Source organism: Neltuma alba, unplaced genomic scaffold (assembly GCF_004799145.2).
Source record: "Neltuma alba isolate B1F8T4 unplaced genomic scaffold, ASM479914v2 tig00012932_pilon, whole genome shotgun sequence".
Classification (NCBI taxonomy): domain Eukaryota; kingdom Viridiplantae; phylum Streptophyta; class Magnoliopsida; order Fabales; family Fabaceae; genus Neltuma; species Neltuma alba.
Window position 1 is genome coordinate 289,322 of NW_021637298.1, and position 144,179 is coordinate 433,500.

At 33.8% G+C, this 144,179-nt stretch overlaps 2 protein-coding genes across 2 annotated transcripts; one reads left to right on the top strand and one right to left on the bottom strand.

Moving 5' to 3' along the window:
* Positions 1–21,734: 21,734 nt before the first annotated feature.
* On the bottom strand, positions 21,735–65,897 carry LOC114732734 (uncharacterized). The gene is made up of 21 exons (XM_028920069.1): positions 65,738–65,897; positions 64,587–64,813; positions 47,773–47,841; positions 47,548–47,633; positions 47,018–47,084; positions 34,645–37,452; positions 34,134–34,394; positions 33,203–33,934; positions 31,380–32,213; positions 31,261–31,293; positions 31,072–31,162; positions 30,734–30,996; positions 29,145–29,858; positions 27,055–27,789; positions 26,066–26,887; positions 25,437–25,629; positions 25,163–25,252; positions 24,080–24,139; positions 22,597–22,689; positions 22,328–22,411; positions 21,735–22,210 (listed from the first exon to the last, which is right to left on the bottom strand). Exons 1-21 carry the CDS (start codon positions 65,895–65,897, stop codon positions 21,735–21,737), a joined length of 8,898 nt encoding a protein of 2,965 aa, XP_028775902.1.
* Positions 65,898–98,670: 32,773 nt separating this feature from the next.
* On the top strand, positions 98,671–116,132 carry LOC114732735 (receptor-like protein EIX1). Its single transcript, XM_028920070.1, has 3 exons — positions 98,671–98,723; positions 106,649–109,543; positions 116,003–116,132. Exons 1-3 carry the CDS (start codon positions 98,671–98,673, stop codon positions 116,130–116,132), a joined length of 3,078 nt encoding a protein of 1,025 aa, XP_028775903.1.
* The last annotated feature ends 28,047 nt before the right edge of the window (positions 116,133–144,179 follow it).

Below are 144,179 nucleotides of genomic sequence, written 5' to 3' on the forward strand. Positions count from 1 at the left end.
GGATCACTTCTAACAAAAATTAAGTTATAAGAAAGGACTAAATTTTTAAGTATAAACTCTAATCCATTGACCCTAGGACCTTACCAATGGTCAAAAGGACCAAATGATTCAAACATTTGAGTAACATGACATAACTAGCAGGGTTTAGAAGAAAAGTTGCAGAATCATGAAAAGAATATTGCAGATTCTGAATTTAGTCATTTTCCCCCGATATTTTAGCCATTTGTTCTTTTTAACCTTTTTTTCAATGGGTCTTCATTGTCAAACATCACTTTAGGTCCAATATCGATATGCATCAACATGTGTCCAGTCCAATTATTGTTTTTTGGTCTGAGTGTCCAGCACAATTGATATGGATTAATTATTGGTAGCACTGTCTACGAGTCATTTTTTGTGGACGCTTTTTTTTGGGACCTTGCCCGTAGCCAACCGTCAGAGCTCTAGTGACATGTCACCGGAGTTTCGGTGACTGCTGTTTCTTATTTATTGACTTTGTTTTTTTAGCTATTGACTACAAGAGTTTTTAAGACTCTGATAGACTACTTTTGTTTAACTGTTGATTACTCTAATATTGTGATTGACTACTTTTATTTTTAAAATTTTAGTAACTACTTTTCTTTAACTATTTATTATTCTAGTTTTGGTATTGATGACTTCTATTCCAAAAATTCAAAAAATGCATTAAGTATTATCGGAGATCTAGTGACTACTTTTTGTTTAGTTATTTAGTACTATTATGTGGTCAATAGCTATATAAAAGTAGCCACTGAAACTTTGAAAACAAAAGTAGTTAATAATTAAACTAGAGTAGTTAATAGATATATGAAAATAATCACCGAGAGTAAGGACAGTGTTATCATTTCACAATATTTTAAAATTCCAAAATAGTACCTAAGATCTAATGATTTGGGATTTTGAAACTCACCTACTCTTATTTGTTCTTTAGTAGGGCTAAACATGGACCAGACCGGGCCGGGTAGGGGTCTGGTCCATTTTGGTCTTCGGGCTAGTCTCCCCAGCCCGAAGACCAGTCTTGCCTGGTGAGGAACCCGTTGTTCTTCGGGTTAGGCAGACTGGACCGAGTTACTAGTCTAGTAGGTCCAGTCTGGTCCAGTCCAAGTCCATATTCTTTGCCATGTTTTTTTTAAAATTCCTAATCAATAATTGCCAATGCATTACATAAAAAATTCCTATCTACTTGTTCTAAACAAAATAACATCATGAGAATACTAAATTCCAAATAAGAATAACTTTAAACCAATCTACAAACTAAAATCGAGGAGCTGAAATCAAGTATAAACTATTAAACTATAAACAATACAATGAGAAAAGAAAACTGCAAAGCAACAACTAAAATCCATAATATAATATCAAACAATAAACTAATAAAGTCCATTACACTAAGCCTTGAAAGCCTGTGGCTTGCTGGTTCATGCATGCTGCTGCACTTTTCAGCAAAATGCAAGTGCGAATAGGCAGAACCGTAGAAGGAAAGTCCATTAAATAACCCAATTGCGCCCCTTTGACTTGAAATGGAACCTTGCTCCTCCATTTCATAGTGATAAATTGATAATATATCTGTAATAAAATGAACCAAAAATGAGAATAGAATGACAATAATGAAGTCTTTTGCTTTCTATTTATTTTTTTTCAACTTTGGGAGCAATAATTAACTATAGCAGAGCTTACTTTAGCAATTAAGTAAACAAATTATTTCAGTAATTAAGTAAAAAAAAGACATATAAATCGGACCAAGTTAGTTCAGCAATTAAGTAAACAAATTATTTCAATCAATAAAAACATTCTATTCAGCTCAAAATAAATACTCCATCACAGAGCAGTTAGAGCTTAAAGTGGCGCTAGACAGGCTCTCATTTATGTTAGCCTTCTCCCTCATCCAAACCCCACCCAAACAAAAACAATTTAAATTTGGACATTTAACATAGAAAGTTTGAAACTTCATATCTTTAAAGCAACCAGGTCCTTAAAACGAATCCAGGCCCCTTTCAGAAGGGGGGGGACTTTTATTTGCCTCTTATATACAGCGAAGATAGTGAGAATAGCCAAGTATTCAAATCTAACAAGAGAATATCATATAGATGTTTTTTGGGAATGAAATACTAACAATAACACTCAAAAGAGGCATCAAACTTACTTGGATCTGTAGTGACGATGACAGAGAAGGAGAGACGCAGCGAGCAAAGAGTGAGCAGCAATAGCAACTAGCAAGCATAGCAAGCTGCTACGACTTGGGGTTAGCAGCGCTGCGTTGCACAAATCGCAAACGGGGACGGCGATGGGGGAGAAGCAAGTGGCCACTCCACTAGATGCTACGTTTCGAGTCTGGAGGCAATTTGGGAAATGCCAAAACGAGAATGAAAATTGAGAGGATCTGGGATAGTGGATAGTGGACACCTAATGGTTGATGTGGGACGGTGGGTCATGGGTGATGCACTAGTGCCAAATCGCAAATGGGCCAAGGGAAATCAAACTTGGGCTATTGGTCCCTATAAAGCGTTTTTTTTTATAGATATATATATCTTGCAATTCTACGAGTAGGACCGGGTTATCAGTCCAACAGGCCTACCCGAAACCCGGTCCTACCTGGTATTCGGGTCAGACCTAGTCTGGCCCGAATTTCACAAGGCTTTTTGGACTTTTTAAAAAATTGGACCGGGTAGGATCGGGTTTACCGAGTTACCGGGTTTCATGTACAGCCCTATTCTTTAGTATTTTTGAGGGTATTTTAGTGTTTTTTTTTTCTATTTATTAGGGTGTGTTTGCAACATGAGATGTTGTTATGACAAGATGTGCCTGCGTTGTGTTGGTGTGAATGTTTTAGAATTGGCGTGGTATAGTTTTGATCTTGCCAAATGAATTTTCTTAGGATACAAAATTGTTTTGATGTTTTTTAAACTATATTTAAGTTCAATCTCATATTTTATAACAAAATTAGTATTCATGAAATCATAAATTAAAAATCATTTGAAAAATATTTTGCTTATTAAAATTTCTATTTTTGTTTATCGAAACATATAATTTAATATTTTAATTAACTAATTTCAAAAATTTTGACTTGAATATGCTTCTAAAACCATATTGAACTTTCAGTATATAGGATGGATATTTTCTACCAAATTTGCCTTTCAATGATCAAATTTTCCCGCGAGAATGTGAATTTGTATTATATGTTTACATTTCTATTGCTTTGTATTACATCCGGTGCTTAATATAAGAGCTTTTCTTATTTTTATTTTGGTCTTAAATATAAGATTCTAATCCACTTTGTCTCTCATATTTATCTATTTTTTTTTAAAATAGTTCTTGTGATAATAGTAGTTCTAGCTAATACATTTGATTAGTAAGGATATTTTAGGAACGACAGTAACTATTTATTATAAATAACTAACTTAACAAACTTCTTTAATCTAATCAAATTAGTCAACTAGTTTTTATATTAAGGACCGAAGGTAGTATTTGATATTATTGTAATAATAGTTTCTCATTAACACTACCTCCGGTCCTTAATATACAAACTTGTTTGATTTTTAATTTGGTCCTTAGTATAGGATCGTGATCTATTTTGTCTATCATATTTATTTATTTTTTAAAAGTAGTCCTTGTAATTTTGTAATAATAGTTATATATGTTAAATGTTTCTATAAGATGATTATATTATGGGTATTGTTTTAATGTACTTATCATGAATCGAGAATGATAAAGTTACACTCTCACTAGGGGAAAAGATCATCTTTTGTATGATATGCTCTGTTTTTAAGACAATGTCATCCTAGCGTATTAGAATTAAGATATTCTAGAAATATTAGCTGTTGCTTAGCTGTAACTTATACCTTTTGTTGTAACTAATTTAGTCAAGTTTAGCGATAGACACGTAGGCTACATAGGTGTCTATATATGCTGTACTTCACATCATTAATGGATTAATCAATTCTTCTCCATTTTCATCTCTGTCTTTATATGGTATCTAGAGCTTCTGATCCTTTGATGGCATCTTCCTCTTCGACTCTTCTGCTTGTCTCTTCCTCAACCACCAAGAATGAGGTTATCACCTTCAATCATTCCATTTTCATTAAGCTCGATGACTCTAATTTCCTTCTGTGGCGGCAACAAGTCATGAGTGCTGTTCATGGTTATGCTCTTGAATCCTTCTTGGATTCCTCCATTCCTCCTCTCGAGCAATACGAGCCTCCAAGATGGACAACAAGTCGCTCTTACTCCTACTCTCCTTAAATGGATGCGTCAGGACCAATTACTCATGTCATGGCTCCTCTCTTCTATGTTAGATTCGGTTCTAACTCGGACTGTTGGCTGTGAAACTATAGCTCAAATTTGGGACCACAACAATACCTTCTTTGCCTCTCAAACCAGAGCCAAGGTCAAACAACTCAAAACCACCTTGAAGAATACCAAGAAAGACAACTCACTGATGAATGAGTATCTCCTTAAGATTAAGGCCAATATTGATGCCTTAGCAGCTATTGGTGTTAAAATAGTTAGTATATTTTCTGTTGTATTGTATTAGGCTTGGGCCTGATTCTTAAGCCCATTATGGTTACAACCCAGCGCACTGCTCTATTTAGGTTGTGTTTGTAACACTGGAGATGTATGGACTCATATTATCTTTTTCAATAGATAGTTTACGTTTTCCCGTTGTGTGAATTCTCTGGTTTCTATCATGGCATCAGAGCCACGAGTGGTCCACTGTCCATGTTTTGAGCCCATCAACTGAAGCCCAAATTCGCCTAGCCAGAAATCCAAGAACCGAAAGTCATCCCCATCTTGTGACAACCTAGTGCTTCCTCTCTCTTTTCGGTGCCGCTAAACTGAAAAGAACCCTCGCGACTCCGGAACGTCGACAACAGCGACCGATTTCATGGGGGAAGAAAAGGGATCGGCGAATACTGGGATTGACTTCACAAGCCCTCTTTTTATTCACTCGTCCGATACACAGGGGATGTCCATTATTGGATTGGTCCTCACGGGCAGCGACAACTACACGGTATGGAGCAAGGCGATGATGATCGCCCTCCGGGGGAAGAACAAGACGGGCTTCATCGACGGAACCTGCAAGAAGAGTGACCAAGATCCGAAGCTTCAAGTTCTCTGGGAAAGGTGCAACGCGGTAGTTTTATCTTGGATATTAGGCTCGGTCTCTAAGGATCTTGTAGCCAGTTTGGTGTATTTTTTCTGGATCCCGTATATTTTTTCTTCGCCGTGAAATTCACTCTCTCCGGCAAGGTGATCTTACGATTTCGGCGTATTATTCTCGGCTGAAAGAATTGTGGGAAGAACAGGCAAATTTGATGGCAATACCGACCTGTAAATGCCCCACTTCTCAAGCGTATAATGAAGCAACTCAGCGATAGCAGCTTCTACAGTTTCTAATGGGGCTCAATGAGGCCTATACGAATGCTAGGAGTTAGATACTCCTGATGCAGCCTCTCCCAACGGTCAATCAGGCTTATGCGATGGTGCTGGAGGATGAAGCACAGAGAAACATTGCAAGCCTAGAGAAAGGAATTCTAAATGAAGGAATGGCAATGGCTGTGAAGGGAAGAGGAAGAGGAAGAGGTAGAAGGAGAGGTTCTCCCCTACCTGAATGTGACCATTGCCACAAGAAAGGTCACACGAAAGACCAATGTTGGTAGATTATTGGGTTTCCCTCAGATTGCAAAGGAACCAAAGGTAGACAGAATCAGGAAAGCAAAGGGAATCAAAGTAGTGGGCACAAAGAAGCAGAGGCCCTCACCAACACTTCGACAGTTGTATCCCCTAGCTTCACCTTGGAGCAATATGAAAGATTGCTGGAAATTCTAAAGAAAGATTCAAAAAGCAACGCTCATGCACTCACCGGTACAAGTTTGCATAATCTATCCGTCACTAAATTGAATCATAGTAAATGGGTTATTGATTTTGGAGCCACCACACACATGGTTAGTGATTTAGGTTTGTTAGACAGTTATAAGACGTATAATGGACCCATTAAACATATAAGAATTCCAAATGGTGATAGATTCTCGATAACTCACATAGGAAAAGTTAAATTCCCTAATGGAATAGAGTTAAACGGAATCCTGTATGCTGCTGAACTACAATTTAATCTGATTTCTGTTTCACAAATCACAAAAGACACTCTTTATGTTGTTTCTTTCTATCCTGATAAATGCACCTTGCAGGGCCTTCTGGATGGGAAGATGAGGGGGACTAGTAGAGTAGATCATGGTTTATATCTGTTGAGACTGGAAAAGGATTATGATTGTATGAGTTCTGTTCATGATTGTGATAGTGATAAGTCTGTGGATTTGTGGCTTCTGCATAAAAGAATGGGGCATGCGCCCCTCAATGTAATCAAACATTTGGATATAGTGAAAAATAAGTCTATAGTAATAAATAAGAGCTGTGATAGTTGTTTTCAATCAAAACAGACAAAGCTCTCCTTTCCCTCTAGCTGCATTAAAACTTTTGGCTGCTTTGACCTGATTCATATGGACGTTTGGGGACCATATATGGTCCCAACAACATGCTAGCTTTAAGTATTTTCTTACTATTATGGATGACTATTCAAGAGCTACATGGACTTATTTGATGAAAAACAAATCTAAAACTGGTTATCACATAAAGACTTTCTTTTCTTATGTTTTAACTCAATTCGGTTCACATGTTAAAAGGATAAGGAGTGATAATGGTAGTGAATTTGTTAATCATGATTTGAATGGTTTCTTTAAGGAAGAAGGTATTGTTCATGAAACTACTTGTCCTTATACCCCAGAACAAAACGGTATTGTTGAAAGAAAACATCAAACTTTGATGCAAATTTCAAGAGGCCTAATCATTCAGTTTGGTTTGCCCATTAGGTTTTGGGGGGAATGTATTAAAACTGCTACTTATCTTGTTAACAGAATACCGAGTAGAATTCTAAAATTTCAGACTCCTTATCAAATCCTTCATGGACATGGTGCCAACTATAGTGACCTGAAAGTTTTTGGTTGCCTATGTTATGCTACAGATTTGGTTATTACTGACAAATTTAAACCCAGATCCATACCATATGTCTTCTTAGGTTATCCTCCTAATCAAAAGGGATTTGTCTTATTAAATCTGAAAGATAACAATATTTTTACAAGCAGGCATGTCAAGTTCCTTGAAAATGTTTTTCCTTTTAAAAATAGGCATAGCACTGATCAAGGGGGAGTGTTTAAAGAGATGAAACAAATGTTTTCCTTTGATGATCTTGATGATATTTCTATACACCATAATGATCCATCTACTGTCACTACACAATCTGACCAAGAAAGTGCTAGAGACCACATCCGAACTGATGATTTAAGTCAAACAGAAAGACCTAATAGGGAGAGAAGGCCTCCCATATGGGCCAAGGATTATATCTGCAATATGACACAGTCTATCTTAGGACAGTCCAGTGTAAAACCGAAACTTAAGCCTAAATGTAGGTATCCTATAGAGGATTATATTTCATATGATAATGTCTCTTCTTCTCATATGTGTTTTCTTTGTTCTATTGATGATGTTTTTGAACCTACTTATTATTGTGAGGCTGTTAAAGATCAGAATTGGGTGGCTGCCATGAAAAGTGAAATACAAGCTTTGAAAGAAAATAACACTTGGGATATAGTTCCGATGCCTAAAAATAAGAAACCAATAAGTTATAAATGGGTATATAAAATTAAATACAAACTAGATGGGACTGTTGACAAATATAAAGCTAGATTGGTAGCAAAAGGATATGATCAAGTAGAAGGGATAGATTACAATGAAACTTTTTCTCCAGTAGTTAAGATGGTAACGGTGAGGACTGTTCTTAAGTTGGCTGCTGTAAATAATTGGTTATTGTATCAAATGGATGTAAACAATGCTTTCTTGTAGAGAGACCTTAATGAAGAGGTGTACATGACGATACCTCAAGGGCTTGAAAATTAGGAAGGTAATATGGTTTGTAAGCTCAAAAAATCTTTGTATGGGCTTAAACAAGCTTCTAAGCAATGGAACCAGAAATTATCTTTGGCATTGTTGAGTGGGGGGTTCTCACAAAGTAAATATGATTACTCATTATATTTTAAACATTATGATAATGGTTCTGTAATTGTTTTAGTTTATGTAGATGATCTTCTAATAATTGGTAGTAATGAACAGAGAATCGAACAAGTCAAGGGTTTTCTGCATAGTCATTTTAAAATCAAAGACTTAGGAATCATGAGGTATTTTTTAGGTATAGAGGTTGTTAGGTCCAAGAAAGGTATTGTGCTTTCCCAAAGAAAATACACTTTGGATCTTCTTGCAGAAACTGATATGAGTGGCTGTAAGCCACTAACACTGCTTATGGCGCAGCATATGAAACTGACAACCTATGAAGAGAAGAAACACCAGAAGGAGGACTTGTTTCAGGAGCCAGGGAAGTATAGGAGACTAGTTGGCAAACTTGTTTACTTGACAATGACAAGACCTGATATTTCTTTTCCTGTATAGGTGCTTAGTCAATTCATGCAACTTCCTATGAAGTCTCATTGGGTAGCAGCTCTAGGAGTACTAAGATATCTGAAGCAGCCGCCTGGCCTTGGGATTCGGTTGAGCTCGGATGGAGATATGAATCTAAAGTGCTTCTGTGATTCAGATTGGGGGTCGTGCGAGACCACGAGGAGGTCGGTCACGGGGTATCTCCTCAAATTAGGAGATTCCCTCATCATCTGGAAAACAAAGAAGCAGCCAACAGTATCAAGATCTTCAGCAGAAGCTGAATACCGGGCATTAGGATCAGCTGTTTTAGAATTTGTTTGGGTAAGAGGGTTTCTGACAAATCTAGGAATTCCTGTGCAAGAACCGGTAAAGGTGTTCTGTGATAGTAAATCAGCAATGTACATAGCCACAAATCCGGTTTTTCATGAGCGCACGAAGCATATTGAAATAGATTGTCACTTTGTAAGGGAAAAGGTGACTGAAGGACTTGTAAAGTTGCAGCATGTGAGATCTACCAATCAAGAGGCAGACATCCTAACCAAGGCTGTAGGAAAGGAAATGCAACTGAGGTTGCTTAGCAAGTTAGGTGCTTGTAATATGTTCCACCCCCAACTTGAGGGGGAGTGTTAAAATAGTTAGTATATTTTCTGTTGTATTGTATTAGGCTTGGGCCTGATTCTTAAGCCCATTATGGTTACAACCCAGCGCACTGCTCTATTTAGGTTGTGTTTGTAACATTGGAGATGTATGGACTCATATTATCTTTTTCAATAGATAGTTTATGTTTTCCCGCCGTGTGAATTCTCTGGTTTCTATCATTTGGCTTGCCGATCTCTGTTCCAAATCAACTTAAATTCATTTTTAATGGTCTTTCTGAAGACTATGATCTATTTATTACGTCGATCGCTGCCAAGCTAGAGCCATATATGATAGCTAAAATTGAAGCACTTTTTATGGCGCAAGAAGCTCAAATTAAAAAGAATCATCATTTAGTCTCAACGATCTCTGGAGCTTCTCCGATCTCAGCCAATGTTGCTCAGACTCACGTGCCTCAACCATATCGCAACGGTCATAATTGTGGTCGTCATGGAAGAAATCCTGGTTGTACAATCAACACCAGTTCTTCTTCTCGTCCTAAGGTTCAATGTTAGCTTTGTGGTAAAGCAGGTCATGCTGTTGGAACCTGCTAGTACAGGTTTGACAAATCCTTCCAAGTACTTTCCATTGATGATATTGCTTCATCCTCTTTTAATCCGTTTGCTAAGTCTGCTAATCAATCTGCTCTTCTTGCCACCTTTGATGTGGTTGCTAATCCTGCTTGGTACTTTGACTCTGGAGCAACGAGTCATATGACTAATGACGCTACTAATCTTGCTGAATCCTCTTACTACAAAGGATTTGAACAAGTTTATGTCAGCGATGGACAAGGTCTAAAAATTAGAGATGTTGGTACAGCTATTATTTCTGCCAATTCATCTCATCTTAAACTCACAAATGTTCTATGTGTTCCTCGAATTGTCAAGAATCTTATTTCTGTTTATCAATTCTGCTATGATAATAATGTTGAAGTTTCCTTTTATGTAAGGCAGTGCCGAGTAAAGGATCTCTAAACTAATCAGGTCCTATGTCAATGCAATGTTAAGAAAGGCATGTATCTAGCTTTGGACCTTAAGTTCAAGACTAGGACGGAGTCTTGTTTTTCTGTTATAGTTGATAACAAAAGTTGTAATCATTCAGTTTCCAATAGTTTTCATTTGTGACATAATAGATTGGGGCATCCTTCCTTGTAATTGTTTTAGCCATATTGAAATCCTGTAATCTTTCTTGCAATACAAAGGATTTGTTTGACTTTTGCAAAGCTTGTGCAATGGGTAAAGCTCATAAGATGCCATTTCCTTTGTCTGAAACCATATATACTCCTTTTGATATGGTTTATTCTGATATTTGGGGACTAGCTCCCCTTAAGACCAAAGAAGGCTATCTTTATTATATACACTTCATTGATGTTTGTACTCGTTATATATGGATCTATCCTCTAAAATTGAAGTCTGAAGCCTTTTCTGTCTTTCAAAAGTTTGTTGCTATGATTACTACTCAATTTAATTAGTCTCTTAAGATTTTTCAGTCTGACTGTTTCAGAGAATATACTAAATTCACTTCTTTTTTCTCTGACCGTGGTATTATACATAGACATAGTTGCCCTTATGTTCATGAATAGAATGGGGTAACTGAATGAAAACACAAGCATATCACAGAAGTCGCTCTTACTCTTCTGGCACAAGCAACTTTGCCCTTATTTTATTGGTCAGATGCTTTTCTTGTAGCTATCTCCTTGATTAATATTCTTCCATCTACTATGTTGCATGGCAAAACACCATTTGGAGTCCTTATGAATAAGAAGCCTAATTATAACAGATTAAGAACCTTTGGTTGTTCCTGTTTTCCACTTATGCAACTTTATAACACCCATAAGTTTGATTACAAATCTACTAAGTGTGTCTTTTTGGGTCCAAGTCCTATACATATAGGCTACAAGTGCCTCACTTCTACTAGTCAGATCATTGTTGCTAGATATCTTATATTTAATGAGTCTTCCTTTCCTTATCCCTCCTTATGTCCTTCCCCTCTAAATCTTTTCCTACTTCTCCTTTATTTGTTTCTGCCACCCCTTCTATTTTACCTGCATCTTCAGATCACCTACCTTTTTCTTCACCAACTATGCCCTCTAACATACCTCTACCCACTTCTCCTTCTCAACCCGTTGATCAATCACCAACTTCTCATTCTCCTGTTGATGTTTCCCCTTCTTTCACTATTGATCAATCACCAACCTCTCATTCACCTATTGCTACTTCCCCTTCTTCTCCTACTCCCTCTGTTTCACCTTCTCTTGTTGTTACCCAACCCTCTCTACCATCACCTTCTCATCCCATCATAACTAGATCCAAAACTAGAAGTCTCAAACCAAAGGCCTTTGTTGCTTCTATTGATGTTGAACCTAGCTCACATCATAAAGCTTTTCAGTCTCCATCTTAGCGAGATGTTATAGAAGAAGAACTTGGTACTCTACAGTGGAATAGTACATGGTCCTTTGTTCAGTTGCCTCCTGGAAGACAAGCTATTGGCCGCAAGTGAGTCTTTAGAGAGAAGACCAATCCCATTTCTTCCACTCACAAGTATAAAGCCCGGTTGGTTGCAAAAGGGTTTCATCACAAAGAAGCTTATGATTTTCATGAGACCTTTAGTCCTTTTATTCTACCAGTTACCATCAGAATTGTGCTTAGCATTGTTCTCTCTCAGAAATGGCATATTCATCAAATTGATGTCAATAATGCCTTCCTCAATGGATTTTTAAAAGAGGAAGTTTATATGGTTCAGCCTCTTTGTTTTGAAAGTAGAGATAAATCTTTGGTGTGTAAGCTACACAAAGCTCTTTATGGGCTCAAACAAGCCCCTCGAGCTTGGTTTGAACGTTTGGGTGGTGCTTTGTTCAAACATGGATTTTCTACTAGCAAATGTGACCCTTCTCTGTGCATTAAAAGGTCTTCCAATGAACTTTTGTTTGTCGTAGTTTATGTTGATGATATAATCCCCACATGTTCATCTCATACTAGCATTTCTTAATCTTGATCATGAATTTTTCCTTAAAGATCTTGGTTCCTTGAATTATTTCTTAGGAATTGAGATTAAACATTTGACTGATGGTTCTTTACAACTGGTGCAAACCAAGTATCTCAAAGATATTTTGTCTCATGCAAATATGAGCAATGCTAAAGGTGTAGTTACACCAATGACAGTGGGACTTAAACTTCTTAAGACTGGATATGTTCCAATGACTAATCCTCAACTTTATCAGTCTATTGTTGGAGCCTTACAATATGCTACTATAACAAGGCCAAAGATTAGTTTTGCCATCAATTAAGTTTGTCAATTTATGCAAATGCCCCTTGATGTTCACTGGATGGTTGTTAAGAGAATTTTAAGATATCTTGCTAGTTCATTACATGATAGGATGTTTGCTGCTTGAATTTGTGAGAGAAAAGAACCCCAATGAGGAGAGTGAGAGAATCAAACACTTCTACCCTTTGAGCGATTCTTTATTGTTCATCCATTAAGAGTCAATTGCACTTTGTATCTAATTACTTGGCATTATTCATGTTATCATTCTTTCCTCCCTGAAAGATGTTGATTGATTAGCTCTTGAGATAACTTTTAAACATGCTAGTTTCCTCAATTGTAGCTGTACTTTCTTTGGAATGATTCAAGTCTTTGTCCAGGAGTACAAAGGTTCAAGTATGGGAGAGTGATAGAAGCCTATCTTTATATGGTTTTCTCAAGTATTTTCTAATGTTTTACAACACTTTTACCCTTATTATGCATGCATTTATAGCTTTATGATTACATTGGTTCATGTATTGCATTTTGCTGTTTAAGGGGTAAAAAGGGTCAATTCTTCTTCCTTAATTGTAATTGCCCTGATCTAAAATTTGTTAGTCTTTACAAAGGTCCCTTGGTATGATTTTTAGGCAATTGGAAAAGGACCTAAGGCCCAAGATAAAGCATTGATGGAGCCATAATGTTACAAGGACCAAAATACAAGAGTTTGGAGTGTTCTGCCTCCCCAGGTTCACGACATGGATTGCTGAGGTCGTGACTTGGATGCCTTTTTAATGAAACTATACGTTTTGGAGCTAAGTCAAGACTGAATGCTCTTTGTCTTCCTAGGTCGTGACATGAAACTTCTGAGGTTGTGACCTCGGCCCCCAGGTTGCGACCTAAGTTTATTAAGTAAAGCTGTGCGTTTTGGAATAGGTTTCTGAGCTTCTACACCTAAGGAGGGCAGCCACAACGAAAGGACACTCTCCCATTCTGCATATTTGCACAGGGTTGAGCCACCATCAATTCCTCTTAAGTCTCCATTGATTTCACATCTAAAACCTTCATTTTTCTTCATCTTTTCACCATTCTCTGTATTTCTGAACCGATTAAACCACTCTAACCACCTTCTTCTCCATTTTTCGACCCCATTTTTAGCATCACCTATGGTTGTTCATACCTAGAGAGATTACAATCGGTTTGAAGACATGAGAGTCTAAACCCTTAGCCTCTTGGTGATGGAAGACAAAGCTTGAGCTCAAAGACTTAATAAGGGAGTTGTCAGTCTAAATCTGTCTTTGATTCTATGTTAGAGATTTCTAGATACAGGGATTTTTATATCTATTTCAGACTTGATTTGTGATTGTAAATCTTGTGTTTAGACTATTGAATGTATTTGGATTGGATGCTGTTAATGTTGAATTATTTATATTAATATATCAATTTCTAATCCTTGTGTTCAATTAATTATCAGTGATAATTGGTGATTAATTTGTATGCTTGGTATTATGTGGTTGTTGATTGACTTTCTGATGGCGCTTGCATCATCTGTTCATCTACACTCTAAGTGGTTTCCAACAATGTTTTAAGAGATGTTGATTAACTTTGATGAAAGTGAGTTTTCATTAATTAAGACATTGGACCCAAGTGATTACTTGGGGTTTTTTTTTTATAGACTTAGAGACTTTCTAAAACTCCCAATCATTTTAACAAGCAGTAATAGCTGAGTTTTTATTATCAAGAGACTGTTTCACCATAATTCTCTTTTAATCCAAAACATTTCTTCATTCAATTAAAACACCAAAAACATTCAAGTCTCTGTATTTTACATTTATTGCACCACACTTAACAATTGAAAACCCCCCTTTTCTTTACCCAAATCATCATGTTTTTTATTGCCAATTTAGGCTAGGTTGCTTTCCAATAAAGGGCTCCTCGAGAAGAACGATTGGTTACACCCTATACTATATTATTTGGTGCAATCACAATTTTTGATGACCTGGGAGGTGACATCCCGATCCGATAAGTGGTTATCTTAATAATCGCTATGGAAAATTTTAAAATTAATCCTATCAACCATTTTCATTTTCATAGTTTCACAACTACAGAGCACTGTGGTCCCCTTCTTTCCCACCACCTAAATTACATTTCCAGCAAATCCTTACCATTTTCTACCGTCTTTGGTCCTCCATTCACCTTATCGTTGCTTTCCACCATCTTCCGCCGTTCGTACTTGCTTCTTCTCACGTTCTACTCATCTTGGATGTTTTATGATAGAAATCTGTTATATATCAAATGGGTTTATTGGTTTGACATTTTGAATGTTTTGCATTATTTATTTTAAGTATCTTATGTCTTGAGGGGTTTGTTGCTGGCATTTAGAGTTGGAAAACTGCAATTACTTCCTATATATGGCATTAGAAACATGTTTAAATATTCAAAGTTGATTAGTTCTAAAGTTTGTGATTGTTTTATAATTTTTTGATATTTTGTTTCAAATTTTTGTCAAATTTTTATAAAAAACTTTGAGAATTAAGTGTTTTAGCCAAATTTTTTTTCAGTTATGAACTTTGATTGATGATAAAATGTTGTTTAAAATTTCATGATAAATAGATATCATTTGTGTTCCCGTTTTGGATTCGGAGGTTTTAACTTTAAGAGTGTATCTTTTATGTTGAGAGAGTTGGTTGGTGATATCTGGAATTAGAAAACCACAATTACTTCCTATACACAACATTAGAGACATGTTTAAATCTTTAAAGTTGATTAGTTCTTAAGTTTGTAATTTTTTATAATTTTTTGATATTTCATTTTGAATTTTTGTCAAATTTTTGTAATTAACTTTGAGTATTTACTAATAAATAGTCTGTTAAGTGTTTTGGCCAATTTTTTTTCTATTATGAACTTTGATTGATGATAAAGTGTTATTTAAAATTTTATGGCAAATGGATATCATTTATATTTCCGTTTTGGATTCAGAAGTTTTAGCTTTAAAAATCTTTATTGATTGAATTAGTTTGAGATTGTTGCTTTTGTTTTGTTAGTTATAGTCCTTAAAATTCATCTTGTATTTGTTTCTCATATTATTGGTTAGTTGATTGATTGATTTGTCTATTGTTTAAATAATTTGGGATTTATTATATTTAAAGAAAAATTTTGTCAAAATTTTTATAAAATAAAAAAGACATCCCCTTTAATTTACAATTAAGTATTGGTCAATTTTAATTTATTGACTAACACTTAATTATTTTATTTATCTAAACATTTGAATTAAGCAGTTAGAATTGAGTTTGACTCTACAAAATAATGGATCGTAGTTGGATGAAAGCTAAGAGAACTAGCAAAGAATATGTGGATAGGATTGAAAGGTTTCTTGAGTTTGCTCAGAAAAATGCCCCAAGTAAAAGAGATGGCATGTATTGTTGTCCTTGTGTCAAATGCTTAAACAGTAGTTAGTGGAGTATTCCTGAGATAAGAGAGCATCTTATCTGTGATGGGATAAATTTGAGATATATAAATTGGATGTGGTATGGCGAAATTAGAAAGATTACACTGTTTGGAAAGGAGAAGGTTATGAATGATGACTTTAATGATAGAATTTCGGATATGTTTCGTGACATAAGGTTCAAGTCCTTTGCATAGTTCTCTCCCACATATAGAATCTTGTGTAGTGATTAGAGATGCCTTTGTACCTAATGTGTAAAGATGATTACAAAAGGTTGACAACTGTGTTAAGGTTGATGAATTTAAAGGCAATAAATTGTTAGACTGATGCTAGTTTCACAGAATTACTTGAACTGTTAAGTGATATTCTCTCAAAAGAGAATTCACTTCTAAAAGCAATGTATGAGGCAATGAAAATTTTGTGTCTGATGGGTTTGGAATATGAGAAGATAGTGTCCTAATGACTACATATTGTTCATAAATGAGTATGAAGGGTTGAATAAATGCCCTAAATGTGACACTTCAAGATACAAAGTGAAGAAAGATGGTAGTGATTATGATGAGATGACCAAAAGTCAACCTTTGAAGGTATTGTGATATCTTTCAATAATACCACAATTTAAGCATTTATTTGCTAATGTCACAGAAGCAAAGAACTTGAGATGGCATTCTGATGAGAAAATATATGATGAAAAACTTCATCTTCATCACCCCACAGATTCTCCTCAATGGAAAGCAATAGATCAGAAAATTTCTCAATCAGATAGTGAGCCAAGAAACCTTTAACTAGGGCTCTGTATGGATGGAATTAATCCATGTGGTAATCTTAGTAGCATACATAGTGCTTGGCCATTTTCCTAGTAATTTACAACCTGCCTCCTTGGTTATGTATGAAAAGAAAGTATATCATGTTATCTTTGATGATCTTGGGGGCAAAACAGCCAGGAAACGATATCAAAGTATACTTAGCATCTTTGATTGAGGACTTGAAGAAATTATGGAAGAAAGGTGTTGACATGTTTAATGCATATAAACAAGAGACCTTCAATTTATATGTCATGATCTTCGTCATGATAAATGACTTTTTGGCATATGAAAATTTGTCAGGGTACAGTGTTAAAGGGGTATAAAAGATGTCAGATATGTAAAAAAGCACTCACTACATACAAGTCAAACATGGAAGGAAAATAGTCTACCTTGATCACAGAAGGTTTCCCAGTTAGCACCACCCTTACTGAAGATTGAAGAAGGCATTTAACGGCTCATAATAATATCAAACAGCTCCAATACTATTAATTAGAGAAGAAGGTTATCAACAAGTAGAGGGAGTTAATGTGATCTTCTATAAAAAGAAGAAGATTACAGGTGAGAGGAATACATGGAAGAAAAGATATGTTTTTTTGGGAGAATTACAATGAGGTCCCAAGCAAGGAAAACAATTGAAAAACAAGTCTCAGAAGCTGTCATTCTCACTATAGGACTTGTCATTATAAGCTGCTAAGGTTGTTATTTGGACCTTTTAGTAATTATTTCTCTTCCGTGGGACTTGATTGTAATTCCCCCTATTTATTTTCCTTCCATCTTAGTGGAGTCTTGATATGAGGCATAATCTAGATGTGATGCATGTGGAGAAAAACATGTGTGAGAGCCTTGTTGGTACACTTTTACATATAAGTGGAAAGACTAAGGATGGAATCAATGCAAGACGGGACTTAGTCAAAATTGGAATAGGAAAACTACTCTACCCACAAGAAAGAGAGGATAAGAGGGTTTATTTGCACATATTATTAAAAGAAGAGAAAATAAGTTTTTGTGATTTTTTGAATGGTGTTAAGGTGGCACAAGGTTATTTTTCTAATTTGAGGAAGCTGGTTTCAATGCAAGATTTGAAGATAACAGGGATGAAGTTGCACAATTGTCACATGTTGATGCAACAATTACTTTCAGTTGCTATCTAAGGTATTATGAAACATGATGCGAGAAGCACTATTACGAAACTTTGTATGTTTTTCAATGTTATTTATAGCAAAGTTATTGATCCTGCTGAGTTAGATGAATTAGAAAATAAAGGTTATATGATCCTCTCTTAATTAGAAATGCACTTTCCTCCATCATTGTTTAACATTATGGTCCAGTTGATAGCTCACCTTATGCAAGAGATAAGACTTTGTGGCCTTATGTGTTTAAGGTAGATGTACCCATTTGAGAGATATGTAGCTGAGGAAGCATTTGAGTTTTCTAATGCATATCTTCATAGGATAAAGGCGTGTTGGACTTCCTTAATCTTGATATAATCATGAGAGAAGCAAGGGAACATGGGGTGTCATAGTGAGGTCCATGTCTCATGAAGTTGTAATGCAAGCACATTCATATATTTTAAACAACATGGATGAAGTCTTACCTTACTTGGATGCTCACAAGAATATGCTGAAGAACATGAATCCAAGAAAGAATGATATGCAACTAGCTAATGAGTATAACAAGTCAATTGCAGAGCAGTTCAAGCAAGAAGTGTTGAAGTATGGCAATCTTTTTGAGACAATACAAAGGCTAGCTGCAGGGCCTCATTTTGAGATTGTGTGTGGGGGTGGATAAGACATAAATGGCTATTCATTTTACATAAAAGCCCAAAATGATAAGAGTACTATCCAGAATAGTGATGGTAGTAGTCAAACCTATGCATTTTGCTAATTCAAAGGATACAAACTCAACGTTGGCATCTATGTCCTATTATGGAGTAATAGAAGAGATATGGGAGGTTAATTATACCATGTTTAAAGTTCTCGTCTTCAAATGTAAGTGGGTTGATAGTAATACTGTGTAAGTAAATGAAGAATTTGGATTTGTTTCAGTTGATCTTGAGAGGATTGGATATAGAGATGAGCTATTTATTGTAGCAAGTCAAGCGAAATAAGTGTATTATGTCATTGATTTAGCAAAGAAAAAATTGTTTATCATGCTCTAAGGTAAGAGGCAAGCAATTGGTAGAGATGATAGTGACTTAGAGTTCAATCTCGACAAAACCTCGCCTTTCACAACTACTTGACCTAAAACAACTGAATTAGATTTGGTAGATGATGACTATGCTATTAGGGATGATCATTGTGAAGAATTTTAGAAGAATAATCATTGTAAGGCCTAAATAAATTATTTGATATTTCTTATTAAATTTATTTGATATTTATCATTTATTATCTTTCCATTATTTATTCATAATGTGATGTTTCTTATTAAATTTATTTGATGTTTCTCATTATTACATTTGTTGTTGTTTTTTGAATAGGAAATGGAAGGATCTGGTCAACAAGGTTATGACCAATTGGATTCTAGTAATGACAACTCCATTACTAGTAAGAAAAGGGGCAGAGGGCCTACTCGTATGAAGAAGTTAACTTTACATGATGATACCACACAGTCCACGAGGATAACAATATAGTTTGATGATGATTTGAAGGGAATAGGTCCTAAAGGGACTCAGTTTAATAGTTATGTGATCTCAGATTTAATCATATGACTTCACCATTGACGAGAAGGACGTCGTTCAGTTGCTAATTTTGGGGAGTTACATATAGTCTTCATGCAGCTAGTTATTTTGTAAGTTACAAAATCATTTTCTTATTTCATGTTATACTTATGCACGTCGTAATGTTTCTTATTTGAACAACAGGCACTTCACCCCTGTCTACTGGGATGGAGGACTTGAGGGCACATATGGGTTCTCAAAAGATGCAGAAACTAATAAATACTGTGAAAGCGAGGTCGATTTACATGGTGACTATAATGACTCAAACAAAAAAAAAATTATATTTTGCACCTTACGTGGAAAGGTAAGTATATTATTGTATTTGGACACAAAAATTATATATATAGAATTATAATTAACATGGTTCATATTGTGTAGTTATCATTGGGCCCTCGTTGTTTTTGTCCCCTTGATAACAATGGCTACTAGTTCAATTCCCTCTGTGGAGGTCCAGAAGACGAAACTAGAGATGTCATTGATACGTGAGTTTATGTTTATATATTCATTATGTGTAAAGTTTAAAAAACATGCTCTAATATCATTTTTTTCCTGGTTGCTAATAAGGCTTTTCGTAATTTTAATATTGTGGCCAAGCAGAAAAATAAGCAACAGCAAATATGGATTCTCCCACAAGTATGTTGTTCTAAGCTAAGTATATGTTTATAAATTTTTTAGCCGATCAAACTTAGATATTCAATTTTATATTTCATATTGTTAGTATCGTTGTCAACCCAAGAGTGTTGAATATAGATATTATGTCATCCACTATATGAATGACATCATTAAGACAGAGGTTACTGAGAAGTTAGACGAGGTAAATATAAGTTACATTGTAATTCTTCAATTCTTTTCACATTTTTGACCAAGTTGACTAATGACTATATTATTTTTAATTTATAGGCATTCCAAGATAATGTGCCCTATGATGCCTAGGAAATCAACATAATGAGGGATACTTTGTCAACAGCATTGCTTGAGAGTTTTGAAAATGTGAAATAGTTAAATCCTTAACATTTAAGTTCATTGTTTGATTATTAACTAGTTAAGTTGTTAATTATTAGGTGTAGTTGATTGAATAAGAATTGGATGTTAGTGTTAGGATTGAGTTTATGTCTTGATATGGTTTTGCATTTTCCTGCTACACTGGTTGGAAATGGTCTGTAAATTGCAAGGAGGCTGTATAGAAAATTTATCACAGTATGTAAAAAAAATTCACAAACATTTTACGATGGTTATTTGGATAACCACTATGAAAATTTTTTTAACAACAGTTAAATACAATAACCGCCATTAAAAACATACTTTCCAGGGTGGTTTGTTTCATAAAACCACCATGGAAAGTCTGTTTTCTCATTACAACGTCAGCGAAATTCATTGCGACTCATTTTAACCGTCATGGAAAGCTCATTTTAACCGTCGTTAAATGGTTTTTTTCTAGTAGTATAGATTGCAAATTACTTAATGAAGCTTGTGTCAGAGTCACAGTTTCAATTCTTAGATTATGTTATTGATTAATGTTAACAAGACTAATTTCTAGCATTCCCCCTCACACTCAGGATGGCAGTAGCCCCTTGTCGTTTGAGAGGGATGTTAGAGTTTAGTCTTAGATTATATTATTGATTAATGTTAATCCATAGTAACAACATTTGTATACATGGCTTATAGCTATAGGTTCTGTTATGATTCCTTACAGCTGTACATATTCTAGAATGTTGTATTGTATTATTGCATAAATATACAAGAGCCACTAAGCACGTAATTTAGTGCTTCAGAGTATTTTCACAAGCTTTTCGCTGATTTTTGTGTGAAGAAACAACTGATTTCATTAGAGCCTTCCTATTTGTGTTTCTAGACTAGAAAGAGCATATTTTAGTGGTGGCGAAGCAAAATTAGAAATAAACTAATCATTATACTTCTTCTAAAAAGATAATCAAATTCAAAATCAATGGTTGATCCTTATGCCATGCTATTGCTTTGCAACGATATATATATTCAGTATACAAAATCCAAACTCATTCAATGAAGCATATTCTATCTTGCTCAATTGGAATAGAGTGCTTGATATTTTCAGCTAATGGACAGTAAAAGTAAGAAATACTAAACATGTTATCTTATTTTTAGACTAAAAACTAATCTCGAACATCGCAATCTAAAACCAAATAATTAAAATAGCGTCCAGAAAAAGATATGAAAATGCCATTTCCTTCAATATCCTTACAGAACAAGTGCATCAGATTCAATTGACAGATTACTATTAATGTGCCTTAGACAAATCACAAAACAGCATTCAAAAGTAAATCTATAGTGCTGAAAATGAAAATGCCAAGCAACAACACTAAGGGGGAGGAAGCAATGTCTTGTATTGAGCCAGTCAAGAAATGAGTTTTATGAGTGAATTTTATGACTCAATAAAATTATCGAGCCTGCTTGCCTCGTCCCGTAATGAGACTAAGGATGCCTCTGCAGAAGCTAACTCGTTTCTAAGAGTGGAAACTTTTGCTTCAATCTCCTCAAGCTTTCTCCTGAGTTCATCTCCATCACCACAACTCTCAATACAGCCATACACATAGTTGAGCCAAGAAGCATCAAAACCAACTGCTTCTAAGGCAGCACAACATTCTTCGATGTAGTTTTGATGATCTTTTTTCAAGTCACGTCTTCGAGTGGTTCTCAAAATACTAGTGACTTCGGTGAACAAGGCAGTGAATGCTCTTCGTGGCTTTGTATTGAACCAATTAAGCACTTGGGGATGTCGCATCACCCCAGCCTCCAAATATGGCAACAACCCGTCCACCTCCTTAAAGCTGGTGCAAATATCTGCTACGAGTGTTGTTGACGAAGACGCAGCTTTTGAAGCTTGTGAAAGAGCTAGATCTATAATTGATGATTAAATAAGTAAAAGGAAAAGACAGGAAATAGGATGACTCGAGGTTTGTAACAAAAACAAAAGAAAATTTATTTTCTTTCTTATAGAAGACTAAAATGCATTACCTGCTGGGTTTTCAGCCATTACAGAATTTGTAGTTTTATAGGACAAGTTATTTCCAAGAATTATGTCTGTGTCATCTGATCTTCCTAATATATTTCAAATTCACACAACAAAATGTTAGGAAAATGAATTAATTAATAAAATGGAGTTTCCCATACAAATTAATGAGTTATTAAACATTATTATTAGATCAATAATGCCTGAAGTATATTAGACACTACAAAAAAAAATTAACGGAATGAGAATATAAAATAATATGATATCAATATACCTGTATCGTAAACCATGGTAGGACTCCATACATTTTGTACATCGTGAACTGAGAATCGCCTCTTGGATTCATGTATCTCTTGAATCCCAGTAGCTGGACAAATAATTTGTTAAAAAAATTGAAATTAAAATAGAGTGACACAAGATTTTGGCAAAATTAAAACAAATTTCCTCTTCAACAAGTTAAAAAAATGCATTACTTTCTTTGTAGCCTGTAGCCATTGAATTTGTGGTATGATCGAACAAATTCTTACTGAGGTGAATATCTGAGTCATGTGATTCTTCTACTTGATTTCAATTAATACAATAAAAGGTTAATTAGAATCATTAATTAATCCAAAGACTTCTATAACTCTTCTAATATAACAAAGAAGTTAGAGAATAGATATTGCAAATTTGGAGACAACAAAACCAGGTTTATTAAATTAAACCTTTATTCTGTAATATGGTAATGTCCCATGCGTTTTGTGTAGCTTGATCGAAGGGTTTATGAAAGCTCCCATGCGTCACTTGAGTCCCTGTAGCTACACAAGTAAAACAAACCAAAAGGGGTAAAAAAAAAAATTAGAATGAGAAGATTTTGGCAAAATAAACATAATTTTTTCCTTCCTATGTATAAATTGCAGTGACCAATACCAATGTCTTGAACTGAGGCAGGAATCAACACGTCTTCAGCATTTTGAACCAACGGTTTTTGAATGGTTTCATGCATCTCTTTAGTCCCAGTATCTAAACAATCATGTTTATTTTTTAGAAGAAAAAAGCAAAGGAAAAAAAAAAGAATAACACGTATTTTGCAAAAAAGATAAATAAAATTAATTTCTTCAAAAAGTAATATTACTTTCTTCGTAATCATTCATAATGGACGTTGTGGTCTGGACCAGCAAATTTTCACTTGAATGAAGTTGTATATCCTGTGATTTATCTAGTGCATTCCAATTCAGCAAAAAAGATATAAAAAAATTAATAAATCAGAAAGTACTATGATGGAGTCATTAAACGTCCCAGAGCAATTTTAGATCATTTGGTGCATATTTTATAGTCTGCTAAACAATACAAGTACCTGCATCATAAAATTTGGTCGTGCTTAGAGCAATTTTAGTTGTTTGAGCTAGTGACATCACAACGCTGATCTCATGCATCTCTTGATTTTGAAGAGCTAAACAATTAATTTTAAAAAAAAACTCAGTAAACAAATGAAACTAATTTGCAAAAATAAAAGTAAATTAGCTTTATCTAACCAAAAAAAAGGAAAATGCCTTACTTTTTTTATTGTCAATAATTTTAAAAGTTATGGCTTGATTAAATATATTACCACTTGGATGTTTCTGTCTCCTTTTTCTATTAGATTTTGTCTCACTTGTGCTCGAAAAACTTACAGTCAATAAATTTAGCTCGAGATTATTGAACCCTAATGTCATGAAATGTAGACAAAGAAATTGAATTAATTATAGAAACTAGAAACCAAAAAACAAGATCAGTACCTTCATCTTGGTTTGATGAGGTCACGGCTTCTTCACCTTGTGATGGTGATGGATCAGTAACTATATAAACAAGTAAAATGGAATTCAGAAACCAGGATGATTCATATTTTAATGGAAAAATTCATTCTAAAAACTCTAAAAAAAGTTACCTGTTCTTCTTTTAGCTACTACAAAGTTTAATATTTTGACTAGTTAAATTCCTATTGAGAAGTATTTTTGTATCGAGCAAGCGATTTCTTTAATATATTTTGATTTACGTGGTTTAGAGGTCGAAATATTAATTGATAAAAAATAGAGCACCATGACAATTAATGAGCCTATAACATTAGAATATAGCACACAAAATGAAACAAAAAAAAATCATAACTTTATGAAACATTATTTTGAGGCTTTATAAAAATTATGAAGAGGTTTAATTCCCCCAAAATTTCTTAACTAATTTTAAACCTAATTTATGGCAGATAAGGCCCTAATTTACCAAATATTTAATTAAAAATAGTTATATTTTTATTTTTGGCTTGGAAATTTTAGAGAAATTATTTTATAGTCTAAAGAAGCTAATTAAGAAATAAAATCCTTATAAACTATCAAGGATTATTTTTTGGGTTTTATTTGATAATTAAGTCCTAATAAAGAAGGGGTAAAATAATAAATTTATTATCCCAAGCCCAAAAATGATTTTGGGTTAAGATTAAGCCGAACGTATGAAGCTTAAAATGTGCCCCACATAAGCATGAAGATGAGTTTCAGGATTGTGTGGATATTTGATTTAATAAGCTAAGATTAAAGTTGTCAGCCACACGGACACACACTCCTTACTTCTTTTAGAGGAACAGACTAGAATGAAATAAGTGGGATTGTTTTTGAACCCAAAGCCCCGTGTCTTGATGAGTGTACGTAATATCGGGTTCCCAGTAGAGAAGCTAAGGAAAGTTTAAATATAATGCATATCTCTCGAATCTCAATAACTCAACAAACAATTTGTTTTGCAAAAATGAAATAAGACAATTTTTTCCCCAAAATGCTAATAAATTACTTCCTTCCAAATAAATAAAAAATAGTATTGCATAATAAGATCAGCACCTGCATCAACTTTTGTAGGACTTGATTTGTTTTGACTAGCTTGATCCAGGGGCGTCTCAGTGATTTCAGATATCTTTTGCGTGTTAATATCTAAACAAATATAGAATATGACATGAGGTTGCAGCAATAATAAAATAAGGTTATAACTTTAGAACAGTAATATGGAAAGCCACTATAGAATCTGTGAAAAAAGAAGAAAATTAAGGCCAATATTTGAGCAATATAACAATCATTTATGAATGAACGAAAAATACAAAACAATATTGATTATTACCTGTATGTGGAGTAGGAAGTTTGTGGATTTCTTGCTTCCCTGAATCAACAATCTCATTAGCCTTTGATTTTACCCCATGCACCTTAGAAGTCAATGCTCTACTTGTACTCTCGCTCTTTTGATATGTTTGACTACTTTGTATATTTATACTTGAAGATTCATTGCAGTCACCTTCAACTCCTTCGTTAGTTGCCTAATTGAGGAAAAAGGAAGCAAACATCATATTATGACGCTAAATACACGTTTTACATTTAGTATAAATTTCCAGAATCAATAGGTATCTAACTAGAGCTCAATACACCTCCTTTGAAAGTGATTTATAATGATATGAGTGTTTTTTCCTTTTGGCTAACACTAATATAATGATATGAGAATTAATGTGCATCCTAACAAGTAGCTTGGAAAGAAATACTTATTTTTTATTGAAATATTTTCAGATGCATCAATAAATATATCATGAACATTTTTTTGTTACTAAAATATTTTGTTTGAATATTTCTCTTTAGTTTCTTCAAATAGAGTTCAAAAGCGCGCAAGCAAAGCTTATCACTCATGAGGGAAGATAGAAATGAAGAAGAAGATAAGAAGGGTATAAAAATTTTTGGGATTTACAATTTTCACTTTCATACCTTATCTACGACCAACTGCATTATGGTGGTGTTAAGATCTTCTTTCCAACGCTTCTCTCCATTTTCCGCTACCACTAATTTCAAAAATGGGGCAATGATGACTCCAGATGAGAAATTCTGCATTTTGTTGCATCCTATCACTGTTAATGTCATTAGAGATGGGAATATCAAGGTGTGTTCTCCAAAGCAAAAGCTTTTCAAGCTTGATAAACAAGTTAGTTTCAAACACTTCAAGCTTTCAAATGTGATCTCTTCTTCTAATTCTCCTTCATCTGTTATCACAACTTCCTCTAGCATCCCACAGTTGATAACACTTAAGCTTGTGAGGTGGACAAGAGTTTTAGCAGTGCAAGATGTCATGAAATACATTAGTCCATTGCAACCCTTCACTTCCAAGGAAATTAAATTTTTGAAAGATGCAGAAGGCGGTGCCAATCTTATTATCCCTGAACATTCCCATATATATAGATGTTCAAGGTTTTGAACTAGGGGATGAGATGCTGAGTCGTCAGCATTCCATATACGCTCAAGTTGCTCCAATTGAAATAGCCACAATGTTTTAATGTGTGTGAGACTATCAATACTGCAATGACCAATTTCTTTTGAAGGAAAGAGTGTTTCAAAAGAACTACAACGTGCTTGAAGTGTGGTTGTGGCTGGAAATTTTCGAATCAAATCATCTAGAAACTTTATTGGAGTTTCCCGAAAATATTGCAACCGAAGCATTGTTATGCTCTTAAAGAGATTTTTCTCATAGTTTCCTTTCAATATCCTCATAGTGTCCTCTTCATTTAATGGCAACTCTTGCAAACTTTGGGACACCTGAAAAGACAAAATATAATTTGTTTCTTTCATTATATAATAACTAGTTAACATAAGCCATTGTTTTACATTTTTACAATGCATATATATGATTATGGATATCCTTGACCATGCATTAAAAGAATGAAATTAAAGACAAGTAGATTGAACAAATAAAGAATGCATACCTTTCTAATATGAAACAAAGCTTGTTTAATTTGCAAATTGATGTCATCCTTCCAAAGCGGTTGGGAATTCAAATGATCAAATGCAAATATTCTCATTTCTTTGCATCCACGAACATTTAAGCTCTTCAATGAAGGACATTCTAGAATATATTTTTTTGGATAGAAATTAGTGAGCTGAGTCAAATTAAATAGCTTCAAGACTTTTAACTGAGGAAAATCAAACTTGGGTTCCTCCAGTTGTTCTTCAGTTGAAACAATTTCCTCAACACCACAGGAGTCAATGTGAAGTACTTCAAGCTGCCTCAAGTCTTGGCATAGCGAGACTGAAAACAAGCTTTTTAGGTGTTGGCATTTTTCAACTTTCACAATCTGTAAATTCTCAAAGTTGATTATGTCTCCTGCTTCTCTATTCCATATGTGCTTTAAACTTGGAAGCCCCAAGAGTGTTAAATTTTTCAATCGACTAACTTCCTTTGATTCCATTGCTTTCTTATCCAATGCTTTTACATCGAATATTGCTTCCAATGAACCACACTCACTCACTTCAAGCTTTTCCAAGTTAGACAACACTTGCAGCAAATTTACAGGAAAAAGGACTTTTGATAAAAAGTCACATTTGTGAACTACTAAAATTTTCAAATTACCAAACATTTCAAGCTTAACATTGCTGTACCAAACATCTCCTGACTCAAGATATTGAGGTAGCTCCAAATGCTCCAAACTATGGAATGCCACCTGCAAAAATTGACATGCTAGATTAGTTAAGAATAAAGGCAATTGAAGCATGTTCTTCAAAAAGAAAGGCCATTAAAGCAAACTAAACACAAAACAATTAGCTTAATTTTCTAGCTCTTTATAAGTGAGAAAAAGATTCAAATGTGTTTATTATAAAATGTACAATTTTTTCCTCAAATATTGAAGATAAATTTTATTATGTGAAGTAAGAAACCAATATGAGAAAATTGCATGGTCATCTTTAAATCTTGTCAAACAATTAAATTTGAGTTTAATGAATCTTTGCAATATTATATCTGCGTGCTCACTGTTTAGGGCTAACTCCTCCAATTTACAAATCGCATATGCAATATAATTAGCAAAAACAAAGCTTTACTACAGGAATATTGAAAGGTTGATAAATGCATATTGAGGTACTTGTGAGGAACTTCCTTACATGGTCTCTGTCTCAAGCCTCTAAAAGTCATTCATTAATAGCCGACTATGGTACAAGTTGGGCATCCGATTGTGATAATAGAAGAAGTAATTCAGGGCTTTATGCCTACTTTGGACTAAATCTGGTTTCTTGGTCTTCTAATTAACAATTGAATTAGGCTCATTCTACTACAGAGGCAGAATATAGGAGCATGGCTACTAATGTTGCTGAATTTTTGTGTATTTAGTCCTTACTTAGTGAGTTTTATGTTAAACTCTTTAATACTCCATGTGTTCTTCGCGAAAATTAGGGAGCTATTCTTATAATTGCAAATCCTATGCTATATGCCAGATGGAGTTGGATCTTCACTATGTGCATGAAAGAGCAATTAACAAAGAAATTATAGTTCTTCAAATACCTTCCTCGAGTTAGATTGCAGATGGTTTTAGTAAACCTATTTCTAGTTCATTGTTTGATAATTTCAAGTATAATCTTGTTGCAAGGGGTAAATTGAATTGGGGGGGGGATATTAGAGATAGTTAAGTAATAGATTATGTAACTAATTAAGTTATGCTTAGTCAGTGAGTTGTATACAGCTGTCATTCTCTAATGGCTCTATATATTGTACCCTCTTATCATATCAATACACGTATCATCCAGCTTAGCACTCTCTCTCTCTCTCTAAATTCCTTCAATGAAAGCATATATCTTTAGTCAAAAGCACTCAACACATTGTTAAATTAGTGAATTGAATGATTGGTGATCAATTCTATATGCATTGTTAAGTGAGAAGCAAGTGATGGATAACATGCATGAGCAAACTTAATTAAAACTTTATTCACATGGAAAATTATTATAAAAGAATGCATTTCCATATATGGTACAAGTTATCATAACAAGGATATTCTTTCTATAATTATATACATACATGCATACATACCTCTTCAGATATGGAAAGCGACTGCTGCATTGAGACTCTTCCTTGGCTGCTCCAATGCTGTGTCTTGAAGAGCTTTACTTTTCCAGAATTCCGAATATCTAATTCCCTCAATAATGGACAAAGTAAACTATGATATCTAGCAAAAAATCCCTCCATTTCATTTAAGTTCCAAAGTACCAATGAGGTCAAGCGATCAAACTTAAACCTGACTGGATTGCTCAAGATTCCTTCTTCCTCTGAAACTATTTGTTTCATCCTCCCTGCATTCTTTATGGTAATATCTTCAATGTGAACCGCGTGCATTGCAATGGATAATGGAAAAAGGTATTCCAAGTTATTGCAGTTTTCAACACACACATGCAACAATTTGTGAAAAGGAAGGTTTTCTTTAGGATCTGTGCTCCAAATTTGTTTCAACTTTGACAATCGAAGTAGAGTTAATTTCTGTAGTCCTGCTGTATCTTCTGCACTGCCGGTCTCACAGCTGATTTCGAATAAGACTTCTACTGAGTTACAGTCAATAACTATCAATGTCTCTAGACTTCTAAATGCTCTTTCCATATATGATGGAAATATCTTATCAAGTTTCTCACATTTTGAGACATGCATGGTCTTAAGGCTGCTAATGGAATTTGAAGTAAAGAAGGGGTGCCAAATTGTCTTCAATTTCGGCATGTCCTTTATTATTATTGTTTCCAAATTGGAAAAAAGAACCTGCCATATACATGTATGCCCAAAGGAAAAAATTAGATAACATATTTACAAGTACTCCCACGTATATGAACACTGTGTCATGAAGACAAGTCAAATAAAGAGGATACATCTCATTAGCAATGGGTTTTTCAAAATAGAGCATACTTTTCCAACATGCGACTATTTTCCAAGACCCAATGCTACATTTGTAATATAAGAATAAAAATATTTTTTCATCAAATTTGGTTAAGATTATTACAAGAAAGAAAATCAAGTGCATAATTTTTTGGCTTGCAAGATTAAATTATTAAATTGTAAATAAATTTATTTCTTTTTAATTTGGCATCAAAATTAAGTCATTGCAAACTCGTGTTAAATTCTTATAACAAATAGTTTGAGTTGAATTATAAGGGACCCACATCAGTGGAATGTATGTGGATATGTGTGAGTACCTAGGTTAAGATGTATGGGTTTTGGATTGCCACCTATAGGTGGTTTTGTTAGAGTCTCACAAATTCATTTAGCCGGAAAAAAAATGGCATTATAAAGGACTTCGTATGGCACATAAAACAAAAAAACATAAGGCTATGAAAAGAGTTCATAAATCATGTTGTGAAGGACAAGGAATGAGGTTAATTAAGAAGAGTAAGGCTATGAAATGAAGACAGCACACCAACATAAAACTATTAGTTATAAATTATAAATCTATATCACTTATTAAAAATCTTCACTAGTCACATTATTAACGATTGAGTATAAATATAGATAGCTTATTTTTATTTCCCAAAATTTGCATGTATATATATTTTTCATTATTTGTGCAAATTACTTGGTACAGATAATACTATTCTCATGTATTTATTAGGTAATATGAACAAAAAAGCAAGGTTTCATACCTGTCCAGCGGAATACATTGGTCGTTGATGATGGATATCACCCTCATTTGTTGTTCCCCTAAAGCCTTGACTGTTATCAGAAGAAATCTCCCCCAATTTTTCAAAACTCCAAATATGTTTGAGCTCAGGTAGACCAGAGAGATTTATTACTTTCAAATGAATGCTCATGTTTTCCATTTCTCCTTCATTCATATTGGGTAATTCAATCAGAGCTTCCAGTGAATCACACTCACTTACTTCAAGCTTATCCAAGTTGGACAATACTTTCAACAAATTTAAAGGCAAAAGGACTTTCGATAGAAAGTCACATTTGTGTACTTTTAAAATTTTCAAATTACCAAACATTTCATGCTTAACATGGCTATACCAGACGTCTGCTAACTCAGGATATTGAGATAGCTCCAGATGTTCGAAACTACGGAATGCTACCTGCAATGGTACATAGGGTTAATAGAATGTAAAAAATGATTATCTTTTTCTCCATGTTTATAAAGGTTGTTTTTGTTAGATTAAAACATACCACATACCCAAACATTCAAGAACACATTAAGCAATAGAAGCTGACAATTAATTAAGATTATATAGAAATAGTATTCCTTTCCTTCATATGTGATGAGATCCATAACTGCTTAAAATAAAATCATACCTTGTCATGGAACATCTTGTTCAATGTACTATTTATGTCACCTTCACAAAACCATTTTACATCTTGTTGGTATGTCAGTATCTCTCGAAGCAATGGTGCACTTGTGTCCGTCACAGAGAAGCTCTCCATTCTTGCACATTGCCTTATTACAAGTTTCTCCAGTACTGGAAGCTTCAAGCCACAGTTACTACTAGAGCAAAATATTTTGAGTTTTGGCAAAGATTCAAGTCTCAAAACTTTTAGACAGTTGAATGTAATTTCATTTGTGCTTTCCCTTCCTTCTTCTACCACAATTTGCTCAATTGAATCACACTCTCTTACTATCAGTTCTGTTAACTTTACCAGACTTCTTGCTGTCGAGGAGGTAATCAAATAAATCAATCCATTACAATTATGCACAGCTAAAATTGACAGTTGATTAAAGGTTACTGAAGAAGGCACCAAGCTCTTCAAATTAGAACATAGATCCACATATAGGCGTTCTAGAACATCAAGAACCGGGTCTAGTTGGAATCCTTCTCTACAAATATGCTGGAGTTCATTCAATTTATATAATGTCAACTTCTTCAGCCTTGTTTTGATCTCACTGTCTCCACTCTCATCTTGAAGCTTTTCGTTCGGGAATATCACCTTGAAAGAATTCTCTTGAATGGCTAGCCACTCAAGGCTGGATATATTTTGGAGAAACCAATACGGAGAAGTACCTTGAGCATCTTCTAATTTGTACAACACTAGAACTTTGAGTTTGCAGAATTGGTCCCTTGGAACTTCCGATCGTAATATCATGCTAGCATCCTCATTGTTTAGAACTAACATCTCTAAGTTGTCAATCACCTATGCCATAAACAAGGACAAAAAATGTTGATCATTAAGCCTCTGGTCCCCAACAATGTCATAGAAGAGAAAGTGTCATATAATAATAACAACATACTCAAGAATATAATTAAGTAACTTGTAGGTGACCAATTATCAGCATGCTAATATTTAGATTTGAAGAGACCTTTAGACATGAAGTTAAATATTTGGAGAGAAAATAAATATTATAAAGCATGTTGGAGTTATTAATAAAAAAAACAAGAAACAAGACTGTAGGGAGTGTAAGGTTAAATAGGCAGCTGACTAGGGTTCTACTCTGTCCAAGGCCTCTACTATATACGTGTATGATAAGAATGGAAAACCCACAATAAGTAAAGGTATTATTGATATTTTTGCTGGTAGGCCCCAATAAAAATTGTGTTAGATCGGGGTCAATGTAAATGGTAACAAGTATAAAGTGAAAAATAAATGAATAATAGTCTATCAAAAAAATTAAGATAGTGGATGGTTTCCATATGTTTTCTAAATTGAGGGTAATGAGAGAAGCTTTAACAATAGAAACTAATAAGCCCGTATAAGTGTTAAGCTATGTGAACATTATTTGGTCAGAAAAACTATATGAAAATTATATTCTTTTTTAAATACATGCATTATAAGAGATTGTATTCACAATACCTGCAATAATTGCTACTGCTGAAACAAGTTCTTCAAAATTAAAAGTATTTATATCATATTTAAGATGAATTACATTATATGGATTAACAATATTGTCAATATGAAATTAAAATGTGATAACTACTTAATTACAAGACCTTGATAAGTGATTTTGAAATAAAGGAACTAGAAAAGTAATATAAATATTAGTAAGTTATATAGACCTAAGTGTTTTTAAGTGACTTTGCCTAGAGTACAGGAATTCCTAGACACATTTTTAAAAACCAACACATAGAAAAAATATGATTAACTATATCTTTTTTTTTTTTTAAAAAAAAAGGGATGAGTTATACCTCTTCAAGTGTGAGGAGAGGCTGTTTCATTGAGACCAGGAGATTGTCATGACAAAGTCTTTCTTGGCTACTTGTGACTTGTGTCTTGAACAACTTCAATTTTCCACAATCGTAGACACTCAATTTTTTCAATGATGCACAAGATAAACTATGATTTCCAGCACAAAATCCCTGCAAATTTGGTAAACACCAAAGTACCACTGAGGTAAGTTGATTGAACACAAATTTTACAGGATCGTCTAAGGGTTCTTCTTTATTGGAAACGATCTCCTTTATCATTTTAGCTCGCTTTATTATAATTTGTTCAAGTAGAGGTAGGTTTGTCATGGCTATGGAGAATGGGAAAAGGTACTCCAAATCACCACAGTCTTCAACACGCACAACTTGCAAGTTCTTAAAGCAAAGAGTACTTGATTGAGAACCTCTGCTCCAAATTTGCTTCAACTCTGGCAATCGAAGTAGTGTGATATACTTGAGCTGTGTTGTATCATCTGCATTGACACCCAATTGGAATATCTCTTTCACTGACATACAGCCTTCAACCTTCAATGTCTCCAGAATTGCAAATGCTCTATTCATATATTCTGGAAATATTTTCTCAATTTTTTCACAATTTTTGACTTCTAACTTTTTAAAGCAGGTCAAGGAATTTGAAGCCAAGACAGGATGCCATATCATCTTTAAGTTCTGCATGTCTTTTATTATTATTGCTTCAAGTTTGGGAAAAAGCACCTGTGATATCCAATTGCAAGGTTAAGAGTGAATAAAACAATAAAATGTAAATTAGTTAAGTGTATGATACTCTGATATACAGAGAGAAGGAGAGAGGTTGTTGATATTGAATTTCAACCTCATATACAAAATCAAACTACTACTGAAAAAAATGACTGCAACTAATCAATAAAATATTTGTGATTTAAATTGAATTTACCTCTTCTAGTGGAACGCCATTTATCTCCTCTGTGGCGATTATCTCCTCCATCATATCACATTTACTTATTTCAAGTTGCTTGAGATTTGAAAGTCTTCCAACCATGGAAGATGAGAATAAACACTTTAAGCCACTACAATCCTCTACAGTCAAGTTGGCCAAATTTTGGAACAAATAGGGCGCAGAAGACTGATTGTCATCCCAAATCTTTTTCAAATGCAAAGTACTCAACTTCAAAGTCTCCAATTTAGAAAGTTTAACCTGTGAAAATGGTTTGAGTTTTACCGTGATAATAAGAAATACACAATAAAATAGTATGAATCAACCATGTTCTAAAATCTAATGTTAATGTAGTGAATTTTGATTGACCATGAATGGATATCCAAAAAAGTTGACATCATTTATTTATAAGAGGATGCTAATAAAATTCTTATTTGATAAAAAATTAAAGTAAAATCTCATTTTGTAAATAAATCATTGGATATTATATACAAAATATTAAAGAATATACCTTGGCGCTAAAAAATGGTGTTGGAGTATCAGCACTCAACGAGTTTTGCTCAGTTCTCAAGGAGAAAAAATCATCAATGGCTGGCAAATGTTGTAAAGTCAATGAGCGCAACGGAAGAAAGTCAATCTTGTCATCAATAGTTTTGCCGCCATCTTCACTTTCTACTAACACAATGTTCTTCATAGTACTGCACTCAGAAACTTCAATCTCAACAAGTTGAGAAAAAGCTTTAACCATTGAAATAGAGAAGAGATATATCAATTGGTGGCAACTTTTAACTTTGACAACCTTGAGTTCTGCAAAAAAATTATCCCTGATTGGACCATTACATATCTTTACCAAATTACTAAGATTGTGAAGTACCAATGTCTCCAACTTTGGGAACAAAATATGAGTACGGTTCCTTCCCACTGAGTCGATAATATGCTGAATTTCATCATTATTTTGGATGTGAAAATGCTTTAGCAATGGAAATCCTTCACCATTCAATTCGAAAAGCACATTTGAAATGCCGCTTACTCTATCCAAGTATAAATCGTCCACTTTTTTAATCAATGTTTTGATCCCACGCTCCCAATGAATACTAGTATCCAACTTCACCTTTAGCAACCTCGAGATGTTTCTATTGCTTGACCATTCCCATATGTCCCCAATAATAACCTTATATCTTTCTAGGTTGTCGAATGGTATGTCCTTGGGCAAAAGCCAAGCCTCACGGACTTGAATTTCCAGAGCAGTCAAGCCAGTTAAATTGCTGAGCTTAGTGAGACTGGCATTTCTCTTTTGCTTACTTGAACTTTCCACCTCCCAATTAACTGTGGCATTGCCAATATATAGTTCCTCTATTTTGGCCAATTTGCACAAAATGTTGGGTAGGGTAGCCCCAATTCCAGATTTGCTCAAATCTAACATTCTAAGCTTAGTCAACCGCTTTATTTCACTTGGGAACTCTTCTATAGATGAATGGACTAAGCTAAGAATTTCTAATTTTTTCAATGCACCTATTCCAGTCATATCCTTTAGTGAACAACTATCCAAACACAATGTTTTGAGTTTGGTCAAGGATAAGAGAGATATAGGTAACGAAGACATGATGATTCCTGTCAAATCTAATGCTTCAAGTTTTCGCATCCCCTCAAAAAAGGAATCTGGAATTTCTAAAGTACGATTATCCCTGCTGTTTATCAGGAGAAATGTGAGGCGAGGACAATCTAATCTTTCAGGTAGCTTTTGGATGCAACAACGTTGCAAGATAATCTGGGTACAACTTTCAAGAATACCTTTTTTTGGCCAATCCTGTAACTTAGCATTACTTTTACTGAAAACATACGTTGAGGCGATTGAGTTGGCTACTCCACGAAAACTGTTATGCATTTCGATCATTCCCGCTCTTGCATCATCATCAACCAACAAGCAAGATGCCTTCAGCTCACCAATTATTCTATAAAGCCTAATCCTTGCATCCTCAATGGTATTTATACATTTGAATATACCCAAACCAATAGCATATTTCAACAAGTCATTAAAGAGTATGGATGTTCCATGCACACCACAAAGCAAGAATACTTTTTTTGCTTCATCTTCTAACCGATTCAAATTGAATTCCAGAGATGAAAGCATGGAATTATCCCTTTTTAGATTGTTCAAGGTATCTTTCCAAAAATGAATGTCCTTATTGTATTTTAGTGCCTTTGCATTTGTGACGATCAAAACGGGCAAGCCTCCACACCTTTCAACCACTTGGGTTGCTACAATTTGAAAATTCGTATCTTTAACAACATCACCAACCATGGTTTCAAACAAGCTCCAAGATTCTTCACCATTCAAAAGTTGAAGGCAAAAGTTTTTTTGAGTTTCATTCTGTTGTAAAATATCTTGGCTTGTTGAAGTCAATAATAATTTGCAACCCTTGTAATCATCTTTTTGAGGAACTCCCACCTTTTCTGAATTAATTTTTCCCCATACATCAAAAGAAGGGATTCCTAAATTCTCCACATCAATTTTCTCCCGTAAATCTTCTAGTATGATGAGAATAGTTTTCTCTTTTTTAATCCTCTCACATAAGAGGTTGGCTCTTCCAATTGATGAGGTCATCTTTTTCAAAGTCTGGAGCCCTAACTGTTCTGCTATCTCTTCTTGAATTGTTTCAAGATTTGTTTGGGATATAGTTACCACAACCACTACATCAAACAACTTGTCATCCTCAACTTGTTTGGCAACTTCTTTAACTAGAGTGGTCTTTCCCACTCCATCTATCCCATAAACCCCAATTTTGCTTACCTTGGGGTCCTTTAGAGACAACACAACCTCTTTCTTGACTGAATTTCTTGACTCAAGCATACCACTTCCTATAGGAGAAGAAAAGTTGTTTATTATATTCAAATGCGGAACATATCCAACTCCTTTATCAAAATTCCCCTTTCCCTTCATTTCAACAATGGTGCTTAGCATTTCCTTTGCTCTTCTCCCAATTTGATGTTGCGACTTAAAGTTAGGAAAAGACCATTTCCAACACCGTATAGTAGCATGAGGTTCATCTTCACAAAGTTTCTCTACTTCTTCCAAGGTCTCAATAACACCTTCTTGCCATTTTAGGACGTCAGCTTGAATCTCTTTTCCATTTCTTTTTTCATCTTCAACTTCACGATCGATACGTTTTTTTGTTGCCTCCATCTCGTCGACTTGATCCTTTAGCTCCTTCAAATTGTTTCTATAGCATAATAAATATCCGACTTGCCTTCCAATGGGTTCCACAGTAAGCTCTACTATTTTTCCAACAACAGAAATGAGAATGTCCATTCTTACTTCCTGAACATGACAAGAAAATTTAATGCTTGAATAAACAAAGCACGGATGAGAAGGATTGAGCGAATGTTGAAAGAAATATTTGTAATACCAAGGCTATGTAGCTAATAAGTAGATGAACCCCAAGACAAAGAAATCCATTCAATAGGCATTTTAACTACCCAAAGGAAAATATCTTGTATTCTAGTTCACTGGCCGAAAAGGAATTGAAGAGCATACTATTCTAAAAGAGGAAAGAAAAATTAAATGGTAATGGAACTTTGAAGAAAGAATGCATAGGGGAAAAGTGAAAAGTCTAGCGGAATGTTTTGACTTTTGTAACTAAGCAAGATTTTTTCGTCAAAAGACTAATCGTTAAAAACATCTCCTCATGATATTTCTCTTTACATCTCTTATTGTTATTTATTTGTTTTTAGTTTTTAGTATTACCCCAGATATTTCTTAAAACTACTTGTCACTTAATAGCCTGTTTGGATCTGCCTATATAAGCACTTATAAGCACGTTTCATGTTAGTTGAAATAAAACTCTCCTCACATACTTACTTCATATTTATTACGATTGTAAAACTACTTAAAAATGATTCCCAATGGAAGAGAAATGGTTTTACTTCAAGATTGGTATCCCAAGGATGCCCCACAATAGGAATTGCTTCACCTTTCAACTACTGAGCTTCGGATCGGAGGCATTATATTTTGGGGAGAACCACCTAGGATTTACAGTTCTTAATATGCGTATAAGTGAGATCAATACCATTTATTTACCCTGACACCTTAAGGTGTAACGTTGATTGGTATTCCTTTTAACTTGCACAATTTTTTCGTCCTAACTTTATTTGATGCAAAACTTTGTCCCACTCTCAATGACAATTGAATCTTGAGGTTAGCTTTATGTGAAGATGAAATGCTAAATTATTTAGCATCTTGTTTCTTTGGGTCGCTGCACATATTCCATGGCCTTGAAATTTTACATAATAAATTGAGTCCTGATTCCTCTTCGGATACCACCTCGGGCTAATTATGGCGTCCAATTAAGTAGGTTCAAGTTTAGGATCCTTCTTTCTTTGTTCTTTTTTTCTAGGCCAGGGTTTAGGATCTTTCTTTCACACAATGCTACTTCCCTAGAGATACTAATATTTTTAGCACTTTGTTACGGTACTCTTTATTTTCAACTCCCACAAGGGCCAATCTTCATTGTCAATTTACAATGATTGCTCGTATGCACTGATATATCCAACCATATTCTACTGAATATTAAAATCAAGGATATAGTTAAGAAAGAAAACTTAATCATTTCTTAGATTTTATAAAATAACTTATAAATAAAAAAATGAAAAACTTATCACCTCATATCTATGTCATCCCAAAAACATCATTTTTCGTTTTTCTCCAATTCCCATTCTTATCTATTTCATTTTTTGTCTCTCTTTTCCTGGAATTGTTGTAACATGACACTTTGATATCATTTGTAGCAAAAACAATAATAATAATTTTTAAAAAAATCAGGAAAAAGAATAAGTCACTATTATTTTTATGTTGCTAAAATAATGATTAAGAAACCAAAATTAAGAAATATCACTTAATTTTTATATATTGAGAATTTAGCGCTTCTATGTCACGCATGATGTAAGAAAAATTCAGTACTTGCTTCAGTTCATTTATTTTTAGTTTTGTGCACTTAAATTGTTTTTATATTTTATTTTATTTATAAGCTATTTCATAAAATTTATATTTTTATTTATTCTTTAATAATACCTTTGAGTTAATATTGTTGAGTGATTATGACAAAGATAGTAGGAAGTAATAAGTGCATATTTTATAGTTAAATAGGAGCAAATTTTATAATCAAATTTAAACATTTAACAAATTTCTAAGCAGGCCATAAGGACTTATTAGGAATTTATAAATATTGTTAAATGACTAGAATGTCCCTCTTTAATTAAAAAGAAAAATTATTAGTGAAATTATACTTTTAGTCTTTTAATAACTTTGTACAACGTTTTAATTTGGTCATTTAACTTTGAAAAGTATATTTTTAGCTTTTCAACTCTAAAACTATTAACAAAAAATGATGGTACTAAGTTCTTGAATATTGATAAAATATTTTCATATACTAACATATCATGTTTAATTTTAAAAAAAACCATATTTATTACCAAAAAATATCATGTATTTTTTAAAGATAAAGAACCAAACTGAAACTTTGGATAAAATTAAAGAACCAAATGTTTAATTTTGCCTTAATTATTTTACCTTTCCCAACTCCCCAAAGTTTCTTTATCACTTATGATTATTTTTTGAAACAAAAAGAATAAGTAATTTTACAGTGTTCAAAAATTATATATATAACCTTCAAAAATATTTCAATAAAATATTTTAAATTAAAAACACAAAAATAAATTACGTTAAAATATTTTTAATTAAATAATTAAAATAGCTACATTTTATTTCTTAAGCAAGTTTGGAAAATTCAGTCCAAAAACGTAAATCATAGGAACTCAATATTAAATATTTATTGTAATTAAAATATTATAAAATATTAAAATAAATGTTTGAAACCTGAAAATAAAAAATATTTATGTCAAGAATATTTATATGGCAATTTAAATTTTTTTAATAAAATATTTTTGAAGTTTGTTATATATTTTAAACAGGGTAAAATTACTTATATGATTTTTTTGTCCCAAAAATTAATCATTAGAGAGGAGAGATTATTTGGGAGGGGTAAATCAATTTTTTAATTATGGAGGGATATACTGGTCATTTAAGAACATTTAGAAATTCTAATTAAGCATCACATCCTAATTAAAAATTTGTTAAAAGTATAGGCCTGAATTTGAATTTAGATGTTTCAGCTTGATTAAATGAGGATTCTCCCTAGATTATATATAAAAATATTTTATAGTTATTTTATTTAATTTATATTATATTATATATTTTTTCAAAATTTAACTATTCAGATAGTGAGGAACAGAGGGCAAGGGCGAAAGTGATCTGGACGGTGAGAATCAAAGCGAAGGCTTTCCATTCAACGAACAAACATCAAGAAACAGATCAACTGGGGTCCGAGGAATATTGAGCATACAAATGGAGGTTTCCAATTCTCGTTTAAAGAAAAGTTTCTTAGCCTGTGGGACTTAGGGCTTCTCGAACTAAATACGCTAGCCAATGATGCTCTCAATGCTTGGAAGCATTACTTTACAAAGATGAGCAAAAAGAGAGTTGATAACACGAAAGGTGAAGAGGAAAATACGAGTCGGAGGAAGAGGATGTAGACGTGTGGATGAAAACTGGGAGGTGTCATAAATCGAAGGTCTCGGAGGACGAGTATGTGGCTTGGTGCAAGCCATATATGAATTAATTGATCATCAAGCTCTTATGGAAGTCCTTCTCTGTTGGTTTCACAAGATAAATATTGGCAAGGATGTGGAGTCTGTATCGACATATCAAGGTGACACTATTGAATAATGGGTACTATATAGTCTCTTTCCTCACTATTGAGGATGCGCTCTGCAAGAGGGTCCATGGACAATTGCAGATCACTATTTGTTGGTGCAGTGATGGGGACCAAATTTCAATGCCTAGGAAGCTAATAACTGAACTCTATACTGGTGAATCTCTTAGAAGGATTAGGAATGTTGTTTGGAAAACTCTCAAGATTGATTGCACCATAGCTTTGTCAAAGGTAGTTTTTCTCGTATCTGCGTAGAGCTCAACCTTCACCATTGGAATATCTGTGCTTTCATTGTGGCAAGTATCGGCACCATATGGCTTAATGTCTGAATTGAATAATCAAGCAACCAATGGCCGATCCTAAGGGTCATAAGCATAGCTCACGAGCGACGATGGACTCAGGCAAGGCACTAGGACATCACAATGGTACGTTAGAGATTAGGGAAACCAGCAGAATCAAAGGAATTATCTATAAGCCTCAAATGCTAGTTAAATGCGATTGCTAGAAGAGGATACCAATGGAGAAGAGGAAAGAAATCTTGCAGAATCACGACCTTAATACGATTGGGAAGATTCATGGAGACCAGCAGCAGATAATTGGCTCGGCTCACTTGGAGAAAAAGAACGCTTAGGTTATTAACAAACGAATGGTGGTAAAAGTATCACGTGGGGATAATTCCAAGACTTTCACAGTTAGCATGAGCAATAAACAAGATTAGAAGTTCTAACATTTAAAAGAAACAAAAAAGCTAGGGCAAGAGTAAAAGCACGTGGAAAAGAGAATATTAAAGTGCAAGCACGTGTCCAAGAACCAAAAGAAGTAGGCACTGGCAAGGAAACTCATTCAATTATCCCAATATCTGTCTTGCAATATGGGCCACTAGAGCAATAGCCCACAGAGAGCTCCATTAGAATGCAACATGAAGATAACTGGAGGGCTTGGGCTCGCGAATGGATTAATGGAGTTAGAATGGAGCAGAGCATTCAAATAGCTTTGGGCTCCACTATGGGAATAGATGGATTGAATAATACATATCAAAATGCTCAATGAGGAGATCTTGACAATGGATGTGAGTGAAGATATTGTGGCTGATCAGAGGCTTTCTATCTCTTGACTTACATGGCTGAACCATAAATTTCATTTTCTTTGGGCGTGTGAGTTGACAAATTTTCACTCTCTTGATTTTGTTGCTCGATGTGAGCAAGGTGTAGTGGCAGAAAAGTTGAGAACATTGCTAATTCACTGGGCTTTTCGTATAAAGAGATGGTTGTAGTTCAAGGCTTTAAAGGGAGATATGGTGTCTTTGGTTAGATAAGATTCATCGAGTGGAGGTCTTGGAAACAACAATATATCCACCTCTACATCGAAAATCACCACCTCTAATCTTAGAGATATTTGTAGTATATGCTAGTCCTATGCGTGCCTGCAGACGGGACACTTGGAACAGACATTGAAGTATTGAAAGGATGGTTCCAGAGACCTAAGTGTCCGGGTGGTGACTTCAACACCACCTCAGTGTACCCTGCACGTAGATCTAATGTTGAGAATAGGGGCCCAGAGAAAGAAATCCAAAGGTTTATAGGGGACTTGGGCTTGAATGACTTGAAGTACCATGGTCCACGATTTACATTGCAGAGAACTAACGTTAAAAGCAAACTTGATGAAATGCTTAATTTGAATATCTGGATGGAGACCTTTTTAAACACTAGCACATTTTCCTTGGTACAAGTCGAACCATAGGCCCATTTTGTCGAAAATAGAAGGTACGACAACATCAAGACGGGAGAGTAAGCCATTTAGATTCCTTGTAGCTTGGGTGCTGCATAATGAGTTTGAAAGCTTTGTGAAGCAGGAATGAAGGTCATCATCCCATGCATGGAATGAGAATTTTACAGCTTTCCCTGCGGCATGCCGAAACTAGAACACCAAAGTCTTTGATCATAATAATACAATGAAAAGGAAGCTAATAAACAGACTTATAACAATATTGCTAGAACAGAAATGAAGTATGGCCTGATAGATGAGCTTTGAAGACTTCAAGGGTATCTATGGAGTGAACTTAAGGAAATCTTGGTGCAAGAGTCACTCATATATATAGGCTCAAAAGGCCTGGAGTGCAAGGTAATCAATAGTGACAAAAACACCAATATTTTCCATATTAGAGCTAGCAGGAGAAAGAAGAAAAACTTTCTGGGAATTATTTGCATGGAGGACGGGTAATGGTTATTTGAAAATGAAAATATAAAAGGAAAAGGTGACGAACTTTCTTGCTACTCTACTTTTAACTATTCAGAGATCCATCTCTTGTACTATCACTTACCTACAAGTTGATATAAATGAAATGCAATTCATGGGGTGTGAAGTAACAAATGCAGAAATTAAGGCAGCTCTCTTGACCAGACAGTCGTAATGCTTTGTTTTACCAAAGCCAGTGGAAGACTGTGGAGCGATCTATGCGTGATCTTATTAGATATTAGAGGGGGATTTAGAAGAAATAAAATCTATTAACCATACCTGCTAGTCTGAATTCTGAAAAAAGACCATCCGGAGGAGTTGAAAGACTTGCGTCCTAAAGCGTATGCAATGTTAATTTCTAGGTGATCACTAAGATAATTGCCAATCATTTTAAAGCAATAATGCCAAAAGCGATCATCGTCAACTAATATAGCTTTATCTAGGGATGACAGAGTGTTGACAATATTATTCTGATCCAACAACTCATTCATAGCGTGAGAACAATGAATGGTAGGAAGGGATTCGTGGCAATCAAAAAGACTGTCAATTAGAACTTTCTCAAAAAGTGTCAAGTGGAGCTACAAATAGGTAACTATTTGGTGCAAATCATATCCAAATATGTCCCCATACCAAGCATGAAACTGTTGTGGAATGGAGAAAAAGCATATAGTTTTGTCTCATCTAGATGGATTAGATAGGGAGATCCTTTCTCACTACTTGTTCATTATCTGCATGGAGAAATTAGCAGACTCGATGCAAGAACAAATAGAGAGCAAAAGTTGACACCCAATTCGATTACGTAAAAATGGCCCTCCTATATCTCGTTTACTTTTCATTGATGGCATGATTTTATGTGCAGAAGCTTCTATGCATCAAGTGGTTAAAATTGAAGATTGCCTCAGCACATTCTGTGAGAGCTTGGGTCTCAAGATGAACAGTAGTAAAACGCGATTTTCTTCTCAAAAAATATGAACCATAACCATAGAATGAAGCCGAATAATGCTTTGAGATTTCAAGATGCAACTGACTTGGGAAAATATCTGGGAGTTCTTCTCCATCATAAGTGGGTCACTAAGGACTGCTTTCAAGATGTAGTATACAAGGTGCGGAAATGACTAACCAACTGAAAAGAAAATAGCCTATAATTTCTTTGGTAGGACAATCTATTCTAGTTTCATCAATCACTTCAGCCATTCTAGGGCACACTACGCAAACTGTGACCATACCAATCGTGACTTCATTTGGCGCCCTATTGCGGAGCAAGAGAAACCAGGTTTATTTCTTGGGAAAGGGTATACTGAAAACAAGAATAATGGTGGGTTGAGCTTACTATAAGAAGCCAGAATCTAGCTTATGTGGCAAAGCTAGGGTGGGGGCTTATTAAACCATGAGATGAGTTATAGGTTAAGGTGCTCGTAGCAAGTACAAGTGTGGAGATGATTTATTACCGGCTATAGAGCAGAATAGGCTAGGATTAAACGTGTGGTCCGGAATCAAGTCCACTTGGAAGTATGTTACGGATTGATGTGTAATGGACTCAAATAATTAGAAAGTCAAATGGTGGCATGATCAAAATGGAAGTTTCACCATCAAATCTACCTACAATATGATCACAAATAACCAAGAAAGTCGAACATATATGGCAAATAACCCAGCGACTCAATACTACTCACTACTGCAAAATGTTTATACGGTTAGCTATGCCAAATCGGTTACTCACAAATGAAAAAAAATGCAAGAGATGGATGACTAATGAGAGTCATTGTATTGAGTGCAATAGCACCATTGAGGGCGTGCTTAACATCCTTAGAGACTATGCTGAAACTCGCAGGTTATGGCTCAAGATGATAGCCTCTTATGAGGCTTGAAGGCTCTGTAGCCTTAACTTGAGGGACTGGCTACACGCTAACTTGCAAAGTCAATTTGCCAAGGGATGAGAGGGGTGGAAGGAAACATTCCTAACTAGCTATTGGCTTCTTTGGTAGCAAAGAAATGAGCATATTTTCGAGGGCATGTTGATGAGCATGGAAAGCATGAGTCTCAAAACTCTCTATTCTCACAACTATCAATCAAGCGAGGTAAATCCTGGTGGGTGTAAAGTTGAATGGTCAAATTGTGCAAAACCAAAATGCTCATTGGGAGCCACCATGAGCTAGGTGTAAACTTGAATAGTCAAATTATGCAGAATAAGCGGAGTTGGCAGCGACGGGATTATCAAGAAAGATGCATGATAGATCTTTCTTGAAAGGGTATATGCACCACTTGTTTAAAGGGGATAGATTAGATGTTGAGTTACAGGCAGTCATGCTTGGTTTAAAAATGGCCTGGAATGTCGGGATGCAAAAACTTATTATTGAGTCTACTTCGATGAATAGAGAATCACTCCCAGTTTGGCTTAATCTTAAAGGTGAGATGCATGTTACATAGAGACTGAGAAGTGGAGTTAAACTACACTCCAAGGAATGCCAATGCTGTAGCTGATTGGCTTGCAAAACATGCTCTAAACATGGCACATGGATTTCATCATGTGAAAGTTGAGCAAAACTACACTAGGGATATTGGTTAGAGTTGTTTGAGACCTAGGCTCTTCTACTTGTGTATATATAAAAAAAAGATATGAAACAAAGGGGTAATTAGTTATAATTATATCTAAAATTTAAAAGCATAGAGACGTGGCAAAAGTTGATGAAATGGGGCATTTAATTGTAATTTTTGCTGAAGATTAAAAAAGACCTTGAGATTGTTTAGAGGTAGACCGATTTGTGAAACTTGTTCAGAGCCATAAGGACTTTCTCAAAAATGGAGCATATTGGTAAATATTTTTCATCATGTACATTTTCACAATTTTTTTGTATTGTTGATAGTATTTTGATAAAAATTCTAAAAAAATAGATGTGAAGGGATCGGACAATTAATTGTAACTTCTTCCAAAAATCAAAAGCATAAAGAAAAGAGAGCTTCAAATCATTCACTTTTGAATGATTTCTTTTTTTTTTAAAAAAAAAAAAAGAGTAGATGTCAGAATGGAAGTGACTCTACCCAAGAAGAAGAAATCAACTATTTCGTCTCTAGAACTGGAACAAGCCAGCATGTGGTACAGTCCGGGAAGAGACAAAAAGGCACAACATTATTGTTAGAAGACTAGGTTTAATTTCTTGTATCTTGAAACAAATCTAAAGGGAGCTATAGAAAGCTCTATTTCAAAGAAATAAAATGGTAGCTCGACAAACCTATGGTACAACCGCACCTTGATCTCCGCCAGTTGCTTGTGGAATGCCTCGATGGAGGAGATTGCGTACGGTTGAGAAATTCCAAGGGGATTGCGTGGTTAATGATTTGAAATTAAAGAAGCTTCTTAGAAAATAAATAAATAAATAAAGAAGCCAAGAGTGGAGGTGGCGGACCGTGTTTGGTTCGCGATGGCGGAGAGGAGATTGGAGGAGTTGTCATGACGACGTGGAGAGGTCAACGGTTAGGATTTTGGGGGTTCAATATGATGTTTATAACTAAATGGCCCTTCTCTTTTCTTCTCCCTTGAATTCGTCTTGTATAGCCACTTTCATTTTGTTTTCTTCATAGCATTCATCTTCGTTACCAGAAGTCTTTCAAGTTTAACTTACTAGAGGATGGAGGATGAAGATGGTGAACAGCAACACGGGTTTGAGAACTAACGGAGGTTAAGGTTTAGTAGTTAGCTTATATGTGGGAATTGCTCTCCGTTTTTAATATATGATGGGCAAAATTACACGACTAAATATTTTAGGTGATGGAGGTGCTGGGTGCATATTAAATCTTAAAGTATATTAGATTTAAACTATTTAAAAATATCAGATCTTATCAGTCCATAAACAATACTCCCAGACAAACAAATCCAAAAGTTACCTTGTTCGATGCGAGAAGTTGACCTTCCGGAGCTTGAGATGTATGTGTACAGGCAGCCACTAAAGTTCTGTATAAAGCAGATAGAGAAAAAGTTAGACAAGAAACATAGTATTGTTCGTAGCAATCCAAGTCCAAAATACTTAATCATCAACACAAAGAATTTACCTTTATGATTAGCACCACTTTCTTGTGTCACTGATAAAGCACAGATGAAGACAGCACCAAAACTTCTTAAACACATACTTCTTCTTCATCTTCTTCTTAGATTTTTATACATGACTGATCACAACAAAAGCAACGATATATGCAGAAAAATAGTAGCAAGAAAATAAATCTTTAAACCAGCTTTTTTTTTTAAAGATTTAATTCAGATCTAAAGACTTAAATACTTGCAAGCAGTCCAAAACGTTCTAAGGAAGAGTTCCTTTTTTTTTTTGTGAAAATGACAAGAAAGTAACCCACTTACAGAAGATAGAGTACATGAGAAGCTTGATTTGAATTGATTTCGTCAGCAACTTGAAGGAAGCTACCGAAGAAATCTGAAGAACACAGAGTGGTGATAACGAGTTTGAGAGGAATTAGAAACGATGAAAATGAGATCTCCAAGAAGAAGCAGCTGCAAACAATGCCAAATAAGTTATGCAATCACGATATTTGTAAGTGGAGAACTAACGAAAGAAGAAAAGAGAAAAGCATAACCACCCATATAGGACAAAGACCATGATTTTTATATTGAGCATATCTGCTTAATTAACTCGATCACCATCATTATCATCATCATCACCACCACCACAACCACCACCAGGGTGAAGGTGCAAAAATACCTTTTATAATGTCCAAAAAGAGCACATGATACCATAAAGAAATACCAGGAGCAAAAATACGTATGAACATTTTAAAACATAACAAAAGTGCCACTTCCGTTAACTCTTTGATGGGATATGAAAAGAAATAATTATGATTTTATTATAGTTCTAGAATACTTGAATTATCTAGGATATTTAGATTATTTACATTTTTAGGATTGATTTAGATTTCTCAGTATTTTATTATTTTATTATTAGGATTAGCTGTTGTTGTTATTTTTTTCAGTTTTATTATTATTTTAGTATAAGTAATTTTAGGTTTCTCATTAGACAGCAAACTTGATTATTGAATGATATTACAATTATCGTTTTCTGTCAATTGGTTTCCTCTTCTCCGTTCTCTATTTTTTTCTTCTCTGCTCTTTCTGATCTCTTCCCTTCCCCCTTTCCTTTTTCTGTTTTATATCAATTTAGCATTAGAACCTAGTTCTCTAGCTACTTCCTCACCTATTTAAAAAAATTTTCTTTTTTTCATCTACCGAACACCTCTTTCTCGAGCCACCGTCTCAAAAAAAAAAAAAAGGGGCCATCCCCAATCCCAGGTCTAACCGTCTCAACTTCTGATCACAAAACCATCAGCACCGTTCTACTTCTTTTGAGGAACACGGCCAAATCTAGAAGTTTCGCTACCAAAAGAGTCTCCATGCACTCTCACGCTCCGTCTGAATCTCTAAATCATCTAGAATTCAATTTTCGCAAAAATTACGCTCAACTTGTGAAAATTTCACTTTTGACCTGTTCAGCCATTCTTCAGTTATGGACCTTCCTGAAGCTACTGAAAGATTAGGGGTATATTTCTTTTTTTAGTTTTTTTATTGATATTTATTTGTTGTATTTAGAGAGAAGGAAATTTAGAAAGGAAAAAAAAAAGGGGAGAGCAAGAAAAGAATTATTATGTTATTTAGTTTTAAACATGAGTTATAGAGAATATCCTTATAGGAAGTGTCACTATGCACATGACACCACGTATAAGGATATTGATCATGACTATACCAGATACACTACTCACCTCTATTGGTATGCCAACCAAGTGTAGTATGACTATGCTGATTATGATAATTACGTTGGTCAATACTATGTTGATCCTACATATCATTGCCTCTATAAGCATATCATGCAACAACAACTTGATTGCAAGGTGTGTATAGAACAACTTCAAGCTAAACTTGACTGTTGGAAGCAATTATGTGACTACGCACTCAATAAGTTTGAAAAACGAGTTAATAGAGATCAAAGCTCCTTCATTAAACAAGGAAGAAGATATTGTAAAGCCAAGTGAAGTGGTGCCCACAACTCATGTGGCAGCCACTCATAATACTCAACAAGCACCACTGAACATGTTTGCAATTCAATTGAGTGAGACCCCTGATTTTATTATCGTCAACGGTAAAATTTTTTCAAACATTGATTAGGTTGTTCAATTGGCACAAGTGCAAGTAGTTTCTTCTCAAATTATGGCCAACAAGATTCAGTTTCATCATTTTATAGTGCTATCTTGTTTGAAAGCTACATCTCCTGAGATTGTCTCATACTGAACAAATCAATCCAACAATATCTTGTATGTTGGAAAGGTTTTCCAGATATTACCCAAGATCCAGCTACTCACTGTTGCCAATTGTTCCTCTTCTGGCACCTCACTCATTGGAAGGGATTCCCAGATCGAAGTACTATGCAGAGCTCTTTATCCCTCCCTTCTCTCCTAAGATTTAGGCATCAATTTTAACTCATCAGGAGCTGAGTTTTTCAATTAGGGGAGAATTGATGGGCTATGAAAAGAAATAATTATGATTTTATTATATTTCTAGAATATTTGAATTATCTAGGATATTTAGATTATTTACATTTTCAGGATTCATTTAGATTTCTCAGTATTTTATTATTTTATTATTAGAATTAGTTGTTGTTGTTGATATTTTCAGTTTTATTATTTTAGTATAATAATGAAACTTAGGTTTCTTATTAGGGGGCAGACTTGATTATTGAATGATATTGTAATTATCGTTTTCTCTCTACTGGTTTCCTCTTCTTTGTTCTCTATTTTCTCTCCTCTACTCTTTCTGATCTCTTCCCTTCCCCTTTTCCTCTTCCTGTTTTACATCACTCTTGTAAACATCCGTTACTTTTTTTCTTTTTTTGGATCCCACCTAGCTTCCATGTGTCTAATGCTCTTCCCATGTGCTCTCTTATCTTGATCAACCCACTCTCTCGTCGTTACCCTTTCTCTCTCTCTCTCATCCCCCCGATTGCCTTATTCTTTTTAACCAACACAACAAACTAAAAGTTGAGTAGAAAAAAAAAACAAATGATGTGGAAGCTGAACAGTTATAGCATTAGGGTGAAATGGAAGGATGTTGTCGATCACACCCATGATTGAGCGGCGGCGAGCTTGGAGAGAGTAAGGATGTTGCTATTTTTGACGGTGATGACAATGCTCGTGTTGTTGAAGTCACACAGTATACTAGGGTAGGCATTGAATATTATGACGCGGTCGATGTTGATTGAGGATAAAAGGAAGGTGGTGATGCAAGCAAGAGGAAACGATGATGTAGATGCCTAGCTGATGCCGATGAAGCAAGGAATGGCACAGGCAAAAACACAAGAGAAGGAGAAAATGAAGTAGAAGTTGGGTAAATGGTGGGGTAGAGACGATGAGCTGTGAAGTGAAGAAACAAAGACAAAATGTTCAGTAAGGAGGCGAGGGGCAAAGTGGGGTAGAGATTAGAGAGGCTGCAACCCGAGAGAGAGGAAGGATGAGAAGGAGGCAGGGTTGAGTGGGATGGAGCAATTGACACGTGGACACTGGGTGAGTAAAAAGAAAAACGGATGTTTATCAGAGTTAAAGCACTGGCATTTTTGCTCTGTTTTAAAATGTTGTTCCCAATATTTTTTTTCATAGTGCCAGGTGCTCTTTTTGGACATTATAAAGGATATTTTTGCACATATGCCCTTATAACTATTACTACTACGACAACAATTTGTTAATAGACCAAGACTACTTACAAAGTTAGAGTCAATTTTAAGATTAGCAGCAATTGCTCAAATTAATTCAATTGGTGTATGAAAAATTATTAGCTGAATGAGGACAAAATATGCAAACAGTGCCAAATAAGATCTGCAATCACGATATTTGTAAGTGAAGAACGCACAAAGAAAAGAGGAAAGCTTGACTGCCCATTATTGGGCATTTCTGATTAGTTAATAATTTTTATTATTGTTATAGCAAATTGCTAATAGACCAAGACTATTTCCATAGTTATTTTGAGATTCGCAGCTTGCTCAAAATTTGATACTTTCACTACCAGTTAATCCTTAATATTATTCAGGAATAGTTTAATTTATTGGGTTAAAGTGCATCCAGTACCCCGAAGTATTTTCTCAGGTACATCCAGTACTCCAACGTATTTTATGGTGCATGCAGCACCCTGAAGTATTTTTTTAGATGCATCCAATACCTTAAAGTATTTTTTGGTGTATCTAGCATCTCAAAGAATAATTTTTTAGGTGTGTCCAACAACAAAAAATATTTTTTGGTGCATTTAGCGTCAAGGCAAAAAAAAAAAATACTTCAGGATGCTGAACGTCCCTAAAAAACACTTCAGGGTGCTGGATACACTACAAAATACTTTAGGGTGCTAGATGCACCCCACAAAATACTTCAGGGTGTTTGATGCACCTTAACCCTAATTTCTTTATTAAAAAAGAATAATTTACTTTCAATATTTTTAAATATTCATCCTTTAAAATTTTTATCACTTAGCTTTTCAACTTTGTTGAAACTATATATTTTTAAAATTTCAAAATATACACTTTAATTTAATTGTAATTCTCAATGACCGAACTATATTGTTTTCATTAAGTTAGGAGGGTTTGAACTTTTCACTTAGCTTATGTTAAAATCTTATAATTTGAGCTAACCACAAAAGGATAATTGATACACACACAAGTAATATAAAAGAAATCAATTTTTGTATGATAAGTGTGTATTAGATAATTGAATAGGTGAATATTTTTAGATAAATTAGGTTAAATTTATAAATATTTTATACTTATATAATCGTAGTTTCTTTCTACAATTAATTACATGATAAAAAGGAGCTTTACTGCAAAATCTACTCATACTAGTACTGTGCTTTTTTAAATTTATGTGCAGGATAAGCCTTTAAAAAAACGAAAGAAGGAAGAAAATGAAAAAATAAATGGAAAAAAATGAGAAAATATGTTGCCTGTGAGTGAATGATTGAAGCACGAAGATTTACGTTGATTTGTTGTGTTAGAAGAAGAAGATAGAAAAGGAACAGGAACAAAAAGAGAACAGAAAAAAGGCATAAACGCAACTAATGAAGATACCGTGAGGACTCTGTGAGCATACTTCTGCATATTGCCAGAAGGTTATTGTGTGTCGCTGTTTAAATTGGACTCCAATGAGTCCCATAATTAAGTTCTCTTGCTCTTTGATGAAATCCAACTTTATATATTTTATTTTAGGGCAAAAGTTAAGTTGAATTCCTTATATAATATATTATATTACGATCACAGGTGAATTTACACATAAATACATGTTTTATTAAATAATAATAGGAAGAAAAAAGACAAATGTTCAAATTTTATAGGTGAATTTACAAGTGCACATATCCATGTTCACTTAATAATAGCAAAATAATAAGCAGCTATGTAACATAAATCCTCATTCATATCATAATAGCTTAGACAAAAACTTACAATTGCCACAAGTAAATTTACAAGTGCACATAGGCATTTCATCAATTATCAATTAATAATAACAAAATAACAAGTATGATTAGAAAATTTGACTGATAGATATAAATAATTTCACCAAAGTTTTTCCCACTATTTTATTTTATTTTGAATGAAGTTGTTCTTTCATTATTAAAAAAATTAATGAAGACATCAAACTACGAAATCTATTTTTATAGGCAAAGGTATCCTCTTATTGGAATAATCTACTCAAAATATTGTCAAGTAATAAATATGTGCATCTCTCCCAACGAGAATTCGAATATTGATTCATCACATTATAAGAAACTAGTTCTTTCTACTAGAACTAACTCTCGTTGGTCAAACTGCAAAGTTAAAGTAACAATAATATTCTCATTGGCAAAACAAAGAGTAATAAGAATACTCTTGCAACCTGAATCCAATTAACTATTTTCAATTGCCACTAAAACGCAAGTTTTCTTTTTTCATTTTTCATTTTTGAAGTTCACCTTTCCCCTTTTTTCAGGCTTAACAATTCACTTTTGCACCAGTGAATATTTGACTGCGTGTTTCATGTGGTGCTATCTATGTTCATTTCAAACATGAGAACTCAATATTTGTGTTCAATAAATAAAATCTAAAATGTATTTTTATAATTCTCAATCTTGTAAGGGCAAACGCGATTCTTAATTTAAAATAGAAATGGAAAATTTTATAATTTTACGAATAAAATTATATCGGAATTCGGGACTATCAAAAGAATGAGCACCCTAATAGAAATATCCACTCTTATTACTATTAGCGTAAATGGAAGGGGGGTTTGATGGAAAAAAGAAAAATGGAAAGGGAACGTTTATTTTTAAGCAAGTCATCGCAGTATTAATTTTCAATTTTTGTGTCCGGAGTAATTTAGTTAGGAGAAAAATAATTTGTGCATCGCAAATTTCCAACCTTTGCGTATAAAAAAAACTTCACGTTTTTTTCAGACGAAGCATATCCTGTCTCCTTTTTTTTTTTTTTGACCGGAGATATCCTGTCTCCTTACTACTTTAAGGAAGATGAGTAGTCTTTATCTGATGAGCAAATTAAAGTAACGTTCTCAATGCTTGAATTTTTTTAATTGAAAAAGCACCTTGGTTAACGAAAAGATGCCAGAAAAGAAAAGGAACCACGTGGCCTGGTCGTGCGGACAGGATAAGACTCCAAAGCAAAAACGAAAAAATTTGATGTCTTGTCGTACATCCAATAATCACATCTCAAAACTGGATATCATATCCTACTATAATGTGTGCAATTGTTTTTGAAAAGTGAAATTAAAATTTTAAATTATCTTGTCTTTTTTAAAATTTTATTGCCAATAATTTAAATTAGAATGGTTTGAAATTTTGACTTTAATTATCATGTTTTTTTTTTTTTACCAGAGTCTTTAATTATCATGTTACACTCTTATTACCTGAGCTCGCCATATGCGGCCTGGAATTTGTAAATATGACAATATATATAACATCTAAATAAGTTTACAAAAGCAATACAAAAGGAAAGATTTTTCTACATGACTATAACATCTAATATCGGCACTGTTAAGCTAACCTATAGTAGTCCTTCTAACTTGATTTCTTATATCCAAAAGTTTTGATTGAACCTCACCTTGGTTAAAACATATCAAATCCTTTTTAATTGACTGATTTATTATATTGTCTAGAAATTATTTTTCACACATAAATTATTAAAAAACAAACATATATATTTTTTAAAATTTAATCAAAAGATCTTCAATTAATCGTAACCAAAATTTGATGACCATATTATTGTTTCTTACATTTAAATGAATAATGAAGACATTTTTGTATTTTATGTACCTATATCAGTGAATTGATGAGCTGGAGATTTTTGAATAAACGACAGGGACAAAATCACATGGCGGTTCTGAGCTGGAGAAAAAGTTAGGGCAGTAAAATATGAGAGAATTATAATGAGATATTAATAAAAAAAAAATATAAAACAAGTCTAAAAAATTATTATTTTTTATTTTGAATATTGTTATTATAAACTATTTATGTTGTTCTTAGAATTTTTCAGTAATTATTTTTTTTTTCCTTGAGATCTCGTTATATTTCTCATTGTCTAAGTGACAGAAACGTGCTTGCATAATAATAGTAAATAAATAATACAATATATTTCTGATTTTAAATATAAAATTTTATATTTAAAACTTGAAAGGAGTAATAGTTACGATAGACTGACTGAAAGTGGCAGGTTGCGTGTTAAGGTAGACTGACTGCATGGCCGATGTGTCATGGGAAGAGATGTCGATTGGTGTGAACACCCCAATTAGGTGAGTATCAGTTGCGGTAAGGCGCGTCATAAATTAGAGTCAATTTTAAGATTAGCTGCAGTTGCTCAAATTAATTCAATTGGTGTATGAAAAATTATTTAGCTGGATGAGGACAAATTATGCAAACAGTGCCAAATAAGATATGCAGTCGCGATATTTGTAAGTCAAGAACGTACAAAAAAAAGAGCAAAGCTTCACTACCCATTATTGGGCATTTCTGATTAATTAATAATTTTTATTAGTGTTATAACAAATTGTTAATAGACCAAGACCATTTCCACAGTTATTTTGAGATTCGCAGCTTGCTCAAAATTTGATACTTTCACTACCAGTTAATCCTTAATATTATTCAGGAACAGTTTAATTTCTTTATTAAAAAAGAATAATTTAATTTCAATATTTTTAAATATTCATCCTTTAAAATTTTTATCACTTAGCTTTCTATATAATTTCAAAATATACACTTTAATTTAATTTTAATTCTCAAAGACCGAAATATATTCTTTTCATTAAGCTAGGAGGGTTTGAACTTTTTATTTAGTTTATACTCCTCTGGTCCTTAACATAGGACTTAATTATTAAATTAATTTTAGTCTTAAATGTAAAACCTATTTTTTATATTTATCAATTTTTTTAAAATTATCCTTATAGATACTCCCTCAATTATAATCAAATAGAAGAGAAAATGAGGATATTAAAGAAGATGATTATGGTGTTTTAGAAAAACATGTCATATTTTTTATGATCAACTAACTTACCTAAAACTAACTTATCTAACTTCCTTAATCTAATCAAATTAGTTAAATAAGTCTTATATTAAGAATAGAAGAAGTATTAAAATCTTATAATTTGAGCTAACCACAAAAGGCTAATTGATAAACACACAAGTAATATAAAAGAAATCAATTTTTGTATGATAAGTGTGTATTTGATAATTAAATAGGTGAATATTTTTAGATAAATTAGGTTAAATTTATAAATATTTTATACTTATATAATCGTAGTTTCTTTCTACAATTAATTATATGATAAAAAGAAGCTTTACTGCAAAATCTACTCATACTAGTACTGTGATTTTTTAAATTTATGTGCAGGATAAGCCTTTAAAAAAACGAAAGAAGGAAGAAAATGAAAAATAAATGAAAAAAATGAGAAAATATGTTGCCTGTGAGTGAATGATTGAAGCACGAAGATGGAAGCACCTTTACGTATCCAAAAAACCTTCACGTTTTTCTCAAACGAAGGATATCCTGTCTCCTCACTACTTTAATAAAGATGAGTAGTCTTTATCTGATGAGCAAATTAAAGTAACTTTTTTAGTGCTTGAATTTTTTTAATTGAAAAAGCACCTTGGTTGACGAAAAGATGCCAGAAAAGAAAAGGAACCACGTGGCCTGGTCGTGCCGACAGGGTAGCACTCCAAAGCAAAAACGTCTTTTTTTGGAACCCCTTTTTTTTTTAATTAAAAAATGAATTAGTTGTCCAATAAAAAGTAACAATAATAGATCTCCTGATTCATTTTCCAGTGAAGACACATTATTAATCTCAAATTTAGATTATGTATTCTCATGTTTAGATTATGTATCAGGAGAAGACACATTATTAATCTCAAGTTTAGACTTGTTATTTTCCAGTAAAGATGTGTCATTTTCAAATAAATTATTGTCATTTTTAATTAATATACATGCTACTTCTTGTTATGTATCAGGAAAAGGCATATTGTTAATCTCACGTTTAAACGTGTCATTTTCCAATAAAGACGAGTCATTTTCAAATAAATTATTTCCATTTTTAATTAATGTACATGCTATTTCTTGTTATGTATCAGAAAAAGTTGCTTTGTTAATATCAAATTTAGACTTGTTATTTCTCAGTTAAGACTTGTCATCCTCAGATAAATTGTTGTTACGGGCTGAAGTCACAGTAAAAGAGTCAACTTATATTTTTGTTTGCATTGTAAAGTTAACAAGTCTTTGATGGCCCAATGGTTATCTACTGTTTTGTTGGCCCAAATGACCAACGAGTTGTGGGATCAAATCCCACCTCTACCATTTCTTGCAATATTCTCCCATACAAAAAAAAACACTGTTACAAAAAAAACTCCACCGGCAGCCACCACACCGGTGGCCGGTGGCAGCGCCCGGCGACGGCTGCTGGCTGCCGGCGGTCGGCCACCGGTGAGGGCTGAGTTTTTTTTAAAAAAAAAAAGACAAAAGGTATTTTTGTCATTTCCCTGAATTTCAAAATTTCAATTTGGGAAGGACTTCCCTCTCTGTCCTTACATTTCCTTAGCTTCCCAAAGTGGAATTTCATGAATTCCACCTTCTTTATCTGTCATTTTCCCTATCAAATACTACCATAAAAATTTTAAATTATCTTATCTTTTTAAAAATTTTATTATGTGGCCTAGAATTTGGAAATATGACAATATATATAATATCTAAATAAGTTTACAAAAGCAATACAAAAGAAAAATTTTGAAAAAATTATAAATAAAAACTCCAAATATATAAAATTATGATTTAAGATCCTAAATTTAGAAAATAGTAAATACGGACCCAGTTTCACTTTTGCAAATATGAAATGTGAGTGAAATGTCTGAAATGCCCCTCAGCCAAATCGTGATTTGGTCTGCTGAAGTTGTCATTCGTTAAAGTGAATTTATCATTTCCCATAACCAACTCGTCATTTAGCATATCCCCAGCCAAGTTGTGATTTGGTCTATTAAAATTATCATTCGCTAAGATGAACTTATCATTTCTCATAGTCAACTTGTCATTTGGCTATAAGGCATTCAGACATTTCACTATGATTTCATATTTACAAAAATGAAATCGGGTCCTTATTTGTTATTTTTTTAAATTTAGAATCCCAAATCATAATTTTACATATTTGGGAGTCTTTATTTACAATTTCTCCAAAGAATTTTCTATATGACTCTCTATTATCGGCACTACTAAGCTAACCTATAGTAGTCCTTCTAGATTTCTTATATCCAAAAGTTTTGATTGAACCTCACCTTAGTTAAAACGTATCAAATCCTTTTTAATTGACTGATTTATTATATTGTCTAGAAATTATTATTCACACATAAATTATTAAAAAATAAACATATATATCTTTTTAAAATTTAATCAAAAGATCTTCAATTAATCGTAACCAAAATTTGATGACCATATTATTGTTTCTTACATTTAAATGAATAATGAAGACATTTTTGTATTTTATCTACCTATGTCACTGAATTGATGTGGTGGAGATTTTTGAATAAACGACAGGGACAAAATCACATGGCGGTTCTGACCTTTAATAATGGTGACAAATTAAAAAAGTGATACGACCCCAAAAATCGGAATAGAGAAAAAATTATGACATTAAAATATGACAGAATTATAATGAGGTATTAATACAAAAAAATTGCAAAATAAATCTTAAAAATTATCATTTTCTATTTTAAATATTGTCATTATAAACTGTTTATATTGTTATTAGAATTTTTCAGTAATTATTTTTTTTAAAGATCTCATTATAATTCTTGTTCTCTGGGTGATAGTAACGCGCTTGCATAATGATGGTAAATAAATAATATAATAATAGTTATGATAAAGTAGGCTGCGTGTTGGGGTAAACTGACTGCATGGCCGATGTGCCATGGCAAAAGATTATATGTAATTTATACATGAATTTTTTATATGCTTCTGAATTAATAATTTTTATTTAAATATTATTATAATCATGACCTATCTGATCGTAGCTCGATTTTGTTTGGCCACTGGCTCTTGAATTAATATCTCAACCGGCTTATTGACCTGTCTGATATTTGATATCTTCATGGAAATCCCGTATTTGTTCTTTGTAGACCCTCAAGTTTTATTGAAGCTTATATTGAGAGGGTCTAATAAATACTCCCTCTTCTCCTATATAACATATAAATAATTAAATTGTGTAGATAAAAAGGTTCATTACAATTGATTAAAACCAGTAAATATGTAACCTGAATTCTAAAGATTGACTTGGCGTCTTCAACTGCAGTTTTCATAATTTTCCCTTCTGATAACTTCCTCGGCCTTTTGGCTAAGATGAAGTGTGTAAATGACATTCTGATCCAAGTATTTATGGGATTTAACGTCTCAAATGTGTGAAAATGACATTCTGGTCCTAGTATTTATGGGATTGAACATTTTAAACGTATGAAAATATGCTTTTGTGCTGAAGTGATTGAGACGCAAAGATGTGCGTTGATTTTTTGTGTTAAAAAAAAGGGGGAAATTCCTAATAAAGAAGCTTGAACATATCAAATCTCAATTCAGGCATCTAATACTTTAAAATGATAGGGAAGAAGTGAGGCTTGAACTAATATTTTGAAAATATTGTGAAATTACCCATATGCTCTTCTATGACCCCAAAAAAAAAAAAGTTATGAAAATTGTTATTTTCAATTCAACACTTGTCATTACAGATTCAATATTTGTCATTTTCAGTTTACAACTTGATAAGTAACTAACTAAAATAATGAAAAACAAAATAAATTATGAAACTTGTCATTTCTAGTTCAATACTTGTTATTATCTGTTCTATTAATGTCAATTGATGTCACAAAAGGGCATATGTGTAATTTCACATCATTTTTAAAATGGTAGTTCAAGCCTCACTTCCTTTCTTGTCATTTAAAGTGTTAGGTGCCTGAATTAGAATTTCATATATTCAGACTTCTTTTTTAGGAATTTTCTCAAGAAAAAAGAAGAAAAGAAATCAAAAAGAAAAAGAGAAGAGAAAAATGTCATGGACTTGTTAAATGGTGGATGATGCATCCGAACAAAACAAATCTTTATTATATAAAAATAGAGACCAAAGTATGCTTAGTTAATATCACGTGGCAGACTCTCTTCAAGGATAAATAGGATGATGTTTTAAATTAAAAAAAATTAAAATCCCATGTTACAAATTTATTAAAATTTACTAATTTCAAGGAATCTTGAACGTGGGTAGTTTTTTAATCTATAGTAGTCGTTAAATTATAAAATTATATATTTTAAGTAAAACATCCTTCCTTAAACGCTTTTAATGCATGTTTGAAAGTATTACGATTCAAGCAGTTTGAGAAACAAGCCTGTAAATTGAAAATTTAAAAGTTAGTTCTCGGGGTGAATATTCATCGGTAAATTTCAGATTTTCAGTCTAATTTTAAAAATTCATAACTAATTATAGAAAAATCGTAGCAAGGCAATTCAAAATTCTATTTTAAGATCTTTCAATTCTCTATAGGGAAAAAAAAAATTAAATTTGGACTTAACCCTTACCCAATTGTACAGTTAACTTGTAGAAGTTTACTGTTTATTTGATAAAAACTGTGCTTTCCAGTTTCTTTGCCCTAACTTTGAACGGTTTTAACTCATAGAACATACATCTGTTTTAAGTGATCTACTACTTGTTTTAAAGCTCAAGATGTGTATTTTAAGAATACCAAATTTCATGGGTAGATTTCATTATTTTCCTTACTTTAACTTTGTCACAAATTTGTGGCACAATTAGGGAAAACTTATCCCCCTCACTTGCATTAATAATTCATAATTAATTCTTTTCATGCATATTACCATTCCATCAATGCATTAACCATTTTCATACATCATCATGCTCAGTCTTACATGCCATCCTCATCATTTGTCATCACATAATATTAGTGTCATATTTATCATACATTGGCATACAAATTACACAATATAATGTAATACATTTCCTCAATTTTTTTTCCTCTTTTCCTTGCTTCCACTTCATGCATCATTTTGCTTGATCATTAACACCTATTAGGATTGGTTAAGAGATGGTGAGATTCAGAAAAATCTCAGTAGCAAAATTACCATTAATACATGCAAGATGAATGTAAGTGTATGATATGCTTACTTAATCCAGCTCATGCTTATTTATAACATGCTCTTATACTCAATGTTTCACATTAACATGCATGGTCATGAAAAACATAAAAGAAACAAAACATTATGCTTGTATTTGCATCTCATATCCTTATCAAATAATATAATGCACATTAACATGCAAGTATGCACATCAAGTACACAAGAAAGGTAAGTTCACTACCTTTTGTCTTTGAGTTCCCTCTTGTCCTCTTTAGCTCCCTTTTGCTACCAATCCTAAGGTTACTTGTTCAACCTTTGCTATTCCTCTTCCTTAATGTCTCATGGCTCTAAATGCATCAACACAATATTGCCATTTATTCATTAGAACTATGGTAACCAACAACATCAATACTTTGTTTTTTTTTTAACTACATTAATTTCTAACTTTTGAGCTTGATTTTTAACCTTTCTAAAATTAATCCTACATGCTATTCCCATATAATTTTGCATGTTAATCCATTTCCAAGCTTAAATAAACAAATTCAACTGCTTTCCCTTCAACTCAACTTGGCTAAATACAATAAGGTAAAAAATTCCATTTTCAATTCTAATGCTTCCAAGCTTGCTTTCTCACCTTTATTCCACACAATTTTTCATTCTAAACATAGTGAAATCATTAAAATTATCAAAATTCAATTCTATCAAGAATCCTAAGTCTGGCCGAAAATTACACAAGTTAGGGAGAAGTGGAACTTCTTGCAAACTCATCACAAAACCACTTGATTCTTGCTTTTTTCAAGCCTTTGAAACTTATTTTGACATCAATTTGATCTTTTCTAACCCTATCAATTTTGTGTAGCATGACCCTTAAGGTTTCAAGCTTCCAAAACCTATCAAAACCATTACCAAGCTCAACAACAACAAAGGTAATAAAACTTACATCAAAAACCATAAACATATCTTGTTTTGGAGGTTGATCTTACATGGTTTTCCTTACTCTTTCTCCCCTCCTTCTTCCTCTTCATTTTCAGCCTTCTCTCCCTTTTTTCCTCTCTTGGCTGAAAGGTTATGCGATTGGGAGGGGAGGGGGTATTTATAAAAATTTGTTTAAATCTTAGCCCTTGATTTATATGTGTGGCTTGATCTTGGTCATTCATTTTGTGATAACCATATATTCAAAACCCATTTAGATTAAATCAAGCAATTTATTCGAAAGATTAACCATGATAGAAAAGAAGAAACCTTAAAATTTTAAAATTACTATCATGGTTAAAAGAAATAAACTTATATCATGAGCAACTTTGATCATTAACTGGGCCTTAGACTTCCAAAGTCCAGAAATATCATTCAACTATTAGCCTAATCCAAGCTCATATTTTCAAACATACGAACTGAAAAATCATTTTAATATAAACTATAGAGCCCATTAGTCAAAAGTCAATACTTTTAAAATAGCGTAACACATAAAATCTTAAAGACCTCTGGCCTTCTAATAGCCTCCCATATCATATAGTAGTAATTAAAAGTATTAGTTTACAATATTAGAGTATATGAGCCCTATGTGGCAATATATAATAAATCAGTATATAGAACAAAAGCAGAGAGGTTATGTAAACTATAATAGCACACTATGCCTCCAGAGCCTTTCCTGATGGACTACCACCTGAATTATCACCTAAAGGTAGTAAAAACCATAGGGTGAGACAAATGTCTCAGTAACCAACTTTCCAACTCATCATACATACTAACATATGCTTGTGAGATATCAAATGGGACAATTATTAAATCTCAAGAAATATAAATATATCAATTGAAATATAAAATATGTATATTCAAATAATCTCAATCATCTAAACCCTCATTATCGGAACTAACACGCAAGCCACATAAGTCTATCCCTCACTATAGGGGATCAATTTGACATATAGGCCTATTCCACACTTTGGGGGGTGAATAAGAAGTCACAAAGGTCTATCCCACACTTTGGGGGATGAATAAGAAGCTACCAAGATCTATCCCTTACTATAGGCTTATCTCACACTATGGGGGACGAATAAAAAGCCATAAAGGTTTATCCCTTACTCTAAGGACGAAGGAAGCTAACCAATATGCACCAATGGCGGCCTTACTACATGGTAGAATAGGGCTCAATCTAAAATCCAAATAACAACCAATCATTCACAATATAACAAAAAATGTCTTTATCTCTTCTCAGTATAATCCATAAGACATAAATAATATATTTTTCCAAACTTCTCAATCACAATTTCAAAAATCCCACAAGACCATTTTCATAGCTCAAAAGATGTAATATATCTACTCAAGTTTCAAATAACAAATCATTATTCTAAAATGACAAAATATTCACAAACAACATATTAGCACATATAACAAGTGGAAAGTGATTACCTCTCGCCAAAGAAATAGTAAGGATTACTACAAGCTTAATTCTTTGCTCAAATAATAATTAATCTACACAATTAATATAACCACATATTAATATAAGCTAATTAATTAATGAATTAATTAAGCTTATATATATTATTTAAAATTTTAATTTCCGCAACTCTCATAACCTAAAATTAAGTATTTCAGAACCAACTTATAATTTTCTAACAAGCCAAAATATTTGTTTACATCCTCTAAATTATTTACTCTAAAAAGAATTTTCCAAAATTTCAAAATATGGAATTATTATGTTCTAAATTCTAAAAATCTCATTTAAAATTTAAACCTCAAACCTAATTATCAAAAAATTCAATAATACTTCAAATGTTTATAAATAAATAATCTAATTAAAATTTTAATGGTATAACTATTAGATAAATATATATATTTTCGTAAATAATAAACTTTTTAGCTAAAATAATCATTTTAAAACCTTCGGTCACCCAATAAATAAAGCTAAACCGATTAAAATATCAGTAATATGTCAAACAACCCAAATAAATTATTTAACTTAAACTTAATCAGTAAAAATATCATATATGTCATATATAACAAATTTTCTAACTAAACAAATTAATTTAAATATTAAAAACTAACATAGGGGAAAATCTAAACCAATTAAAATTAACTACTCATTTATCTTTAAATTTCTATAGTCATATATTATCAAAATTCAATACTTATATCGTTCTCTAAATTTTCTCTAATCACTATAATAATACCACTATTAGGAAGCGTAAAATATAGAAGAAATATTCATGAAGAAAGTTTGATGAAAAGAAGTAATTTTATATACCTAAAATACCTTCAAAGCTTGCCCTCTCCTTTACAATGACTGTCAATATGCTCTCTGCTCTCTTTCCCGCACTCTATCTCTCTTTCTCTCTTTCCTTCTTGTGCTTGAAGGGAGGAATTGAATTGTGGGAGGTTGTATTTAACACCCCTATACATTTATTAGGGGGAGCTTCCCCCTAATAAATCCTCCCCAACCCCCAGTTGTCATCTTTCCACTGAATTTCAGTGGAAAGTTGACTTTTTATAAAAAAAATTAAAATTTTTTATTTTATTATAATAATAAAATATTATTATTTTATGCTATGTTATATTTATTTTATTCTTTTATTAACATTTTTTAATTTTTTGATAAATCCTATAATAAAATTTGGGATATTACAACTCTCCCTACCTAAACAGAATTTTGTCCTCAAAATTCAAACAACCACATACAAAATTAAAAATATAAACAACTCAAGGTGCTTACTAAGAAGATAAGTAAGGCTACTTGTAACACATTCATTTCTTAGTCTCCCAAGTAGCATCACCTGGACTTATACCCTTCCAAAAGACCTTACCTTAACAAGACAGATGGCCTTGTTTCTTAATTGTTTGTCCTTAACATCCAAAATTCGCTCTGGTTTTGCTGAATAGGTCAAATTATCGCGCAACTCGACCTCTTCAGGCTCAATAACATGAGATAGATTTGGATGATACTTCTTCAACTGTGACGTGTGGAACTTGTCGTGTAAACTGGGAAGATGTGGTGGTAGCACAATTTGATATGCAACAGATCTGATCCACTCTAAAATCTCATAAGGGCCTATAAATCAGGGTGTAAGCTTCTTGGCCTTGATGGATTTGCCCATACCTATGATAGGTGAAACCTTCAAAGATACATGATCACCTAGTTCAAATTCTAAGGGTCTCCTCTAAGAATCCGCATAACTCTTTTGCCGACTTTGGGTCATCAACAACTTCTGCTTGATCAGCTCAATCTTTTTTGTTGTAATGTCCACTAAATCTAGGTCAATAACTGTTCTTTCACTTAATTCAATCCAACAAAGTGGAGATCTACACTTTCTTCTGTATAAAGCCTCATAGAGTGCCATCTGAATACTAGAGTGATAACTGTTATTATGGGCAAACTCTGCTAATGATAAATGAGTGTCCCAACTGCCCTTTAGCTCTATAGCGCAAGCCCTCAACATGTCCTCGAGAGTCTAAATAGTCCTCTCGGTCTATCAATCAATTTGAGGATGATAAGCAGTACTAAATTTGAGCTTAGTGCCTATGGCTTCATGTAATGACTGCTAGAAGTTTGATGTAAATCTCGTATCCCTAGATGAGATGATAGACTCTGCCACTCCATGAAGTCAAACAATCTCATCTATATATAGCTTTGTCAATCGTGCTAAAGAGTAAGTACTTTTGCTAGGTAGAAATTGTGTTGACTTAGTAAATCTGTCCACAATTACCCATATAGCATCATAGCCAACTCAGGTTCTTGGCATGCTAGTGATGAAGTCCATGGAAATACTATCCCATTTCCATTGGAGAATATCAAGATTCTTTAATAGTCCTGGAGGTCTTTGATGCTCTATCTTGACCTTTTGACATGTTAAACACTTTAATACAAGATCCGTGACATCTTTTTTCATTTTTGGCCACCAGTTCTTTTTCAGGTCCTGGTACATCTTGATTATCCCTGGGTGTATCGTGTAATTACTTCGATACGCCTCTTCTAGAATAGTCTTTTTGATTTCCTCATTATTAGGGACACAGATCCTTTTCTTGTGTCTCAAGATTTCTTCTTCACTAATTTCATAATTAGGCACATCCTTGGTCTCCACTTCCTCTTGGATGCTCAGCAACCAGTCATCCTCCATCTGTGCTGCCTTCAAGTCTCCAAAATACTCATAATCACCCAAAATTGATTACAGAGTGGCTGGAGCCTCATGCACCACTTGGAGATCTCTTAATCCCTCTAAGCAATAGTGTTCTTCCAAACTCATGTGAAAGACATGCACCGTTTTCCTACTCAAAGCATCTATAATCATGTTGGCTTTACTTGGGTGATACTTAAACTCAAAGTCATAGCCCTTGATGAATTCCATCTACCAGCATTGTCTATTATTCAGTTCTTTTTGATCTACTAAATACTTCAGACTCTTGTGATCATTGAAGACTTCAAATTGTGATCTATATAAGTAGTGCCTCCAGATCTTCAATGCAAAAACTACCGCAGCTAATTCCAGATCATGTGTAGGATAGTTCTCCTCATGCAGTCTTAATTACCTAGATGCATAGGCAACCATCTTACCTTTCTACATCAGGACATACCCCAAACCCTTAAGTGAAGCATCAGTGTAAAGGGTGTACAGTTTACTAGGATCTGGAATAGTCAACACTGATGCCATGATCAAATTACAATTAGGTCCCTACTCAGGTTTAGTTTAAGGAATCATCTTACTGAGGCTCCAAGCACAATATTTGGCTCTTAATCATCTCCTATTTTCATACTCGTCCCCTCAAGGCTTCATGGGAGTCTCTAACTTACCTATCTCATTATTCCAGAAAACTCTTAGTTTCTAATTTAATCCACGCAAATCATCTCGCCCTTTCGGGGAACTTTTGGAACTCTTGTCAAAAAGAGTCTTGCGGCCTATCCATTTCAAGCTAATTTTGGTACTTCTAAACCCAAAATCTAGGACGTTTCAATCCTCCCCCTCTCAAAAGAAATTTTGTCCTTAAAATTTTCCGGTCAAACCTCTATCCTTACCCTTAATGGGAGGTTAACTGAGAAAAATATCCCTCCTTATACTCAACTTTGGCCATTAATTTTTTATTGTATCTCATTGCTTGGTTTTGATCCCTGATTTGTGCTTACTCATCCCATCGTTCTATACTTTATTATCATTATGGCCCTCACCTTTAACCATTTCATCATCATTGCTCACATTCTTTCATGATAATGCCATGATAGTGTACCTATCTTTATAGTATTTCATTATACCATGACATTTCAGATTCTTCTAATACTGCCTTTATCAAGTCTTTTTAGCACTGTCATTCTCATCTTTACCTTAAAGGCCTAACTCCTTTCTTTCACATTCTAATTTCATGCTTAGCTTTCCTGAATGCGTATTGTTCAAGACTTACAACTCTCACCTCCTCATTCTTGCTATTCTTTCTTTAAGATTGATTTACTGCGACTTTGGTCTAATTGACACTAAGGTGTCTACAGAATAGTCAAGGGTACTCTCTGTGCCAATTGACTAACTTGAGGAGGTTCCTGTATCTTAAACTCATCCCAGGACTACTCATTCCTAGTCATCATCCTTGGTCACTGTCTCCCTCAAGAGATATCTCAATAGCTCAGTAATTTCCTTAAGATTGATTTACCGCGACTTTGGGGGCCATCATACTCTATCGCAAGTCTCATTGGGAGCTACTACACTCTACCGCAAGCCTTTTCAAGATCTATTGTGACCTTGAAATTTCCCTCTACTCGACTTATATTCCAATCCCTAGGAGACTTTAGACCATTGGATCAAGTCAAAGAATAAATCGCCTTACTCATCTGTCAACTGCATTGATAATTTCCCCACAACTAATTACAAATCCCCCTTTATTGTCTCATGGACCTTCCACAATCATTTTGTCAACTCTAGAATCATTCACCTTCCTGTATTTACTTCACACTTAGCTCCTAGCTTTCTAAGGATGTAACATCCTACAAATTTTAACTCTAAAGATGAGAGAATTAAAATAGACTAAGGACTAGTTGGTGCAGAGGGGACATAGATCTCATAAGTTTTGAACAGAAACCTGAGTAACGTCTGGAATGATATTTTTAAAATTCAGCTAAAGAAAGATCTAATTGAGAAGTCAGGTTAGAAATTCCTGAAAATTCTCAAAAAATAAGGAATTATTGAAAGGAAAATAAATAAATACAGAATTTTCTATTTTTATAAAAATTTTTAGTTACATTTAGAAATGGTAATCAAAATTAATTATTTAAAATACCTAAAGGCCTCAATAATTCTGAAAAAATATGAGAAATATTCTTGAAGGATTTATCATAATTTATAAAATTTTCCCTGGCTTTAAATGATGAAGAAGTTAGCTTTAATAATATTTAAAGCAGAATTATCGCTATTAGAATGTCGGTTTTACTGGAAATGGAATTTAGAGAATTTCAGAGCAAATTAAATTCTAAGAAAAATCTTGGAATTTCCCTCCACTAAGAGAAAGTTAATGGTGTATTGAGATAAATTTTCTAAGACAGTGGATTGGACAGGATACAGAAAAAAAAATTCATTCGGCACTGCACCAGTACTCAATGTGATGTGAGGATAATTGGGGAAGTGTATTTTTTGACAAAGTTTTCCAATCCAAATGGCCTATGTGTCACTCCATTTTTAGCCTATTTTGGAGGAAAAATAAATAATAAAAAATAAAAATAAAATAGTTTCTAGGAGGTGGTTAATTATGGTGATTAAGGAAGTTAACCAAGATTAGGCTAATTAATCTTGGTATGACATAAGCAAGTGACATCATAACCATGACATCATGTGGATATGTGGCATAATCACAAGCTTGAAGCACAAGATTTGTGCACCTATTTTCAATTTATTTTCCATTATTTTTAGAAGAATTTTTAAGGGCTAAGATTTAGCCACCTGACCCTTGTAATTTTGTTGAAGTTCAAGGGCAAAGAGTTAAGTGAATTGCTATAAATACCCCCTCCCACAGTATGAATTTTAGTTAAGAGAGGAAAGTAAGGGGAGACCTTGTTGCACTTGATTACTATCTTGTGTCTTTAAGTTCCCTTTTGTCATCTTTAGCTCCATTGTGCTACCAACCTTGAGCTTATTTGTTCAACCTTTGCTATTCCTTTTTCTTGACATCTCAGGGCTCCAAATGGATCAACACATCATTGCTATTTGTTCATTAGAGCCATAGTAACTAACAATATCAATACTTTGTTCTCTTTGAACTATATTAACTTCTAACTTTTGAGCTTAATTTCTAACCTTCCTAAAATCAATCCCACATGCTATTCTCACATAATTTTGTATGTAGAATAGATATCAAAGCTCAAGTTAAACAAAATCCAACTCCTTTCCCTTCAACTTAACTTGGTTAAACATTATGAGGTTTTAGGGCAAAATTTCATTTTCAATTCTAATGCTTTTAAACTTCCTTTCTCATCTTTTTCCCACATAATTTTTCAATCTAAACAAATTAAAAGTGTCAAAATCAGTAAAATCCAATCCTATCAAGAACCTTGGGTTTGGTCGAAAGTTACACAAGTTAGGGAGAAGTGGAATTTCTTGCAAGTTCATCACAAAACCACTTGATTTCTTTTCAAGCGTTTAAACCTTATTTTTACATTAATTTCATCTTCTTTTAACCTTATCAATTTCATGCAGCATGACTCCTTCTGATTTCAAGCTTTCAAAACCCATAAAAACCATAATCAAGTTCAATAATAACAAAAGTAATGGAAACTATGAGGGTGTTTGATAATTGTTGAAAAAGCACTTTTGGACCCCAAACCATGATTTAGGTCCAAAAAATGCAAACATCCCAGTTTTTTGCAAAATTATGGTTTGGGCTAAAACTATGGTTTCAACCTCATAAACCATGGTTTTGAAGAAAGAAATTTTTTTTTTTTTTTGCTTCTAGAGCTAAAAAATATGGTTGTTGGAGAGCTTGGACCCTTTAGAGCCGCCTATTACCCCTCCTTGTAAGAGAGCCTTTGAGTTGAAAAAAGCCTCTACTCAGTGAATATGATAACTTAATGATAGTCCAAGCTTATAATTATTCATATTTATTTATTTTTGTAACAGAAATGTTATGGCATTTCATATTTATAGTCATTAAGGCGAGACAATATTTTTTTGTTGGCAAAAAAATCATTTTTTCCAAAAACATTTTTAATCTTATATTTCATAAGTATATATACATATTAACAATTAATTAATTATATTTTTTATGTTTCATTTATTATATTGGAAAAAAATTATTAGCAAATTTATTACTTTTTCTGTCCCTTTTTATAAGCAACTTTAAACTCCATTACAATAAGGATAAAAAATAAAGAGTGTACAATAAATTCCAAAAAAATCCCAAAAAAATAAAAAATAATATTCTAAGATTCTTTTACGAAGAGAAATGATGAAAATACCCTTGAGGCAACTTAAATGGAATTTATAAGATTATAGCTCGGTAAAAAGAAAACCAATGGAGGTAATTATTTGAGATAATAAGAAATCTCAAAAATTTATGTAAAAATGAGGTTAGGAAGCTTAAAGGCTATGTTACTTTATAAAATTAGTCTCACTTCCAAAAGATTAGCAGAATGGCTGGAATAAAATAGAAGGCTAAATTATAATGGTTAAGCGTATTTTAGTAAATGATTTTTATACAAGGCTTAAAGGAAGTGTTATGGCCTGAGAAAATTCATAGATCTTCTCTAGAGTAAAATAAAATTCATGGAGTAGATAGAAGAATTTTTTGAGCTCTAAAAGGCTATTAAGACGGCTGAATAAATGTGAGCCAAATAAATTGGAAGGAAACTTGGAGACCAAGTTTAATCCAAGGGCCAAGGTCTATTCTTCCTTTCCTTTCCATTAGATTTGTGCTACCTAGCTCTCTTTTAGAAGGATGTTGTAAGGGATGATGTAAGAAGATGATGTATTGATGATGTAAAAGTGCACTTGAAGTTTCAAGTTTGCCCTTATAATTTCTATTAGTTTTCAAGGGCATAATGGTCCATTCAAGGCATAAGTTTCACTATAAATACCCTCTTATGGAAGAGCATTTCAGCACAAAAGAAGAGAGGGGAGGTGCTGCCAAATTGAGAAGAGAATGAAGAGGAAAAGAGAAAAGAACTATAAAGGCCAAGTTGGAAGAACCTAGATCAAGGTGTGTTGTAATCCTAGTACCTATCTTGGTTTCTAGCTAGTTTGCTCATGGTTTTGATGAGTTTGGAGGCCTGAAATCCCTAGGTCCAGCTACTGCACGAAATTTATAAAATTAGGGAAAGATGAAATTAATGCTAGATCTATGTTTAAGGGATAATATGGAGTAGGATTCAAGTGGTTCTAGCTTTGTATTAATTGAATTCCATAATGTTAGAACCAAAGAGGATGTCACAGCCTAACTAGATCTTATGCCTAGGATGTGGTTTTATTGATTCTAAGGCTTCCAATGGATTTAGAATGAAAAATTGTCTAGGAACAAGATGATAGAATGAAGTTGGAAGCATTGGAATAAAAACTGGAATTTAGGTGGCAAATTTTAGTTTTGGCCTAGAACAAGGGGAAGAAGTTGAATTTTGATGAATCTAAGCTTATATTTGCATTCCTTGGGCAAAATTGTGTAGGATTGGCCTAAGGGAACAATTTTTACAAAGCTAGAATACTAAATCATAAATCAAGGAAAATAGATTAAGTTTAAGTATACAAGTCTTCCACATTGTGTAGTTTTTGGTCCTAGTGAGTAATGTGACCCTTGTGGTTGTAATTAGGACCTTAGACATCCAAAAGAAGGTTTGGATGTGGTTGATTGAAAGCTAGTTGGTAAGCTTAGGGAGCAAGTTGAAGAGCAAGAGAAAACTTATGATGCAAGGTAGTGAACTTACCCCTTATGTGCTTGATATGATGTGTTTATGTGTTGGTTTCTATATTTTGACTATATGATGTTGTGACATGATGATTGTCACTGGAAATGCTGTTCTTAATATGTTTTCATGACCATGCATTTTTATACCAAGCAAAAAACATAATGGCATGTCACTAGTTAACCTAAGTTTATGGAAAATTACATACCATACATTAGTATCCATCTTATATATGTATGTGGTAATGTTTGCTACTAAAATTCCCATGAATCTCACCCTCCCTTAACCAACCATCTAGGTCAAGTATGATGGACAATGGTTGCATTAAGAGAAGCTAAGAGATTGATGCAAAGAAGTAGATAATTGTTAGTATTACTATATGATGCTTAAATTCTGTAGTTATGTAATAATGGAACATACCAATATATGTAATTTAGTTATAGATGACATCGGTAGCATGTAAGAATGAGTATGGGGTGTAATGAGAATGCACGAGATTGCTTGGATTCTTAAAAGAATTAAAGCAAGAATTGTATAAGGGATAAAACGTAGGTCCTAGAGCCGTTAGCTTCTAGCTCCAGTTTGACCTACCAAATGAATGAATTAAGTCACAAATTTTGGCAAGAATGTAATACACATCTCAGGATTTAAAATAAGAGGTAGATCACCTCAATTGGATGTATACATAAGTAGATATGATTTTTCAAAATTGAGGCATAGAATCTGGAAGTTCCAGATTAGACCAAATGAACATTAAAATTTGGATAATAAACTATATGAATTGGCCAGTGATAAATCTATTTTTATATTTTTTTTCTTGAAGAGAATTAAAAGAGCTTCAAATAAAAATTTGAAGCACCTTCATACAATTTTTTTAGAATTATTTATGATTTCTCAAAGTTAGACTGCCTAATTAGGAAATTTAACTGTGAACAGTACTTGTGGAGTTAAATGAATTTTTTTTTTAATTTTTAGGCTTAAGTTATGATTTGAGTGTTCCATTTAGCTTTTGAATGCGTACTGTTAAGGGTTAAGGTAAGGATGTTTCAATAGGACAAGTAGGGTAGTCAACAGATAGACGGCACAACTTCTTAACTGAAATTAGATTAGGGATGAGATTGTTATCTTCAAAATATTTGGTCAATATGGAACAGAGTGGGAAAGTGTACCTGAAATTCTAGAAAATTCTCAAAAAATCATGAAAAATATAATAAAGGGTATAGAATAGTATTGGAGGCCTGGAAGATGAAAATAGTCTAAAAATAATTGATTTGGAAATTTTCTACATTTTCTTGGAATTTGGGCTAATTAAGAAAAATTGGTTAAATTGAATTATTTAAAATAATTAGTGTCATATCTTATTTTTAGACCACATTTTATCATAATTAGAACTATTTGGAACCATTTCTTGTGGCCTTAAGTTCGAAATATTTGAACTTTAAAATTTCATAAATTCTAGTTACTCCCTCCGTTCCTTATTATAAGAGACATTTGATGTCTATGGCATGTTCCTATATATAAGAAACACTTACAAGTTGTCTCTACTTTTTTGTGTTGATTTACTATCTTACCCATATTTATTATCTCCAACTCACACTCTCTCTCCCCCTCACTTCTCTTTCTTTTAATAATTTAATTGTTCTCTCTCATGCTCTCTCTCCTTATTAATGAGGGCATTTTTGGAAAAAAATTATACTTTTTACATATTAATTGTTCTTAACTAATTTTAACTGTTTTTTTGATCAACGTACTTCAGTTATTTGTCTCTTATAATAAGGAACGGAGGGAGTACTATTCAGTGTAACCCTAATAAAGGCCAAATTTTGAAAAATCATAATTAATTCTAGTAAGTTTTATTTAAATCTCTTAATATGATCTTTAAGGAAAAAATACTCACTAGTGTCTAGACTTCATCAATTAGTCCCAAATTTCATGTAAAGTGGTACCATTCATATAGTTATTTTTTAATTTTTTAGAATTTATACCCAACTTTGGAAAGGCACAACTTTTTGCACAAAACTCCAATTTTGATGAAATACCACTTTTTTTAAAGCTACAAATATAATCTATAAGCCTGTCAAGTTTTAGCCAAATTAACATCTATTTGCATAGAATTCCATGTGGTCAAATTTGACCTTTAAAAAGTCAACTTTTATCTCCTTTTTATGCAATTCTTGGTTATTTTTCTCTTTTTATTTCATATGACCATTCCAATCATGGAAGCCATGGTGAAACATAATTTTTTAATGATATAATCACATGCATATCAAATTTGGTCATTAATACATTAATCCCACATACCTCATAATAATTCATAACAATTACAAATATTGTTCCAAGAGGCATAACAATCAATTATCTTCCAAAATGATCTCCTTTCATTTGTCTTTGCTTGGTCTAACCTCTAGTTGATGGATATTTGAACATAAAAGAATGAGATTTCATAGAAATCTAAATAGTAATGAGTTATAATTATCATGCTAACCATGCTACATAAAAATGTGCTATGTTATCATGAAAATAACATTATCATGCAACATTTTATGTGCATATCATTTGCCATGGAATGAGAGCAATCAATCAAGTCACTATACCATTCCTCATAACATATTGCCAACGCATATTCAACATAGAATTCTATACATAATCACACAATATGCTCAATCATATCATGGCAACATAAATCAAATAACACAAACACATTTAAACAAGCAAGAAAGCATTCAAATTATGAGTTTAATGCTACCTCTTGATTAATTATGCAATCTGGCCTCTTTGTAGAATTTGTGCTCCTCTTTGATTTCTTGCAAAATGCCTATCAATTTAAGTATAAAAACATTCCAAATTACCAATAATCCAAGTATGAACACTAATGCTCAACATTAAACACAATTAAACCCCTTTTTCCTTGATTTTTGATATAATTATTTTCTTTTTGTTTCAATCAATCTCTTGAAAATAACATTATCATGAAAATAACATTATCATGCAACATTTTATGTGCATATCATTTGCCATGGAATGAGAGCAATCAATCAAGTCACTATACCATTCCTCATAACATATTGCCAACGCATATTCAACATAGAATTCTATACATAATCACACAATATGCTCAATCATATCATGGCAACATAAATCAAATAACACAAACACATTTAAACAAGCAAGAAAGCATTCAAATTATGAGTTTAATGCTACCTCTTGATTAATTATGCAATCTGGCCTCTTTGTAGAATTTGTGCTCCTCTTTGATTTCTTGCAAAATGCCTATCAATTTAAGTATAAAAACATTCCAAATTACCAATAATCCAAGTATGAACACTAATGCTCAACATTAAACACAATTAAACCCCTTTTTCCTTGATTTTTGATATAATTATTTTCTTTTTGTTTCAATCAATCTCTTGGGTCATTCCTACATAATTTTTCATGTAGAATCCAAATATCAAATTAGATTTAATAAAATCATACCCCTTCTCCCTCAAATTGATTTGGCCGAATAGATAGGCTTAGGGTTCCAAAATTCTCATTTTTTATTCTAATGATTTTAAACACTTTTCCTTAGTGTTTCCCTGTACAAAACATATTTTAAACTCATTAGAATCATCAAATCATATTGGAACAATCTTTAACTTTAAGAAGTCATGGTGACTGAAAATGCTCCCTTAAACCCTAACTTTGGTTCCCCCCTTCAAAATTCAATCCAAACACCAATTAAATATGCAATTTCAAGCTTATATTCATGGTTTCTATCCTTCCTTAATGCTTCTTCAATGTGACAAAAAATGGGCAGCATACAAGCTTGGGATTTGTCATGAAATTTTAACCAAAATAGCCTTTAAATCTACCCAAAATCAAGCTTACATACCTTAATGGACTTTTGCTTGACGCTTAATGACTTTTTCTTGATTTGGAAGGTTTTAGGTGTTGTTTAAGGGTGAGATCTTGGTTGGACAGAATTTCCCTTCTTTTGTCTAATTTTGGTTGAATTTCTCTATTTTAGGGGGGTATTTATAGAGCTCAAGTTTGACCCTAAGCCCTCCAAAATGGCACCATTTTCTACTACCTAAGGGGCCATGTTCCCTCTTCATATGCCTTAAATTTTAGCTCATGGCAAGTGTCCCTTCTTCTTGATTTTTCTTTGGATTTTGGGTTTAAATTGGGCTTAATCTCTCCTCACATAGTGGGCCATGGTTGCACAAAATTTTTGGGCTTTCTTGGACCAATATGAAACCCAAAATTAATTAGAAAGGAAGAAGAAAAGTGGCTCAATCACAAATATTAATTTCTAACCAAAACTCACTATTTCGGTTACTATTTTCAAAAATAGTTTTGGGTCTTCAAAAATTCATTTCTCTCCATCCAAAATCCTCCTTTAATATAGGAAAGCCCCTTAAAATTTTTTGGAATTTATCCCAACCTCTAGCTATTTATTTTGAATTTTCTCCAAAGTAGTTTTAAAATTAATTCCTACACTTCCAGGGCCTAAAAATAATTTTATAAACTCAAATAAATCCTTAAATAATTATTTCATATTTTTCTCAAAATTATTGAGGGCTCTAAATATTTAAGGTTCCAAAACCTCCAATTTATCATGTTCCCAATTTTTTGGAATTTTTTTTCAAATTTTTTCATTTTACTCTTCTTAGATTGATAATTTTAAAAATATCAACCTGGACCCTATCAGGTTTTATGTCATGCCTGGAATTGTTAGCTAGTCTATTTTTCGTATTGGCCTTTAACTTAATTTTTCATACCCATTTGTCAGGATTAAATTTTTTAGGATGTGACATATAGGGACCTCAATAATTCATGAAAAAATTAGAGAAATTATTTGAGAGGTTATTATAAATTTAAAAATTTTTCCCAGCCTCTCGATATGCATAGGTTAGATTTAAATTATTTAAACCTGGACTTATATCAGTAAAGGGCTGATTTTAGCAAAACTTAATTGAAGGAGTTATAGGGAAAAATAAAATCTAAGAAAATTAGAAGAACCTCTCCTCATTAAAAGAAAGATATTAGGCTAAGGAAATGAATTTTTGGAGATGGTGAATTCAATAGGATCCAAGAAAAATTTAACCGATATCGTGAAACTAAACAGTGCAATAACCATAAGCTTGGTAGGGCCAAAATTTCCCTTATTCTTCTAACCTAACTAGTGCTATTTAAGGAGGGGTGAGGACCTAGATGGAATAATATAATTTTTTGAAGGAAAGAATTGGAAGACTGGAATTTTGAATAAAATATGAAGATTTTTACACATAGGAGCTCATGTGTCCTATGAGGAGCCACCATCATTCAATTTGAAGGACACCTAAGGGGACAAATCGCGTGTGGAGAAGGAAAGAGGAGAAGAGATGGAGTCAAGTGTCCTATAGTAAAAATCAATGGTAAAATAGGTTACCACATAATCAAGACTTAAGGTAATTTTATAAATACCATCTCCTCTCCTCCTAGGTCACTTTTTTGGTTAGTTTGGAGAGCCTGGGGAAAAGGAGGTTTCAGCCAAGAAGGAGAAGAGAAGGAGGAGAGAAAGAACAAGGCAAAAACTAGGTGATTCAAGTCTTTAATGAAGGTAAAAGTATGACTATCTTATTTAGTGCTTGATTTTCTATGGATTAATGGTTTTAAACTTGGTTTTGGTGGAGTTTGATGGTTGAAAACCCTAAGTGTACCTTTAGTACCGTACCCTACCCCCAAACCAGCAACCTTCGCCCCAAGCAAGACCGCCCTTGTCCTTTTCCTTTCCCCGCTTCTTAACGGATTATGATTGATATTAAGTTGATACATGGATTAAAGGACACGAAATGATGGTTTGATGATGATTAAACCTTGTTATTTGAAAGATTTCAACTTGTGCACTCTTGGGTTACTGTTCAGTGAAGGTTGATATGCTATTCTAGGGTTTGATTTTTGTTGTTTTGATTCTTCCATTGGGTTTAAAAGGTGAATTTGTGTAGGGCTATATGGAGAATATGTGTTTGAAAGCATTGAAATTGAAAATGAAATTTTGGAACCCTGGGGAACCTCTTAGACAAATTGAAAAAGAAGGGAAGGAGTTAGATTTTGATGATTCTAAGTTGAAAATAGATTCTACATGAAAAACTGTGTAGGAAAAACATATGAGAATTATGTAAAGAAAGATGATGCTAAAACCCTAAATTAAAGGTTAAAGGGTTAGTGTTTTAGAAAGATTTAGCTAATAGAATGGTATTATTGATTTGTAATGCCATTATTCTTGTTGTTTGATAGGCATTGTTGTTGATTAAGTGGGAGCTCAAAAGCAAAAGCAAGAGCAAGAGGCTATATTATTCAAGGAGACAAGAGGTAGCTTAGAACTTGCAATTTGATGTTATCTTGTTTGGTTGTTACTATGTGTAATTCCTTATTTATATGCCATGTTATAGATGAGTTTGATAGATGATAACATGTTTGATTTATTGCATTGTATCCCTTGGCTACATGCATTATTGGCTTGACTTTTAGAATGGTTTAATACTCTCTTTCATGGCATAAAAATTGAATGATATGTTGTGAAGTTATATGTAACATTCCTGGTGTGATTGACATTATAACTATGACTCTTTGCTATTAAGATTTTCATGAAATCTCACTTTTCTCCATGTTCAAAATAATACCATTAGGAGCTGCAAGTGGTAATGGGAAAGGCAAGGAGGTGATATTATCTTAAGGGATGATTTGATAGCACTTTATGAACTTTATGCTATAATATTGTAATAGATGTGAGTTGATGACTTGTTGATTATTTCGGGTTGTAACCTATGTGAATATATTTAATATATGCTGAGAAATATGGCCCATGATGCTTGAAATGCTAAGATTGAATCATGGCAAGTTGAGCTCTTAAAGGATAAAAGTTGACTTAAAATAAGCTAAAGTTTGATCGCACATATTTTTGGGCAAATGAAAAATTTTGATTATAAAATTTGGCAGATCAATAGGTCTTATTCTAAGCTTTAAAATGAGTGGTAATTCATAAAAATTGGAGTTTTGTACAAAAGTTATGTCTTCTAAAGTTAGGTATAAATTTTGAAAAATTAGAAAATAGACCTAATGAATAGTACACACTGACATAGAAATTGAGCATGACGAGCTGAGCTTATAATCTAGAAGTATTTTTCCTCAAAGATCTTGTTGTATGCTTCAAGTAGAACTTGAAACCATTTCCTTTCAATTTTTCTAGAATTAGTTATGATTTTTCAAAGTTGAGCTAGATTTAGGGTTATAATGAATAGCAACCCAAGAAAGGAAATTTAAAAATTCAAACTGTTCTAACTTAAGGACTTATTAAATAGTTCCAATTGGTTCCACTTGATATAAAATAGGGTGATAAATTAAGGTGTTACAACTCGTCCCCTTAAGACTTAATCAGAGTTTCTAACTTGTCTGTCTTGTGGTTTCAGAAAACTCTTAGTTTGCGATTCAGTCCTCAGTAGCATGCTCATTTCAAGTTAATTCTTGTACTTCGAGGCCCAAAATCTAGGATGTTACATTAACCATGCTTAGTTTGTGGCCTGTGATAGACTCTGTTCAAAGATAAATGGAATAAATTTTTAAATGAAAAAATAATTGAAATCCCTTATTACAAATTTATTTAAAATTTCCTGATTTCAAAGAATCTTGAACATGGGCAATTTGTTTATTACAATTGAGTGATTCTAAGTGAAGTAATATTTTTCATTTTTGGTTATTTTTAATAAATATTAATACTCATTCGGTTTTTAATATAAGACCTATTTAACTAATTTGATTAGATTAAGAAAATTAGGTAAGTTGGTTAATTATAAGAAATATGACATGTTTTTCTTAAAACACCAAAATCATCTTCCTTAATACCTCCTCTCCCTCTTTTACTTGATTATAGTTGAGGGAGTATCTATAGGAATAATTTAGGAAAAATTGATAAATATGAGAAATAGGTCTTATATTTGGACCAAAACCAACTCAACAACTAGGTCTTATATTAAGGACCAAAGGAGTATCAAATAGCAGCATCATGGTTGGTGCATTTCGTAGAGAACATGGGTATGTTTGTGTTATGCGTGCGAAGGGTCTGTGACACCACTGTCGAATAGCATCAAAATAATATAAAACTAGATTTTACAGTAAAGCGCAACCTAGGTCGTCTCCCGATGAGCCAATGAGTTAATCACTTAAATTAAGAATTTTGATAAGAAAAAGATCACTCAAAAATGCTTTAAAAAAAAAGGGGGGGTTTTGTAAACTGAAGATTAAAAGTCTAATTAACTAGTAAAAGAAAATGACAACAGAGCAAATTGACAACTAACAAGAATTTATAATGGCGATGCAATTAACTACAAGTTCTTCCCTTGGGATGTAATGGTCCTTGTCCAGATAAAAGATTCAATTCCTTTGATTGAGATTCCTTAAGAAAATTTCCCAACTAAAATCCTTGAATTATCATTCAAGTTTTATGCTCTTGTTTAAATCAAAGTTCAATGACATCTCACTTAAACTCCAAATTAAACTTAAGCAACAATTAATCCTGAAATTTTAACAAACAGAGAAAATCAATCAATTTCCTCCTTTAATTTCCCTCTCAAACTTCCAATCAATCGATTAAGGGCTTATGACCTCTCAATAATTCAAGAAAAATAGCAAAGTAAACATATTCCAAATCTGGAAAATATAAACTTGCACAAATTAAATCCTAACAGTGAGGAATTGTAGAAACTATCAAATCTGAAATCTCAAAAGCCTACTAGTTCAAGTTATAAATCTATAATCAGGAATTTTCAGCACAAATCCTCACCGGATACACCACATATTATATTCAAATCTGAACACACATTGAGCACAGAAAAATTACGTATAAAAGAGAGTCAAAAGAAAGGAAAATTAAATAAGAATCTCAACCAAAAGAGTTCCCATTACAAGTCTTGGACTCTTATTACAGACCCAAGGTTCAAACTTATAGTTAATTACAGATGAAATTAGAAGTTCATGGCAGAAAATAAGAGCACAACGTTACTGATCATGGAGAAAAGAAGGCGTCGCAGAAGTTTGGAGAAGAATAAAGTGAAGATCACTACTCTCGTCCTTTGCTCCGTCTGCGTCTGCGTATCTTCATCTCTTCCCCTTTTTTTTCCCATTAATTCTAACCGCCTCCTCCACTTTTTAATTCCTTTTTTTTTTCTTTTTTTTTAAACTTCCGCCACTCCTCCTCTTTCAAACTAAAGTAATATGAAATAAAATAAAATAAAATAATTAAACTACCCTAAAACTATTTACACAATTTCACCCAAGAGAAAAATTAAAATTAAGATAGTAATTTTAATCAACTTCAGCCCAAATAATCTCCATCATCAATCTTCAATTTATCTCCCAAAATCTGCACAAGATAAGATAATAATCAATAGCCACATATGCAAAAAATATTAAATGAAGATTTAACCATAAATTTCTAAGATTTAATCAATTAATTTCCATTAAGTGTAAAATGTCTATAAAATAAAATATGATCTAATTAAACTCAATTAGGCACAATTTCTCACTAAAAAGACCAAATGGAGAGGATAAAAAGTATGTAAAAATGTGATTTATCAAATTCCCCCACACTTAGACTTTTGTACTCCTGGGCAAAAGCAGAATAGATAGGAAAACAAGGGTAGAGCAACACAAAAGCAATTGAAGAAATTACAAAGTCTAAAACAATCTTGGTCTTTCAACATGTCAATTATCAAAGTCATCTCCCCAGCATCAAGAAAATGAGTACCATGGCAATGCCCTTGACAAAAATGAAGTACAGTGAAAAGTCTCTCACCAAGGCTAAAGTGTTTATCCCTCACGTCTCATGTGTTTAAAGGTTGGTGTTTCTCTCAAATCTCACCTATCATGTCCCACTATCATAGGCTTGTTTATCATCTAAATTTCCACCACATAATACTATTACCATGCATAAATCAAAAGGGCTTTATTGGGATGGTCATGGTGTTGGAGTAGTTGCAAAAACAAAGGGACAAGAGGGAACAAACAACTTCCGTAGAAACTCAAGAGCCATAAAACGACCAAGGATATAATGAATGTGTATAAAACTTTGGCCTTCAACAAGCAAACAATACTAGATACAAACAAATTTTTTTCCACTTCTTTTTTTTCTTCTCTTTTTTTTTTCTTTTCTCCTTTTTTTTCTCTTTTTTTTTTTTCATAGACACACTTTCGACAACAACTACTATTTACAAGCTCAATTGATATATGCAACTATATGTACTAATGGCCAAAAGAATCATGACACAGTTCACCAATCTCTAAATAAGAGATGCTCTTAAATTCCTAACGAGGAGAAAGTGAGGATTTTTTTTTTTGTTAAACAGTGGGTTATGGGACGAGAAAGGAAACACAATAAGGTCCAAATGGGCTTAACAATGGATAATTTATATGTATATATAGGGATGGTTATTTGGCTAATTAGCTAAAACAAAATAAATGCCTCAATCATTTTTATACACAATAAATGCAAATGTGGTGTTAACAAAGACTCAAGACAAGTTCTAAGTGAGAACAATGATAGGCAAGTACACAAAAGAAAGAGTAAAGTTCAGGCCCAAATCCTCACTAGCTAATGACTATCCACTACAATTCATTAAAGCCAAATTCATTGCCGCTTAACTTAAATTCAAGTCACAAGTTCAATTCCTTCTCAAGTCGAAATGCTTCGGACCAAGAATTGCATTAAACATGTAATTTCACACGGAAAAAAAAAACAAAAAAAAACACAAGATTTTTTTTTAAATTTTCAGAATTAACTAAAACAAAAAGAAACTAATACTAACAACAAGTTACCCCTCCCCCACACTTAAATTTCACAGTGTCCTCAATGTGAAGCAATTAATAAATAAATAACATGTGAAATAAAAGAGTAAGGGGAAAGGAAACAGCCTAAAAGTGTCAAGGGGTGCCGTATAGACGGAGCTCCTACACATTGTGCTCCTTAAATCCTTCATAGAAGTGTTTCACCAAATGTCCATTTGCTTTGATTCGATGGTTGGAAGCAGTATCTTGAAGCTCAACAAAACCATAAGGGGATGCATGAGTGACTACATAAGGACCAGTCCATCTTGAACGCAATTTACCAGGCATCAACTTAAGTCGGAATTGTAGTACAACACTTTATCCCCAACTTTGAATTCCTTCCTGACTATCAACTTGTCATGCACTACCTTGGTCCTTTCCTTGTAGATTCTTGAGTTCTCATAAGCTTCTAGCCGGATCTCTTCAAGCTCTTGCAGTTGTAGTTTTCTCTGAGTTCCTGCTTCTGTTAAGTCCATGTTGCACTTCTTTATTGCCCAAAAAGCTTTGTGTTCAATCTCAACAGGCAAGTGACACCCCTTCCCAAAGACAAGTCTATATGGTGACATGCCTATGGGTGTCTTGAAAGCAGTCTGTAAGCCCATAGTGCATCATCCAATCTCTTGCTCCAATCCTTCCTATTAGGCTGCACGGTCTTCTCTAAAATCTGCTTTATCTCTCTATTAGATACTTCAGCTTGCCCGTTGGTTTGAGGATGGTAAGGAGTTGATACTTTATGTACTACACCATACTTGCGCAACAAAGTTTCCATGTTTCTATTACAAAAGTGGGTGCCTCGATCACTGATGATGGCTTTGGGCATGCCAAACCTGCAAAAGATATGAGATCTAACAAAATCCAACACCACAGAAGAATCATCAGTCCTGGTGGCTTTTGCTTCCACCCACCTAGAAACATAATCCACAGCTAAGATAATATAATTGAATCCAAAGGAAACAGGAAAAGGTCCTATGAAATCAATGCCCCAAACATCAAAGATTTCACAAAACAGTAAAGGTTGTTGAGGCATTTCATTTCTACGAGAAATATTCCCTGTTTGCTGGCATCTAACACAATGCTTACAGAACTCATGTGCATCCTTGAAAAGAGTGGGCCAATACAAACCAGAGTCTAAAACTTTCCTAGCAGTACGCTGAGGACCAAAGTGACCACCACATGCAAGAGTATGACAAAAATGCAAGACAGATGCAAATTCATGATTAGGTACACATCTCCTAATTACTTGGTCACTACACATACGCCATAGATATGGGTCATCCCAAACATAATGTCTAGCCTCACTTTTAAGCTTATTCAATTGATGCTTCTTCATATGTGCAGGCAACTCACAAGCAACTAAGAAATTTACCAAATCTGCATACCAAGGCTCACAACCATGAATAGAGTAAAGCACTTCATCAGGAAAGTTATCTTTAATAGGAAGTGGATCCACAACAGAAGAGTCAGCAAACTGTGGAATTCTACTCAAGTGATCTGCCACTAAATTTTCAGCTCCACTTTTATCCCTTATTTCAATGTCAAATTCTTGCAGTAAGAGCATCCACCTTATCAATCTAGGTTTTGCATCAGGCTTCTTAAGAAGATATTTCAATGCAGCATGATCAGAATAAACAATCACCTTAGAGCCCAACAAGTAAGAACGAAACTTATCTAGAGCAAACACAATAGACAGAAGCTCCTTTTCAGTGGTGGTGTAATTGGCTTGAGCTGCATCCAAAGTCCTAGAAGCATAGGCAATGACATGAGATTTCTTATCCACCCTTTGAGATAGAATAGCTCCTAAGGCAAAGTTGGAAGCATCACACATCAACTCAAAGGGTAAATCCCAGTTTGGAGCTTGAATGATTGGTGGAGTTGTGAGTCTTTTCTTTAGTTCATCAAAAGCTAGTTTACATTTGTCATCAAAGTTGAACTCCACATCTTTTTGAAGAAGACTGGAAAGAGGAAGGGCAACCTTGCTAAAGTCTTTGATGAATCTCCTGTAAAAACCTACATGCCCAAGAAAAGAACGCACTTCCCTAACAGAAGTGGGGTAAGGTAAAGAAACAATAACATCCACTTTAGCTCTATCTACCTCAATGCCATGCTTAGATACTACATGCCCTAACACAATGCCACTTTCTACCATGAAATGACATTTCTCATAATTCAACACAAGATTGTTGTCAATGCATCTTTGCAAAATTCTGTCTAAACTATCCAAACAATCATCAAAAGAACACTCATAAATAGTAAAGTCATCTATAAACACCTCCATGCAATGTTCTAAAAGATCAGCAAAGATACTCACCATACAATGTTGAAAGGTGCCAGGAGCATTACAAAGACCAAAAGGCATTCTTCGATAGGCAAAAGTACCAAAGGGGCATGTAAAGGTAGTCTTCTCTTGATCTTCAGGAGCTATATGAATCTGAAAGTAGCCTGAAAACCCATCCAAAAAGCAATAATGTGACTTTCCAGCTAGTCTCTCCAATGTTTGATCTAAGAAGGGCAGAGGAAAATGGTCCTTTCTAGTGACTTGATTCAACTTCCTGTAATCAATACAGACTCTCCAAGAATTTTGCACTCTAACAGGAACTAACTCGTTCTTTTCATTGGCTACCACTATGATACCAGTCTTTTTAGGAACCACTTGCACTGGACTCACCCATTTGCTATCAGAAATTGGATAAATGATTCCAGCAGCAAGTAATTTAGACACCTCCTTTTTAACCACATCAAGAATGGTAGGGTTGAGTCGCCTCTGGTATTGTCTCACTGGTTTGGCATCATTCTCAAGCAATATTCGATGCATGCAAACTGAAGGACTTATACCAGGTATGTCTGCAAGTGACCACCCCAGGGCCTTTTTGTTCTTTCTCAGCACATTTAGTAATTCTTCCTCTTGCTTAGGTGCGAAGTTCCTGCCTATGATCACTGGTAGCTTCTCTCCATCCTCCAAAAATGCATACATAAGATTGTCAGGAAGTGGCTTGAGCTCAAGTTCTGGTGGCTTTTGAATGGAAGGAATCAACATCTTTGGATTCAAATCTATGACTGAATTGACCTGCATGTTGACCTCTTAACAAGAAATATGATCTAAAGAGGGCATATTAGAAGTGGAAGTATGTGCAGAAATAGGCTCAGTTGCATAATCAAGCTCATAATCATCCCCAGAGTCAGAAAAGGAGAAAACAGATATGGGAGCATGTATAAATTCATCCACTTCATCACATACAACACACATGTTAGCAGGAGTACAATCATTAGAACAGCAAGTCAATGAATCTTTGTAGGCATGAATATCAGGAAAGTCATCAATCATCTCAGAATAGATATCATCAGATGCATCACTAATCAATGTATCTATCCTACCAATAAGAAATGCAGAATGATCTTCACTGGGATGTTTCATGGAATCATATATACTAAAAATGACTTTAGTTCCAGCAAATTCCATAGAAAGTGTACCCGCATACACATCAATGATAGTTCTAGCAGTTTTAAGAAATGGTCTACCCAGGATCAGGGGTGCATGTCCATGTGTGTGATTATCCTCCATATCTAAAATATAAAAATCGGCAGGAAAGATTAAATGTTTTACTTTTACCAGCACATCTTCTAGAACTCCTGCAGGGTAAACTAAGCTCCTGTTTGCCAGTTGGACAATCACTCCAGTAGGTTTGAGCTCACCAAATTGCAAAGAAGAATACACAGATTTTGGCATGACATTTATGGCAGCACCTAAGTCACACATGGCATCAGTAAACTGCATCTTCCCTATTGTGCATCGTATGGAGAATGTTCCAGGATCTTTACATTTGACAGGCATGGCTGGCTGAATTAAAGCAGATACATTCTTGTTCAAGTACACTCTTTCATTGCCTTTCAACCTTTTTTCTGTTTGTGCACAAGTCTTTGAGGAACTTTGCATATTTAGGAACTTGCTTGACTAGTTCCAAAAGAGGTATGTTCACTTCAACCTTCTGAAAGAGCTCTAAGATCTCCCTTTCTACTTCAGATTCATAAATTCTCCTGGATTGAGTCACCCTACTAGGAAAAGGCAAAGCATTGCTACATTTAGGGACTTCATCTTTTTCATCATTATATGCCTGTGGAGACTCTTGAGTAGAGAAAGAAGAAGGATCATGAGTAGTGACAGTAGTTTCTTTAAACACTGCTTTTCTTTTAGAAGCTTCTGTATGCCCTTGCACTTCTTTTCCACTTCTCAATGTCATAGCACTCACATTACCCTTGGGATTCACTACTGGTTGTGATGGTAATTTTCCTGACCCTTGATTTTTCAAGTCATTGAGCTCTGCAGCTAGTTGACCAACTTGACTACTCAAACTTTGAATGGTGGAATCAGTTCTAGAAACAAACTGTTTCATCATTTCTTCAAGACTATTATCTTACTTTTGAGGCTCTTGAATGGGAATAGTCTGTCTCACAGAATATTGCATATGATTGCCAGGTCCTGTTGCATTGTATCTAGCTTGAGAGTTATATGCATTTGCTTGAGGGTTAGAGCCATTACTGTATCTGAAATTAGGATGATCCCTCCAACCTGGATTATATGTATTGGCATAAGGGTCATATTTAGGCTGTTGTGGTTGTGAAGGTCTCCCGGGAAATACTCCAGCACACATCTCATAACTCTCTTGTAACTGTGGACATTGATCAGTTGCATGAGTAGCTAGTGAACAAATACCACATAGAGGACCAACCAATTGCATTGAATTCTATGATAAAGAAGGTTGCTTTTGTGCGATAACCATTTGTCTCACAAGAGATGCTAACTCCTCTACTCTATTCTCCATTCGCTGTTGAGCAGTAGAAGAATAAATCTCATTCACTGCTTTAGTTGATGTAATAGGTCTAGTGCCAAACTGTTGACCATTTTGGGCCATTTTTTCAATCAAGTCTCTAGCAGCTGTAGGAGTTAAATCAACAAGAGCACCACCAGATGCAGCATCTATCAAGGTTCGATCCATAGGTAACAACCCCTCATAAAAGTACTGTATCAACAATTGGTCAGTGATCTGATGATGGGGACAACTAGCACACAACTTCTTGTATCTTTCCTAATACTCATATAAAGTTTCACCAGTGTACTGCTTTGCTCCAGATATGTCCTTTCGGATTGCAGCAGTTCTAGAAGCAGGAAAGAACTTTTCTAGAAACAACCGTTGAAGATCTGTCCATCTAGTAATGGCAGCTGGAGGTAAGTAATACAACCAATCTTTGGCAGCACCGTCTAAAGAGAAAGGAAAAGCTCTCAGCTTGATGTGCTCCTCAGATACTCCTTGTGGCTTCATAGTTGAACAAACCACCTGAAACTCCTTTAGATGCTTGTTAGGATCTTCACCTGCTAAACCATGAAACTTGGGCAAGAGATGAATTAGTCCAGATTTAAGCTCAAAAGTAGCATCTAAAGCAGGATATTGTATACACAAAGGTTGATAATGCATGTTAGGAGCAGCTAATTCCTTAATTGTTCTTTCACCATTCTCTTCAGCCATATTTGCGACTATAAAATCAAAGTCACTATCAACTTCTACAATATCAAAAACACTACTAATTAAATCAGACACAACCTCACTAACTACTAAATCTCTAATCCTACGCTCTCTACGAACCTTACGGTTTGCACGACAACTTCTCTCAATTTCAGGATCAAAATCATTTAATGCACCAGGAGAAGATCTTGTCATACAAAAATTATAAATAAAAAAAAAAGAAATTACAAAGAGAAAAAGAAGGAAGGAAAAAAAAAAAGCTAAACAAAAGAAAAAATACTGAAGATAGATTTAACAATTAATTGAAATTCAAATTTAAATGAATAAAATCAATTGACTCCCCGGCAACGGCACCAAATTTTGACACCACTGTCAAATAGCATCAAAATAATATAAAACTAGATTTTGCAGTAAAGCGCAACCTAGGTCGTCTCCCGATGAGCCAATGAGTTAATCACTTAAATTAAGAATTTCAATAAGAAAAAGATCACTCAAAAATGCTTTAAAAAAAAGGGGGGCTTTTGTAAACTGAAGATTAAAAGTCTAATTAACTAGTAAAAGAAAATGACAACAGAGCAAATTGACAACTAACAAGAATTTATAATGGCGATGCAATTAACTACAAGTTCTTCCCTTGGGATGTAATGGTCCTTGTCCAGATAAAAGATTCAATTCCTTTGATTGAGATTCCTTAAGAAAATTTCCCAACTAAAATCCTTGAATTATCATTCAAGTTTTATGCTCTTGTTTAAATCAAAGTTCAATGACATCTCACTTAAACTCCAAATTAAACTTAAGCAACAATTAATCCTGAAATTTTAACAAACAGAGAAAATCAATCAATTTCCTCCGTTAATTTCCCTCTCAAACTTCCAATCAATCGATTAAGGGCTTATGACCTCTCAATAATTCAAGAAAAATAGCAAAGTAAACATATTCCAAATCTGGAAAATATAAACTTGCACAAATTAAATCCTAACAGTGAGGAATTGTAGAAACTATCAAATCTGAAATTTCAAAAGCCTACTAGTTCAAGTTATAAATCTATAATCAGGAATTTTCAGCACAAATCCTCACTGGATACACCACATATTATATTTAAATCTGAACACACATTGAGCACAGAAAAATTACGTATAAAAGAGAGTCAAAAGAAAGGAAAATTAAATAAGAATCTCAACCAAAAGAGTTCCCATTACAAGTCTTGGACTCTTATTACAGACCCAAGGTTCAAACTTATAGTTAATTACAGATGAAATTAGAAGTTCATGGCAGAAAATAAGAGCACAACGTTACTGATCATGGAGAAAAGAAGGCGTCGCAGAAGTTTGGAGAAGAATAAAGTGAAGATCGCTACTCTCGTCCTTTGCTCCGTCTGCGTTTGCGTATCTTCATCTCCTCCCCTTTTTTTCCCCATTAATTCTAACCGCCTCCTCCACTTTTTAATTCCTTTTTTTTTCTTTTTTTTAAAACTTCTGCCACCCCTCCTCTTTCAAACTAAAGTAATATGAAATAAAATAAAATAAAATAATTAAACTACCCTAAAACTATTTACACAATTTCACCCAAGAGAAAAATTAAAATTAAGATAGTAATTTTAATCAACTTCAGCCCAAATAATCTCCATCATCAATCTTCAATTTATCTCCCAAAATCTGCACAAGATAAGATAATAATCAATAGCCACATATGCAAAATTATTAAATGAAGATTTAACCATAAATTTCTAAGATTTAATCAATTAATTTCCATTAAGTGTAAAATGTCTATAAAATAAAATATGATCTAATTAAACTCAATTAGGCACAATTTCTCACTAAAAAGACCAAATGGAGAGGATAAAAAGTATGTAAAAATGTGATTTATCAGTCTGTACATGATGATGCCTTTCCGTGCACATATTGATAATTTGAAGAGTGTTTATGGCTGATCTTAACTGGCTTTTTTGACCTATAAATAGCTTAGTTGGTGGTCTATTTGAGATTGTTTTGTTACTTGCTTTACTGTTTGGGGTTGCCAGGAAGATCTATGGCATTGACGTTCAATTCTATTCATGCTTTGAATCCCCCCAGGCAAAAATGGTGATTAAAAGTTCGCGTTGTTCGCATGTGGTGCATGCCTCGTCATTTGTTGAAGGAGGATATATCATTTATAGCATTGGTCCTTCATGATGCGGATATGTGTTTCTTTAGTTCTGTGGTTATTAATTTTTAGTTTGCTTTCTTTGGTCTGTTGATGTTTTTTCTTTTGTGATTTAGGGGGATAGTGTGCGTGCTACTGTCAAGAGTGCTTTTGTGTCTCACTATTGTAAGAGTTTCACCGAGGGCAGTGTCTATGTTATATCATATTTTTATGTCTCTCCTGCAATTGGGTCAGATGGGTATTCATGCTCAGTAGTCATCCTTATCGAGCAAATTGATAAAGTTTTAACCACCTCTGCAGTTAATAGTAATCTTTGGATGGGTATTCATGCTCAGCAGCGATATTGGTCAAACCATCAGAAATGTCTTCTAGAAAAGTAGATATGACTTCTTCTTTATAACTCATTATATGTACATGACAAGCATCAAATCTGTTATGGATGAAATCTCTAACCACTTGCATTTTGAAGAGACATTTTCTACCAACTACACTATCTTACAATTCCACTGGAATGCCATTTTGTAATTGAGACTGCACGATTAGATATAACATAGAGTAGATTAGGTGGTCATGAACTAATAAATATTAAAAACAGTCATACAAAGTACATGAAAATTAAAATAGACACATTTACATTTTGTCTATTGACCCGATCTTTGAGGACTCATATTAACAGATCAACAAAACAAACAGACAACTTCCAGCATCACCTGCCACAACACAATGAATAGAAAACCTGTATAGAAACGTATATTAATACGATATATGTGAGATATATGGTAATATATAATCCACTAAAAAAATCAAATAATAAATTTTCAAGGACGTAATGAAGATAGTCATACCTTGGAAAAACAGAGTGCATAGTAACAATGGAATCATTCTGATATATTAGATTGACACACCTTTATACAGCAACACATGGCACAACTGCACAATGATAGTACAGGACTTGCTTTACATGTGCCAATAATTTGAGCATTTCATCCACCAAATTCCCCCACAGTATACAGTGTAACTTTTTACTCCTGAAGATTAATAGGATTGGATAGTCAGTAAAAGAGAACCCCTGAAACCAATACATATTGCCTATAAAATCTACATATCTACATACGAAAAACAAAAGAAGCAACTCCAATAGTCAGTTAATTAGTTTGAGTTGCACTCTTCGTTCTCTTGTTTTATTTATAGTGTAAAACCCTAACTGTCCAGTTGCTGTGACACAACCCATTATACCTACCACAAAAATAATAAAAATTCCAAATTATGAACATAGACAACAATCATAAATATCAAGAAAAAAACACAGTTTAACTTACCAAGCAAATGTCCTTCATCAAACATGGGATCCAAAATTCGAGAGAAATGTATAATATCGAATATGTAATAATGAATGCTACCATCATCATTACATGGAGTAGCAGTTGTGAAATGATCAAACCTACTCTAATAGTGATGGTCAGTAGTCAAATATTTTTTGATATTAGGAACAACATCAAACCATGTAATAACTACTATCTCTCCTTCACATAGACAATCTCAAAACAAATAAACCAACCATCCCTTAATTCATGTGTGGATCTGATCTCCCTGAAAAAATTGGTATAAATTGGCCAGCGAGAATGAAACACAATCATACATATTCACAAATACAATTTAAAACGTAAGATTTCGGGCATGCATGGAGAGGCCAACAACTGCAGATAGCCACGTAGAGGTCCAGTTATAATAACAAACTCGGATCTTTGGTTTCACAACAAATGCACCTTTAAGGGAAGAACAAAGGGGGAGAAAGAGTAGTTTTTCAATGGTCTTCTGATTGTTTTTCAAATGAGAAAAACAACCTCCATATACCCACGTTAGAATAACCATTCCCTCCCTTTTTTCTTTAAAGTTTAAACAAAAAGTGAAAATTACAATTAAAGACCTAAATGTTCTGCTATTTGCACTAGAGTCCTAACATTAATGGGCTTGGGTCCAATCCACCAAGGGTGGATTCGCCCATTTCCCTACATCTCCCATTCATACTTGGTAGATTAGATGTCATGGATCTAGTCTCTTTCTCTGCCTTTAATTTCATATTTGGTGCTCTGCTATGACCGCGTAGGCATGATGTCTTCACTTAGGTGCCTGTACTATAAATCCTTTTTAATTTATAGGACTAGCACAAGTCAACCTCTCCTTCGCGTAGCTTGAATTTTAAAATTATGTTTTTGATGTCCTTGATTTACTTATATAGACTTTTTCATGGCAAATCTAATCCCTCTCGAGTTAGTGTTTGACTCAGATTATCTACATATAAGGATAATATGACAAAATTACCCTTCAATTGCTTAATGTAGACACAGTGGTCTTCCTCTATCATTTAGAAGTCATATGAGGTTATTACTTTGTGAAACCTCAAATATCACTTTTTGGATGATTGTTTCAGTCCATAAATGGACCTTTTAAGTTTACAAACTTTGTTCTACTTTCCTTTTTCAATGGAACCTAATGGTTGTTCCATATAGATTTCTTCATCTAGATCGCCATCCAGAAATGCAATTTTTACATCCATCTAATGTAATTCCAGGTTTAAACTGTTTACCATTGCTAGAATAAGTCTAATAGAGTTAAAATGCACAACAGGTGAGAAAATGAAACATCCTTTCTTTAACCCCTCAGAGTACATATTTGGAAGCATTACGGCTTAAAAGATTCATGAAACAAGCCCGTAGATTGAAAATTTAACATGTTTCTTGGGTTACTATTCATGGGTTAAATTCTAGATTTTTTTTGTCTAATTTTGAAAAATTATAACTAATTGTAAAGAAATTGTATTGAGGTGGTTCAAAATTCTATTTGAAGCTCTTTCAATTCTCCATAGGGAAAAGTATAAAACTAGACTTAACCCTTGCCAATTTGTATAGTTTATTCGTTGAAATTTACTGTTTATTTAGTCAAAATTGTACATTCTAGTTTCTCTGTCCTAATTTTGATCAAGCATAACTCTTAGCACAAACATCCATTTTAGATGGTCTATCACTTGTGTTAAAGCTCAGGATGTTTACTTTAACCATACCAAATTTCATGGGCAGAATCAGTCGTTTGCTCTACTTCTACTCTGTCTCAATTGTTATTTCTCTTAACTTATATTAACAATTCATGATTAATTCTTTCCTTGCATAATACCATTCCATCAATCCATAAACTATTCCCATAAATTATTATAGTCAATAATACATGTCATCATCATTATTTGTCATCACATAACATTAATGGCATTTTCATCTCATACATTAACATACAGATTATACAATGTATCCAATAAATTTCCTCAATTCTTTTCCTCTTTTCTTGCTTCCACTTCATGCATCCTTTGCTTGATCATTATCACCTATTATGGTTGCTTAAGGGAGAGTGAGATTCAGGAGAATCTTAGTAACAAACATTACCACATGCATGTATAAGATGGATGCTAATATATGGTATGTAATTTTCCATAAACTTAGGTTAACTAGTGACATGCCATCATGCTTTATGCTTGGTATAAAAATGTATGGCCATGAAAATATATTAAGAATATTATTTCTAGCAACAATTGTTAGCCACAACATCATATAGTCAATATATACAAACTGACACATAAGCATACCACATCAAGCACATAAAGGGGTAAGTTCACTACCTTGCACCATAAGTCTCCTCTTATTCTTCAACTTGCTTCCTAAGCTTCCCAACCATTTAGCTTTTGGTCAACCACATCCAAACCTTCTCTTGGATGTCTTAAGGTTCTAATCACAGCCACAAGTGTCACATTACTCACTAGGATCAAGAATTACACAATGTGGAAGACGTGCTCTTAAACTTAATCTCTTTTCCTTAATTTATAATGTAATGTTCTAGCTTTGTAAAAATTATTCCCTTAGGCCAATCCTTCACAATTTTGCCTAAGGAATCCAAATATGATCTTAGATTTATCAAAATCCAACTCCTTGCCCTGGTTCTAGGCCAAAATCAAAACCTACCACTTAAATTTTAGTTTTGATTCCAATGCCTCCAACTTCATTCTTTCATCTTGTTCCTACACAATTTTTCATTCTAAATCCATTAGAAGCCTTAGAATCAACAAAATCATATCCTAGGCATAAAAACCAATCAGGCCGTGGCATCCTCTTTGGTTCCAAAGTCATGGAATTCAATTAATACAATCTAGAACCACTTGATTCTTGTTTCTTTCAAGCCTTTAAACATTATTCTAACATCAATTTCATCTACACTCACACTTAAAAATTTCGTACAGCATGTCCTCTTAGGGTTTCAAGCTCCCAAAAACCATTAAAATCCATAACTAAGCTCAACAACAACAAGAGTAGTGAAAACTATATCAAAAACTATGAACATACCTTGTTTTAGAGCTTGATCTTACATGGGATCACTTGACCTTTCTCTCCCCCTCTTCCTTCTCTCTCTAGAATTTATTTTGCAAGAGTTTTGCCATGGTTTCCTTGAGCTTGGACGAAATGAGGGGAGGGGAGGGGAGGGGAGGGGAGGGATATTTACAAAGTTTAAGAACAAATCTTAGCCATTGATCTTGAAAATATGTGGCTTAATCTTAACCGTCCATTTTTCCTCTTTGTCTTGTGGTGACAAGTGTCCCTATGACATCATGTTTACATAATCTAGCCACATCCCTTTATTCCAACCATACATGTGTCTTATATCCGACCATACGCATGTTTTGCATCCAATCGTACAAGTGTTTTTCATTCCACCATACACATGTCTTTCATCTAATCATACACTTATCTCTTCCATGTCCCTTCATTATTTTGGCATCAAGATAGGAAGAAAAATAATATAAAATTCATGCAAAATACAGCCCTTAAACATTCCTCCACCTATTTTGCCATTCTATACTGTATCAAGTACTTTTTTAGGTCTTGACTTACCCAAGACCACTGGGATATGTTATGGCACTATTTTCTCATCTCAAATAAATCCACACGGCATTGTACAACATGCCTAAAGAAAAAGTGATGCTCTTCACTTGTTCTTTCATTACAATAATTAATAATATTTATTTTGGAGTGAACTTGACCAAATTCTTTCTACCTGTCCACGACTCTGAGAATCTGTCTCTAGGTACCAATACTATTTATTCATCATGGGAAATTTCTATAATTTTTCTTAAGTCAAAAGTCAACCTTTAGACATTTGACTTTGACTTTTCCCAGATAGTATATAAATAGGTTTTAAATTCTATTAAAACCAACCTCTTTATTTTATGGGGATGAGATTATTTTTAAAACCTGTGATAATTCCTCAAGTATTTTTCTCCATTTTTGTCCAATTATCTAAGGCCTCCCTGTGTTTTAAATAATTCAATTTTAGCTAATATTCATAATTAGCCGAAACCCTAGGAATTCCACAAATTCCTTCCAGGGGTATTTTTGTTATTTTTACCCTCATACGAGCCTCTAGACCTCATCCTCATTTTTCTGGAATTTTTTTAAAGTATTCAAGCCAACTTTCTATCGCTGCCCTTTTTGGCCTCAAACCTTGCAAATTGCATTTTAAGTCCCTGCTTGGATTTAGCATTAGGAATCCTCTTAATGAGGTTCCTAGCATGACCTCTGGCCCTTAATTATCTCAACTTCTTATAATAGACCCCGAACAGGCCTTAACATGCCATTTCTCATTTTTTGAGATTTTTTGAGGATTTTTTGAAATTTTTGGGTGTAATTTCCATTTTTACCCTCACCTGCCTGAAACTTTACAAAATACAATTTTGCCCCTCATTCAGCTTAACCCATAATTCATCTCCTTGAGACCTCTAACATAACCATTGGCCTATATTCATCTCTATTTCTCATTCTTGGACCTCGAGACTTTACTAGAGTCTCTAACTTTCTCTTTCCTTAGTCCTAGCAAACTTTCCATTTATGATTTAGTATTTGGGAATCCCTTTGTCCCTCCAAGGAATCTCTAGGACCTCTGCCAAATGGGGTTTAGTAACCTGCCTATTTTAGGCTAATTCTAGTACTTCTAGGCCCAAAATTTGGGATGTGACAGAAAGTATCTTCATAATCTAAGCCTTCCTATTGTGTATATCCCTTTGCCATTAAGAGAGCCTTATATTTATCTATTGATCCATCTACTTTTCTTTTAATCTTGAGAACCCACTTGTTCCCAATGGCTTTACACCCTTTTGGCAGATCAACTAACACCCAAACTTGATTCTTTTTTATTAAGTCCATTTCTTTTTCCATTGCCTTCTTCCACTCTTCCTTGGTAGGACTTGACAAGGCTTCTCATATAGAATGGGGTTTATCATCCCCTTCTGGAGTAACTAAGAAAGATTCGCCTTTTATTTGAAAGGGTCTCTTGGGAACACTTTCCCTATTACTCCTTTTGATGGGAGCTGCTTGCTTATCTTTCTTTCTTTCAGGTCTTAGTGTTGACCTTTCTTGGCTCCTACTCAGATTGACACACTTAGATAATTCTGGTTTGTTAATTTATTCTGCACTGTCTTGTTTTTGTGTCTCATAAAGAGAGACAGCACGGTCAACATCTCCTCTATTAAGAAATTTATTCTCAATAAATGGGGCATCACTTGATTATATTTCAGTCACCTTTCCATCTTTGTTTTCACCTATAAAAACATATCCTTTTGATTATTCAAAGTACTTTATAAAGATACACTTCTTTCCTTTAGGATCTAACTTCCCATGCTTACGGGAACCGTCATGGACATATGCTGCTGACCCCTTGGGGTCTTAGGAATCTCAGATCTAGTTTGCGTTTTGTCCATAACTCGTAAGGTATGAAAGCGACTAATTTTTAGGGCATACGATTAAGTATAAAGGTTACCATTAGCAAAGCATCACCCCAATATGAAGTTGGCAGGTTTGCTTGAGCTATCATAGACCTAACCATGTTTAGAAGAGTTCTGTTTCTCTTTCTAGCAACTCCATTTTGTTGTGGAGTGCAAAGGATAGTCAGTTGTCTAATTATTCTTTTTTCTTCACAGAGCTGCTTGAATTGTTCAAACAAATATTCATGACCTCAATCAATGTGTAATGCTTTAATTTTATTGTCCATTTGATTCTCTATCTCATTTATGCATCATCTGAAGCACTCAAGCGCCTCAGACTTATGTGAGATCAAATAGACATGACCATATCATGAAAAGTCATCAATAAAAGTAAATAAATACCAAGCTTCATGTCTCGCCCTCACACTCATTGGACCGTATATGTCAGAATGGATTAATTGCAATGGATTTTCAAATCTTGTTTCCTTACTAAAAGGCTTTCTTATTGCCTTATCAGCTAGAAAATTTTCAAATAGTGACATTTTCATATATGGAATAGCACCTAGCAACCCTTCTTTAGCTAATTTAATCATTCTATTTTGATTAATATGTTATAGTCTAGCATGCCAGGTATTTATGTCAACATTACTAGAAGAAATAGCAAAGCATTCATTAAGATTAAAATCACCAACAATATCCAAAACAAAAAACTTTTTGAACAAGAAAGCTGAACCATAAAGGACTAAGTTGCTCAAAATATCTACAACTTTACCATGAAAGTTTACATCAAACCTAAATTCTAAAAGAAATAAAACAAAAATTAAGTTTTGCTAGATGTCGAGAGCATAAAGCATATCATGGAGTACCAAGGTCTTTCCACCACACAAAGTAAATTTGCAGGTGCCAAAATCTTTAACCTTGATCCTCGTATTGTTCCCAACGTAAAGCCACTTGCTTTGATATGGCAACCGACATTACTCGATGAAGGATCCTCAATCTTTGGTTATATGGTCTGTGGAGCCTGAGTCTATAATCTAAGAAGAAGATATAGTTTCTCTTGGAAAAATAGTGCTAGAAACATATGAAATATATGAATTCACATAATTCGATAATACCTTTTTGCTCTCAACCTATTTTGAATAGTCATGTGTGAAATGGCCCATTTTTTGGTGGTGAAGTACTTGACCTTCTTTAGGTCCAGCTTCTTCTTCCTGCCTTTCTTTCCCTTCTTCCTAAATTATTTTTTTCCCTTTTTGGATTGAGGACCACCCTTCTTCCCTTTCTTTTGGAACTTTTTGCCCTTCTTGGAATCGGGCTTTGATTGGAAAGTGCCAACATCCTCAGTGAAATAAGCTTGTCCAGAGGCCTTGTAAGGCTCTAAACGTTCATCCTCCAACTCCAAGTACTTAGCTACATCGTTAAAAGTAACAATATTTTCATTATGGGTCAAATTAACCTTAATATGCTCCCAGCTAGTAGGGAGCGATCTAATAATAGCCTGCACATACTGCTCATCAGACAAAATGTGTCCAGCTTCCTTCAGTTCCCTGATCATGTTGGCCATGTCTCTCAAATATTGCTTCATAAGAGTGTTTAGCTTAAGTTTATAGGTGTCAAACTTAATCATTAACCTCCTAAGTTTAGTGGTAGAAGTAATACCAAACTTATCTTTCAATTTTATCCACATAGCCTATGCAGTTTTGTTCTTCTCAAACTCGCACATTACGTTATCAGCCATGGCACTTAGAAGCATGATTCTTGCTATGCTGTTTTTCTTCTTCCAAACTCGGTAAGCCTCTTAGTCTCTCCTATGTTGGGCCATGGTCTTAGCTTTAGGTTCGACCATAGTAATTGTAATAACATCTTGTTACTCTAAGATGTATTGGACCTTTCGGTGCCAAATATTCTAGTTATCCCTATTAAGCTTTTCCCCTTTATTAAGCTTAGCAACAATGTTCTTGGCTGCCATTTTCAGTTCTGTAGCAAATCTATCCCATATTATTCTACATTCTCTCTAAAAGAGAGACGAACCATAGAACATTTTAGTTATATAACACAATGAAGTATACAATGTTATGTACTTATATTATTCTTGATTAGAAAATAATGACACTGCACGATCCATGATCAAGAGTATATGTTTGTATCTCCCATCACACAGATAGTAGCAATAATCATTATGTTCTATCAAGAATACTATATAAGCACTTCAGTAAAATTGTGACTAAAAAATTTCATCACTAAATTCTGTTGCTAATTTTAGGGACAAAATTTGTCACAAATTAGTGATGAATTAATGAAGGAATAAAATTTTGTCGCTAAATTCCATCACTAATGCCCTATTTTTTTGTAGTGCATATCTATGTCCATTTTCATTTCCGTCAAAATCAATTTGAGTCTACTAAACAACCCATTAGTGCTTGCCTATCATTTTAACCTTTTAGGTTAGAGATCAAGTAGAAGTCAAGAGAATGCATTAAAGGAGGGAATCTTGAAGGCTCTATTATGCTCCTTGAGCACAAGTTGTGTTCATTTATATTTAATTACTATGGTACTAAAATTGTATTTTATGTTATAAAAGATTTCAGCTTAAGTAACTGTTTGAGATTAATCATTTGAGATAACATTTGTGTTAGGAATGTTTTTTTGGGCTTTGCATAGCTTTGGGACGGAGTTCTTAAGCCCTTAGATGGTGTAGTTGATTAGACGCTAAGTATCCGAGTTGTGTGGCTGGGGTGTCATACAAAATGTTAGTACCTATAATTTTAGAAGGACGTGAATTTGAGTTTGATGATGTGACCTTCATTAATGTCATTAAGTATATAGAGACCAAAATTACAAATCATTAAAAATATAGGGACCAAAACCAAAACTTGTTAAAAGTACAAGGATCAAAATCAAAATGTGTCAAAAGTATAGATAAAAAAGGCAACTTAAATGCATGATGAGGGGTGCTCACAGGAGAGGATGGGACTGGCATACCCCTATCCCATGTCCCATCTCGAAAACTCTCATGAAACAGAATTTTCGTCTTGTATCCCATCCCATCTCGAAAGTTTCTTAGTCTTAATTGAGACAGGGACAAGACTAGGACAAGAATAGGACAAACTAGGACGTCGTTGGGGAAAAAAAAAAGCCCATCTAAACAACACTAAGGAAAGAAGAAGCAAAGATAGAAATTAACGCTTTCTATTACAAATCATTATATCAGATTGAAGCTTCATTTACACCAACTATAAAAAAAAAATATAAAGCATAAGAAAATGAAAATAAGACTTACCCTTTTCCTTTTCTCTCACCTCATGGTCATCACTCCTCAAATCCATCCTAGATCCCTAATCCTCATCTCCCATTTTCTTCTCTATTATTTTATTCACCCCGATCTTTTACCTACTCCCTTTGCCTTTTGAAGTCACCCAGGTTGAATATTGTAGGTTCTTTTTTAGCATTGCATCAATGGTGTTCTCCTTCTAAAATCACCCTTATCTAGATGAGTTTTCAAATTGAGAAGAGAGGGAGGAGAAATGTACCTAGCAATGCCAGAAGAGTGAAGGTGATGGGCGATGAGCAAGCGGCCAATATCATGATGAGTGCTTGGTGAGGAAGATGAGCAGGAGGTGAAACATACTTCCTTTCAACCTCTTTAGTGCATGTCTGAAAGCAAACTTAGCTTTAAAAGAGATAATCAAATACTTTAAAATTTGAGTATAATTATCAAAGTCATTATCGATAAACTATGTTATTAATAAACTTATCGATAAATGACTCGTCTTAAAAAACAATGAATTATCGAAAAGCTTATTGATAACTTTATCGATAAATTTTGATATAAGAAAAATGAAGATCAATGTTGAATGATTGTAAATCTTTCTATTCAACTCCAAATGTTAGAAAAGACCTACTACCAGAAAGCACTTTGAGTCGACTTTCCAACACAAAAGTCCTATTGCAAAATGCACTGTAGTTTCAAAGTTATTTTCATCAAGGTGACTGAAGGTCAGTGACAAGACATGAAACCTTAGTAGCATATCTACTTCATATGAAATTCATTGGAGTTGATATTGGTGTCCATAAATCGTGTACTAAGTCTAGTGTTATATTAATCAAGTTTCACCTTAAATACTTTGTATTTTAGGAGATATTGTAGAAATACCAAACATGTGTCAAAGCTAAATGAAGAACAAAGCAAAACAGAATAGTGATTTTTTGAAGAGGCTATAGATAAATGTGTTTATCGATACTAAACTCAAAAACACACCTAAAAATCATCTTCGAAGATTATACTCAAGCTTAGATAAAAGGTGACTCAAGGTATATTGATACAACTTCTAATTAGGCTCCTTTAATTTTCAATTGAGCTACTCCGTCTTCTTATTAAGCATAGTAACCTGCAATATCAAATCTGAGAACTTAAATATTGATATTCCCATTTGATCTTGCAAATTCTTATTTCTTCTATCTCTATTTTTCTTCTTTGAATCAATCTCATGATAAATCCTTTATTTTCCTGAACAAATTACATAAGATAATCTCATTAAGTATGATAGTTGGTCAAAGCATGAGATTAGGGGAGAGTAACCAGTGGGTTGGACTACCTGGCCCCTAACCTATGGCCTGCCCATTTATGATTATATGGTTAAGGGTTAGCCCGTACCCATAGGTGCCCCATTTAAGCCTGTTGTTAAATGGGCTATGTTAGCTAGGCAGGTTTTTGCGGGTTCTGGGGGACCTTTTTAAGATAAGAAATTCTAAAACCTATTTAAATTTGAGGACATTGACATATTATCTCATATTCTCATTCCTACTAAACCTTTCCAGCTTAAAGACAAGAAATAGGTCAAGCAAGCAGTAAATAAATAACTAATTAAACCATCAATCAATCATAACATAATATGATAATAATATCATAACCATTAACCAATCAAATTTCAAGCCAAGGTTTTTCGATCTTGAAATTAAAGGTTCAAACTTGAAAAAATCAAACCATAAAATAGAATAATCATCACTAATCAAAGTCCATACTCCATAGTACACAAAACCACAAACCATCATTCTAATGTTCAAGCTTAAAATAGGACAACAACAAATATAAAAATCTAAAAGATTATTCATCGAATCATCATCATTCATCATCATAATCATCTTTTTCTTCAGAGGTGAGAGAGGGAGACTAACAGGCAAGGGAGATTTATAGCTTACAAAAGTGTAGAATATAGAGATTGAGAGGTGAGAGGGAGAGACTGATAAGAAAGGGAGACGTCATTGCCGACGTCACGATGAGGTAAGATGTGAGATGCGATGAGACTAAGAGTGAGAGGTGATGTGGGGGAGGAGTCATTGTGGGATGCTGCTACTCCGATATTGGGACTAAGTAAGTGATTGGGTGAGCAATGAGACTATGGGTGTGAGAGACTGAGCGAGAAGGCAAGAACGAGAAGCGAGATGGCGAGAGAATGGAGAGTCAGAGTCAAGAGGCAGGGCCACAAGGTGAGACATTGAGTGAGGGTGTGAAAGACTATGTGTTGTGCGACACTTTCTGCCCTAGGTCTCCAACCCTTTTTATTTTTTTAATAAAAAAAATGCTAAACAGGTGGGTACGGGTAGCCTGTGCCTATGCTCGTAGCCATCCCATTTAATGTTTAAACCCACCCGTTTATTTCTTTTTTGGATAGGCTCAAATAGGCCTAATCTTTATGGGTTACGGGTAGGGTGGTCGGGTTGCAAGTTACTTGTCAGCCCTACATGAGATACACATTTGTTGCAAACTTTTTGCTCTAATATTTTACATTATCAAAACTAATTATATCTAACAGTTTTTTGTTTAAAATTCATTAAATTGGAGATATAGATAGCATTGATTATTAGATTATGAGAATAAGCTAATCATTTTAAACATCTACAAGGGTTGGAGTTACCGTGTTAGTTTTAGCGGAAAAAATTTTGACCGCTTAAGCATAGAGTGTTGAGTTTGATTTGAATTCATGTGACAAAAAAAAAACATCATTTGAAGAGTTATTCTCAATTTGGCCTATTAATTACTCATATAAAAAATTATCTATAGCAAGAAAAAAGTTAATCATTTTAAACGTCTTTAACATTAACTTCAATTAAGAAAAATATTTTTAGAATTTTTTACCAAAACATTATTAAAAACTGCTAAAAAATATATTAAATTAAAGCTGCAAAAATATTTGAAAGGTTTTGTAGTTTTAGCAAAACTGAGGTAGATCAAGTGTTATACTGAAAAAATTGATGCTGATAGTCATACATCATTTGATGACAAATAGGAAAGAAGACTCACAACAGATAACCACTTTAAAACAGACAGAAGAGATGAACAAGTGTCACAACAATGATAGAAAAATTTTGTATTTTATTTGAAGTAAACATTAGGGTGAGGAATCTTTTACTTTTCTTATGTGGAAAAATTTGTTCAAAATTTGAAAAGGAGCTTGGCAAGAGAGGAGTGGAGAAGAAAATTCCATGATTCTTCTTCTATCCTGATCGATTGTCCCATCATATCTGATAGTAGAAGAAAACTTCCATTAAATTTGCCTGACATTCATATAAGACATTATATATATAAATATTCTTATGATTATATTTTAAAATAATATTCATTTAAAATTATTGCTGTTGTTCTTTAAAGAAATTTTGATTGGCTAGAAAGGAAAAGGATTATATATATGTTTTTGTTTTATTGGTGGTGAAAATATTATGAGATGATGAAACTTTTTATTTTTTTAAATGTCAAAAAATTTTTGGTTGATTCGAAAAGACCATTTGCAAATAGAGAAATGATTCAAAAATCCTCAATACAAGTTTCGTATGGTTCACTCATATGCGGAAAAAGTTTGCCAACTATGTCTCTAATTTCCAGAATTTGCAACCATGCTTCTAAAACTGTTGCTCGACTGGGGGCTTCTATTTTTGTTGAAATTAAAAGTTCAATCCAATCAAGTTTTTAAGGGCATGGTAGAGAGTAGAGGAAGCTATTGGCTCATCTTCAAGTTGTTGTCTCCATTTGAAGCTTCTGGATTTTTTACGCTTTTTTTTTTCAGTTTCTTCAACGACTTGCAAAGATTTGTGTAGATCAGTACACTTAATCTAAATCAACATAGTAATATTGATCAATGCAATTTCATGTGTATTTTTGCACATTTGAAAAACATATGATATTTGGCGCACTTTGAAAAAATGTTTATAAGTGTTTTTGTAAATTTATTTTTTATATTTTTTAAATAGCATGTGTCCCACTATAAACAATAAACGAACTTTATGTTATTTTAGTAGCTGTATCATTTTCACTCTAATTTTGCATTTTTATGTGTATTTTTGAACCTCCAAAAAGCATATGATGCTTGGTGCATTTTACGTAAAAGTTAATGAGCTTTTTTTTTTGCACACTTAGCTTCTTCTTTTTTAAAAAAATAATTTGTGCTACCCTTTTTATTGCGGGTTCTATCTTCATCAACCTTTTTTTCATTGTAGGTCTCGTACCCACTTTGTCATTGGGGCTTTACATTCTCCTTTATTCTTTTTTACTACGTCAAAATTAGAAAATGGTATGTAAAATAAAACTAAAATCAAAAGAAAATAAAAATTGGATGGGTGCTCATCCGACCAAAATTATAAAGGAAGGAGAGTTTACTAAAATATTTATTTAAATACTATGTTGTTTTCTGTTTAAGATTCATTAAATTGACGACAAAGATAGCGTTGATTGTTAAATTGTGAGAATAAATTAATCATTTTAAATACCAACTTGCACTGATCCTAGTGAAAGAGGTTTTGAACGTTTAAATATGAGATGTTGAGTTTAATTTGAATTCACGTGAATGAAAAAAAAGAATAACGTCTTTCAGTGAGTTATTCTCAATTTGACCTTCCAGATAGTCATATAAACATTTTTAACATAAACTTCAATTAAGAAAAATATTTCTACAATTTGTTACCAAAACATGATTAAAAAATGTTAAAAATATATATTAAAATTAAGCTTGTGAAAATATTTGAAAGGTTTTTGTAGTTTTAGCAAAACTGAGGTAGATCAAGCGTTATGCTAAAAAAATTGATGTTGATAGTCACACATCATTTGATAACAAATATGAAAGAAGACTCACAAAAGGTGATCACTTTAAACCAAACAGAAGAGATGAACAATTGCAGAAAAATTTTGTATTTTATTTGAAGTAAACATTAGGGTGAGGAATATTTTACTTTTCTTATGTGGAAAAATTTGTTCAAAATTTGAAAAGGAGCTTGGCAAGAGAGGAGTGGAGAAGAAAATTCCATGATTCTTCTTCTGTCCTGGTCGATTGTCCCATCATATCGTGATAGCAGAAGAAAATTTCCATTTAATTTGCCTGACATTCATATAAGACATTATATATATATATATATATATATATATTCTTATGATTATATTTAAACATAATATTCATTTAAAATTATTTCTGTTGTTTTTAAAATATTTTAATTAGTCAAAAAGGAAAAAGATTATATATGCGTTTTTGGTTTATTCGGGATGAAAATATTGTGGGATGAGGAAACTTTTATTTTTTTAATGTGAAAAAGTTTTCTGTTCAATTGGAAAAAAACCTTGGAAAATAAAAGAAATAATGAGTCAAGAACCCTCCACACAAGTTTAGTGTGGTTAACCCATGTGTGAAAAAAGCTTGCCAACTTTCTCTTTACTTTCCAGAATTTGTAACCAAGCATCTAAATTATAAATATAAATATTAATTGAGTAAATTTTATTCATGATAATTCGATTAATTTGTCTGTAGGAAATCCTATGAAGTCCAACACTTGTATAAGAAACTCTTTGGATCCAACAAACACATTAGGTAGGGGAGTCATTTGTAATTATCATGGAAGGGACAATAGGAAACTTCGTGCATATTCACTCATTTTTCATGAAATTTGAAAAAAAGTTTATTATAAGAAAGAATATATGAACATATTTTTTTAATTAGAATCAATTATAATATTTATGAAGATTTATCAATTAAGTTTTATTTATTAACACTTGATTAAATTGCCAAAGGCAGATCCTTTAAGATTTCTCACTCGTACATATATAAAAAAGTATAAACACCTTACTTATATATATATATATATATAAGTACATATGTAAGAATATATTGTATACCAAGATTAATTGTACTATTCCTTTAAATTATTTTCATCAATTTATAGGTATGCATGTAATTTGCTAATTATAGCAATAACATTTTATAACTTTTACATTCAGATTTGGAGACAAATATAACGATTAAAATTACTTAAATACATGATTTTTTTTTAAGGAAATGATGAGACCTATTAGGCTATAACTTTGCATAAATAATAAAGAATTATGCATACCTTTATATCAAGTTTCACATCTCATTGTCATTGCGTATTGACCAAGGCGCCTATAGACGAAACACCTTGCTAGGAAGTCATTCATTGTTATGTGAAAATTTTGCTTAAACCCCCACTTTCTAACACTATAAATACCAATAATTTTTTGTAGAGTTGTAAACCAACCCTAGTAATGAAACTAATCATAGGTCTGTGCGAAAATACCATTTTCATTTTGATTTGCTCACTCACCTTATGACTAAATCCTTTATGCAAATGCAAAACATCTGATGAAGTTCTTTGCATTCCTAGTGAGCGACAATCCCTGCTTAATTTCAAGCAGCATCTTCTTGATCCTTTAAACAGGCTTGCCACTTGGTCTGATGATAACACAAATTGCTGCAACTGGTCATCAGTTTCTTGCAATCATGTAACAGGTCACATTCTTGAACTTCACCTCTCAACTTCAATTACTTACTCGCATTGGGGTTATGGTGTTCTTGGGAGATCAAGGTTTGGGGGTGAAATACATCATTCGATTCTTCAATTGAAAGAACTAAGTCAGTTGGATTTGAGCAACAACTATTTTGGAGGGATGCAATTTCCAAGTTTCCTTTGTTCAATGAAGAGCTTGACATATTTGAACCTCTCTTATGCGGGATTTAGTAGAAGCATTCCTCACCAAATAGGAAATCTCTCTGGTTTGCTCCATCTTGGCCTTGGAGGTAATTCTTTTACTGGAAAGATTCCCCACCAAATTGGTAATTTATCAAATCTACTCTCTCTTGATCTCTCTGGTGGTAATCAATATGACAAGGATGGGATATCAATGTGTGAAGAAAATCTTCAATGGATATCATCTCTTTCTTCACTCCAATATATTCAATTGAGTTTAGTTGATCTGTCTTATTCCTTTGATTGGTTGCCTGTTTTGCAATCTCTTCCCTTTTTAACAAAGTTACACCTAAAAGAGTGTGCTCTCCATCACAATTTCCATCCAGCTATTGCCATAAACTTTTCATCTCTAACAATCCTTGACCTTTCCTCTTCTTTTGATTTTGGATCTCCTTCCATTCCAAAGTGGATTTTTCAGCTAAAGAATTTGGTTTCTCTTAAATTAAGCTACAATAATTTGCAAGGATTAATCCCAAATGGTATTCATAACTTCACTCTCATTGAAGATCTTGATTTGTCTGGCAATTTGTTTAGTTCTTATATTCCTGATTGGCTATATAGTTTGAACCATCTCAAGTCTCTTGATCTTTCTGGGAATAATTTGCACAGAACAATTTCATATGCAATTGGAAACTTGACTTCTATGGTTAATCTTGATTTGTCTGACAATCAGTTGAAAGAGCCATTTCCAAGCTCTCTAAGCAATCTCTGTAACTTAAGAAGTGTTGATCTCTCTAACAATAACTTCAATCAAATTTCTGGTTTAATAGAAATAATCTCCAATTGTGCTTCTCGCACACTTGAGGTTTTGTCAATTGGTAGTTCAAAAGTTCATGGTAATTTGACAAGCCAAATTGGGATTTTCAAAAATCTCTGTGACCTTTCTATCTTTAACAGTTCTATTCAAGGTGCAATTCCTTTATCTTTAGGAAATCTTACCTCTTTGAAACATCTTCACGTTTCTAGTAATAAATTTAATGGGAATCCTTTTGATGTTTTGCAATCACTTTCTGAATTAGAATATCTTCAAATTAGTGATAATCTTTTTCATGGAATTGTAAATGAACATCACCTCACCAATTTTGCTAAATTAAATTCTTTTTCTGCACCAGGAAACAGACTCATTTTAAAAGTAGGTCCCAATTGGAAGCCATCTTTTCAAAATTTGAGCTTCTTGTTCATGCCCTCATGGCATTTAGGTCCCCACTTTCCATCATGGATTCGATCACTGAAATATCTTGTGGACTTGTCCATATCTGACAACAACATCTTTGATTCTATCCCTACATGGGTTTGGAGTGCATTCCCCTATGCTTCTTATTTTGATTTCTCTAACAATGATATCCATGGAGAGCTTTCTTATACATTAAAGAATCCCATCAATGTCGACATGATTTATTTAAGCTCAAATCGCTTAAGTGGTCCTTTACCACACAAATCACCAATTGTGAGATACTTAGACCTCTCAAATAATTGGTTTTTTGGATCTATAGCCTCCTTCTCATGTCAAGAAAAGAAAGAGCCAATGATGTTAATTTATCTCAATTTAGCATCAAATAATTTGTCAGGTGAAATAACTGACTGTTGGAAGATGTGGTCAAATAATCTAATGATTATCAAGTTTGATAATAACCGTTTCAATGGGAACTTGCCTACATCCATGGGGTCCTTATCTTGGCTGAGCTCGTTGCAACTTCGCAACAACACGCTCTCAGGAGATTTTCCCATTTGTTTCAAGAATAGTACCAAATTGGTATTCTTGGATCTTAGAGAGAATCAATTTTCAGGAATCATTCCAACATGGGTTGGAGACATTCTCATAAATTTGAAGTTTCTTCTCCTTAGATCAAACCAATTCAATGGTAAGATTCCCAATCATAGATGCTCCTTGAATTCACTACATATCTTGGATCTTGCACAGAACAACTTGACGGGACAAATACCAAAATGCATCAATCACTTGAGCTTTATGCTAGTAAAGAATACCACTCTAGAGTCAAATATATATGGCAAAGGAAATGGGACTTCTCTATCTATCACTGATGTGCTTCTAGATCTAAAAGGAAGAGATGATGTATATACTTGGTTGGACCTCATCACAAGCATAGATCTCTCTAGTAATGAATTATGTGGGGAGATACCAAGTGAAATCACATCTCTCAAGGGGTTGCATTTTCTGAACTTGTCAAACAATCTTTTGAGTGGTAAGATTCCCAAAAATATTGGAAATATGGAATCGTTGGAGTCAATGGAGCTCTCAAAAAATGAGCTTTGTGGTGAAATCCCATCAAGCATGTCCAATTTGAATTTTTTGAACAAGTTGAACTTGTCATCCAATAATTTGATTGGGAAAATTCCAACAAGCACTCAATTGCAAAGTTTCGAAGCATCAAGTTTTGTGGGCAACAATCTCTGTGGTCCTCCACTACCAAAGAATTGCGATGATTTGCAGAATATCCCGAACCACCATGATGACAAAGAAGGTAAGAGAAATAGGATCAATTGGTTTTATGTGAGCATGTCTCTGGGATTTGTTTCAGGATTTTGGATAGTTGTTGGTCCCTTGCTATACAGTAGATCCTGGAGGTATACTTACTTTCAGTTCATAGACTGCATGTGGTACAAACTTCGATATTGTTGGTGGTGAGAAGGGAAAAAAACAGTTGTGTGATTGTAGTTATGGCTTATTACAAGCATTTTGTGTTGTTGCTTCGGCTTTTGAATAGTATAAGCCATGTTAAGATTATGCTTAGGTTTACTATACATATGTTTGATAATGTATTGCTATATTGAAGAAAGGGTCTCCAATTTGTTCGTTTCTTCTTGGCCTAAGCTAGTTGAGAATAATAGCTCTTGCCCCCCAAAAAAAGAAAGATAAGGTAAAATAATAAAAAAAAGTTAAAAAATCAAAATAAGGCATAGTAGGACGTTGGACATACGTGGTCAATCTACTAACTTTCAGTTTATTTTTTATAACTTGAACGAACAGGTTATATATATAAAAATATAAATATAAATATAAATATATAGAAAAACACCTTCGCAAGTGAGTGTACGAAAAATTAAATTTCAATTTTGATTTAAAAAGAAATTCAAAATATTTCTAACCTCACTAGGTGGCAAGTGAGGTGTGTATTTTAAATTACATCCTTCTATTTATTCATTCGTTCGTTAAGTAAGTAGATCTTTTCCTCATTATTTTGACGCTTTTTTTTTAACTCATTTGGATAAAAAATATATATTTGAAAGTTTAAATTAATTTATTGACTTAAAATTATTGTTTTTATATTTAACATATTATAGTCAACTTCATTATTTTTACCTCTTATTTTTATTGAAAAGTTCAATTAATTTCTGAACTGACACTTTATTAAAATAATCCATGAATTTATATTGCATCTCATAAAGTTCTTAATTTTTTTTATATGTTTAAAGTTACATATGTTTGCCATCTAATGATGCTACTTGAACAGTCAATTCAAAAGGCATATGAATGCACACCAATTATCACCAGAGAAAAGAAAAAAAAGAAAAATAAAAGGAACACCACAGTCAAAACAAAATTTAAGGACCAATATGGCAAACTAAGGTTTAAATCTTTGATGGGAGAGGTATAAACATTTAGTGTTTGACAATGGCTCAAAGAAATTTGCTTCTAATAAGAAAATACATGTACTTAAATCAAAATATTTTAGAATTGTTACCAAAATATTATTAAAAATGTTAAGAAATTTATTAATATTAAGGTTGTGAAAATATTTGGAAGGTTTTTGTAATTTTAGCAAAATTAGGGTAGATCAATTCTCATACTAAAAAAATTGATGTTGGCATAAAACAGATTGACAAAAAGTGGAAGACTTTAGAAAGGACAAAAGAGATGAGGAATTACCAAAGTAGTAATGGAAAAATTTTATTTTATTTGAAGTAAACATCAGGAATCTTTTACTTTTCTTATGTGGAAAAAATTGCTCATAAATTGAAAAGGCATTTGGTCTGAGAGGGACGAAGAAGAAAATTCCATGATTCTTGTTGTGTAGTGAATACTTTTTTGCTTTTAGTTATAATAATTATATCTAACACAACAACTAATGGATTATCAAGCATTTATCAGTAGAAATTACACTTGGCCAAAAAAACAAGAAGAACAAGAGAGTATATATGTAAAAATATTTTTCTAACTATATTTAGAAATATTATTCCTTTAAAACTATTGCTGTGAATATTTTTAAAGTATTTTAGTTGAAAATAAAAAAAACTTATATATATTTTGTTTTATTTCAAGTGAAAATCAAGGTAATGAAAGTGGAGATTGTTCAACTAATAAAACAAAATAGATATTGATAACTAATTAGGAAGTGTTTGGCAGTTTAATATTTATATATTATTAAAAAAAATTATGTTTGAATAATACAGATACAGGAAGTTAGAATAATTGTTATCTGTGTATGCAGATTAATTTTTTCGTCCATTAACAAAATTGGTTGACATTGCTATTTTTCAACCATAAATAAACAACTATAAAGATTTTTTATTTATATTTAATTTATTATCATATTTATATGACTCATATCCGATATTTACGGTTTGAGGTTAATTGGGGTCTTGATTTAAATTGACCACTTAATATTTAAATTGATTTATAAATTGATAAATTATATGAAGAGCTATAATCACAAAATTCAGAAACGTGTGGTAGTTTTTTATTATATATTCATCGGCTATTTTCACGGTCATGCAACTAAATATGTAAATTGGCCACTTAATATTTAAATTGATTTATAAATTGATAAATTATAAGAAGAGCTGTAATCACAAAATCTAGAAACGTGCCGTAGTTCTTTATTATATATTTATCGGCAATGTTCACGGTCATGCAACTAAATATGTAAATTGGCCACTTAATATTTAAATTGATTTATAAATTGATAAATTATAGGAGGAGCTATAATCACAAAATCTGGAAACGTATGGCAGTTTAAAATATTAAGTGGCCAATAAATATGGTTTTAAATATAGGAAGAGCTATAATCACTAAATCCAGAAACGCGTGGCAGCTAAAACACGGTTATGCCACTAAATATTTAAATTGGCCACTTACTATTTAAATTGATTTATAAATTGATAAATTATAGGAAGAGCTATAAATAAACAACTATAAAGATTTTTTATTTAATTTAATTTATTGTCATATTTATATGACTCATATCCAATATTTATGCTTTGGGGTTAATCAAGGTCTTGATATAACCAATCTCTCATGCCCATGGCTTTCTAGAGGATATTGTATTTATTTTGGTTTCTAAAAACTTCCAATTTTATTTTTCTTCCCACAATTCTCATTATCATGATCTCAATCACCTCAAAAATCGTGATATCCTCTCCCATTTCATGTAAACTATTTGATTACAACTAAGTGGGAAGGTAAGATAACTTCCATCATCCATCACCTTTTATCCACTTTCTCCACTTCCTAGGTGTTTTTCTTAATTTTTATTTTCCTTTTTTTTTGGGTAAAACTCATGATTCCTATTAGAAAGTTAGGATTTTGTTTTTTTTTTTTTGGAACTTTTTAAATTTGAATTTTAAATCACATATGAGAAGACATCGAATAGGGAGAATTGTTGGATGATTCAAATAGCATTGTGACGAGCGAGGGCATACAAGTTTCATCTCTCTATGCTCTCTCTTTCTCTCTCTTATCATCTCATTGTTTTTGTTATTCTAATTTGGATATGTTTCTTCTCAGCAAATTCTTTGCATGGCATAGAAAAGATGGAGTTTAATTTCCATGATTTCTATTTCTTTTTCTTTTTTCATCTTCTTATAGGATTCATTTGTTGGTGATAGCAAAGGTCAACCGTCTCTTCAAAGTGATACCTATCAGATGGGAATGAACACAAGGTCCAAGAAACAACTGTGATATGGGAATGGATGCTTTTAATAAATACCTGCACAATTTTCATCAGGTATAACCAGTTTGTTCTTTCCTAGAAAATTTAATTTATAGCATTAACAATAAAGAAAAGACATGTTTATCTCATTGTTTTGTTTTGCAAATATCAACATTTCAACTTCTAACTTCTGACTTCTTCATTTGCTCCATTCATTCACTTATTTATTGTGTTATGTTGTAGACGACAGCAAAGCTAATGTAAAGGAGAGCATCAAAGCAAAACACATAGTGCTCTCAGCTCATCACAAAAGATCATTAAATGTTGACTTGCTTTCATAATTTGATTCATACAACTTCTCTTTGGTGCTCCATATATTTTTACTTCCCAGAATTTACGTTGAAGTGCTTAGAGCTTTTACTACCTTGACCTAGATTTCCATGCACACACGCACATACAAGATCCACATGCATATTGCGCTAAACCTTTTGTGACGGATTGCAATGGTCTAGATTGACTATTCCCATCAAATGTAGCATGTTCTATAGTTGCCTAATTACTTTTCGGGTATAAGAATATATATTGTTACTTATCAACTCATTCCTTATGAAACTCATGCTCCTGCTGTTAATCGGAATTCCTCAAGTAAATGTTATTGTAAACTAGCAGTGGCTACTTTATGAAATTTTTACGCGCCATAATTGTATATGCATAATAGTTGCTTAGTTGCAGAGTTCACGAAGAGAGAGCTTCTTGGTTATCTACTTTGCTTTCTTTATCATGTCATACCATACCTCAAAATAGCGGGTTAGCACTCTTTAATTGTATTTTTTTAATGTTTAATTAATAAAATGTTATGCCAATTTCTATTTAATCAGTCTATGTCAATCCAAAATTGTTATTTTATTTAATCTTATTGATGTGTAATCATATTTTTATTTAAAAAAATTGAAGTATATTATATTATTGAGTTGAAAACAAAAATAAAATATATAAGATTGTGTCCTTAAGACATTTTAGCATTATTTTCATCATAAAATATATTTATTCAATATAACTTGATCCCTATGACAGTCAGGAAGAGAAAATTAAAGTTATAAGAATTTAAAAAGACTTGCATTTGGTGTTATGCAATGGGCAGAATGAGTGGTCTCGATATCTCGTACCACAACCTATTAAATAGGTGTGAGTTAACTGAAACCTGTTTGAATTCTAGAATAAACTTACATTTAGCATATTGACCACAATATAAAATATTAAGGTCAAGAGCAAAATGAAATATATAAAATTGTGTCCTAAAATAAAGTCACATATAAAGTTTATTTATTCAATATAACCTAAAATTACGTCCCCGTGATAGCTAGAAAGGAAAAAAAATTGATATTCAAAAAGAAATTTTTGTAATATTATATTTTGAGGTAAAAGTGAATTTCAATTAACCATTCCATAGTGATTTCACTTTGTGTGTTGTACGTGGAGCCCATCCTTCATATCCACGAAACCATCACGTCTCTTCACCAGAATCCATGTATGGGCTTTATTTTTCTATTTTGTAAAACCCAAAATTCTATGTGTAGCTCCTCTATCTATGCATTCTTCACATCTTGACAGTTATCTCTCATGATGCATTATTTCTATTCAAATTATTTTAGTTGAGTTGTTTATTTAGATCTTAAAATTAAAACTCATCTAAAAAAATATTTTAAATTTTAAGTTAAGGGAAGTTGTTTATTTCCACGATACTTATTGTTTATTCCCATTCAATTCTTATCCATTCTCCTATTTAATGGGCTATTATTCAATAATTTTAAATAAAAAATAGACGTGGGCATTTTCTTATCGGATAAAAAATACCTCATTTTTTGTTTCTTATTTAATGAAATTGTTTTACATTTCAGACTTACACTTAAGATATTTAAAATATTTGGTAGTTAAAATTCATTATTATATTTACACCTAAAATATATAATATTTATTTTATATTTTAGATTTGGAATAAAGATCTTGAATAAATATTTTAAATTTTAAATTCAAAAATATAAAAATGATATAACTTCTCTCATCAAGCCCCTATTTATTTTAATTTATGATTCCATATTTTCCTACTTGAGCGTACGGGTCTATTTCAAATTTCAAGTCAAGAAAAGCCTCAAAGTCAAATAACTATTATATAAAAAAAACATATACCCAAGCAAGCTTCATAGCGGGCCACGTTAGTGATTTTGATCTCATTGTTCTTTTATGATCTCCATTTCTATTATAAATATATGCACGGGTTCTTATATTTAAAAAACCGAAAGTAATAACTAACCATTATTATATATATATATATATATATATATATAAACAAGAGACCAAAATAAGCTTCATGCCGTGACAACCCAACTAAGAAATAATGAAAACAGGTTCCATCCAATAATGATTTCTTATTTACATTCTTCCACCAAAATTGAGTGCTTCAATCATGTTTATGCATAGCAACGTTATATTGTGATTATATATATTAGCAAAACATGTTATAAGAGCAGATATAACATTTAGGATCAATCTGTATTAAACCAAAAAAAACCATCTAGGAGCAATGACGCTCTGAATGTTTGAAAATAATGATCTTAGATGATATACATGTCACACAAAAAAAAAAATCAATATTACTTATAAAGATACTTTTTATAATCTTATGTCCTAAACATATATATAAATTTTAATTAACCATTATATAGTGATTCAATTTTACATACTATGTAAAGGAGTACTAATTAATTCATACCCATGCATTGCACAGGCACTGTACTAGTGTAATCAAATTTTAGAAACCAAAACCGTTTATTTCAAATTTCAGAGATTAAAATTACAATGAAATTAAATTTCAAGAGTCAAAACTATTGGCTTCAAATTTCATACAATAAAAATAAAATGGAGTCAAATTTTATTAACTAAAAATGATATTAATTTTTTTTTCACACAAAAGAGTCAATTTTATTGGTATCCAAAATGACATAAATTAAAGGTGAGCAGACATAGTGTGAAGTTGCTTCTTACCCCAGAAAAAACAAAAAACAGTGTGTGAAATTGCCGAGGGCCGGTTTGGGTACAGGCTTCGGATCTCATCACTTGATGAACCGTTGCTTTTTCTGGGTTTTATTTTGTGCAGCCGTTTGCTGCATGAAAATGCTTCGCGCTTGATATATATCGAAGCTGGGCGCCCAAAGCTTCCTCGCCCCTCTCCTCTACGCTCTGTACCTGGGGGAACAACCATTCCGGCTCTCGCCATCAAATTCTAGCAAACTCAAGGCACGCCTCCTTCACCTTCCTTTTAACTCTTCATACATATTATCCGGCGAGGTGACTCTGACGAGCTCGTTGCGACGGAACTAGTGGGTCTCCAGTTTCATCCCGGTGACCCTGATGAGCTCGGGCGGTGGAACACTGTGGCCCCGATGAGCTCATCGTGATGGAACTAGCGCGTCTCTCCAGTTTCACACCGGTCACTCTGACATTGTTTACAAACTAACGTTTAATTTTATTAATTATGTCTGTGTATTTGTTTGTCTCTATATATATATATATATGTCCTCAAATACTCACCATCAGAATAATATTTTAATTATTTGGTGATTGCATTATGACCACTTCTAATTAGTTTGATGGTTTTGCAACCCTTTAATGCCTTGGCATCACTACAAAAAAATAGACTTTAGGCGACGACTTTCAGCGGCGACAAAAAAAGTCACCGCTAAAACTAAGACTTTCAGCGGCGACAAAAGTGTCGCCTTTCAGCAGTGACTTTTTTTGTCGCCGCTAAAAGTTTGCTGTTGAAACTAAGACTTTCAGCGGCAACAAAAGTGTCGCCGCTGAAAGTGGATCTTCAGCGGCGACTATTTTTGTCTCCGTTGAAAATGTAATATAATAATATATATTTTATTTTACAATATTAATAAACAAATTCAATCTGGTTCAGCGGCAAGAAGATTGGACACAAAAGGAGGCGGTCACGAGTTCGAACCTTGAAAAAGACACATTTAAGGTGAAAATATTTGGACGATGATGTGGTGAGGAGGAGTGATGTGGCAATGACGTGGAGGTGGCTAGTGATGACGTGGCGGTCGACGGTGATGATATGGCTATCGATGACGATGACGTGGCGGCCGCGCGGTGATGACGTGGCGCTGGCAGTGATGATGTGGCGTTGGTAAAGCCAATTCTTAGGCATTACTTTCAGCGGTAACCTTTTTAGTCGCCACTGAAAGTTTTTAGTCACGGCTACTACGGTAACGACTTTTTAAGTCCCCGCTAAACTTTCAGCAGTGACAAAAGTCGCGGCTGAAAGTCAATTTTTTTGTAGTGGCATGCTGTGTTTGCCTTTTTAATTCCAAAGACAACGGAGATTGTTCAAATGCACTTTGGCAATTCATCTCCTCTAAATGAGCATCCTGTAAGCATTTGGATTTTCATGATATGCTTACTTTTCTATTGTTTTGCATGTGGATATCATCTCAAATGCCAGATTTACACTCCACCGCCTGATACTGTTGTTTCTGTAAGTCGTTCCGTTAAGATAGCTTTCATCTTTGGAAGTCTGGCTTATACTGCTCAAATATCAGTGTTGGTTCCTCGCTATCTCCAACCATTTGTCTTCATTGGCTGGTTAATGCTGCTATTCATATACTTTAACTGCAATTACATAGCAGAAATAGGTGAACATATGGCTTCATATTTGTATGACCTGTGGACGAGAACTAGAGCCAGAGCTTCGGATTTGTATGATCAATGAACGAGAACTGAAAGTGGCAATGTCCCAGCAATCACCTAGCCACCAGTTTAGATTTTAAGTATTAATTTGTAAAATAAGGGGAGGTTGGAACAGAGTGTGATGATGTGCATTTGTTTTAATTACTTTGTTTATGACATTTGTAGAAACCATTATAGTACTATCTCCCATTCTTAGTTTGTATAGAAATTTGAAGCTGTATCTTATACTTCCGATCTTTAATATAAGAGCTAGTTGACTAATTTGAATAAATTAAAAAATTAGTTAAGTTAGTTATTTGTAATAAATAAGTGTTGTCTTTCCTAAAATATTCTTGTTAATCAAATGTATTAGCTAGAATTACTATTGTTATAAGAACTATCTTAAAAAAAATGAATAAATATAATAGACAAAATGGATTAGAGCTATATATTTAGGATCAAATTAAAAAATCAAATTAGCTTTTATATTAAAAACCGGAGATAGTATTAATTAAACGCCCAAGATACTTATAGTATTCCTTTAGTTCTAAATATAAAACCTCTTTTGTAATTTAAATTACATTACAAAAAGGGTTTTGTATTTAGGACCAGAGTAGTATATAATTACCTGTACGTAGAGAGATATCCAGTATGATATACTGAATTGAAGCTAATTTTCTTTTTCGCCCCCGTTACTCTACTATCTCTTAGGTTAGCTCAAGGAAACCATAATCAACAGTTTTTTATAGTTTCTTTTGTAGAAACCGTTAAATCCATATTTGTGGAACAATGAGCAGAGCCAAGTCGTCAGCAACAAAATAAATTTGTGAATGGAGAGAAGAGGTTTATAATTCCATGGAACCTAATTAACGTAAAACATCTAAGAAGAACAGGCTCGGTTTAATTTGATCCTCGAAACATTATGGAATCATGGTGAGCGTCTAGCGTGTTTCTTGCTTGTGAGAGGTCCATTGGGTCTCTCGGACTCCATTGTCGTCGTCGTCCTGGGTGATTACAAATTATCTGGGTTTCACATTGTTGACAAAGAGAGTGGGCCCAGAAGAACTGGTCATTTTCTATTAATCATGAAAACGGAAATTCAATGTACACTTACACACTTAACCGATCCACTATTTATAGACTATACACAGCAAGCTCCCTAAGTTCCTGAGTCATACAATAATCAAAGTAAACGGGCCGCGCCTTATAGGCCCAATACACAAGATGGAAAACACCCTATATATTTCATCACTCCCCCTCAAGTTGGAGGGCGGAAGATGTCAACAGCACCCAACTTGGACAACATTCTATTCAATGTTTCAGCACCCACAGACTTAGTGAGGAGGTCAGCTTCTTGACTAGCAGATCGGACATACAGCAACTTGATCAATCCTTGCAGGAGCTTCTCTCTCACAAAGTGACAATCAATCTCGATGTGTTTCGTGCGCTCATGAAACACTGGATTCGCTGCAATATGCATAGCCGCTCTACTATCACAATGAACATCAACTGGCTCTGTCTGGTTGATCCCCAAGTCACTCAATAATCCAACCATCCACACTATTTCTGAAACTGCAGAACCTAAGGCCCTGTATTCAGCTTCTGCAGATGACCTAGAAACTGTAGCTTGTTTCTTAGTCTTCCACTTGATTAATGAACCTCCCAACTTCAAGATATAGCCTGTGACTGATCTTCTAGTGGTAGGACAGGATCCCCAATCTGCATCACAGAAGCATGTGAGTCTGAAATTTCCTTCAGCACTTAGGAGGATACCACGGCCAGGTGTCCCCTTCAAGTATCTGATCACCCCAAGTGCTGCAGCCATGTGTGTCTTTGTTGGGATATGCATAAATTGACTCAAGACCTGCACAACAAAAGAAATATCAGGTCTAGTATTAGTTAAATATATTAAACGACCCACCAGTCGCCTGTAGCGTGCAGGATCTGGAAGCAAATTTGCTTTGCTATCCTTTCCTTCTTTATATGCTCTTAACCTCAGATTTTGAGCCATTGGAATGGTGAGTGGCTTGCATCCACTCAAGCCTGTGTCAACAAGAAGATCCAACAAATACTTTCTTTGTGTTAGCATAATGCCTTTCTTAGATCTAGCAATTTCAATTCCCAAGAAGTACTTCATGTCCCCCAAATCCTTGATTTTAAAATTATTGTGCAGATAGTCTTTTAACTCCATTATTCCCTGTTCTGAGTTTCCAGTGATTAGCAAGTCATCAACATAGACTAATATTAAGACAAGACCATCAACATGTCGCTTAGTAAACATTGAATAATCATGTTTGCTTTGAAAATAACCAGCATCATGTAAAGCAAAGTTAGTTTGCAGTTCCACTGCCTAGAGGCTTGTTTAAGCCCATATAAAGACTTTCTTAGCCTGCACACCATGTTCTCCCCCTTGCTCTCAAAGCCCTGGGGCAAGGACATGTAAACTTCTTCCTTCAAGTCTCCCTGCAAGAATGCATTATTCACATCCATATGGTAAACATTCCATTTATTCACAGCAGCAATTTTAAGAATAACTCTAACGGTTACCATCTTAACAACCGGGGAGAAAGTCTCATGGTAGTCAATCCCCTCCCTTTGAGTATATCCTTTGGCTACCAACCTAGCCTTATATTTGTCTATGCTCCCATCTGGTCTGTACTTTATTTTAAATACCCATTTACACCCTATAGCTTTCTTTCCTTTAGGTAGATGCACTATATCCCAAGTCCTATTACTTTCAAGAGCATCTATCTCACATTTCATAGCCTTTACCCAATCTGAATTCTTTACAGCTTCATTATATGAGTAAGGTTCTGAGACAGAGTCAATAGTACAAAGATAACACATATAGTTAGGAGAAATATTACCATAGCTGATGTAACTCTCTATAGGGTACTTGCACTTCTGCTTCCTAGCAGCTGATCCATCTTGTTGATCAGCCACCAAGTTGCATACGTAGTCCTTAGCCCAAACTAGAGCTCTTCTCTCTCGAACAGGTCTTGCTGAAGCTTCGTTACTGCTCCTGGTTTCCTGTTGTGCATCTGTGGAGCTATTATTGTCAACGGGTTCTCTACTCTCCACATGATTTGGAGACTGCCGATCTGCTTCTTCTTCAACAAAATCAACAAAAGGTGTATGATCAAAATAAAAGATGTCTTTTGGATTATGATTGGCTCCCCCTTTCGTGGTGCCTATGTTATCTCTGTAAGGAAACTTATGTTCCATAAAAGTTACATGTCTTGAGATAAACATTTTCTTTGCTTCTATATCATACAACAAGTATCCCTTTTTATTGTTGGGGTACCCAAGAAATATGGAAGGTATGGATCTGGGTTTTAACTTGTCTTTGACAGTCAGATCTGTGGCAAAAGCTAAGGAACCAAAGGTTTTCAAATTTTTGTAATCTGCTACCTCACCATGTATTATTTCATAAGGAGTTCTGTATCCTAAAATCCTGGATGGCAATCTATTTACCAGAAAGGTGGCCATTTTAACACATTCGCCCCAAAATTTAACAGGAACATTTGATTGAATCATTAGACCCCTTGAAATCTGCATTAAGGTCCTATGTTTTCTCTCTAGAATCCCATTTTGTTCAGGAGTATAAGTACAGCTGGTTTCATGTATTATCCCTTTTTCTTTAAAATAATTCTGCAAGTCATGATTGGTGAATTCTGTCCTATTGTCACTTCTAATTTTCTTAACATTCACAGAAAACTGATTGGATACATACGCTATGAAATTTTTGATGTGATTCACAGTTTCATGTTTGTGTTTCATAAGAAAGATCCAAGTGGCTCTAGAAAGGTCATCAACAATAGTAAGGAAGTAACAATAACCTTGATATGTGGGTGTCCTGTATGGTCCCCACACATCCATGTGCAGCAATTCAAAACAAAATTTTGACTTGATACAACTAGGTGAAAAAGGAAGTTTGGTTTGTTTTGATTGAGCACAAACTTCACAATCTGCATTCATAGAAATATTTCTGCCTTGTACAAATTTCAAATGTCTCAATACAGATAAAGGTGCATGTCCTAATCTCCTATGTAGTAACCGAATATCAAGATCATTACATGATTTGCTCCCTTTACAAATAGCATTCACAACATCATGTGTTTCAGTACAGTTTAAAATGTATAAGCCATTAATCAATCTACCAGTCCCCTTCTTCTTCCCATCCTGAAGGCCCTGCATAAAACAATGATTAGGAAGAAAACATACCATGCAATTAAGTTCCCTAGTGATTCTAGGCACGGAAATTAGATTGAATTGTAGTTGTGGGGCATATAGGATGTCTTCAAGATAAAAATCATCAGAAAATTTAACATTTCCTATATGCGTTGCTACAACTCTATCACCATTTGGGATCTTAATTGTCTTAGTTGGTCCTCCGTACTCGGTAAATGTATCTAGTAATCTTAGATCACTAACTAGATGTGTAGTAGCTCCTGAATCAATAACCCATCTAACAGGCACACGATGAGAAGGAGAAAAATTATCCAAACCTGTACCAGTTAAGGCATGGACTGCTGTCTCTGAATCTTGCTTCAATAATTCCAGGAGGCGTTCATACTGTTCTGGTGTCAAGGAGGTTGTCACAGTATTTGCTGAATGGGCTTCAGAATCCCCTTCACCTTTGGCATTTAATCCTGCTTGATTGGCCGCCCCTGTCTTGTTTGTTTTAGCTCTATTCCCTTTAAAATCTGAAGGGTAGCCTATTATCTGATAACAATGTTCTTTTATATGCCCTTCTTGTGGCAATGAGAACATTCCAGTATGGTTCCACCCCTCCCCCTACCTCTGCCACGTCCTCTGCTTTGTGCTACCATTGCTATCCCGTCAATTGGTCCATGCATTGTAGAACCAGTAATGGTTTTCTGAGCCTCATCTTCAGAGATCATGGCATACGCTTGATTCACCATCGGTAGAGGGCTCATCAAGAGGATTTGACTTCGCGCCTGAGCATAAGTATCGTTAAGGCCCATGAGAAATTGTAATAGCTTCTGCTGTTGCATTACCTCAGAGTAAATCTTGGAAGTATCACATTTGCAGGAAGGGATTGGAACCAGAAATGATTGTTCTTCCCAGAGTTCTTTCAGTCGTGTATAATACCCTGCTACGGAGAGACCACCTTGTCGAAGGGAGGAGATTTCTCGGTAAATTGTAAAAATACGAGAGCCTGAAGCTTTATCGAATCGTTCTTTTAAATCAAGCCAGACCAGTCGTGCATCTTGAAAAAAAACAGCTCCATTCGCAAGCTCTTTCGACATTGAGTTGAGGATCCATGAGAGCACGACTGCATTACAGCGCTCCCATTGTTCCTTCATGCTATCGTCTTGCTTTTCTTTCGTGCAAGATCCATCCACAAACCCCAGTTTGTGTTTTCCCAGCAGAGCAATCCGCATTGCCCTGCTCCAAATGTTGTAATTTTCAGCTCCCGTTAGAATTTGAGAGACTATCATAGCTCCCTGTGTATCTGAGGGATGCAAATATAGAGGATTATTGAAATTCAGGTTTGCTGCGGCCGAGTCGTTCATCCCTTTCGATTCTCCCATTTTTGGCAATCCTGATCTTGTGTGCATTCGGTGCCGTCAGGATTCGTCGATGCTCTCGCCGCTATTCTTGGTGTCTTTAATTTTCACCGAAAGCCGTCGTTCTCCTGCGCAACTTCTCTTCGAACATGCCAGAAGCTCAAGAACGATGTCGTTCACCGAAGAACATCTTTCTTCTGCAGCTCCTCTTTGAACATGCGAGAAACACAGGGACGACGTCGTTCATTCTATCTTTCCGTTTCTTGGACCTTCAGGACCTGGCTCTTGATACCATGTTGACAAAGAGAGTGGGCCCAGAAGAACTGGTCATTTTCTATTAATCATGAAAACGGAAATTCAATGTACACTTACACACTTAACCGATCCACTATTTATAGACTATACACAGCAAGCTCCCTAAGTTCCTGAGTCATACAATAATCAAAGTAAACGGGCCGCGCCTTATAGGCCCAATACACAAGATGGAAAACACCCTATATATTTCGTCACACATTGTTTTGTCGGTCCTGGTCTCCTCAAGTGGGCCCTGTAGGCCTCTGAGATCAGATGGATTTTTCATTTTTCTTCCTTCCTTAATTCTCTGCCGTGGCACTTGCTAGGGTTTAGACCTTGGTCCCCATCCCCATGTCCCAGCTCAACCCCTGCCGGGAATCTTCGGCACCGTACGAGGAAGCATCTATGTATCCCACTTTGCCAGTGAAAAAACAAGACATCGAGAATGGGTGAATCAACCGGGGGAGATAATAGTATGTTTATTGTTTAACTTCATATATATTTTCCCACGTGAAATAACCAATAGCCTCTAATTTGATCTCTACTTGCCCAAAATGCCCCTCTTTATTTCCTTAATTCTTATCGTAGATCGTTCATCTTCGTCCTTGGCCATTTTGATTTTGATCGCCTCCCGTGTGCCCCCACTGGCGGTGTCCTTTAATAAATCCTGATTTTATATTGATTTTTCATATCTTATTTAGAATTTTTATCAATTAAATTGGGTTTAAAATTGTATTTATTATGATTAATTTGGATTAATTGTGATCGGATGAAAATATTGCTAAAAAGGGCAAAAATATCATATTTTTATCATTTGCTTTAACTGATTGATTTTTTTTAAAAGAATATTGTTAAGATATTTTGTTAATATCTTGTTAATATTTTGTTGATATGATTTGATTTATTTGATTTGTATTCATCTCTTAATTTATTATTAAGATTTATTATTCTTTTTTCTTGTATATGTACTCATCTCATTCCAGAATATACAAATAATATTCATTTCTAATATTTTCCCTCTTTCTCTATTCTAACATAGTACCAGATCCCTAACCTTTTAGACACCTGCCTTTGTTCGATGTGTCATCACGCATGTGCTTTTACCCTGTTTGGTTTCGTCCAGATTTGCGCCACTCCACCTCCTTTCTACTGCCATCTTTTACTATGTGTATTTACTATGGAAAAGTTTGAGGTTGCCTATCCCATCTTTGTTATCTTGAATGGCTCCAACTACCGCCTATGGTTAGAGAGTATGCATGGATTTTTAAAACGGCGTAAACTATGGCATTATGTTACTGGTGATATTCGTTTTCCTGTTCGTGAAGCTGATGAGACTAATTTGAAATTCATTGACCGACTTGATGAGTGGGATAGCAAAAATAATCAAATTATCACATGGTTTCAAAATACTTCAATTGCTAGCATAAATAAAAAATTTGGCTACTTTGAGACCACAAAAGAGATATAGGACCACCTTGCTAATTGCTATACATCATTTGATTTGTCCAATCAGTTTCAATTGCATAAAAATCTCAGTGTCTTGAAGCAAGAAAATAGTCAACCCCTATATGAGTTTTTGGCTAAGATTGAGTCTATCTGGGATCAATTAGCCTGCTCGAAACCTAGTTTCAAGAATAAGAAAGACGCACAGGCTTTTTTTCTGTACCACAATCAGCTTCATCTTATTCAATTCTTGATGTCTCTCACAGATGATTTTGAGCTTATTCAAGCATCCCTACTTCACTAAAGTCCACTCTCAACTCTTGAGGATGCTCTCCCTCAGCTTCACTCTAAAGAAACTTGATTGGGACTTTTACAGCGTACTCCTAAAATGGTTTTTACTTCCACCAAAAGATCCTCTAAATCTTATTGTCGTTGCCCTTAATTTGATCACTTCTTTGATCAATGTCCCTATATCAAGTACCGAACCTATCAAAAGAAGGGACATATAGCTACAAATTGTCCTACCATGTTCTGTCACTACTGTAAAAAGACTGGGCATCTTATTGATCGACACCTTGCTCATCCTCTCAAGTCTTATCAGGGAAGATCAACAATGCCTAGTTCTTCTTCCAAGCCTACATTATCTACCACTACTGCTAATTCTACCTTGAAATCTTCCATTGCAAATCTTGAGGCTTTACTTTGCAAGTTTATCCCTGATACTTCTAGTCCACCTACTGTCTTAGCCAGCCCCTCATGTACTTCATGGTTCTTTGACTCTGCTTGTTGCAACCATATGACTGGTTAGGAAAGTTTTTTTTTTCTATGTCAAAAAATACTACTGCTCATCCTATACATACTGCTAACAACTCTGAAATGCCTATTAGTCATATTGGTACTGTTTCTTTGCCCTCCTTATCCATTCATGAGACTTACTTCGTCCCTACTATTAGTTTTAATCTTCTTTCTGTTGGACAACTTGTTGATATGAGTTATAATGTCTTATTTACCAAAAGTGATTGTGTTGTGATGGATTCTCAAATAGGACAGGTCATCATGAGTGGGCGTGAGGTCGGCGGTATGTTTAAGCTCAACTCACTGCATCTCCCTAAAGTTACTTCTCCCAAATCATGTGCTACTACTACATTCTCATCCCTTGATTTATAACATCGCCGTCTTACTCATCCTTCCTTAAATTAACTTCGTCCTTTAATTTCTACTGGTCTCTTAGGTCGAGTCGAGAATGAGTTTTTTCATTGTATTTTATGTCAAACTGCCAAATACCCTGCTTTATCATTTGATAAAAATGACTCTATTATTGATTCCATTTTTGATTTGGCTCATTCAGACAACTGGGGCCTCATGCCTACTCCTTTTATGGGAGGATATTGATACTTTGTGATTTTTATTGATCATCATTCACGCTATACTTGGATATATCTTATGAAAAGCTGATTCGAATTACATGATATTTATTAAATTTGCTACTATGATTCAAACTCAGTTCTCAAAAACTATTAAAGTCTTTCACCGTGATAATACTTTAGAATACCAGGATTCTACAATGCTTAAATTTCTTGATGATCAGAAAACCATCTCTCAGTACCCTTGTCCTTATACCTCTCAGCAAAATGGTAGGGCTGAACGTAAACACTGTCATGTTCTTGATTCTGTTAGGGTCTTGGTTATTTCCTCTTCTTGTCCTGAACATTTTTGGGGTGAAGCAGTATTGACTGCTATTTACTACATTAATAGAGTTCATACACCAGTTATTGGTAACATCTCTCCTTTTGAGCATCTTCATGGTACACCTCCTAACTACAGTCTTCTAAAAGTCTTTGCTTGCTTGTGTTATTGTTCTTCTTCCATCTCATGAGATCACCAAATTACAAGCTCCTACTCGTGTTTGTTGCTTCCTTGGTTATGATCCAGAATATAAGGGTTATCGCTACTAGGACCTTATCTCTCATTGCATTCGAGTCTCCCATCATGTTGTTTTTATGGGAACATGTAAAATTTTCATCTTTGAATGACCTTTCCTCCATTTCTCCTCCTTCACCTTCAATTTTTACAGATACTTCTGTTGATTTTTTTCCTAATAATTTAGATACTTCTATTAATCTTTTTCCTAGTAACTCAAGTCCAGACTCACCGATTGAGCTCATTCACATGCCCGATGCAACACCTACTCCAAATGAGCCCACTGTCTCTAATCCTCTTGCACAGCTCATGTCTACAGAGCCCATATCATCTTACATAATCTGGCCTACACGTGTAAGACACCCCCTCCTACCTTTATGATTACCACTGTCTTTTCACCATCCTCCAATTTCAAGAACCCCAATCCTATAAATAAGCCTCTCATTATCCTCTTTAGCAACAAGTTATGAATGAAGAATTGAAGGCATTGGAGAAAATGCACACTTGGGATCTTGTTGATCTTCCTCCTAGTAAGACTCTGGTTGGGTACAGATGGGTATAAGAGAATAAGACTCACTCAGATGGCTCTCTCAAGCAGTGAAACGCACGTTTAGTGGCCCAAGGATTCACTCAAGAGTATGGTATACGCTATGAGGAGACTTTTGCTCCCGTTGCTAGGATTTCTTCTGTCTATAGCCTTCTGACTATTACTGCTGTTAAGCATTGGACTCTCCATCAAATAGATGTTAAGAATGCCTTCTTGAATGGTGATTTGGAGGAAGAAGTTTATATGAAGCCCCCTCCTAGGTATCCTCATCCATGAGATAAAGTTTGTCATCTTTGTCGAGCCCTTTATGGACTTAAGTAGGCCCCTTGAGCTTCGTTTGCTAAGTTCAATAGTACAATAAGCCATCTTGGCTTCACTTGTAGCCCTCATGTACTATTTCCTGCATAAAAGTAAGAATGCAAGGATAGATCATGATTGCTATTAACCCAAGCCATGAGTCACACAATCAATTCCCAACAAAAATCAACCAAAGAAACTCAAAAAAATCCTAAAAAGAAAGAAAAATAAAAAAAACTAACACACAAACACACAAACAGAAAAATCTGAAAAAATTCCAGAAAAGAAAGAAAATTAGAAAAAATAGGGAAAACACTTGAATTTGGCCAAAATTTTCTGGGGCAAATAGCATAGCTATTAGTCTTACTTAGAATGCCCAAAACCTTTGGAATACCAATTTTTAGAATTTTCTGGGCGAAAATCATTTTAGCTCCAGCAAACTGATTTTTTTTTTTTTGAAAACTTAGATTTTTGCCAAATTTTGGATATAAATCCAGCGTTATGATGCAATGGCATGCAAATGTCTATATCTATATGCAAAACAAAGAAAAATCAAGATATTTGGTTGCACTTTTGAAAAAATTTTGATGCAAATGAAAGAAATGCTATAAAAAACAAAAAATAAATGTAAACTACTTAAGAATTTAAAAACTAACAAAATTGAAAACTAAAAAGGCTCAACAAATGAACCCCAATCAAGGCTACTTGACACTTAATTACTAGGAAACCAATAACGGCGCCATTTGATGGGGGCCTTTTTTGTTTGCTTTGGGGTTCCCAATCAAAAATAAATCCAAGTAATGCAATATAGTGCAAAACTCGGGTCGTTTCACTTTGAGGAGCCTTTATTTGCAATCCTAAGCAAACTAAGTATCAAAAATAAAGAACTGACTTGGAAAGGGATTGATTTTCTTTTTAATTAACTAATTGGTAAAATTTAAAAGGATGCAAAATAAGTAAATAATTTTTGGATTTTTAGTTTATAAAATGGATATGAATGAAATAAATAAAGAGAACTAACAAGTGACAGCAAATAGAAAAGTAATCCTCTAGCACAATGATTAAGGCTATTATTACTTCAATTAATTTGGGAGTTAGCTAAATTCAAAAGACTCTAAGGGCCACCCCTTAGACTCAGTTTAATTAGAATAATTAACACCAAGCTACCTTGTATATTAATTACTCACAATTAAACTGTTTCAGCACACAATTAGCTAAAGAGAATCAAAGAAAAACAATTAACATTTTTAGTCCAATAACCAAGCCACCTTGAATTACCACTGAATATTCATCATAATTTCAAAACATAGTCTAACCAAGTACAATGTAAGGAAATTAAAGTTAATCACAGCATAATGTCAAATGCTAATCAAAGATTCCAGCAGTTACAACCAACACAGTACATTCAAACATTACAAAATTCATTCTAAGATCTAGAAATCATAATTACAATGAAAGAAGTAAAGATCGGAAGAGCTGAAACTCTCTTTTGAAGCTCCAAGTTCAAGCCATAAAGACTGTGCTAGAAAATTGAAGGATTTAGCTAAGCCCCTGCATCAGTAAAGCTCCACTGTATGCTTTAATAATCACAGCCATAGCAAAAAATGCAGCGAAAGGTAGATGAATGCTGAAGGATGGGTTTTAGTTGATGACAGACAAAGAGGGGAGGCGAAGTCAAGACTGTGAAGGTTTGATTTCTCCGTTCAACTGCTCTACTTCTGTTGCAACGCGTCTGGTCCCTTGGTCTCGTTGTCTGCCTCGCTGTTCCACACCGCCGTCAACTCCACTCCCCTGGCACCGTGGAGCTCTGGTCCTCTTCACACTATCAGCTCGCTGGAGATGATGATCATAGTGCCATCACTGGTCTGCTCTGTCTTGCTGTTCTCTTTTTTTCATCGCTGGCACTATGTTCGTGTCTCTCCCTTGGTTTTGTCACTCTCGCCCGTCTTCCCTGTCTCTCCTCTGTCGTCACCCCTCTCTTAGCTATCTCTCACCTCCAGCGTCCCCCCCAATCCAAGATGATAATAATGAATATGAAATAGGGTAACGTTTTGCTCCACCCTTTTATTTTTTTAGTTTATTTTTTTATTATATATGTTTTTCTTTCTTTCTTTTTTTTATTTTTATTTTTAAATCTTCCAAACACCTACAATCAAAATTCAAGAATAAGGTAGCATTAATTGTCTTTAAAAATTGATTATTCACAATTAAATTAAAACATGACAATTTTACCCCTCTAAAATGATAATTCAAAATAAAACATTAAATCAATTAACAATCAATTAAGGCCAAAAAGACTAATTAAGTTGACAAAACCCACATAAAAGATATAAAAATAATTGAGTTTGTCACCTAGGTATTGTTTTGCTTCTCAAAATTCAAGAATAAGTATTGTTCTTTGCCTCCGTTGGCTGCTTGATGATTTGGGAGCTTCCCAGACATCCTCCACTAATGTATATTGTGATAGTCAAACAACTATTAAGATTGCTCACAATGATGTGTTCTATGAGCGAACAAAACATATTGAGATTGATTGTCAAATTTCACTCGACAATACATATGATTAGAGGCACCAATCAAAAATTGTTCCCATTCGCACAAAGTACCACCGACTAATTTGTTTATCAAATCTTTTTTTCTTGGTTGCTTCCAATTTTAGTGAACAAACTCAAGTTACTTCCTCTCAATCCATCTTGAGTTGATTTATTTGATTTGTATTCATCTTGATTTGATTTGATTTCATACTCTTAATTTATTATTAGGATATTTATTCATTTTTTTCTTGTATATATAGATGTATTCATCTCATTCCAGAATATACAAATAATATTCATCTCTAATATTTTTTTTCTCTTTCTCTATTCTAACAAAATATATATCACAATATCTTAGATTTTCTTGTAGAAAATTTGGGAGAAGAATGAAGGGTAAAAAAGCTGGAAAAAGGACGAGCAGCAGCGGGAGATTGAGGGTCTTCCATTATCTTCTTATATATATAAAAAACCACACACCACTGTGAGGAGGCGGCCATATACCACACCCCCACAGTCATTACCATCCGAACATCAGAACATATCCACACGAAACCACTCATTACACAACTCATCTTCACACCCACCCACCATCTATCATTCCCATCCATCACCTTCATCATCCACGAACTTCCTCTTCGTCCATCCACGGGTGCCGTGAGCATGAAAACTGTGTTAGCAGTCTTCAAATTCACGGGTAGCTAATTTTAATTTTATCAGCTTCCTAGAGATGGAGGATTAGATTTGCTTCAAAGTTAATTAGGAGAGTTTTTCTGTTTCAGTTCATTATATTTAATTATAATTAAGTAATAGATTTTTTGAGTTGGAATTGACATTATTTGATTAAATTTCTGAAATTACTAGTTGTGTAATTCTAGTTTGGAATTGAATTTTTGTGGGGATTAGATTTTGTAGTTTAAGATTTATATATATCTATATATATATATTTTGTTTCCGGAATCAGATCATTCTATAACTAGAAAAACAACACTAGCAGTTAAAGCAAGGGAGAATTAGACCAAAGAGCCTGTAGAGAAAAATATTTAATAAGAAGGACCATAAAATTAGGAATTATTTAAAAGGACCAAGTGTTCAAACATAGATTTTAAAATACCAAATTACTCTTTTTACTTTATTTGTTGCCTGCCTCTGTGATTCTCTTGATTTTGTTTACATTTAATAATAAAAAAAAGAAAGTAAATATCCTTTATCCTTTCTACTACTTACAGAGATCTCTCCTTTTATTTTGAAAATCTTTATAAACATTCTTAAAATTAAAATATATTATTACACAAGCCTTTTTTCTAGTTTTGAGTTCAACTTTTGTCCATAGGGAGAATTAGAGAGAAGGAATTAGAGAAGGACAATATGTGATATTTAAGGGAGAGACCATAAAATTAAATTATTTAAAAGCACATATAGTCACATATAAATTTCAATACTCAATTCCCATCAAACCACCTACATTTTCTCCTTATTTCTTCATATATTTTATTTTAAAACTAATGTGATTAATAAATTTCACTAATTCATTGGTTCTCTCAAAATTTTACACTACTACACACAAACGCAATTAAAAAAAACTCAAAATAATATGTTCAATCATGTACAAATTAAAGGTTTTTTTACTTATCAAAATTTAAAATTCCTTTATTAACATCATCACCAGACTTTCATTAAAAATAAAGTCATAATAATTTTATTAAAATTTAGATTTTATTATATAAATAATTTTAAAAATTTAAAGAAAATGATTTCATTAATTTCTTAACATTACATGAATTTTTTATTTTAAAATCTGATATAAATTTCTTATAAAATAAAAATAAATAAATAATAAAATTTTCTTTGAATTTTTTAAAACCACTTATATAATAATCTAAATTTTAATAAAAGTATATAATTGTTTCAGTTTTAAAAAGAAAATTTTAATTTTTATAAGGAAAATAAAATTTTAATTTTACATAAATAAACAATGATTGCATTTTTTTTTAAATTGTTTTAACGCAGTTTGAAAACTTTTGAGAGAAATCAAGTTTAATTTAATGAAATTGTTGATTGGCATTAGTTTAAGAATAAAATGTAGGAGAGAATACAAGAGAAAATATAGGATGTTTGGATAAGGACAATATGATATTTTAAATTTATGTTTGAATATTTGGTCCTTTTAAATAATTTTAATTTTTGGTCCTCTCCCATAAAGATCACTCCCCATTAGTCCTTCTCTCTAATTCTCCCTATCCATAACCATTAAGTCATAGTGTTAACTTATTATTGGACTAAAATAGCCTCCTTAACACAAATATTATTTAATAATTATCATTTAATTACATATAACATATCTTTATTCAAAATTAAAAATACATATTCTAATATTTTTGTTTATGCTTTTAAATCAATTGCCATATTATAAATTTAGTTAATTTTATAAATATAAAATTTTATTTTTTAGTAATTTAAATGTTTGATTTTATTTATTTATTAAAACGTGCTTGTGAAAATCTTTTAACTATATGTGTTGGCTGAAAATATTTTACAATTGCAATATTATATTGTTTTTTAAAATTATACAGTTACAAAAATTCATTGACTAAGTAGATTTGAACGATCCATAACATATAGTGTCTCCTTTAGAGAAGTAGTTCTATTTTAATAAGAAAATTTGAACACTTTCACTATCTTAATACATACCGAAATAAAGACAATATAACCAAATCTCCTTACATGTTTAATAAGAAATTTCAACAAAGTCACTGTTTTAATAAGTAAATTCGAACTAGAAATGTTATGATACCAATGAAGCTGCCGATAACCTTGTCTTCCACGTTATGTCCATTGCATAAAACCTGCACTTTCAATTGATAAAATGGAATGATTAAAATTTGAATCCAAATTAAAAATGATAAAATGCAATCACAAAACTAAATATACTACCTATTACCTTTTTCATGGTTCAGTAAAGTTAGGGTTTATACAACTTACACGATTACGCCCAAAATTGGTGACAATCGAGAACATTTATATTGCAACTTATGCTGGAATTGTGATTCACGACATTTTTCTAAGGTCTGCCCGAGGGTCGGCTATTAATAGGGGTTTGTAAAAAGGTATTTGTCCTATAATCATCAAAGCATAACCTATTTAGGTTGGCATGTCATGAGTTTCTACTGGGATCATAGTATTTATGTAAATCTTTTTTCTTGTGAGGACAACAAATAACACTCTTCGACCATGTTTGGTAGGAGGGATTGAGGGGGAGGGAATGGATTGGAGGAGGGATTGGGTAATCTTGCGATGTTTGGTAGGAGGGATTAAAGATTACTAGGATTGAGGAATGCCACATTGGTGGGATTATACAAATCCTACCTTCCCCCTGGTAATGCGTTCTAATCCTGGAACTAAAACACATAAAAGACAAAAATACCTATATTATAATAATGTTAAGACAAAATGTATATTTTGTTACAGGCTTAGAATATTTTATTTCAAACAAAAATATTTTGTTACAGATTTGAAATATTGTTTTAGATAGGAATATTTTGATAACTTTTTGAAGTAAGATATGGATTATCTTACTTGAACTTATATTGCAGAAAATTATGGTAAAAACTGTCATTTGCTTCTTATCTTTTGATCTTACATATTATTAATTTCAAAATGTATTACTAAATATTAAGAAAATTATCATTTTAAGGACCTAATGATAAATTTTTCTAATAAAAATTTTATAATTTAATGAATTATTAATAATTCGTTGGGAAAATTTTTAAGGAAGTATTGATTTTCTTTATTACTTTTTTTGTATATAAATTTGTTGGGATACAATAGAAAGCCATTTCTAATTTTTAAAATATTTAATCTATATTTATTTATTTATTATTGTAAAATGAGTAAAAATTTAACGTATTTATTTTAAAACAATATATATGATCATGCCATTTCCTTTTTATTAGGGCGGAGTCGGAGTGTATAAGGTTGGAGTCCCAAGCGCTAAAATGCCAATGGGTATTATAGTCTTTTAATTTTATATATCTTATTATAAATAAAATAAATGCATATATTCCTTCCACATATTACATCCTACCAAACATAAAATAAAAGCCCCTTTCACAGTCCCATTACCATTACCATTCCCAATCCTATTACCATTCACATTCCATCAAAATCAATCCCTCCTACCAAACATGGCCTTCAAGATATGTGTACATATTGCCATGTACTTTCTTTATTGAAGCACAAGCATGAGGGCTTGGGATTCCTGTCATTTGCCAGGCTTGGCAAGCACACTCTCTTAGCACCACATTAACTTTCAAATCTTTATTACCTATGTGACCAAGCATTCCATGTGGACTATAAGATTGTAATATCATATTTTCGGCTCGAGCAACATGCTCTTTATGTAAGGCCTCAATCTTGGGTCCAACCCCATTTTCCCACTTCCCCATGGGTTTTTTGGCAGCATAAAGCTTTTTAGCTAGCTTTTCTCAATGTTCATTTATCAAAACATATACATTATCCCTCCTTTCTTTAACTAACCATGCATTGGAAGATTCTACAAGGATAGTGGTAATATTGTCCCAACGTCTAAATGGGAAGCGTGAAATAGCCCACTGTTCACCAAATAACTTGACTGCAAGTGGACGGGTCGCAAGTAATATAAAAAGTATCGTTCCCTCAGAGACTAAGGCTAGATGAGTTGAAAAATTATAATTGTGTATTTGATTAGGTTAAGTGAAATAATTATGTAAAAGAGTTTGTGAAATGAAAGTTAAGAAAACAATGGTTTTTAAGCAGTATAAAATCAAATCGACCTTGAAACAATTAATAGACTAGGGTTATTCTTCACTAAAGTACTTCATAAAACTGGATCAATTACTTCTCAAATAGTGTTTTACAATAAATTCAGTTAGCCGGGTTTATAGAATTGATTAAGCTTTCTCAAGTCAAAACCAAGTGTTGCAAACACAATTAAAACATGCAATCCCTTGCATTTGTTTGAAAGGTTGCTCTTTAAAAACCAACCCATTTAGTCTATGCTAGGTCAATAGATACATCTCTGATCAATCAACAAACCATCTATTCACTCACATAAATTTCTGGACTAGCATGTTTTTACCAAAGTTCATGAATTAGTTTAACTTTCTCAAGTTAAACTAATCAATCAATCAATCCAAATGATGGCCAGACAAAGGAAGCATTAAGCTCAAAGTAAAAACAACTGAATATTATTATTAACACTAAAGAGATAGTAAAACCCAAGTCTCAATCCATACAATAGATCAAAATAACCCTAGAAAAACGAATTTAGCTATACATATCGAGTAAATAACTACAACTATAAGAGTATCCAGTAGTCATAGCAGAAACAAGAAGGGAAGAAGAAGGAAACCCAGAAAATTCAAGATACAAGCTTTGAATCTCTTCTAGCTTCAAGCCCAAAGGTTCCAAGCCTCCAAAACTCCAAACCCTAGCAGAGCCAGCCTCCAAAATTGCTCCAAAAGTCGAACTCTCCTCAGAAAACCCCATCTCTACCTCTATATGCCCTAATTTTTAAGTTAGTAAGTAAAAAAAATGCACAGCTGCGAGGGGACAGGCGCCGCGGCGCCTATTACAGAATGGCGTTATGACTCAGGCGCCACGGCGCACGTGATAATTGGCCGCGGTGAATTTCACCGAACAGGTTTGCTTCCGAGGTAGCTTGGGCGCCGCGGCGGATGCAGCAGGCGCCGTGGCAGATTTCACAGAGGCGCAGTACTCCCTTTCTATGTGATCCGTCGCGGCGTTTTCTTCCATAGGCCGCGGCGAATGCTTTTTCAGCTTTTTCTCCATTCTTTACTTTCCTCAGGCTTTGTTTCCTGCAAAATTGACTTATAAACCCAATAAAAGAATGTTAAATTAGCTTAATTCAGTAGGAATTTTGAGAGGTTATCACACCCCCAAACTTACACTTTTGCTCGTCCTCGAGTAAAACAACAAAACAGCGACTAAGTGACAAAATTGCACATTGAAGATTGTAGGAACAGTTATATCCTCATTAAATGCTCAAGACACTACACAGGATAGGAAATTACTGAATCACCCAAAGAAACAAGTTTCATGAACTTAAAACAAACTTTCAATGATTTTGGAGTGTGAGTGTGTGTATAGAGTCAATGAGCATCTCTTAAGATACTGTTTCAGTGGAATGAGAGACTTTAGCCAACTACTACTAACCACTCTAACCTTTATCTCTGATACTCTCTTACTCTGCTTTTACAACACCCCGTATACATTTGAAATAAATAGGGCGGCTTATAACGTGGCCAAGAGGTAATGGCTTAGGAAAGAAAGGGGAAAGTAGATCATAAAAATACTTTGAGATAAACAGATATTCAACAATCAGAACTTACTTAACCACTTTTATTCTCCCAAACTTGTACCACAATTATTTGTATATAATAAGTATACATTTTTTTTTTGTTTTTTTTTCAAACAACTATTACAACTTAGCACCTAACACTTTAACTTGCCAGAATAATTGACTACCCTTTCCAACCTTTCAAAATCTCCACATTTCATCAAACCCCTTATCCTTTCAACTTCCATTTATCTCAAAGCTAGGGATTTCATGGTTTTTCTCAATTGGTTTTGGGTTAGGAAGGGGTTAGGGTTTGAAACAAAACTTGAATATATACTTTTTTTTTTTTAAAGCTCAAAGCATGGATTCAAAGGATAAAACCTATAAGGTCAGCTTGAAAGGCTCAAATGCATTTAAGAACTGCCCTAATCCTTTTTCAAATTCATATAGAACAAACTATAAACTTTGAGAAATCAGAAGAAGGTTATGAAACAATTTAGTTGAAACAAAAGTATAGAGGCTAAATTATCCACTCAACTTCAACATAACCCCTTGAAATGTCTTGACCCTTTTAGTGTATTAGTTTCTCCAAAATTAAAGAAACATAGGTTTAACCTCACAAATCAAGCATCGAAGAGCAATTCAAAATTTCCTATCAAGCATAGTAACCAAGCATTTGTTCAATCATTGGACCATTCATACATCCTCAACTAACAACTTGCCACTTCAGCTTATATTTCATAAAATCAACTGAGCAAAAATTTAAGCTGACAAAATTTCTACTGTTTCAGCTGTTTCAAAGTTTTCTCAACAAAATGACCTTTCAAAAATTTTCAAATATACCCTGTTATCCACAAAATTTCAAATTAATCCTGTTATCCACAAAAATTTTGTCCTGATATCCACACAAAAATTCCTATTATCCAAAAATTTCAATCCTCACCCCCAAACTTAAAATTGACTGTGTCCTCACTGTCAACAAGGGGAAGTAAAGATCAGGGCATGCAGGCAGAATTGAAAAAAAACAATAAATTCGCTGCATGAAAGGTCAAAATTTTGCTTTGCTTCTTCCTGTACAAGTATATCAGTATGCACAACTATCAATAGTATCATCATAGATAAGCATTATGAAATCATCAATTACTAAAGACATCCGCAAATTAATCAATCAAAAGATCTGTTAACCATTCACATGTTCAATCATTTCGCAATAGTTAATGCTGTGAAAATCAGCAATGATAGATATTGGTCAACAGTCAGAATCAGTTCAACAGGCCATCAGTAGCCTTGCCAGAATCATAGAAGCAAATAACACACAAAATAGATCAAAATGCAATAAAAATTCATAAACACACAAAATGACAAAAACAGCAAAGCAAGCAACAACATTAGCAGAAATGGCCCCAGCTAGTCCTCCTCCTCCTCAGAATGCTGATCCCCCTGATCCTCATCACCCTCTGCATATGGATCGACAGCCATATCATCGCCGAGCCAATACTAGCCCAGAAGTTCCAGCTTCATGCTCCTCTTCCGGTGACTCTGCCTCAGTGCTTGTATCTCCACATCCGGCGCGTCAATGGCCAAGTTCCTTGCAATCTGGACTAATAGCTCCTCCATGCGCCTTTGTCTACGTCTCCTGTGACGTATCTCTCTGTCCAATTTCTCATGAAGGAGATCCAAGCTTCTAGTGGTAGGATCAACACTAGCACTGGCTTGAGCTTCCTGTTGCCTCCTATATTCGTCAGGGAATTGTTCAGCAAACAGGGCTTCAGTGATTCGTTGTTGTTCTCGTTCAGGCACCAGATTAGAGTAGTTGAATAGTGAAACAGGTTTGAACTTGCGGTCTTTGTCTTTCCACTCTACCCCTGCTTTAGATAGCAAATCCGAGATGAGGTGAGGCATGACGAGATTTGTATTGTGGGCTCTGCAAGCATCCCAGATAGCATCAAAAATCAATTTTGGTACATCTACTGTTGCCTTGATCATAAGTAGTAGATAAATCAGGAGTGCCAGATTCCTTGGGGCTTCACTGAGATGCGTGGTTGGCATAATGTTTCTTGTGACAATATGCAACCAAATTCTGGCCTCCGGTATCATGTGTTTTCTCATAATATATGCCTGGCCTCTCTTAGGCCGCACCCATATCTCCTTAGAATCGGTGAGAGTTGCTGAGATGGCATTGAGGGGAATTTGCTTCTGATTACTAAGATAATACTGATATTGGCACTTGTCCACCTCAGGAAGCTCATAGTGATCTCTGATGCTCACCGGAGTAATAAGAGGAAACGCTTGTACCTTAAACAGCTCATTACTCAAGTTTGTAGCCACCCTCACATAGAATTTTCTGACCAGCTTCTCATTCCCTTCACCTTTGGGACCAATCAAATTTAGGAGATGGAGCTTCCTTGCTTTTTTATAGAACCCGAATTTATTTTTGCACGGAAAACTCTCTTTCTTGATGCAAACCTCTTTTCTCAATGAGCTCTTTAATTGGAGGATCAGGGGAGGTGGCACGGGCTTTCTTCCTGGGGGCCATTGGATTGTTACCTGCTAAGAGGAAACAAACAAAAGCACACCACACACAAACTAAGCACAAAAACAAAAAAAGAAAAAAGAAAGAAAACTAACCTAAAAATAAAGAAAAACTATCCCCCAAACTTAAATCAAGGAGCTAGACCACAATCTCACCATTACTTAATCCCTTTCTCAACCTGAGTTATAAAATATCCCCAATTCAAATCAAGTTTACAAAGGTTCTCCTATATCAGGTGATTTCAAAATTAGACAATCATCAATAGCTGCCAATTGAAACTAATTTCACTAGATTAGAATAACATTTCCAAATTAGCTACATGTGAAATAGAACAACATAACTTGGGTAATGAACCGGTGTTATTGAAAATTTAGACAAGCATATCCTTTTCTCAAATCAGATCCAAGTTATGATCATTCAATTTCACATGTATCACATTTTCATCAGAATATGTTCACAGATACTTAGGCAATAAGGAATTATCACCTAACCACAATGTAACTTCAGAGAATCAAAATGCTACCATCTAGAGTTCAAAAATTCATCTAACCACAAAGCACAACCCTAACACTACCCATCTCCATCTAAACTAGACTAGAAGAAACTAAATAACATAGAAAGAGAGAACACTAACCTGCGGACAGAAATGGACGGAAGGCACCGAAGAAAGAAAAAAAGAAGAGTGTCGTCGACTTTGAGGGAGAGAAAGAATGGCTGTGGGAGACCGAGAAAATGATGGCGGCGGTGGTAGAAGGAGAAACGATCGGTGGTTGGAGACCGAGGGGCGATGGAGAAGCCGGCGATTTCAGATGGGATAGGGAGAGGGAGAGGGCGGCAAGTGCAGATGGGAGAGGGAGAGGCCGAATGTGGGTGGGGGAGCTTCTGATGGGGGAACCGAATGGGGATGGGGGGTTTTGAAATTGGATGGAGAGTGAAAAGACTAAAGGGTTAGGGTTTTAGAAAATAAAACAACGAATTTACCCTAAAAACTGATCAGATACACCTGGGCAAAGTGGGTATTGAGACAAATGAGCAAGGCTAAAAAGGGGAACGAGAGTCTGGAAATGTGAGAAGGCGCCGCGGCGCCTTTCACAGAACAGCGCACCCTGGGTAAAACAAGAGCACCGCGGCGGATTAAGAAAGGAGCCGCAGCGGTTTTTACCGAGACGAACCTACAACCTAGGACTAAGGCGCCGCGGCGGATGGACTCAGGGGCCGCGGCGCCTATTACAGAATGGGCACTCTGAAGAAGACTAAGCGTCGCGGCTTCTCATCAAACACACCGCGGCGTCTCACACAGAGAATGCATAAAATGAAAAAATAATAAACACAAACCGGACCTACCACAATCAAGCACCCTACACACAAAAAACAGACTAAAACAAAGCACAAGCATAGAAAACAAACACAACACAAACAACCACATAAAAGCAAAACCCACAAGTCTCAATTTAACACTAATTTAAACCAATCAAAGTCAATGCCACTGCTAGAGATTGAAGTTAGGTGCACTTCCCTGGTTGTGCTAATTAGAAATCAACCACTCTTGCTGAGCTCCAAAGTTTGAGGAATAAACCAAGAGGCCTACAAAAACAAAGATCAAACATAAATCTACAAAAACAAAACTGAAATAAAAGAAACACATAAAAGGCAATTTTAGAGCTTGGGTTGCCTCCCAAGTAGCACTTAGTGTCACACCCTGATAATTTTATTCTAATTGATGAATGATTTATGACTAACTAAGGCCAAATAGTATAGTAGACTGGTAGAGGATCCAGGCTATGAGGAAAAATCAGGATAGGGACATAACGATCATTTCTGAAAAGATCAGTTAAGAAAGGGCAGTATGGGAAATAATGTCCAAAATTCCTGAAAATTCCCAGAAAATCATGAAAAATAGAAAGGAGGGTATAGAATAATGTTTGAGGCTTAGAAGATGAATATGAGATTAAAAATAATTTACCAGGGAATTATTTGTAATTATTGGAATTTTTGGTTAATTAAGGAAAATTAGCCAATTCCCATTATTTAAATATATAGAGGCCTCAAAAATTCAAGGAAAAATATGGATAAATTATGTGACATATTATCCTAATTTATAAAATTATTTCCCACCTTTGGATGTACAGAGGTTAGCTTAAAGAATATTTATTACCGAAATTATCGGTAGAATAGGTAGAATAGTGGTTTTGACAGAATAAAATTTAGAAAATTATAGAGGAGGTAAACTTGAGAAAAATCATGGATTACCCTTGGAATGAGGGGAATTTAATGAGGTGTTGAAATCGAAATTTTGTGACAGTAAATTGGACAGGATTGTTGGAAAATCGGACCGGAAATACACAAATAATCAGTGGATTGCACTGGTTATTGGATGATCAGTATTTTTTTCCAATATTGAGAGCAATATTTCGGCCAAAATTAGAAGGGGAGGACAAAGTTGGAATTTTCCAAATTGTTCAAAGGCATAAAGGGAAATAAGAGACAAAACAATAAAATAATATTTATTTTCCACATGAAAATCACATGGTGATTAGGTGTCCATCCATGTGTCACTTTCTTATGGTGTGTGCCCTAAGATTTGTCCATGTGTAAAGTAGAAAAAAAAAATGGACGACCGAGATCGCATCTTTTTCCCGAAGGGCATTTTTGGCATTTTGAAATATCAAAGCCTATAAATACCCCCCTTCATGACAAATTCGGCCAAGAGGTTTTGTTGAGAGGGAATTTTGTGTTCTTGAGTTCTAGGAGAGAGAAAGGAAGAAAGAAGAGAGAGAAAGAGAGAAAGCAAGCTTAGACACCTCTAATCGCCGATTAAGAGCTAATTAAGGTATGTTTACCTCCCTAAGTGTTAATTATTTTAGTTGATTATTTATTTGAGGAAGATTAGGATTAATTACCTTGATTAATATGGTTTAGTGATAGCTAAGATTAATCATGTTATTGATTAAGGATTAGTAAGTGATTAAGGTTAGCTACCCTAATTAATTAGTTATTTAGTTATGATAATTGAAGGATGATTAATTATGGTTAATCATGTTGATTAAGGATTGATTAAAGCTTAATCATATTGATCAGAGAATGATTAATGATTAATCATGTTGATTAAGGAATGATTAAGGATTAATCATGTTGAGTAGAGAATGATTAATGATTAATGGTTAATCCATAAGGGATTAGTGACTTAATCTTAGAGGATTATGACTATGTGACTTGAGGACCTTAATTAAATATTGGATTAAGGACTAAGGGTTAGTGATTAACCAAGAAGAAAGCATGATTAATCATGGATTAAGGAAGAATTCCAAGACCTTAATTGAGGATTAAGGCTTGGTCAAACCAAGGTCAAAGGTTTAGGAAAGGTATACAGAAATTATAAATTGAAAGGCACAAGGGTAGCATTATATTGAGAAAGAATGGTATACTGGATACGGAATTTACCATACCCTTACTGTATGGTTGATAGGCAATTCTTCTGGAAACCTAGGAGGATCTCCAGTAAGGGAACAAGGAGGAAACGTTAGATGGTGGAATTGAGATAGCGTGAACTGCAATTATTTTGTTGATCTGCATTTGGTGTATCTGCTATGTGTGTTTATGTGCCATGAGAATGTTATGTACAGATGATGTGAACTCCTTGCAATGTATGCCTTGGCTCTTGCATGATTGAGTTTTGACCAGAATGATTATATGCTCCATGATATGATGACATGGATACAGAATGATTATGGCATGGCATAAAGACTAGAAATGTTATTATACTGCATGTAGCATGACATCTTATGCATGTTGACTTGATGGTTGTATGTTCAATGCTACTGGGATTTCTATGAAATCTCATTCCTCCTATAACATGATATCCTAGGTGCCACTACTGCAAGAAGAAGGGAAAGGAAATAATCATGGCTTGAGGAAGTTATGAATTATGTAATGTATTATACAGTTTTGAACCTTCTCTTTCAAGCCATGTAATCATACTATGATCATGAATACATGATATGATAACCTTTTTGGAATGTAATTAATATTAATGATAGAATAGCTTTACATGTGACTATGGTATGATTATAGTGGAAAACGAAATGCTGTTAGAATTAGTGAAAAAGGGATAAAAATGGTCTAGATTTGACCAAACTTTGACAACGAAGACCCTGGTCAAATGGTTGACTTTTTCCCTGAAATTTGGCATGCAAATAGATCTTATTTTTCCCTTTAAAATGAGTGGTAAAGCGTCACAATCGGAGCTCTGTGTAAGAAGTTATGCCTTTTCAAAGTTAGGCAAAATCCTGGAAAATAGAAAAATGACCAAATGAACAGTACTTTTCGAAATTGAAAACGGATACGTTTCTGATTAAAGCGGAACCTGAGGTCATTTTTCCTTGATAGATGATGATGTTAAGAGCTTCGAGTGAGACTTGGAACGACCTTGTTTTGATTTTTTCTAGAATTAGTTATGATTTTTCAAAGTTATGCCAAGTTTAAGGTTACGGTGAATAGTAATGCGAGAAAAGAAATTTTCAAATTCAGGTTTTTCAACCCGGTGGTAACCTTAAATTGCGCTTCCAAATGTCTTAACTTGGCACAATATAAGGTCGTAAACGTAAGGTGGTACACTTGGTTTATAGTCTTCAGCCTGACTCTTCAGCTTTGTTATGATTGTTAGAGCAAAGTAGATCGTGGAAACTTGACGATCCACCTTTCCACCCCAATAATGCTTCAAACAATGGCCATTTGCATGAAATCTTTCACCTTTTTCATTTTCCAGCTCCACCGCACCATGGTTAGCAGCTTGTACCACAGTGAATGGCCCTGACCAATGTGATTTGAGTTTGCCCGGAAATAGTCTCAATTTGGAATTATGAAGTAACACCTTTTGCCCCGCTTCAAAGACTTTAGGGATAATTTTCTAATCATGATACTTCTTGGTCTGTTCCTTATAGAGCCTTGCATTTTCATAGGCATTAAGGCAAAATTCCTCTAACTCATTCAGTTGTAGGAGCCTTTTTGCACCAACAGCTTGAAAGTCAAAGTTGAGCTTCTTTATGGCCCAATAAGCTCCATGTTCCAATTCTACAGGCAAATGACATGCTTTTCTAAACACCAACCGATAGGGAGACATCCCAATTGGAGTTTTATATGCTGTCCTGTAGGCCCAAAGAGCATC

Bases quoted from the DNA above. Each gene is read 5' to 3' on its own strand.
- LOC114732734 (XM_028920069.1), bottom strand. From the start codon at position 65,897: ATGGAGGATGACTGGTTGCTGAGCATCCAAGAGGAAGTGGAGACCAAG. The intron at 26,888-27,054 runs GTATGCATTCTT...TTGTCTTTTCAG, and splicing joins CTTTGTTTCATATTAGAAAG to GTGTCCCAAAGTTTGCAAGA. The intron at 22,211-22,327 runs GTAATGCATTTT...CATCAATTATAG, and splicing joins AATGGCTGAAAACCCAGCAG to ATCTAGCTCTTTCACAAGCT.
- LOC114732735 (XM_028920070.1), top strand. From the start codon at position 98,671: ATGGCACTTAGAAGCATGATTCTTGCTATGCTGTTTTTCTTCTTCCAA. The intron at 98,724-106,648 runs GTAAGCCTCTTA...TCCTTTAAACAG, and splicing joins TTTTTCTTCTTCCAAACTCG to GCTTGCCACTTGGTCTGATG. The intron at 109,544-116,002 runs GTATACTTACTT...TATTTTGTGCAG, and splicing joins CTATACAGTAGATCCTGGAG to CCGTTTGCTGCATGAAAATG.